The sequence below is a fragment of the Pholcus phalangioides genome, unplaced genomic scaffold (genome assembly GCF_987345545.1).
Source record: "Pholcus phalangioides strain wild (caught in Gottingen) unplaced genomic scaffold, Ppha-v1.0 ptg000037l_1, whole genome shotgun sequence".
Taxonomy (NCBI): domain Eukaryota; kingdom Metazoa; phylum Arthropoda; class Arachnida; order Araneae; family Pholcidae; genus Pholcus; species Pholcus phalangioides.
In genome coordinates, this window is record NW_028301624.1 from 3,824,202 (window position 1) to 3,968,380 (window position 144,179).

Sequence of the window (144,179 nt, forward strand, 5' to 3'; positions counted from 1 at the left end):
TCAAAGTGATTAATTTCATTTTCATTAAAACATACCTAACTAAATATAAAAGTTAGATTTCAGCTCAACTTGTCTCAACTTAATATGGAGGACCAGTTTCTATAGCTCCAGCGTGGTCCAACCCCTCGAAGTAAGAGGCTTATATCCCTTATGGGACAGAGCCTGGGCCTCGACTGGTATTACAGTTTCTATAGCTCGCCGTTGCATGCATGCTCAACCCATAGCCTGAGCAGCGAGTAAGGCCTTCGGCGTCATCTGGTGTGGCCCACGACCTCAAACTTACCTTTGTAAAAATGAACCAAACGTACATTTACAGATCATCGAAGTGGCGCGCTGTGCAGTTCCGCATCATTTGAGTGGCCCGCGGCACATTCGCTGGTTCCTAAAGTGGCCCACGACACACTTACATTTCTCTTAAGGGCCCCGCGACATGTTTTAAAACCATCTAAGTGTCCCGTATTCTCGTGAAGGCTGAGCACCCTTGTTATAAATTACGATTTTTGATTTCATTAACTATAACTTCGAATTGAATGCAGGAAGACAAAACTTACCGCAGACGATAACACCCCTTCACCAGGGTCAAATCTACCATACATATGGTCCGTCTTAGAACACGGACAAAAAGGTCCTGCAACAGTAAAACGAAACCAATTCCTTCACTGAATGAAAAAGGCATGACGATCTCAGAGCGAAAAACAAAAAAATTTCGAACTCGCATTTTACCGCCATCGAAAAATTCGATTTCTTTCTAAAGGAAGAGCAAAAAGGAAATGCACTCTTACGACGCTCGTCGTTGATGTGGTCAGTCTTCGGAACGGGCGGTTGTCCAACGGGGAAGTCCGATTTGGTTGCGTTTGAGACGTTTGAATCTTGCGAAATCTGCAAAAATAGAAGAATATCATACGGTGGACCATCAACATGCTTCTAACATTCAACTTGAATGGACTTCAAGCACATCATATATCCTACAACTAATATTACGTTGAAAACGTTCCGAGACATATTATTGTGGAAGAATGAATACAGATAGAAACTATTTATTTATTTAATGTTCCCCTTGGGAGTAACTGCAACGTGAAATTATGCATTTTTGCCATTTTTCATACAAAGATGTATTTGCAGATTGCAATTTACTTCCCAAACCCTCCAGTGCTTTCGTCGCTTCTCGCTGTTTTTTCCTGAAGTGCGGCAACCTGAGAATCGTTTTGCCCCCTTAAATTCTTTATCTAAGAAAAGGAGAAATAGACACATGAGGCAAAATCAGTGGAATAAGCTGATTGTAAAACTATCCTAATGTGATTTTTTGACAGGTAATCTACTACTTTACCAAACACCAACTCTGGCCATATCGCTATATTGCAATTTACTGCCATTAGTGAGATGAGCTGGAAGCGAAGGCGCTGTCGCCTCGAGTTCGTTAGGGAAGATATCTTATCTATATCCTCCCTTGGGTCCGAACCCGGGACCCTGACAACAACCTTCACGATGGTAGACGAGCATCTTACCACCATGCCACTCGGGCGCTGACAGGTAATCTGGCACCAGGAGGGACCCGTGAGTCCTCCATCAAGACAATGCGACGGCTTGTAGGTCCCACCTATTGTCAGATTACCTGTCAAAACATCACACTTCTACACTTCCACAACCAGCTTATTCCCCCTGATCTGTCCCACGTGACTTTTCCCTTTTTCCTCGGGTAAATAATTTACTAAAGGGATAAATATTCTCAGGATCCGAACAAGTGCAGCGATGATGGCATTGGAGGATGTGAGAAAAAATAAAAATGTCTTGCAATCCACAATTACACCTTTGTTATGAACAATGGCAAAAGTGCATAATTGCGCAGAGTAGTTATTTCGAAGAAACAGAAAAAATAAACAGGTTGCATCTGTATTCATTCAACTCCAGACTCCGCCACGAAGCTGGGCTGGAAGAGATCTCGGCAACGGGATAAGTCCAGTGGCAAAGTTCTGGCGTTCATTCCTTCATGTATTCATTCAGATGCAATGTCATGAATTACGTCTCGAACCTTTTTGAACGTTAAAAGTAAAATGCGGTAGAACCCCATTATAGAGCCCCGATGGCGCGCCAAGACCCGCTTATCGCCAGAAATTTTCAGTGAACAAATCTTGCATTTCTAGGCTGTACATGCGTTGAAACCGTGATCCAATATTACCCAAAACTCGTTATAGCGCCAGAATTCTGAAACAAACAGCGGTGTTGAATGTCGGGGTTCGACTGTATATGCGAAAGGGTTTCTTTGAAAACAGGACTGTGCCAAGTATGGAGGAAGCTTAAAAATCACCCCTCCCTACATCGAGCTCTAGATCCGCCATTTTGTCTTGGAGTCATAATCTGATTATTGAAGTTTTATTTGGATTAATGCAGCGTTAATTCAAGTAATGCTGCACAATCAATTTTATTATTCCATCATTAATTTGATTGCACGGGAAGACTATTGCCACGTACTAGTACTTTGCACATTTCTCAAGTTCTTGAGATTTTCGAAGATCCCGTCATTCTTGTCTGTTATTCGTGAGAAGTTTCCCACAGCTGGTTGATGCGGAGAAGGATTCAGGAAAAGAATATTCAACAGCTTCTGCGGGGAATTGAGCTTGCGCACTCTCGCATGCCGGGATCGCGCATTGACCACTTTGCTACAAAGGCAGCGCATCGCTTTCCGTTGAGCTTGTAAGCGAGGAACGAGACCGTACTTGGGCAGCCAGACCTAACTCAGTCAATGGCCCAAAAATACTGACATTGTCACCAGATGGTGACTTATCCGGAGATGATTGGACTTTCCGCTATTCATTCGAATATTTCAATAGCTGGTTTGCGAAGATCAATTTAGGATGAAAAATTAAACCGCATATGTGCAGGGAATCGGACTCATACCCACTTGAGGCTCGTTGTCTTTGTAGTGAAGTGGTCTGGTGCACTTACCCGGCATGTGAGAGGACGTAGGTTCGATTCGCAGCAGAGGAAGTTGAATTTTCTTTTCCTGAATTCATCGTTGAACCAACTGTGGAAAACATTTTTTTTATTTGCAAAAACAAGCACAAAATACATATAAAAGACAGAACAAAAGCACATGGAAAGAACAACACATGAACACAATAAATAGTCATATTGGACTCCAAGGGACATAACGTCCTTCCAGGCAGCCCTATGGATTAAATTATTATATTTTGCCGCCATTTTTTTTCTAAGTACCGTGCGTTATGTTAATAAATGTTATGTAATTGTATATGAATATTTCAAAAATTTATGCACACTAAAAATTTGAATTGTGAGATTCAAATTTTTATTGAATAACATTTTATTAATGAGGTGGTCTGGGAAATTTTTGTTAACACTGGATACATGAAATGCTAAAAAATAGTTGGTTAATTTAATAAAAGTATAAAAAGAAGAACCAAAACTTACATTCAGAATGCAAATAAAGCACACCATGACTTGATATAATGTTTGTATCTTGAAGCGTTCGGTTGTTGAAGCCATTTTTCCCTTAACTTGAAATCAACGTTAAAAGAGTGGAAATGGATGCTTCTAAAGGATTTCAGGGAAGAACAAACACGATCTGTGTCTGAAAAATAAATGAAAATTAAACGCAATAATGATTATATAATGATTAATGATTATACTTGTTTTATTCGTCAAATGAACAGGTGCGATTTCTTCATTTCGAATGGTTTTATGCGTCAGATTTCTTCATATATATTCAAAGACAATGCACCATTGTCAAACACTTTCGTAAAAGCGCTACAAAGACTGCATTGACTGAAGATAGCGGCACTCCGATTTTTGAAAAAGTTTTCAGGACTTCTATTACATCATTTCCTACTTTTTTCAAAATTGTACGTTTTATTATTGATCAAAGCATCTGTGAGGCCAAAATGACTCCACCACTCACTCCACTTGCGTATGCGTAAGGGTTTTTTTCTCGCGACCGCAGTTTTCTGATCGAGATGACGGAAAAGAAGAGCATCAGTTCTCTCGATAATGGTTCCGATAATGTGATTAACATCTGAAAGGTATTTCTGTTTATAGCGCAGCTGTAAAAAAAAGAAACACAACACACCAATTTGATAATGAGGCTTTTCGAATAGACATCACCAGCATCAGTCTGAGGGACAAACACTAGATGATCCCCGTAGAGATCAATGTTAAAATTGCCGATTTTAGCGTAGAAATGCGAAAATTTAGTGAGTTTTTCGAGATACGAAGCCCAGAAAGTTAAATGTAAAATAATGAATTTTTGAGTTGGATATCCATTCTATATAACATTAATTTCAGCTTTTTATTTATATCTTCTCAGGCGCGAAAATGAGAATTAATGACTCCATATTGTCTTATATTATAGTAAAAATTTGAAGCAAGGGGAGAGAAAATTGGTTTACACATCTTTCCGCTTTTTCGATTGCTGTGCAGGTTTTACCATTGCTATCACCTTCAGAATCGTCATTTTACATTTACAAATACAAATGCAACGCCACAACAGGCAAATGCCCAACGAGGTGGCTGAGAAAAAGATGCCCATAAAAAATATGGATGTCATATATTTCAAGAATACAGCAGCCCAATGAAAAATGCAATTACAAACAATATATTGGGTACTACGTTCGGTTAGGAAGCCTCCAATAGACAGAAAAGGCAATGGTCATAAAGAATGCGTACATATTGGGACGTACGAGGTACAGCAATTGTAATTAGAAAGAAAGAAAAATTCGCATAGGATAGAGGAAGCTTATGTTCTGACTTTGTCCGCACATAGTCAGGAAGAGGGAAGATAGAGAAAATGACACCGGAGGGGTTCTGAAATGTAAGGGTATGATGATGATGATGATGATGATCCTTCCGTAGAAGCACTTTTTTCTTAAAGAGAGGTAAAATTAAAAAGGGGACAAAACGGACCGATCAGCAGATAGCGAAAATCAAAAGATCGAGGTGAAAACAAACTCGTTAGTTCAAGTCGCGCACCGTCGTTTCTGTCGTTTGTCTCGAGATTGTGCGGTGTAGAAATAATAATACAACTGTATTTTCCTCGCTAATCTATATTTTGCTTTCCCGTACCTCTAGATCGCCTCACTATGTGCGCAGTCTTAGAGTGAGTTCAACCTTTCTGAGCCCGATAATAGCAATGATAAAATAAATCTTTAAAATTTCACAAAGACGGGAATATCTAGTCGGCGTCCACGAACCAGTATTAAAAACAGAAAATAATAAATCTAAAACATTAAAAAATAATGGTTTAGAATAGCGTATGTATAACAACAGCGAATGCGTGGCCATCATATCCGGCCATTATCGAGCACTGTGACGTCAGCATCATCACTTGGTGGGGCCGCCCGTACCTCGAGACGCTATATGTTCGGTGAATGTGGCAAGATTTGGAAGTGTAGTCAATTTTTAAAGCTTGTCAATTTCAAATCAATCAATTTCTCTCCTTAATGGTAAAATCAAACAATTGTGTGAAAACAGATTTCCATATTAGTTTTTTTACAAGGAATCACGTGTATAAGTACTGGGCTATCCCTAGTATTCACCCTGTATATCTGAACTCGATTGAATTAGCTGATTCGAATCTCGAATATTTCCCTGAATTCGGGGACGCTTTTTGTTTTACGAATTACATTAGAGACATTTCAAATTTGACGTTTGCTTTACTTCAATCAACTTTTACTGAAAATGTCGGATACTAAGTATATATTCATTCTTGCATATTAAATAAATTGAATGGAATTATCTGTAGACTGTGAGGTATTTTTTGTATTCTTTGATCATGCGTTTTAGATCAGAGCAAGCAGAGCCAAAAATAGGAAAATTCCACGATAAAACATGATGTTGTAATACAAAAGCGGCAGCGTATTTTTTCAGTCTTAACATGCGAAAAAAACCGTACAAAACACTCTTTCTATATTTCCCATGAAGCTAGCGATAATTCTGTTAGAGCGATAAGTATTTGCATAATTTCGATTATACTGTCGAATCTTGTTATAATGAACTCCAAGAGACCAGAGAAATCACTCCGTAATATGAACATTTCGTTATGAAGGTTCCAGATTTTCTTACATTGTTCCTATGTAAATTTATTTGGTGGCTACAAAATTTTTCGTTAAAACGAGATATCCAAGTACAGTGTCTATAAGTATAGTATAGAGTATAGTATCTAAGGCAGCTGTGTATATACCTAACAATATATTGAAAAATGTCCATTATATTGCAAAATTAATTTCTTTTTGTCGAAACTCACCAATACTAGCTCGGAGGCAGCTGAAATAAGCGGTGTAGTTTAGAAAAATTGTAAAATGTTAATTGCTAATGTACATGAGAAATTAGAAACAAAATTGATGATGAGAAAAGATATGGAGTTCGAAAGAATCATATGGAAACTTAAAGCAATAGGCCTATAAGAAAATTGAAAAATTTGCAAATTGAAATTAATCAAAACCAAAGTCTGGGGCTCTCATGGGGAATACCCTGGCATTGGCTTCAAACAGAACGTTCTGAGAGCCTCGACATCCTACATAAGTACTTGATTCTCCCCCCCCCCCTCCGATCTTAACTATAACGATCGTTCGATATAACGATCTTCCAGTATAACGTCGGTTTTCCGTCGAACGAAGGACATCGTTATAACGAACGTGGACTGTATTAAAATAGTGAAATATTCTTTCTCGGAAATGTGAAAAAATTAGAGAATTTTTTTAGTATTTGGTGGCTACAAAATTTTTCGTTAAAACGAGATTTTCACTATAACCGTATTCGTTAAAACGGGAATTGACAGCAGTTGTAAAATTCCTGAATAAAGCGCATGTGCTACAGTGAAAAAACTGTTATTTTATTCCCATTTGCGTATTTATATTCAGTGAAAAAATTCCCTGCTTGTGCCAGTTTCATCGTTGTGCGGAAAAGAAATAACCAGGCTCAGAATTGGCGATTTCTATGCCTAACATGCAATCACTGTGCGGTATTTGTGAGCCAATCAGCAAGATTCTACGCCAAAATAACAAGAAACGAAATAGAATGCTGTGTTTCAAAATGTTGCAAACTTGCTAGGTAGTCTGAACGACGTTTATGGCAACCCGTGCGGAGGCCTTCTATCTCTAGGAGGTGGTGATCTGACACGAGAGAACCATAGACCATAACGGCGATCCAAACACACGTCAAAGTAGATCCTCAAGATCAAGTCCAAGAAGACGACCAGTCCTTTCATATAGCGCGTTAGTGGCGCGGTGGTAAGATGATCGTCTACCACCGAGAAGGTTGCTGTCACGCTCCCGGGTTCAAACCCGAGGGTAGGAGATAGATAAGATCTTTTCCCTAACTTGAGGCGACCACGCCTTCATTTCCGTTAGTGGCATTAAAACATACCTCCATCCTAACATGTGTACATACGTCCGTCTTAACTAAACCCCGAAACTCTTCTCCAACTCCCAATCTCACCCCGTCTGTAATCACTGTCACGACATCTGTTTGTGTCGGTTCTTGTCATCGCCTAATCAAATCACGGTACGATGACCATATTTCGTTAGAAAAATGTGAAAAACTAGAATTATATGAATAAAAATACGGGATATCACTGAGAATGTTGGCAAAATTACAAACTGTGTTAAAATTTCTGAAAAAGGGGGCGAGAAATGACGGGACAGTGGAAATCGCGGTGAATTGAACTGTAATTAACCGAAAAAATGCTGAGCATGGGGCAAACACGCGAGATGAGAATTTAATAATTATTATAGTCGTAATTATCAAACTATTTTTTACGATTTATAAAAATCACCTTCATTTACGGTTTCAGTAAAATTTTCAAATTCGAATTAGCTTCGTTGTAATGAACGTGAAAATTGCATAAATGAAGTCGGGACAATAAAATTTACGTGAAAGCACGAGAATGTCCCGTAAAATACGGGACACGTGGTTACCCTGCTGATAACATGCTGTGAAATTTGGTGGTTCCCGTCGAATTGTTTCAAACATTTTACTTTTCCTGAAAAGATGAAAAACACGCTGATTTATATTTTCAATGGCATTTCCACACGTTTGTCATAAGTGGCTTTAAATACATTTATTGCAATTTTAAAATTAATTTTCCAATTAATACGACAATGCTGTTATATTAAGGATGACCATACGTCTCGTATTTCTCGGAACATCCCGTATTTTCACGTCATTTTGGCCATTCTGTGACTTTTTGGAAGATGTCCCTTTTTTTTTCTACGAAATCTCAATCAACTTTTATTGTTCATTTTGAAATCAAGTATTAAAACTATCTCTTCCCAACTCATAAACCATAATGCGATAATTACGACTATCAAATACGAATATTCATCTCACATATGGCCCGTGATACACATGCTACTAAATTCGCAATTCTAATCATTTTCACGAATTTCAATGACTAATTAGATAATCGATTATGATTTCAATTAGCATCAGGATGGCAAGTTTATAAATATCAGAAAATTCACAATTTTACTAATTTTCACGAATTTCAATGACTAATTAATTAACTAATTATGATTTTAATTAGCATCGGGATCGTTGCGATTGATAAATGACAATCTCTCAAATTTATGAAAATTATAAAAATCGCAATTTTACTAATTTTAACGAATTTGATTGACTAATTAGCTGACTAATTAGTATCGTAATTAGCATCAGGAACGATGGGATTAATTAATGACAATCGTTCGAATTTATGAAAGTTGGATGTAAATCGCATCACTAATTTTCACGAGTTTGAATGAGTAATTAGTTAATTATGATTTTAATTAGCATCAGGATCGTTGTGATTAAAGAATGTTAAGATTTAAAAAATTATAAAAAATCAGAAAACTCACAGCATTTACCGAAGTGCGTGGTGAAAGTCCGAAATGTATTTGTTTACAAGCGTTTTCCGGCGTTTTACCGTTACATATATCTATATAATTATATATAATATCATATATATATATATATATATATATAAATAATTAACATTTTACATTTACAAATACAAATGCAACGCCACAACAGGCAAATGCCCAACGAGGTGGCTGAGAAAAAGATGCCCATAAAAAATATGGATGTCATATATTTCAAGAATACAGCAGCCCAATGAAAAATGCAATTACAAACAATATATTGGGTACTACGTTCGGTTAGGAAGCCTCCAATAGACAGAAAAGGCAATGGTCATAAAGAATGCGTACATATTGGGACGTACGAGGTACAGCAATTGTAATTAGAAAGAAAGAAAAATTCGCATAGGATAGAGGAAGCTTATGTTCTGACTTTGTCCGCACATAGTCAGGAAGAGGGAAGATAGAGAAAATGACACCGGAGGGGTTCTGAAATGTAAGGGTATGATGATGATGATGATGATGATCCTTCCGTAGAAGCACTTTTTTCTTAAAGAGAGGTAAAATTAAAAAGGGGACAAAACGGACCGATCAGCAGATAGCGAAAATCAAAAGATCGAGGTGAAAACAAACTCGTTAGTTCAAGTCGCGCACCGTCGTTTCTGTCGTTTGTCTCGAGATTGTGCGGTGTAGAAATAATAATACAACTGTATTTTCCTCGCTAATCTATATTTTGCTTTCCCGTACCTCTAGATCGCCTCACTATGTGCGCAGTCTTAGAGTGAGTTCAACCTTTCTGAGCCCGATAATAGCAATGATAAAATAAATCTTTAAAATTTCACAAAGACGGGAATATCTAGTCGGCGTCCACGAACCAGTATTAAAAACAGAAAATAATAAATCTAAAACATTAAAAAATAATGGTTTAGAATAGCGTATGTATAACAACAGCGAATGCGTGGCCATCATATCCGGCCATTATCGAGCACTGTGACGTCAGCATCATCACTTGGTGGGGCCGCCCGTACCTCGAGACGCTATATGTTCGGTGAATGTGGCAAGATTTGGAAGTGTAGTCAATTTTTAAAGCTTGTCAATTTCAAATCAATCAATTTCTCTCCTTAATGGTAAAATCAAACAATTGTGTGAAAACACATTTCCATATTAGTTTTTTTACAAGGAATCACGTGTATAAGTACTGGGCTATCCCTAGTATTCACCCTGTATATCTGAACTCGATTGAATTAGCTGATTCGAATCTCGAATATTTCCCTGAATTCGGGGACGCTTTTTGTTTTACGAATTACATTAGAGACATTTCAAATTTGACGTTTGCTTTACTTCAATCAACTTTTACTGAAAATGTCGGATACTAAGTATATATTCATTCTTGCATATTAAATAAATTGAATGGAATTATCTGTAGACTGTGAGGTATTTTTTGTATTCTTTGATCATGCGTTTTAGATCAGAGCAAGCAGAGCCAAAAATAGGAAAATTCCACGATAAAACATGATGTTGTAATACAAAAGCGGCAGCGTATTTTTTCAGTCTTAACATGCGAAAAAAACCGTACAAAACACTCTTTCTATATTTCCCATGAAGCTAGCGATAATTCTGTTAGAGCGATAAGTATTTGCATAATTTCGATTATACTGTCGAATCTTGTTATAATGAACTCCAAGAGACCAGAGAAATCACTCCGTAATATGAACATTTCGTTATGAAGGTTCCAGATTTTCTTACATTGTTCCTATGTAAATTTATTTGGTGGCTACAAAATTTTTCGTTAAAACGAGATATCCAAGTACAGTGTCTATAAGTATAGTATAGAGTATAGTATCTAAGGCAGCTGTGTATATACCTAACAATATATTGAAAAATGTCCATTATATTGCAAAATTAATTTCTTTTTGTCGAAACTCACCAATACTAGCTCGGAGGCAGCTGAAATAAGCGGTGTAGTTTAGAAAAATTGTAAAATGTTAATTGCTAATGTACATGAGAAATTAGAAACAAAATTGATGATGAGAAAAGATATGGAGTTCGAAAGAATCATATGGAAACTTAAAGCAATAGGCCTATAAGAAAATTGAAAAATTTGCAAATTGAAATTAATCAAAACCAAAGTCTGGGGCTCTCATGGGGAATACCCTGGCATTGGCTTCAAACAGAACGTTCTGAGAGCCTCGACATCCTACATAAGTACTTGATTCTCCCCCCCCCCCCTCCGATCTTAACTATAACGATCGTTCGATATAACGATCTTCCAGTATAACGTCGGTTTTCCGTCGAACGAAGGACATCGTTATAACGAACGTGGACTGTATTAAAATAGTGAAATATTCTTTCTCGGAAATGTGAAAAAATTAGAGAATTTTTTTAGTATTTGGTGGCTACAAAATTTTTCGTTAAAACGAGATTTTCACTATAACCGTATTCGTTAAAACGGGAATTGACAGCAGTTGTAAAATTCCTGAATAAAGCGCATGTGCTACAGTGAAAAAACTGTTATTTTATTCCCATTTGCGTATTTATATTCAGTGAAAAAATTCCCTGCTTGTGCCAGTTTCATCGTTGTGCGGAAAAGAAATAACCAGGCTCAGAATTGGCGATTTCTATGCCTAACATGCAATCACTGTGCGGTATTTGTGAGCCAATCAGCAAGATTCTACGCCAAAATAACAAGAAACGAAATAGAATGCTGTGTTTCAAAATGTTGCAAACTTGCTAGGTAGTCTGAACGACGTTTATGGCAACCCGTGCGGAGGCCTTCTATCTCTAGGAGGTGCTGATCTGACACGAGAGAACCATAGACCATAACGGCGATCCAAACACACGTCAAAGTAGATCCTCAAGATCAAGTCCAAGAAGACGACCAGTCCTTTCATATAGCGCGTAAGTGGCGCGGTGGTAAGATGATCGTCTACCACCGAGAAGGTTGCTGTCACGCTCCCGGGTTCAAACCCGAGGGAGGAGATAGATAAGATCTTTTCCCTAACTTGAGGCGACCACGCCTTCATTTCCGTTAGTGCCATTAAAACATACCTCCATCCTAACATGTGTACATACGTCCGTCTTAACTAAACCCCGAAACTCTTCTCCAACTCCCAATCTCACCCCGTCTGTAATCACTGTCACGACATCTGTTTGTGTCGGTTCTTGTCATCGCCTAATCAAATCACGGCACGATGACCATATTTCGTTAGAAAAATATGAAAAACTAGAATTATATGAATAAAAATACGGGATATCACTGAGAATGTTGGCAAAATTACAAACTGTGTTAAAATTTCTGAAAAAGGGGGCGAGAAATGACGGGACAGTGGAAATCGCGGTGAATTGAACTGTAATTAACCGAAAAAATGCTGAGCATGGGGCAAACACGCGAGATGAGAATTTAATAATTATTATAGTCGTAATTATCAAACTATTTTTTACGGTTTATAAAAATCACCTTCATTTACGGTTTCAGTAAAATTTTCAAATTCGAATTAGCTTCGTTGTAATGAACGTGAAAATTGCATAAATGAAGTCGGGACAATAAAATTTACGTGAAAGCACAAGAATGTCCCGTAAAATACGGGACACGTGGTTACCCTGCTGATAACATGCTGTGAAATTTGGTGGTTCCCGTCGAATTGTTTCAAACATTTTACTTTTCCTGAAAAGATGAAAAACACGCTGATTTATATTTTCAATGGCATTTACACACGGTTGTCATAAGTGGCTTTAAATACATTTATTGCAATTTTAAAATTAATTTTCCAATTAATACGACAATGCTGTTATATTAAGGATGACCATACGTCTTGTATTTCTCGGAACATCCCGTATTTTCACGTCATTTTGGCCATCCTGTGACTTTTTGGAAGATGTCCTTTTTTTTTCTACGAAATCTCAATCAACTTTTATTGTTCATTTTGAAACCAAGTATTAAAACTATCTCTTCCCAACTCATAAACCATAATGCGATAATTACGACTATCAAATACGAATATTCATCTCACATATGGCCCGTGATACACATGCTACTAAATTCGCAATTCTAATCATTTTCACGGATATGAATGACTAATTAGATAATCGATTATGATTTCAATTAGCATCAGGATGGCAAGTTTATAAATATCAGAAAATTCACAATTTTACTAATTTTCACGAATTTCAATGACTAATTAATTAACTAATTATGATTTTAATTAGCATCGGGATCGTTGTGATTGATAAATTACAATCTCTCAAATTTATGAAAATTAGAGAAATCGCAATTTTACTAATTTTAACGAATTTGAATGACTAATTAGCTAACTAATTAGTATCGTAATTAGCATCAGGAACGATGGGATTAATTAATGACAATCTTTCGAATTTATGAAAGTTGGATGTAAATCGCATCACTAATTTTCACGAGTTTGAATGAGTAATTAGTAAATTAATTATGATTATAATTAGCATCAGGATCGTTGTGATTAAAGAATGTTAAGATTTAAAAAATTATAAAAAATCAGAAAACTCACAGCATTTACCGAAGTGCGTGGTGAAAGTCCGAAATGTATTTGTTTACAAGCGTTTTCCGGCGTTTTACCGTTACATATATCTATATAATTATATATAATATCATATATATATATATATATATATATATATAAATAAATAATTAATAAATATATATATATATGTAAAATTATCGAAACAAGCTACAGTAGAAACATGGTTATGTTGATATTGTCTTAATACAGCGCCATCTGTGATTCATTATATTAAAAAAAAGGGTGAATAAATTATTATATATATATATATATATATATATATATATAATATAAATATATATAAAAAAACTTTAACGTTGAGACACTGCAACTGCAACAAGTTGCAGTGTGACGGCTCCGGCCCTATTTGTGGTATTGACTTGACGTGACTTTATTATTCAGGATTTTCAGCATCTAAGGCTGTTTCCTGTAGTGGAGATCACCCTTTCTGGTGAAACGCGATAAGCGATAGGACGCCTAACGGTAAAAGTTATAAGTAATAAGAAATACGCATGCCATTTTCTATTATAATTTTGCCGGAAATACGGCACAAGATTTCCAATGCCAACTGTTACAAAATTGGTGATTACGTCATAACTTTGCAAAGTCACCGATCATTGCTGAAATTCCAAAAAAATTACGGAGTGGTGGGGAAATGAAGGGCTACATTAAATAAATGTAGTTTTGGGGGGGGGGGTTTGAGTAATACCAACATCTCTTTGAAATCGGATTCCAAATTTGATAATATTCCGGGATGGAATTTGAGTAATATTTCTTTTAATTGTATTCTAAGTGGTCTGGAACTTTGTCCAGGTCACTCATGTGATCTGTAAATATGTCATCACTCACTCGCTCTCATTTACTTACTTGTTCACTCATACGTTCAATCACTTGGTCATTCGCTTGATCACTTACTTGGTCACTCATACCGTCAACCACTCACTCATTTACTTGATCACTCATATGGTCAGTCTCTCGGTCACTCATACGGTCAATCGTTTCGCCACTCATGAATTTTTTTGATTGGTATTTTTAAACTGAAGTATCAAGAAAGGATGTGTACACTGTGTACCTGTCACTTACCGTACAATGAGACGGGGGAAGGAACTGGTTCTTGGCGAACGGATTTATGAGTTCGAGCCGAAATGACGGTAGTTGTCTTCGGACTCATATATGAGTTCAGGCCGAAATGACGGTAGTTGTCTTCGAACTCATATATGAGTCTTCACAGTTTAGAAGGTTAAATCACTCTGAAGTCTTTAAACAGTTGCATCTGATCAGGACTATCCTCCACATTGCAATGAGGCAAGCAACAGCTACATCTAGTTATTGTTCTGTCCATATAGTTTTTCCATTATGGACTCGGTTTTGTTTTCGTTAGTGGGATTAGTCAAGTATTACTATAAGCATTTCCTTCTTTTTATTAATATGACCCATTATCTTTACTTTGATTTTCATTCTTCATGTATGGTTTTCGAAGTTGGTGTTTTAGACAGTATGGTATATACCTAGGTTTTAATCAAACTGACAAACCCTTGCCAATCTTAAGGTAAAATCAAATTGGTAAAATCAAACAATTGTGTGAAAACACATTTCCATATTAGTTTTTTTACAAGGAATCACGTGTATAAGTACTGGGCTATCCCTAGTATTCACCCTGTATATCTGAACTCGATTGAATAATTATAATTTTGCCGGAAATACGGCACAAGATTTCCAATGCCAACTGTCACAAAATTGGTGATTACGTCATAACTTTGCAAAGTCACCGACCATTGCTGAAATTCCAAAAAATTACGGAGTGGTGGGGAAATGAAGGGCTACATTAAATAAATGTAGTTTGGGGGGGGGGGGTTGAGTAATACTAACATCTCTGTGAAATCGGATTCCAAATTTGATAATATTCCGGGATGGAATTTGAGTAATATTTCTTTTAATTGTATTCTAAGTGTTCTGGAACTTTGTCCAGGTCACTCATGCGATCTGTAAATATGTCATCACTCACTCACTCTCATTTAGTTACTTGTGTGAACATCTGAAAGGTATTTCTGTTTATAGCGCAGCTGTAAAAAAAAGAAACACAACACACCAATTAGGTAATGAGGCTTTTCGAATAGACATCACCAGCATCAGTCTGAGGGACAAACACTAGATGATCCCCGTAGAGATCAATGTTAAAATTGCCGATTTTAGCGCAGAAATGCGAACATTTAGTGAGTTTTTCCGCCACATCAATAATTTTAAAAATTTAATTTAATTTTTGATTTTCGAAATATTGCGTTCACTTAGAGATACGAAGCCCAGAAAATTAAATGTAAAATAATGAACTTTTGAGTTGGATATCCATTAAATATAACATTAATTTCAGCTTTTTATTTATATCTTCTCAAGCGCGAAAATGAGAATTAATGACTCCATATTGTCTTATATTATAGTAAAAATTTGAAGCAAGGGGAGAGAAAATTGGTTTACACATCTTTCCGCTTTTTCGATTTCTGTGCAGGTTTTACCATTGCTATCACCTTCAGAAACGTCATTTTACATTTACAAATACAAATGCAACGCCACAACAGGCAAATGCCCAACGAGGTGGCTGAGAAAAAGATGTCCCTAAAAAATATGGATGTCATATATTTCAAGAATACAGCAGCCCAATTAAAAATGCAATTACAAACAAGATATTGGGTACTACGTTCGGTTAGGAAGCCTCCAATAGACACAAAAGGCAATGATCACAAAGAATGCGTACATATTGGGACGTACGAGGTACAGCAATTGTAATTAGAAAGAAAGAAAAATTCGCATAGGATAGAGGAAGCTTATGTTCTGACTTTGTCCGCACATAGTCAGGAAGAGGGAAGATAGAGAAAATGACACCGGAGGGGTTCTGAAATTTAATTGCTAATGTACATGAGAAATTAGAAACAAAATTGATGATGAGAAAAGATATGGAGTTCGAAAGAATCATATGGAAACTTAAAGCAATAGGCCTATAAGAAAATTGAAAAATTTGCAAATTGAAATTAATCAAAACCAAAGTCTGGGGCTCTCATGGGGAATACCCTGGCATTGGCTTCAAACAGAACGTTCTGAGAGCCTCGACATCCTACATAAGTACTTGATTCTCCCCCCCCCCCCTCCGATCTTAACTATAACGATCGTTCGATATAACGATCTTCCAGTATAACGTCGGTTTTCCGTCGAACGAAGGACATCGTTATAACGAACGTGGACTGTATTAAAATAGTGAAATATTCTTTCTCGGAAATGTGAAAAAATTAGAGAATTTTTTTAGTATTTGGTGGCTACAAAATTTTTCGTTAAAACGAGATTTTCACTATAACCGTATTCGTTAAAACGGGAATTGACAGCAGTTGTAAAATTCCTGAATAAAGCGCATGTGCTACAGTGAAAAAACTGTTATTTTATTCCCATTTGCGTATTTATATTCAGTGAAAAAATTCCCTGCTTGTGCCAGTTTCATCGTTGTGCGGAAAAGAAATAACCAGGCTCAGAATTGGCGATTTCTATGCCTAACATGCAATCACTGTGCGGTATTTGTGAGCCAATCAGCAAGATTCTACGCCAAAATAACAAGAAACGAAATAGAATGCTGTGTTTCAAAATGTTGCAAACTTGCTAGGTAGTCTGAACGACGTTTATGGCAACCCGTGCGGAGGCCTTCTATCTCTAGGAGGTGCTGATCTGACACGAGAGAACCATAGACCATAACGGCGATCCAAACACACGTCAAAGTAGATCCTCAAGATCAAGTCCAAGAAGACGACCAGTCCTTTCATATAGCGCGTAAGTGGCGCGGTGGTAAGATGATCGTCTACCACCGAGAAGGTTGCTGTCACGCTCCCGGGTTCAAACCCGAGGGAGGAGATAGATAAGATCTTTTCCCTAACTTGAGGCGACCACGCCTTCATTTCCGTTAGTGCCATTAAAACATACCTCCATCCTAACATGTGTACATACGTCCGTCTTAACTAAACCCCGAAACTCTTCTCCAACTCCCAATCTCACCCCGTCTGTAATCACTGTCACGACATCTGTTTGTGTCGGTTCTTGTCATCGCCTAATCAAATCACGGCACGATGACCATATTTCGTTAGAAAAATATGAAAAACTAGAATTATATGAATAAAAATACGGGATATCACTGAGAATGTTGGCAAAATTACAAACTGTGTTAAAATTTCTGAAAAAGGGGGCGAGAAATGACGGGACAGTGGAAATCGCGGTGAATTGAACTGTAATTAACCGAAAAAATGCTGAGCATGGGGCAAACACGCGAGATGAGAATTTAATAATTATTATAGTCGTAATTATCAAACTATTTTTTACGGTTTATAAAAATCACCTTCATTTACGGTTTCAGTAAAATTTTCAAATTCGAATTAGCTTCGTTGTAATGAACGTGAAAATTGCATAAATGAAGTCGGGACAATAAAATTTACGTGAAAGCACAAGAATGTCCCGTAAAATACGGGACACGTGGTTACCCTGCTGATAACATGCTGTGAAATTTGGTGGTTCCCGTCGAATTGTTTCAAACATTTTACTTTTCCTGAAAAGATGAAAAACACGCTGATTTATATTTTCAATGGCATTTACACACGGTTGTCATAAGTGGCTTTAAATACATTTATTGCAATTTTAAAATTAATTTTCCAATTAATACGACAATGCTGTTATATTAAGGATGACCATACGTCTTGTATTTCTCGGAACATCCCGTATTTTCACGTCATTTTGGCCATCCTGTGACTTTTTGGAAGATGTCCTTTTTTTTTCTACGAAATCTCAATCAACTTTTATTGTTCATTTTGAAACCAAGTATTAAAACTATCTCTTCCCAACTCATAAACCATAATGCGATAATTACGACTATCAAATACGAATATTCATCTCACATATGGCCCGTGATACACATGCTACTAAATTCGCAATTCTAATCATTTTCACGGATATGAATGACTAATTAGATAATCGATTATGATTTCAATTAGCATCAGGATGGCAAGTTTATAAATATCAGAAAATTCACAATTTTACTAATTTTCACGAATTTCAATGACTAATTAATTAACTAATTATGATTTTAATTAGCATCGGGATCGTTGTGATTGATAAATTACAATCTCTCAAATTTATGAAAATTAGAGAAATCGCAATTTTACTAATTTTAACGAATTTGAATGACTAATTAGCTAACTAATTAGTATCGTAATTAGCATCAGGAACGATGGGATTAATTAATGACAATCTTTCGAATTTATGAAAGTTGGATGTAAATCGCATCACTAATTTTCACGAGTTTGAATGAGTAATTAGTAAATTAATTATGATTATAATTAGCATCAGGATCGTTGTGATTAAAGAATGTTAAGATTTAAAAAATTATAAAAAATCAGAAAACTCACAGCATTTACCGAAGTGCGTGGTGAAAGTCCGAAATGTATTTGTTTACAAGCGTTTTCCGGCGTTTTACCGTTACATATATCTATATAATTATATATAATATCATATATATATATATATATATATATATATAAATAAATAATTAATAAATATATATATATATGTAAAATTATCGAAACAAGCTACAGTAGAAACATGGTTATGTTGATATTGTCTTAATACAGCGCCATCTGTGATTCATTATATTAAAAAAAAGGGTGAATAAATTATTATATATATATATATATATATATATATATATAATATAAATATATATAAAAAAACTTTAACGTTGAGACACTGCAACTGCAACAAGTTGCAGTGTGACGGCTCCGGCCCTATTTGTGGTATTGACTTGACGTGACTTTATTATTCAGGATTTTCAGCATCTAAGGCTGTTTCCTGTAGTGGAGATCACCCTTTCTGGTGAAACGCGATAAGCGATAGGACGCCTAACGGTAAAAGTTATAAGTAATAAGAAATACGCATGCCATTTTCTATTATAATTTTGCCGGAAATACGGCACAAGATTTCCAATGCCAACTGTTACAAAATTGGTGATTACGTCATAACTTTGCAAAGTCACCGATCATTGCTGAAATTCCAAAAAAATTACGGAGTGGTGGGGAAATGAAGGGCTACATTAAATAAATGTAGTTTTGGGGGGGGGGGGGTTTGAGTAATACCAACATCTCTTTGAAATCGGATTCCAAATTTGATAATATTCCGGGATGGAATTTGAGTAATATTTCTTTTAATTGTATTCTAAGTGGTCTGGAACTTTGTCCAGGTCACTCATGTGATCTGTAAATATGTCATCACTCACTCGCTCTCATTTACTTACTTGTTCACTCATACGTTCAATCACTTGGTCATTCGCTTGATCACTTACTTGGTCACTCATACCGTCAACCACTCACTCATTTACTTGATCACTCATATGGTCAGTCTCTCGGTCACTCATACGGTCAATCGTTTCGCCACTCATGAATTTTTTTGATTGGTATTTTTAAACTGAAGTATCAAGAAAGGATGTGTACACTGTGTACCTGTCACTTACCGTACAATGAGACGGGGGAAGGAACTGGTTCTTGGCGAACGGATTTATGAGTTCGAGCCGAAATGACGGTAGTTGTCTTCGGACTCATATATGAGTTCAGGCCGAAATGACGGTAGTTGTCTTCGAACTCATATATGAGTCTTCACAGTTTAGAAGGTTAAATCACTCTGAAGTCTTTAAACAGTTGCATCTGATCAGGACTATCCTCCACATTGCAATGAGGCAAGCAACAGCTACATCTAGTTATTGTTCTGTCCATATAGTTTTTCCATTATGGACTCGGTTTTGTTTTCGTTAGTGGGATTAGTCAAGTATTACTATAAGCATTTCCTTCTTTTTATTAATATGACCCATTATCTTTACTTTGATTTTCATTCTTCATGTATGGTTTTCGAAGTTGGTGTTTTAGACAGTATGGTATATACCTAGGTTTTAATCAAACTGACAAACCCTTGCCAATCTTAAGGTAAAATCAAATTGGTAAAATCAAAAAATTGTGTGAAAACACATTTCCATATTAGTTTTTTTACAAGGAATCACGTGTATAAGTACTGGGCTATCCCTAGTATTCACCCTGTATATCTGAACTCGATTGAATAATTATAATTTTGCCGGAAATACGGCACAAGATTTCCAATGCCAACTGTCACAAAATTGGTGATTACGTCATAACTTTGCAAAGTCACCGACCATTGCTGAAATTCCAAAAAATTACGGAGTGGTGGGGAAATGAAGGGCTACATTAAATAAATGTAGTTTGGGGGGGGGGGGTTGAGTAATACTAACATCTCTGTGAAATCGGATTCCAAATTTGATAATATTCCGGGATGGAATTTGAGTAATATTTCTTTTAATTGTATTCTAAGTGTTCTGGAACTTTGTCCAGGTCACTCATGCGATCTGTAAATATGTCATCACTCACTCACTCTCATTTAGTTACTTGTGTGAACATCTGAAAGGTATTTCTGTTTATAGCGCAGCTGTAAAAAAAAGAAACACAACACACCAATTAGGTAATGAGGCTTTTCGAATAGACATCACCAGCATCAGTCTGAGGGACAAACACTAGATGATCCCCGTAGAGATCAATGTTAAAATTGCCGATTTTAGCGCAGAAATGCGAACATTTAGTGAGTTTTTCCGCCACATCAATAATTTTAAAAATTTAATTTAATTTTTGATTTTCGAAATATTGCGTTCACTTAGAGATACGAAGCCCAGAAAATTAAATGTAAAATAATGAACTTTTGAGTTGGATATCCATTAAATATAACATTAATTTCAGCTTTTTATTTATATCTTCTCAAGCGCGAAAATGAGAATTAATGACTCCATATTGTCTTATATTATAGTAAAAATTTGAAGCAAGGGGAGAGAAAATTGGTTTACACATCTTTCCGCTTTTTCGATTTCTGTGCAGGTTTTACCATTGCTATCACCTTCAGAAACGTCATTTTACATTTACAAATACAAATGCAACGCCACAACAGGCAAATGCCCAACGAGGTGGCTGAGAAAAAGATGTCCCTAAAAAATATGGATGTCATATATTTCAAGAATACAGCAGCCCAATTAAAAATGCAATTACAAACAAGATATTGGGTACTACGTTCGGTTAGGAAGCCTCCAATAGACACAAAAGGCAATGATCACAAAGAATGCGTACATATTGGGACGTACGAGGTACAGCAATTGTAATTAGAAAGAAAGAAAAATTCGCATAGGATAGAGGAAGCTTATGTTCTGACTTTGTCCGCACATAGTCAGGAAGAGGGAAGATAGAGAAAATGACACCGGAGGGGTTCTGAAATGTAAGGGTATGATGATGATGATGATGATGATCCTTCCGTAGAAGCACTTTTTTCTTAAAGAGAGGTAAAATTAAAAAGGGGACAAAACGGACCGATCAGCAGATAGCGAAAATCAAAAGATCGAGGTGAAAACAAACTCGTTAGTTCAAGTCGCGCACCGTCGTTTGTCTCGAGTTTGTGCGGTGTAGAATATAATAATACAACTGTGTTTTCCTCGCTAGCGATATGGCTAGAGTCGGTGTTCGGTGAAGTAGTCCTTTCATATGCAGAGGAGTCGAAAATAATTATTGAAAAATGTTAAGTTAATGCTTGTGTTCGGAATCGGCAATCCCTCTCCGTTATTACTTTCATTTCCAATAATATATATAGTACCATATATAGTATATAAAGATTGAATAAAAAAATTGGTTCAAATTTCGGCCACCAGGTGGAGAAGTGTCATTTTTTCATCGCAAGTATCTTTTTCCATGATCGAAATAACGTATATACCAAGTTTCAATGAAATACGTTCAACGGGTGCTACGTAGGTCGGAGAAGTGTCAGCATAATTAAAATGACAATATTCAGCTTAATTACATAGCACTATTCCAACCTATGTAGCAGCCGTTGCGATGGACGTATTTCATTGAAGCTTGATATATACGTTACTTGGACTACGGGAAAAATATAATACGATAAAAAAAGTATTTTTTCACCTGGTAGTCGAAAATTGAACTAATTTTTTTAATATATTGAATCTATGGTCTTTTCCTCATGGTCCATCAAAATATCTCCATGAAAATGGAGCGCTGCATACATCTGAGTAGTGACAGTTCATTTATAACCACCCTGTATATAATTTAGATTTCGCTTGGGACTTTCGTCGTTTTGTTCATTTTTGTAGTCCATGTTTTGTCGTAAGTATCAGTTGTTTAAAACGAACAACGTGTGCACCTGAAGAAATAATGGCGAGTAAAAATCACGTCTTGACTGTCATTTGCATCAATAGCAGCGAAAACGAATATTCTTCATCGCAGGGAATTTAATTTAAAGGGAAAAATATATATTTCTTCATTTATTTCAAAGAAAATACTGTCATTCTTAAACAAAAATCTGAAATAGCTATTCATCATTGTGTGGAAATGATGAACGAAACCTGTTCGTGAAGGCTCGATGAAAAAATAAAAAGAAAGAACAGGTGATATTCATAGAGTCATAAGAAGAGGAAATTGAAATTATTGACCAACATTACAAAAATTGATTCAGCAATTTGCACCATTTGGCAAATAACACGTCATTATTTTAATTAATACTTTTTACGCGGGTGAATTTCAATCTCAATTGTGCGAAAGTATTTAATATTTTGCTACGAATGTTTTTTAAACCAGCTGCTGGTTTTGAAACTTAGGTTTCATTTCTGGTTTTAAAAAAGCAAAACTGGTAAATATATTAGGATATTTACGTGACAGAAACTGTCAGTCGCATTTGACGTTCAAATCAGTTGAGGAATAAATGTAAGATTTTTCAAGCGAAAAAAGGGGGTTCACGTAGCTCAGAACTGAGGGCAAGTGCGACATTAGTTAGCTCTGGGTAAAAATTCCGGTGTCTGATGAAATCATGAGAAATGAAAAAAATAATAATAATTTCATCGTGCGATTTTGTTTCAGACAAAAATGCCAATTTCTATTCTGTACGTTCTCCGAGAAACATGACATCCCATGGGAATATCGTCAAGAATCGCTTCTCGGCCTTTTGGCAAAGATCAAAGTGTAGGAAGCTAGGCTGGAAGAGATCTAGCATCGGGATAACTCTGAATGCAGAGTTCTGGCGGTTAGTCAGCATGACTATATGAACCCCAAGACTTTCAGCCACGCTCCGAAATAGACATTCATCCCTTCCCTTTCGAGAACGCTCATCATTGGGAGTGATAAAAATGAATATTTTTATGAAGTCGATTCAGAAACGTATTATGGCAAACATAAATTAGCAAAATAGGCTATTTAATCGTTTAATTGGCAATCATTGAAATATGCAGAGGGGAACATTTTTGACGGGTTATATCAAGCAAATGAGAACTACCGTGAATGATATCACGTACCAAGAAAATAAATGCCAATATTTGAAAAACTAAGGGATGTTGCACTTCAAGGATAACATTATATTTATATGATTTACATACATTCAAACAGTATAAAAATGCCATTACGTTTGGCAACTTAATTTTCTATCATTGTCGAAGAGTGCACATCGATACGCCTACTGCACAGAATGCTGGGTCAAAAATCGTTCTTGCTTGGTTTGTTAAGAAATAGGAAAACGCGTGCACCTTTGTTACTAATTAAGGAAACTTTATGAACAGCTCACACAAGTAAAATTCGAAAGTTTAATTAAGATTTCCTCAGAAGCATCAATGACGAAGCTCAAAATATACACTTCTCTTTGAAAATCATGAGAAATTCATGTTGCTTTTGAGAACAAAACCGCAAAATAAAATTTTATTTAATATAGCAAAAATAAATGCAATTGGGAAGATATTGAACATAGTTTATTAGCAGATTCTATCGCTCATTAAATTCCGACACAATGATGTTTCCTCATATAATAATGCTACCTGCAAGTGGCATCCGACCGTCGTTAATCACCGTCACTTGACTTACTCAACATAAGAAAACACGGTCTGCATGACGCGCTCATGCTGTTTTTGTAGATCCAGTCCACATATTCTGTCACATGTGTATAGGCTGACGGTGTATGTGCTCCACAAATTTCAGAATTAACGTGTGAAGCGATACCTACGAGTAAGTAATGCCTGAGACCACCGTCGTGTAAGTGAATGCCACTTCCCAAATCACCCTGAAAATAAATGGATTCTGGAATCTAAATGGATAATAAAAGTTTTACCTTAATGGCATTCTAGAAATGATCAAAATGGAAATTCTGATGAAGTGAATGGCGAGACATATTAGGACATTTAACGTTTTCCTATGACGTAGTTTTATTGCTCGGAAATTTAGACAAGCGTGTTTCATACATTATTATGCAGTCCGCAGAATGTCTTGCGGCTGTTGTAGATGAACTGCTCCTTTATTTATAGTAGATTTCATTTCCATCCATTATACAAGGTGCGCAAGACGCACTCATGGTGTTAGCGTAAATCCAGTCCGCATTTGCGGCCACACTGCCATACGTTACTGGTAAATATGTTCCACACGATTCATCTATTCCGCGCGAAGTGACACCAACGAGAATTTGGTGATTGTTAGCAGGTAGGAAAAGGCCACTCCCTGAATCACCCTGAAAATAAATGGAAATTTTGTTCATTTTTTTTTAAAGGCAGTAATTTTTAAGCGAATTCAAATTTCCGAGCAATATTCTGGATCATTTACAAATTTTTATTAATTATTTACAACAATTAAATTGAATAGTTCGGTATCACAATGATTCCGAATAAGATTATTTACTTACTTAATTGGAGACTAAAAGTGCAAACGATGTAAGTACCAAAAATGTCAAACACCGTTTTTCATGTTAAAGTGCCACAATACTTTATAATGTGGTAAACGTTTGAAGTTGCCTGGTAGTCCCCTAAGTAAATTAACTCCTTTAAGATCACGTGGAAGAAATTAAATATCAATGGAAGAAAGTCAATTCTGTGTGTTTTCTTCCCTCTCCCCTAAGCATTGCAAAAATTATTGTTACCCTATGAACCAAATTTGTTTGGTCTCCTCCTTCCGTTATTGCTATACTCTTCTGAATGATTTTGTTTCCCCCAACATTCAATTAAAAATTCCACTACCATCGAATCCCGTTGTAACGAACACCATGAGACTAGAGGAAATCACTTCGTTATAATTAAATTTGGCTATAAAGGAATTCCATTATTCATACGCAATCTTATCTGGGGGCTTAGAAAAGTGTTTGTTACAACGAAATTTTCTCTATAACGGTATTTGTTAAAACGAGATTTGACTGTATCTACATGTGAGAGCGAAAAGGGGGAACACGTTGAGCGAAGGTGTAAAAGAGAAATCTGCTTTAATCTCTCTCTCAAGGGTGTAAAAAATCTCACCAATTCGGTGATGTCCCGATTCGTCCTTTCCCGTTTCATCCTTAGGTCAAAATAGTGCCGTTTCATCCGAGGTGAGAACTGATTTTATCCGCTGTTACCCCCACTTTGTTATCAAGATTACACCTTCATGGGGGGGGGGATAACCTGTCAAGTACCCGTTGTTTGTTGTAGCTATTGTACTTAATGTCCATTGGCTACCTAACCAAAGTAAAAAAAAAAAAAATTGTACCACAGAGTGATTATAAACATTGTATTACATTATTCCAAACAGTACACAGTGGCTTCATAAGCGAGATACATAGGTGAATCTTGCATAACTCGGAAATAAGGTATTTAATTTCGAAAGTATGAATAACGTAGACTTTATCAAAACCAAGACGGGACATTCCTGTATAATATACTATGTGTATTTTACTCCTGAATTTAAATATCCTGTAATAGGTTGAGAAACGCTGCTATTTCCAGGGTATATCCAAACGAGGTATTTCCAGGAGCTCTATCTATGAGAACTTGTGAAACCACGGGGTGTTTTATCTTGATTGACAGTAATCCCCTATCGACATGAGGGAGGGGAGGGGAAAGAAGAGATCGGATGGGTGGTGGCTAGTGTAAACGTATTCTGAACATTGTTCAGTGGTGGTCAGAAAAACGAATAGTTCCATTCTTAAAAAGGTCTTTTCGTGTTCTCCTATAGTGATTCTTCCTTTTTTGAGAGGCTTAGTTCATCCCACACTGGAGTATGCCGTTAAGTTATGGCGACCGTACCTACAGAGAGACGTGGGCTTGGTGGGGGGGGGGGGTACAGAAAAGAGCTATGCGCGGTCTTGTTGGAACACAAGATTTGAACTATGCAAACACCAAACATGGCCCCCGCTCAGACCTTTGTGGGATACAAGCTAGGCCATGCTGGAAAAAAGGAAAAGCCCCGCTATCCACCAAGACCACGGGCCAACCTCCATCCCACGCAACGGACTGCAAACACTAGCGCCAAACATGGCCCACGCTCTGAAGCAGATTACCTAGCGGCTGGGCCGTGCTGGAAAAACTCTCTTGATGTCCCAGCTTGTAAGCCACAGGACCCCAACCCCACCAGGGCCCCCATCACCTCCGACTCGTGGCAATCACAGCCCCCCCCCAAAGTCCCCGGAAACCCTCGCCGGCCGCCAAGGAGCCCGGGCGGATCGCCCGCAAGAGACCATAGAAAACATCCCGAGCCATCCACTTTCATCACCGTACTATGTTCCCAACCATCAGCCGATCTGCAACAGCAACTCCTCTCATCTTGCCTTCTGCTGGAAGGGCTTTTTCATAGGCCCGAATCTGAAAATGAAACATGAAAAGAAAAAGAGGATACATGTACAAATTCAGGTCCAATGCACTTTAAATGTGTAACTCTACACAACACTAGTCGAGGTCGAAGCATACTAACACTATTGCTAACAAGTAGATAAAAGTACTTAAAAAATTGGAAAATGAGAAACGTTAACAGGAAATTAAAATAACTTAAAATACATTAAAATGCGAAATATAAGTAAACGATTGTACGAAAAAATTAAGAAAAATAAAATGCTCAACACTAAATCACGAAGAAAATATATATGTATATAAAGAATATAACACACCCAAAAAAAGTATTAAGCTACAAGTACAATTTATACTTATTAGAATTAGCTGAATACCTCTATTCACTAACACTAAAACAAAAGAGCCAAATTAAAAAAAAACAAAAATTACAGAGAGTACCCGGGAAAGTATGCACTGTTTGCTAACACTATGTCCAAAAAACCCACGAATTTATATCAAAGAAGCGGGGAAACACAAACCTGGCGAAAGTACAATGAGGAATGAAATGAGAGCGAGAAAAAAAATTAAATCGATTGAAAATACACAATAAAAATTTAAGAAATTGAGAGCAATAATAAAAAAAACTACTTATCATATCTCGTGAATCCACGGGTGAATAACACAAAGAAAGACACAAAATGGCGCACCGACGGAAAATCCTTCGGTAATCCCTCGGCAATGGTTCCGGATAAAACTGCTGCTATTGGTCGGTTATTTTAATTTGTAAATTTTATTTTCTGAGTATATTTTAATCTTATCTGTTCAGTTTTTAATCATAAAAATTGCAAATTGGGAATTTTCTTTCCGAACTACATCTCGATCTCCGCTGGGCGATTATCTAGGCTTTCGTATGAACAGCGGAGAGTGACATCGTTTCTCTCTATAAAAATTGCGTTCAAAAATTTAATATATAATTTAAAATTTTTTTGCAAAGTCATGTATTCTTCCATTTTTTCGAATGTGTGTCTTAATAAAGGAAAAATTTCTGGAAAATAATTACAGAACTTTGAAAAATTATTTAGTGTACCATTTGACGAATAAATGAAGGCATGTGAAAAACCCATTCAGGGGTGGGAAGTGACAAAGTCCATTTCGGACCAGTTTTGGAGCAGCAAAATATAGGATTCGGAGCAGATATTTACAAATTGGAGCAGCGAAATTAACAAGAATATTTTCGTTTATCTCCACCCCTTTTCAAAATAAAACTGCACTGTCTTTTGTTATCAAAAGAAATCTTTTCAACAGCTTGTTTTTTGTTTTTGATGTTTCACGCTTTTGACGTCTTGTTTGAAAGAGCGGCTGTCATAAAATTTTTCGCACCTATCTATTTAAGATGATTTTTGCTTACTGAGAGCACTATTTGCTGTCTGGAACAGCAGCAGTTCAAACGGGCTAAAAATTTTCTGTAAGTTTTCAATTTTCTTTATACTCGGAAAGAAATTGTTGCAAAATGGGAGAGAATTTTGGAAAAACCAACACGATGTTTGGCGATTCCGCACTCATTATTTGGCGATATTGGCGATCTGCCACTCGTTATTTGGCGATGTTCGCAATCTGAAACTCGTTATTTGGTGATATTGGCGATTTAACGCCTCGTTATTCGGCAAAGTTTCTAAATTAGCATTCGTAATTCGGCGGACATGCGATTTTTACTCCCGGAATGAAAATTTTTCTCACGAAATATCAGGATTTGACGCAATGGCGATCGACTACAGTAATTTCTAATGCTTCCAGTGGCGACTTTTTTTTTTTTGTTGAAAACGGAAACTAACTCGCATTAGCACTTTAAAGCTGAAACACCATTGCAAACCATCTTCAGTTGCACGATCACAGATATTATCGGAGCTTATGGAAAGCCCGATGAGGGGCCGATAGTTTAAGTACAGTGGAATAAAATATGCTCTTCTCGGAAAGAATCGCTTCGCGGCAAGCAGGAAAAAAAATTTGGCGTCATTAACGAAATTCCCGGCATGCTGAAGCAAAATTCGCTATTTGGCGCAGAAAAATACGAAAATATACTATTGGAGCAGAATGGCGCAAGATATTAATTTTGGCGCAGAATTATTATTATTAATTTGGAACAGAGTTCCCACCCCTGCTCATTGCTTTTATGAAAATTTCTTTTGCTGATTTCTAAAATGCATTAATACTTTGTGGGGTCAAAATGATCCCACGATGTGAGATACGCACAGAATTTTCACAGCGTCAGTTAAGGGTTAAAGTAGACTGTCATTGATGTTGATCATCTCTATATGGTACAGTATATACGCAAAATTTGGCGAAGATTGGTCGAAAATTATAGATTTGGTTTGAAAATAAAAGCACACTGGGGTGACAGGAAAATCAATAACATGTTATTATCTTCTTTTTTCTAGCCACTTTATAAGGCGATTCCCATATTCCCCAATTCACAGAATTCGTTTATATTTATAAGAAGGATTTTGTTATTTTTCTGAATGATTTTTGACATTTGTGATTTTTAATGTCAGGAGATCTGAGTCTACTCACGTGGCAAGTACCGTATCCCGGGATTCCTCCAGCGCAAAACTCTGTCATTCTGTCAACCGGATAAAAGTTTATCCATTGTTCGCAATCATCGTATTCAAGCACTGGAAGTTGAACATAATGCAAGTTTTGCAAGTAGGGTTCAAGTGGTTTAAGAGAAGGTATCTCAAGATTAAGAGGTTTTCCTGAAAAAAAAAAAGAGAGAAAAAATAATTTCTCAAATAAATGTGAAAGTTACTAGAGAGAGATTGAAAAGGAAACCGAACAAAACTCGCAATAATAAAATAATGAAATATTAGACCAAATTTGTGGAATCAATCGATTTAGGGGATAAACCTTGTCGTGGTATTTACAAATACCTATATATACAGGGTGCATAGCACATAGGGGGTATGGCATTTTACTGGCGAACCGTTAGTCCTAGAAGTATACTTCCAATTAGAAAACGTTTCCAAATAACGTGTGTGTAGTACTCAGATATGACACTTATGGTTCAAAGGGTTGTATAGTTATTAAAATAATTTTTTTTTCTTACGCAGTCCCTGTGTGCCCCAATACCCAATAAGAAAGTAAGTTCCCTGTCTCTCCTGATGAAAACAAAAAAAAAGTCCATGTTCCTAAGTGTAATGTTCACTGAGATATCACGCGCGTTGGGGAAAACAATATTTTGATCTTGACCGAGTATATATATATATATATATAACAATCTGAAATCCCCTTATTTGTGATAATCGGGACAGAGATATCAACTCCAAAGGAAATGCCCTTTTCGATCGTGTTTATGAAAATGATCTTGTGCTTCTCAACGGTTTTACAAAATCCGATCGGAAGGGGAAGTTTACGTATTTTTGTACATCGGGATACAATGTGATTGATTTAGCTTTTGTGTCAGCTGCATAGTGAAACACACAAACCCTGGTCTTATTGTTCTTACTCAACCATATTCCAATCATATGCCAGTTAAGTTGACATTTTTTATTTCATCAGAAAATAAATTATAATAATAATTTCCGGCCGCTTTTCTAGGGAACATCTTGAAAGTTTGATGGGATGACTCACTTGGACAGATATTTGATTTAATTTTGGATCAAAAATTACAAGGAAATGCTTCTCGTTGCGACCCGAACCACATAATTTAACTGAACTAATCTCGGCATTGGCAAAAGACGGACGCATTAAAAAATGACTTCTTCCAGAAGCAAAAAATATTTTGGTAATCATGAGTGGTTCGATGAAGAATGCGACTGTTGAGGAAAAAAAGTTCGAGCTCTACTGCGTGCTTTACACCGAAACTTCAGTGCTGAAAAACATTAATACATATAAGGCTCTTGGCTCCAGGAGGAGACAGAGCTGTTTCCTGCTCATTAATACTAAGCCTAACTAGTGTGGTAAGGGTGCAGCATATAACCCCAAGGTATATCGGAGCATAGTGAGCACGTTATAAAAACCTTCCTTGCAAAACACCATTTCATAAGATGAATGGCATAACCGTTTTTCTAAACAGTTCATTTCTAGTCTCACTGCCCCTTCTCTGAAAATATCTGAAATCGGTGAGATATATGATTTGTTTTCGGACGAGGAAGTCCGATTGCAAGAATTAAACGATTCTATTAAAACATACTTAGAAAAATGTCTCCCGGGGTCGATTTACTTTTGAACGAATTTTTTCAAAATTTCTGCTTTATTTTCAGGGTACAATGTGTTAAACAATCAAAATGTATCCAGCTCCTGTTTGGAAATAACTACTGACCCAATTTTTAAAAATGGCGACGTTCGATATCCTTATCACTGTAGAGGAACTGCGCTTGTCTCAAACTTCCTGAAACTGTTAACTAAGATTTCGTGGAGAAAAACCTTTTATGACCTGGCTCATTGCCGATCAAGCTGAGGAATCGGAAATAGAACTGTGGTCAATGCGCAATACTCCATAGAGTGATACAGAGGGCAGTACAGAAACTGAAGGACTCGGTTGATCGCACTGAAGATGCGGAAACTGCTGAGGGCGGCATTTAAAGACATGATTTAAACTATAGTCACGATTTTTTGATGAGAGATCGACACGGATTGGTTTAATTCAGGTTTTCCAATCTATGTTGATCTCTTATCCAAAAATTGCCCTGAGACAATCAGGATTTCCGAGGAGGAGTTACTCAAGTACGTGTTGGCCTCGTGTAGATTTCTAAGAGAGAAAAATACTGATATACATCTCCACCCAGAGAGATTGAAGTCATTTAGGGCACATTAGCGACTTTCGTCAGTGCGGTGTCAAGAGGAAACAAAAATTTAAACGAAGTCAAGAAGAAAAGCAGGAAATTCTTAGAATTGAGAAAAACGCCGGAGGAGAAGGTAACACAGCTGAAGTGCTAATGTCATCCCGTTCCTCTTCGGTTGACTTCGACTTGACTAACATATATAATTAACCAGTTATTAATTAGCAAGATTTCTAGTTATCGATCGTATAGTGGTCGTAAATTGCGTTGTATTTGACATGAAAAAACAATTAATTAATAAACCCAGTAATTAGAAGCACGGAGGCGCTTTTAATGTATATAAATATTTAATTTAGAAACGGCAATCACAGTCATTAGCATTATGTAAGATGTATTCTATATCAATTTGAGAAAATACATTACAATACCCTCAACGGGTGATTCAAGTTGTTAACTTATGCGTCTGAGAGTCAAGTCTACATGTAACATCCTGTCTCCCTTACTTAACTGGACATTCAGGTCACAGAAAAAGTGAATAAGTGCACTCACTCTGGGCCTCGTCTGAGATCTCACTGCCATCCTAAGGCTGCTCGCCACATCATACATCACTACGGCACTTTCATATCCCGCGACTCTCTACTAGAGCCGCCTCAACTCCACACTCCACAATTACAAGCCTGCTTCTCAGACTTTATCATTCCAATCTCTGGGAAACTCCAAACACTCCATTGGACTCTAAGCCAAAAAAAAATTTTCAGCTTCTATTTCTCTACCAAAGGGCCTCCCGATTTTGCCTCTTCCTCGCCTTTTCCCTAGAACTCCGGATTCACTCCGTAATTTCACTCTTCTTCCGGAGATAACTTTTAATTTCATGCCTGCAGCCTGAACACTACCATTCGAAATCTAATTGACCATTCCTGATGGAAGATCTGTCCTATTCATGTGTTCTAATAAATTTCGTTCCTTCCCAAAAAATTTGAATGCTGCGTTCACCTGCACCTTCGTATTAATATAATACCACCCACATGCTACCTGCAGATCACAGGTGCTGTAATGGGACAGTGCGGATTTGTATTTAGATTTCTTCTATTATATCCATTTCTAAACGATTCCATCTTTACCATTGATTAATTCTAAAACTTCATTATTCCTCCTCTCCATAACTTTTCCACACCTACGCCACAAGAATCGAATCTCACCTTCCGTGACAGCTCCTATTCATGTATTTTAGCAAAACACTTTTCTCCAGTCACCAAGCCCTGGGCCTACCCTATGCATTGCCAGGTGACGATTACACACCCGTTTGAAAGTCGCACGGGCAGTTTGCCTGAGGCTAACCTATACAAGACGATTCGATCTTTTTCTAATATTCACGCTCTTCAATTCCCTCTCTTCCTTTCCATGTTGCGTTCAAATTGCATCTTCTTTTCAGTGGAGGTTCCGAATCTATTGACATCCACTATTCATGTATTTTTCCCATCTTACATTCTTATTTCATAGCTTCATACCTTGTCAGATGAATTGTGCTCAGAGTTGGTCTGTGAGTTTTCTCACAACCCGAAGAAACCCCGGCGAAAACCCGAAAAAACCCTTAAAAACCCCATTAAAAAAATTACACCTTAAAACTTCGCTTACTTGCAAACAGTATGCTTTCTAATGATGTTTTATTGCATTGTCATACTCCATCTGTGGCCCCACAAGGGTGGGGCTTGCAGGGCTCCAGCCCGGGACAAATCTTATTGTTTTGGATTTTCATTTACGCTATAAATTTATTACAGAGGTGCCCCACGAAAGAACTCTGCCAAGGAGTCCTGGCTCCATGATGTGGGGGAAGGTGATGACTCTATTTTAAGAAAAACACAAATAAATCTATGCATTTATTCTATATAAATTATATATTTCCTTAACATTATATTTTCTAACTCACACAATTACCAATCCTTTTCAATAACACCTTTTGATTTTAGTGATCTATACCAGTGTTGCTTAACCTTTTTCAGCTCATGGCCCCCCCATGGATCACATTTTTTTCTTGTGGCCCCCCTGTTCTATCCAGGGCCCCCCCCTCTACCCTCATTCAAGAGTGAGATACTTTCTATTTTTTTTCTTATGAATGGAATTTTAATAAATCAGATCAATCTCTGGAATCCTGGCTAGGCACGGATTCAAAAATGGCGGATTATCATCCCTCCCAGGAGTCAAATTATATGGTAAAAAATGGTCTGTGTAAAATACGGCACGATCTAACGAACCTGCACGATAAATCGACCCTCTCAGCACATCAAATGTTGCTTTGGCGGCTCTCCATACTTAGCTGGAAATAACAGCTTAGATATGAAAATCATAGTACCAAATCCCATATAGTGCAGTCCCCTCCCATTATAGACATGAAGACACGGATCATGCCCACATAGACCCAAGGGTTAAGATACCCCTGGTTCTATGGACGTATCTGATGAATTCTGAAAGCAGTAATATTTTTCAACCATGTTTCACTTTTACACCTTTTCTAATCACAGCTCTCTATAACTCCCTTCACCACCTATCGTCGATCACTTTTCTTCTGATTTTCTCCCGTGGCCCCCCCCTAGAATATCCCAGGACCGCAAGGGGGCCCTATGGCCCCAGGTTGAGAACCACTGATCTATACACTTCCAGTAATTTCTTTGCTTTTTCACATCCAAGTCTGTTTCTTAGTTTTGACCCTACTAGTCTAAAAGTAGAAAAAAATCGCTAAGTTGATGCAGATATAATTGAATGCTGGTCCTCCAAAAATTTGCAAAATTATGCATTTAAAATCTTATTTTTTTTCTGCCTTGCAACGCATGATTTTCCCACGACTTTTTTTTGCTTCAACTGATTCTATCACGTTTTGTGAAACATTTTTCCTGGATAAAAATCTGCGTCTTCTATTTGAAGCGCATCTGCAGTACAATAACAAATTCTGTATTCAGTTTTTCGATCCGTTGTTCAGCGAAAGGTTCCTTAGTTAATCTTTTTCCTCTCAAAGCAGGATCAGTCATATTTGCAAAGAAATGAAAGGGAGTGTAGGGTATCTGGCAACACCGGAAAAGAACATCATTACTGGGAAGGTGATGGCAACATCTGGAGAAAACATAGATCGTCAACAACGAGAATGACCACACGATTCCGGTCTCCAAGAACAAGAACATCGCCATTTGCACTTTATTATTATATAATTATGTAAAGTAGTTTAATAAAACAAATATCCCACATTTCTGGCGACGAGAAGAACGAACAAGATGGCGACCGAACAACATGAACTGCCACGAACGGACCAGAACGAAACAGAAACTCAACGCGATCTGACCAAGTTTCACTTCGGTGAATTTATTTTTGGAAAAAGATGACATACGCTATTATATTTGTCGTTTTGAACTGGAATTGAGCATTTCCCGAATCACGGGTGATGGCGATGTGCACGATCTTATTCTCCGGAATGCATCTTTTCAAATTAGTAAATGATAGTTTTGATCCTGTCTCGCCGGATGAAAAACCATATGCCGAGATCAAGGAATTTTGGCTCTCCTACTACAAGCCAGCTACGCACATTCACGCGAACGAAGTTTACGCAGCTCTATCGTCCCAGTGGGGAAACAGTCAAGGAGTACGTATCGGCTCTGAGAACATTGGTGGTGAACTTCAAGTTCGCAACTAATCTGGATGAGCGTTTACGGGATCAACTCATTCTAGGAATCAACGATCCACGAATTCAAGAATCGTTATTCCGCGAACACGCCGACGAATCTGCAACACTCAACGAAGTCGTGAAATCAGCTGCCAACTACGAATCCGCACTATGGAACAGAGGAGCTGTTAAAGTTACTGAGAGAGAGAGAGAGAGAAAGGAAAGCGAACAAAAGTTGTTTTCAACGATAAGTAAAAGAACTGAAGCGAAGTGGAGAAATCAATTTAAGAGCTAAACGTTGTCTCAGTGTATTTAAACATAAAAATAAATACAAATGCAAATACAAGACCACACCAGGCAAAACACCCAACGAGGTATTTAAAAACAAGATGCCCATAACAGACATGGATGCCATATTTCTAAACACAGCAATCCAATTAGTCGCAAGTTATAAAACCCATTTGCTCACCAATAAGGTGTTACGCGAGATGGCTCGCTCCGATGGATATATATATATATATATATATATATATATAATTGATTTTCTGTGTGTCTGTGTGTGTGTTCTCTATACAAATCTACAATTTAAGATCAATCGTCGCCAAATTTTGCATATATACCAAATGGGACCCGACTTGAACGATAGGCTACTTTAAAATTTCGTCAGACCAGGGCAAATGCCCCAAATGGGCGAAAAACTGTCCGGCAACAATGGTTTTTGGGCCTCAACAATCACTTTCCGAACGTTTACTTTGGTTACCGTGGTTCCGTAGCAATGCGTTTCAGACGTGTATATGCCTTTAAAACGGTTTGTCACTTCTTTAATCCTGTTAGTATATGTATAATAGTTTATGCCTTTATAATGGTTTGCCACATTTTCAATATACTCTCAGTAATGTGGCGCTTTTTGAATAGACGTCATAATCAGCATCGCTTTGAGAGTCAGGAAAAGGGTGATCCTCATAGAAATCAGTGCTAAAATTGTCGATTTTACTGTAGAAATGTGGAAATTAGTGGGATTTTCCGCCCCATCAATAATTTTAAAAATTGTATTGAATTCTCGATTTTTGAAATATTCAGTTCGCTTAGAGATATACGAAGCCCAGGAGATTAAATATGAAGTAATTAGCCAAACCTATACTTTTGAGTTGGATATTCGAGCAATATCATTGATTTCATTTATATCTTCTCAAGTATGAAAATTAATGTCTCCATATTGTCTCTATTGATATTTATTTGCATAAATTCATGTGGGTTAGGATATTTTAAAATTAGTTATGAGCCCGTGAAAAGTGCATCGAAAAAATTCCACAGCTTTAACTAAGGATTTTTGGAAGCTGGAACAGACACATGGATAACTTGAAGTTCAGGGGGGGGGGGGGGAGGATCGAAATACCTAGCGCCCCTTAAAAAAAAAAATTATATTCATTTCTACGTTTCTGTGTAAATCTAGATTTGTTTATTTCATGAATCGCGCAGGTCGCCATATTGGTTAACTTGGACACGGTTTGTATGTCCCTCAAGAAAAAGAGAGGGAGATATCACGTGATCCAAACAGCCTCATTGAAGAAATCCCGGGCAGCGCCGGGTATTATAGCTAGTATATATATATTATTTCACAATAAGATTCTCATTTCTTTTTCTTTTTGTATCCTGTGTATATAATATGGCAAGTGTAAGATAACAGATGAGATGGCTGGGGGGGGGGGGGCTCTCAATTGCTTTTAAAACATACCTCCATCCTAATATGTGTTTTTACATTCATCTTAACTAAACCCCGAAACTTTTCCAACTCCTAATCCCATCTCGTCTGTAATCACCACAAAATTTGTTAATCGCGACATTGACCCAATTGTCCGGGGAAAATATGTTGTAAAAAAGTTTGTATGTTTCTTTGTTTTTTTTTTGACACTAAATAAAGTGTTCCAGACTCTGCTACGAAGCTGGGCTGGAAGAGATCTCGGCAACGGGATAAGTCCAGTGGCAAAGTTCTGGCGTTCATTCATTCATTCAGCAATCCAATTAAAAGTGCAATTACAGAAACTAAAAACTATATTTGATTGATAAAACATAATATATTACCCATAAAACATACATAGTGTCCCACAATCGACTGACGGTTTTTAAAATCGGGGAGCAAGAAAACAGTGAAAGGTATTATAGTCATTCTTGCGGAATATAAATGTGCGAAGTCGAGAATTTCAGCTACGCCATTCATGTGGCAAGAGATTGTAAAGTTATTAAAATAAAAAAGATTAACACTTTTTATACGGACACCTTGCGCCCAAAAACCCAATTAATGCCAAAAACAAAAAAAATATGACCTCTTTCTAATTGGAATATTTGCAGATATATCTAAGGGAAACACCTTTCCAATTGTATTTTAGAGCACAGGGTCTCACTATCAAAAGTTAGTTTTTTATTTTGTTAACTATAAAACCCCTTGCAACATGAATGAACGTAGCTGAAATTCCAGACTTCACACATTTATATTCCTCAGGAATGACTTTAATATCTGTCACAGCTTTCTTGCTACCCCATTTTGAAAATCGTCAGTAAATTGTGGGACACATTGTATTCATGATTGTCTTATCTAAGTATGGATATCTTGTATGTTTACCCCAATATACTTATCTAATTTCTATCTTTAAACGTGTCAATTGTGTAAAAAAAAATGCGATGAACGTAGAGTGGGATAAAACAAGAAGCTATTCATACTTAGATAAGACTGCCATAAACATGTTTTATGGGCAGCGTGTTGTATTTTATCATGTGTATAGTTCTTATAAATAAATAAATAATCCCCATAGGTTTTACACAAATTTCTATGGACTTCGATGAACGACTGTTTTTCAGCAGCCGTGAGATTTCGTCAGTGCACATTTATATACCGTACATCATGCGTAATTCACAAATTCATATTCGTGAAATATTAATAGAAATCATGAAAAAAAAAAAAGCTATACCTATATATCTGCCACCATAACCAATAGCAGTGAGCCAAGTTCCGGGTAGCAACGCAAAGTTTTGGGATGGTATCATGGCTGCTATGGTGCGAAAATAGTCGTATCCTAATTCGACTGGTGGCCAGAACACGATAAGGGCGATGTCACTCTTATGTAGAAACGGCCCAGAATATGACGGATGATCAATGTATTCGGTGGTTGTCCTCAATGTCCTCCGTTTTTCGTCCAATACATTTGCTTTGTTGATGGTCAAAACGGCGTAGCCCCCGTATTTCAAACTGATGAATTCGAAAAAATATTTTTAGCTAAATATATATATAGCCTATATGCAAATGAAGATTAGAACAAAAATTCTGATTTAAAAAAAACTGATCTAAATTCAAAAGCCAAAAGCTGATAAGGCCAACAGAGAACAAATTGAAAATGGTAAAAATTTATTTTGTAAAAGTTCTAATATAGTATATTCTATTGAATGTACAGAATGTAACATACATATATTGGTCAAACTTGTAATTGTCTTAACATCAGGATCAATGGTCATAGATCCGACATTAAAAAATTTGGTAACCATAAATGAAAAAGATTTTGAACTCTTGCATTTTTAAAAACATATTTTAGAGAATTTGGGGGAGAATTTAGCATTTTAGATCTTGTTTATCTGTTTATACGGAACTTTATACCCATGTAGTTTGAATACCAAGTGACAGCTTCTCTAATATCGACAATGTTCGCATTTATTATAGATTGACCAATCTGGCAAACAACCTCGATAATTGTCAACGTGGTTGTAGAGGTGGTAAAAGACATGACAAACTATTGATGTTACAACTTGTCTTGAAAGGAATTAAATTCATTCTTCGCGAATACGATCATTTCCAATTATATAAAGGTCAGGGCGAACATAATTTCTTTGAAAAATAATGCCCTTCGCTAGTTTGTTAAAAACGAGCTTAAGAACTTTTCATTTAGAAATGATGATATTGTGAAACTTATTGTTTTAGATTTAATCAAATAGCAACTGAAAATTAAAAATATTTCCGAGCTCATATCACATGAAAATGAGATCACTAATGAATTTTCACGATAAAAGTTTTGATCAAATAGGAATAGGTCATATTTTCTATAAACATAAAAATCTTTTTCCACTCAATAAGGTTTGCGATGTCAAGATTGCTTACAAATACACAATAGACTTATTCAGAAATTAATTCGCAATTATAATTTTTTTTAGCAAAAATCTCAATAACATTGAAGGGAAATGACGAAAGTTTGCTTCATTTCGTTTTCGTTGACAATGATCATAGACGCATAATAACTGCTGATCTTTCTATTATTAAAAATGATGAGCTCAGAAAATTAATGTCACTTGGCACTTCAAAAAAAATTTCTGAGAAACAAATTTCAATTGATATTTCATATAATATCAATATAATGATTGCCAATATGCCTCGTAAATATTCATGGCCTGTTGAAGATTTCCAAGGATGGAAATTCAACATTTTTAACAACGTCAAAAACAATCTATATTTACATCGTTATCGGCCAGAATTTGAGAAAAACATTTTGGCAAATTTAAAAAGCTTTTTCAAGAGGTAATTTATTATTACAGTCGTTGACAAGGCAGCTAATAACTTTGCGATTATATGCAAGTTATATTATAAGAACTTGCTGCACAATGAATGTAACAATATTTCCATTTACACTAAAATAGCAAGACCATTTAAAAATATAGATAATAGGAATCTTGCTTTTCTTAAAAAACTTGAAATTTATAATTTTGTATCTCGTTTCCATATTTGTTTGTAGCCATTAAATTTCATAAAAATCCAATTAAATTTAGATTTGTCACTTGTGGTACCAACTGCTATAATAGTGACTGTGTGGAAAAAATTTTTCAATATCTTAAAAACTATTTCGGACAAAATATAGTTGGAAAAAGAGACTTTCATTATAAAAAACAATCAGAAAGTTCTAAATGTTCTAAAGAAATTCCAAAATTGATGGCATTGAAACTTTTGATTTTTAAAACTTGTTCGGCAATACTCCACATGAAAATATTTGTGAGAGTTTATATATAAATATAAGAACGTTATTCACTTGGAAATTTGTTTTTGGAATAATGTAGTTAAATGTTGCATCTTTGAGAACTACTTGTACAATGGCGTCGATATCTCCGAAGAGATCAAGGGTATATCCATGAACACATTTTTCTAGTGTCTATGAGAACATTTTTTAACATTTCTATGAAACTAATATTTTCGCTGATCACAAAATGATGAGATTTAGATTTTGTTGACGATCTCATTATATTTAATTTCGAAAATTTTCTGTAACTAAGCATTGATATTTACCCTGCGGACTCGACACTCAAGAGAAAGTTTCACAACACCCTCTGCTGACTTCCTTGAATTTAAAATTTGCCTGTCTAATCGCATTGCTGTTATCGGTATATTTGATAAAAGAAAATAATTCAAATTTAAAGTTAATTTTCTATGTAATTTCAACGATAACATTAGTATTGAAATTTTGAAAAATATATTTTTTATCCGTACGGATTTCGTTCCCTCCCAAAAAATTTGAATGCTGCGTTCACCTGCACCTTCGTATTAATATAATACCACCCACATGCTACCTGCAGATCACAGGTGCTGTAATGGGACAATGCGGATTTGTATTTAGATTTCTTCTATTATATCCATTTCTAAACGATTCCATCCTTACCATTGATTGATTCTAAAACTTCATTATTCCTCCTCTCCATAACTTTTCCACACCTACGCCACAAGAATCGAATCTCACCTTCCGTGACAGCTCCTATTCATGTATTTTAGCAAAACACTTTTCTCCTGTCACCAAGCCCTGGGCCTACCCTATGCATTGCCAGGTGACGATTACACACCCGTTTGATCCCGTTTATCCGTATTTTGTTTTAAGCATTATTAAAAACTGAGGAATTGCAAAATGAAACAAAATCATAATCAGAATAGTGCAATGTTCAACGGAAAATTCTCATATTTTTTCCAAATTGATGAAGTGGTCGTCAAACAATTGCTTTGTGATACATCGTTTGAAATAATTATGGTAAAAATATTCGTTCAATCACGGATTTAAAGTCACTAAAATGGAAAGTAATAAAAAAAAAAAGTGTTTTTCACTTCCATCAAATAAAAAAACTATTCATTTTTTAACAGCACTCGTTCCAAACACTCGCGTAGCATACGGGGTATTTATCATTCGAAACTTGTTTGATGTGTGCTTTTTGCCATTGCACAATCAACCTTCAAATTCAGTTTCTCAATGTTTAGATTATACAAATACAAATACAACGCCACAACAGGCAAAATGCCCAACGAGGTGGCTGATAAAAAGATGCCCATAAAAATATGGATGTCATATATTTCAAAAATACAGCAACCCAATTAAAAATGCAATTATAAACAATATATACACGTGATAAATATCATACAATGCCCATAAAGAATACTTATGGTTGTCTTATTCTAAGTATGGATAGAGCTTCTCGATTCACCCCAACATGTTTATCGTATTTCTTTTTAAACGTGTCAATTGTGTTACAATTTACTACCTCCGGGGGGTAAGCTATTCCATTTATTAACAACCCTATTAGAGAAAAATTCCCTGCGACACCATAACCTTGAATTGTCCCTCACCAATCGATACTGGTGTCCCCTTGTAAAAGCAGTCGATTGGCGGTGTACTAAAAGTTCATGGTCCATCCTATCCATCCCATTAAAAATTTTGGACACTTCGATCATATCTCCTCGACACCTGCGTTCATCCAATGTAAACATATTCAAAAAATGAAGTCTCTCTTCATAACTCAAGCCCTGTGTGCCAATAAGGACACGCGTAGCTCTTCTCTGCACCCCTTCAACCAAGTCTATGTCCCTCTGTAGGTATGGTCTCCAAAACCTTACAGCATACTCCAGTCCAGGACGAACTAAGCCTCGAAAAAGCGGAAGAATGACTTCAGGAGAATGCCAAGATACTTTTTCGAAAATGAGACCACACACACAAGTATTCTATTCGATTTTTTGACCACCGCTGAACAATGTTCAGAAAACCTAAGTCGCTCGTCAATGAGAATTCCCAAATCGGTGACCCTATTTGCATCCGGGATAGATTACTTTCTACAGCAAAAAATTTAGAAAAGAGATTGTCCCCAAACACATTTTAACTCATATCTCTCTCTCTCATTTTTATACTTACAGCGATGAAATTTTATTTTTAGTTTAAATGCTATGGGATAAATCAGATAAGATGGGGAAAAAATAAGGGTTTAAAGATTTTGAATTTTGAACAACAACAAATATGTAGATGACCCCTCATCAAGCTCATCAAGACGAATTGCACATAGCAGGGTAGAAAATCAAAAACTATAATTTTTGGTTAAAACCGCTTCATTCTAAAACTTTCAGAACCCAAGATATCGCCATCGTTCGGTTAAAAGTTGTGCGTATTGTACATACAGTGCGTTGTATTTACTACGCGATTGTTTTTATATACGCTGTCGTGTGTTAATCAGATTACATATATTGATCAATGGAACAGGGCAATTTTTTTTTCTCATTTATTTTAAATTTCATCGAAACAGTCACGTGTAAAAAAACTTCAACGAAGATTGCAAAAATAGATTGGCGAAGGTGACTTATGAAAACAGTTAAATAATAACATCAATTCGATCAGAAACTTTCAGTCAAATCAATCATGTCCTGAAATGACATATTCAAAATAATTAGTGGTTTAGGATATATATTTTCTATTGATTATTCATTGAATCACATTTTCATAGAAGATCCTTCACTCATCTCCTTCAATTGATTTTTATCGCGTAAATTTATTACCTTTTTCACAAGACAGATTTGGACTACTTTGAAATTCATTCCGGCCTACATGATTCGCGCAGAATTTGGTCATTTTTTTTCAGATGGTTTAGTCTGGGGCGGATTGAATTTTTTCATTGGATTGAATTTTGATTTTTGTGGCGCAAGGACTAATTAGGTCAAACTGTGCCAAAACAAATGACCAATTAAAGTACTTGTGCTTGTCATGTCTGGAATAGAGGCGTATTTATAGTGAGGGAGGAGGGGCAGTTGAACTGGTCCTCCTTTCAACATAGACAGACTTCATGATATCGCCGTCCTATGCACTACTAATTTTTCCGCCCCTTTGCTCTAATATGTGTGTTTGTGTGTGTATATTTCGTTTCTTAATTTTTTTTTTCGGAAAAAAAACCATGCTTACCTCTCCCGGTGTTCAATTTTCGAAATGAAAGCCATGTTTTTATTGTCTGTTGCCACATCACATGTATGGTTTTGAGTAATCCCTACTGTTGCATACGCACATTCATTACATAAATGAGGTGCCGTAAAACTTTTGAACTGCAATTGTTAGAACCATCGTGACAATTTGTAACTGTGATCGATTTCATTCATCATGCTTGTTGAATCATTGTTCGTTGTACTGCCGAATTACAAAAAAAAACTGTGATGCAACATGTAAATGTTCCAGAACATCTAAATCGGAACTGGAGAAAAATTATCATCTTAAAATTGCTGGAGATACTCGAATCATTTCATTTAAGGGGTGTCATGACCGCTGAAATCGATTTTTCAAAAACATGACTTTAAAAAGCATTTCATTCAATTGCGAAAATCAAATACAAAATATTCCTTGTCAATCGGGATAATTTGTTTTGTTTTTTTCAAAATAAATATTAGAAACTAATGACTTATAGTTTAAACGGGAAGAAAAAACACTTAGTTTGAACGTGAAGCGATTTTCACAGATTGCAGTTTTTGAGTTCATCCGTTTAAGTACGAAAAAAAAAACCTACTACACAAAAATTCTGAAATTTTGTAGAAATATTATAATTGTTTTATTAAGATGAACCTTTAAGCACAATGTGTAAATTATTTTAATTTTGCACAGGAGTTAGGACCAGACGCACAGATATACAGGAGTAGTGTTGCTGAGGGTATCGTCCCAAGGGATTGGAAACTTGCTAATGTTGTTCCGATATTTAAGAAAAGTAGTAGAGAAGTTATGTCCAATTATCGTCCAGTGAGTTTGACGAGTTCCCTTTCGAAAATTTTGGAAATTATCATCAAAAAGCAGTTTGTGAAGAGGATAGACGAGAATAATGCATTGTCGGAAAATTAGCATGGGTTCAGGAAGGAGAAGTCATGTTTAACTAACCTTCTTTGCTTTTATGATCACGTGACTAAGGCTTTGGGTAAGAGCAAAAATGCAGATGTTGTTTACCTTGATTTCCTGAAGGCATTTGATCGAGTCCAACATGGTAAACACTTGAAGCGTTTACACGAGATTTGGATTGAGGGCAACTTGCTGAATTGGATAGAATCGTGGTTAAGAGATAGGTCGCAACGAGTTATGGTGAACGGGGAGTTCTCTGGTTGGACAGACGTCACAAGTGGAGTTCTTCAAGGAAGTGTCCTTGTCCCCATACTTTTTTCACTTTTTATCGATAAACTCGATCAGGGTATCGATGGAATTATTAGCAAATTCTCAGATAACGTGAAGCTAGTGGGAGTAAGAGGGAATCAAAGCGATAGGGAGTCGCTCCAGACCAACCTAAACAGGATTGCATCATGGGCAAATGAATGGAGCATGACGTTTAGCGTTGATAAGTGCATGGTCGCTCATTTTGGTTCGAGCAACCCACGGTTCTCCTGGACTGAAGTATGCGGTAAGATTTCGGAGACCATACCTACAGAGGGATATAGACTTGGTTGAAGGGGTGCAGAGAACAGCACGCGTGTCCTTATTGGCACACGAACGGGATGGATAGGATGGACCATGAACCGCCAATCGACTGCTTTTACAAGGGGACACCAGTATCGATTGGTAAGAGACAATGCAAGATTATGATGTCGCAGGGAATTTTTCTCTACTAGGGTTGTCAATAAATGGAATAGCTTACCCCCGGAGGTAGTAAATTGTAATACAATTGACACGTTTAAAAAGAAATACGATAAACATGTTGGGGTAAATCGAGAAGCTCTAGCCATATTTAGTATAAGACAACCATAATATTTTTTATGAGCATTGTATAATATTTTATCATGTGTATATATTTTTTATAATGTATGTGATGGTGTTTTTAATTGTGTTGCTATATTTTTGAAATATATGACATCCATATTTGTTATGGGCATCTTTTTCTCAGCCACCTCGTTGCGCATTTTGTCTGTTGTGACGTTGTATTTGTATTAGGAGTGTATATTACTGATAGCTCTTGTTGATATGACAGTATACTTGATGATAATATTAATTATACTGATTTGCAGCAAATGTAGCGTAGAGAATTATGAATTCAATTTTGAAAGAATTGTGGCCAGATTTCTTTGCAGGCAGAAATTTCGCACTGAGATTATAGATATTAAAGAAACTAGACATATCAGGAAACCCCCCCCCCCCTCCGACTTTGCTCTGGGATTGTCTCTTCTGGGAAAAACGTTTCAGTGTTAGTCTAATGATTTCAGTCGGATTTACGTTACGCACTTGAGTGTAAAACACTGCTGTGAAAGTTCACACAGAAAATATTCGTAGGTCCAATTTTGCATTGATTCCTATGAAAAAAAAAAACTATTTCAGTTTCTGGACAATTCGGTTTACAAGCGGACTTACGGAACGAGTAAGTGAAAGTTTGCAAACCGAGGGTCGACTGTTCGTAGAATCATAGACGGTATAATATGAGACTACGGGTGCTCAAGCCCCCCCCCCCCCTGGTAATTTATGTGTATGCAATGTTATAACGCATACCCATCCTTCACGGCACATGCTCTTCAATCAAGTATGTAATGAGCCTCTGACAAACACGGCTACCATATCCTGATGTTTCACTGGTTTTTGCGCCTTTGTGTAGAAGTAATGTGATAATATTTTCGTAATATATTGTTAGTTTGCAATTTACTGTGTAATGCCCACCAAATGAGAGTTTTGTAAATGCCCCGGTTTCCAACAATTTCCATGATTTGTCCCGGTTTTGCAGGCATCTTATCTGGTCACCTTATGCATGTGAGAAGTCACTTTCTGTTTGCAAATACTAGCAAGTAACTATTTGAAATGAATCTGTGCGTCCCGCATATTTTGTTTCATCGTCTGCTCGTTTTAAAGACTTTTGTGAGAGGCATTATCCAGAACAATACTTACTTGGCAGTACAATGAGCAGCTGTCAACACGTGTCTGTCCGTCACCAATGTCCCACCGCAATAAGCCGCTTTTGTGAGGAACCCATACGGTGTTAGATAGGATGGTTTCATAATCTGAATGTGAACCTTGTGAAAAGAAATTTTCAATAGTAAAAAAGCCACGCTGTAATAACGTCAATGAAAACAGAAATAACAGCTTAGCTTGCATTGAATGTTGATGATGTGTTGCTAGGAAAAGTGGTTTTTGATCAATATTAACACCAGAAAGACCAAGCCGGTTGACTGATTTCGATTTTCTTGCTCCGTTTTCATAACGAAAAAAATGTTTAAAATGGTTTAATTTCATGACTTTCCTTAAAAATACTGAAACATTATGCAGTGTCCAAATGCCATGAGTTTTAAGAGAAAATCAGCTGCGTTATTGTGTGTTAAAATCCGAAATGACGAAATTGAGAAAATCACTCGAGTTCAACGATGAAACATGAAAGAATGATGAAAGCTGAACTTGCGGAAGTAATGAAAGAATGTCAGACAATGGAAAGATCGGAAGTTGCAAAGTGAAAATAATTTTTTGTAGGAAAAAATCAGGAACATTTACGATGAACAGGATAAAATTTAATTACGATCGAAGTCATATGATGTTATATGTTATATGATGTTCATCGAAGTCAGAGATGAGAGAAAATAACGACTGAAATTCGTAAAGCTTTATACGAGTCTGAACCGAATGATATAAAATGAACCTACACAGGGCAAATTCGATAAAATAATGAAGATGGTATCGTAATACCAATCCATCAGTTCAAGGCCACCTTAAAAAACCCATGATCTGTCTTCATATATCTTCGATGCTAGGCTTTTTTTAATTAATCCATTTATTTGTTAATTTTTTCGCGTCAAATTTTCATTGCTTTTATCATTTTTGAAACAGCCATTGTTGTGGTATTGTAATATTTTACGTAATTTTATACACACCTCTTTCACCAGTAGAATTTGTTGTCGTTTGTCTGTTTATCGGATTATTTTATTTTATTTTTTCATGTCTTTTTGTTTCCTCTCTTTGTGATGTAAGTGCCGATCCGCCATTGACAAATAATATGAATAAATAAATAAGGTTAGGCCAATTATTCTCCTGTTTAGAGAGTCCGGGGAGCGAGAAGAATCTGTGTAGAAGCTATCCAAAGCAAGAAAGGAGTAAATGCAAGTGAAATCGATGAACGTTATATTATGGTGATTCAAATTTACTCATTTTAATGAACATCTTACAAAGACTCTCTCTTTCAAAGACCTATTTTATCACGTTTAAATGTTCAAGAAGAACAACTATTTTGACTTAGTGGTTGTGAGAGACGGCAAGGTTACGCTGAGGAAAAGACAGGGTGGAAAACTTCATCATATTCGCAATGTAAATGACCTGGATAAAATTAATCAGCAGTAATAAATTCCCATTAAAAAATAATGTAAGTATTGACTCACTTTGTCTTTTCAAACAGTCCGGAAACTTTTTCAATATATTGCATGTAAATATATTAGAAGCACCCGTTTGAGAATTTCAAAAGTTTATAATTGCACATAGAAAAATCAGTATTTCCTTTTGATGTTGTATTATTTTCTGGAATTCGGATCAAAGATCATGAACATGATACATCCAATATTCGTGGTTATATCAGCTTTTGCGTTTGTTCAAAGGGAAATAGATCTTAAATAACAAATATTCATTTTCAAATACTGCCTTGAACATGAACACAGCTGAAGCAAATCTGCGTCACAGTGAATAAAAGTGGCACTTTTATAATCAGTATTACAAAAGTAATACTGAAAAAGCACACATACATTTCATTTTAGACCATGTCTGATGAAAATTGTTAGTTTTTGTTTGTATTACCGCCTTTCAAACTTTTTCCTATATTTCCTGAATCACCCTGTATATGTACAATTTTGATTTAAAGATCTCACGATTTTTCTAAATTGGAGTATGTTCAGACAATTATTATTAATTAAGGTGCCAAAACCATTATCTATGCTGGAGACATCTATCTATGTATATAAAATTGATTTTCTATCTGTGTGTGTCCGCGTATGTTCTCTATACAAATCTACAATTTTAGATCGATCGTCGCCAAATTTTTCATATACACCCAACGGGATCCGACTTGAACGATAGATTACTTTAAAAGTTCGTCAGAGCGGGGCAAATGGCCGAAATGTGTGAAAAACCGTCGGGCAACAAGGGTTTCTGGGACTCTACAATAACTTTCGGAATACTTATTTTAGTTACCGCCGTTCCCTAGCAATGCGTTTCTGACGTGTATAAATGCCTTTACAATGGTTTGTCACTTCTTCAATGATGCCAGTATATGTATAATATTTTTATGCGTTTATAATGGTTTGCCACATTTCCAATCCTGCAGTAATTAGACTTTTTGAATGGACGTCATAATCATCATCAGCATCGCTTTGAGGGTCAGGCAAATGATGATCCCCTCCCCCCATAGATATCGGTGTTAAAATTGCCGATTTTACTGTAGAAATGCGGAAATTTAGTAGCGTTTTCCGCCACATCGATAATTTTAAAAATTGTATTGAATTCTCTCGATTTTTGAAATATTGAGTTCACTTAGAGATACGAAGCCCGGAAGATTAAATATGAAGTAATTTAATGAACCTACTTTTGAGAGTTGGATATTCATGCAGTAACATTGACTTCAACTTCTTATTTACATCTTCTCAAGCATGAAAATAATTATCTCCGTATTATCTTAATTAATTATGAGCCCGTATATAGAAAGAAAATCTAAAAAATTCCACAGCTTTAATTAAGCATTTCTTGAAGCACAAACAGGCAGAGATAGATAACTTGAAGTTCAAGGGGGGAATCGGAATACATAGCGCGTCTTTTAAAAATGAAAAATAAAATACAGGGTGTTTCTAGATGAATTACCCGATTTGAAATGCGTATATTACGAAAAATATTCACCATAGACACTTAAGATTAATTTTATATCACATGGCTAATCAAAGTTTTTTTACAAAATAAATTAAATGTGCTTAATATGTCCACCTTGGGATGAACGGCACATGTCTATACGGTAGTCAAATTCGTTCCAAACTTCAGCGAGAATGTTTGCATCCACTGCTTCCATAGCTGCTGTTACGCGCATCTTCAGTTCGGCTGATGTAGCTGGAAGGGGGCACATAAACGAAGTCTAAACCCCCTTAATAACCCCTTATATAAACCCCCACGGGTATAATATAAATGGGTTTATAAACCCATCACCTCCAAGGTCCGTGCGATCTTGCAGGTCAGTGATGTTTAACTGAATTGTCAGGTCCCGTACGGCCGATCCATTGTTTAGGAATGCGATTGTTCAATGCAACATAGTAACACACAGACAGAAAATTAATATACAAATACAAATACAACGCCACAACAGGCAAAATGCCCAACGAGGTGGCTGAGAAAAAGATGCCCATAAAAATATGGATGTGATATGTTTCAAAAATCCAATTAAAAATGCAATTAACAAAAATTGTAAACAATATATACACATGATAAAATATTATATACAATGCCCATAAATAATACTTATGGTTGTCTTATTCTAAGTATGGATAGCTTCTCGATTTACCTCAACATGTTTATCGTATTTCTTTTAAAACGTGTCAATTGTGTTACAATTTACTACCTCCGGGGGTAAGCTATTCCATTTATTGACAACCCTATTAGAGAAAAATTCCCTGCGACACCATAACCTTGCATTGTCCCTCACCAATCGATACTGGTGTCCCCTTGTAAAAGCAGTCGATTGGCGGTGTACTAAAAGTTCATGGTCCATCCTATCCATCCCATTGAAAATTTTGAACACTTCGATCATATCTCCTCGACACTTGCGTTCATCCAATGTAAACATATTCAAGAAATGAAGTCTCTCTTCATAACTCAAGCCCCGTGTGCCAATAAGGACACGCGTAACTCTTCTCTGCACCCCTTCAACCAAGTCTATGTCCCTCTGTAGGTATGGTCTCCAAAACCTTACAGCATACTCCAGTCCAGGACGAACTAAGCCTCGAAAAAGCGGAACAATGACTTCAGGAGAACGCAAAGAGACCTTTTTGAAAATGAGACCAAGCATTCTATTCGCTTTTTTGACCACCGCTGAACAATGTTCAGAAAACCTAAGCCGCTCGTCAATGAGGATTCCCAAATCGGTGACCGTAGTTGCATCCGGGATAGTGACACCATTCAACTCGTAAGAGAACCGTGGGTTGTTCGAACCAAAGTGAGCGACCATGCACTTATCAACGCTAAACGTCATGCTCCATTCAATTGCCCATGCTGCAATCCTGTTTAAGTTGGTCTGGAGCAACTCCCTATCGTTTTGATTCCCGATCACCCCCATTAGCTTCATATCATCTCGGAATTTGCTAGTAATCCCATCCATACCCTGATCGAGCTTATCGATAAAAAGTGAAAAAAAGTATGGGACCAAGGACACTTCCCTGAGGAACTCCACTTGTGACGTCTGTCCAACCAGAGAATTCCCCGTTCACCATAACTCATTGCGACCTATCTCTAAACCACGATTCTATCCAATTCAGCAAGTTTCCCCCAATTCCAATCTCGTGTAAACGCTTCAGTAGTTTACCATGTTGGATCCGATCAAATGCCTTCTGGAAATCAAGGTAAACAAGATCTACATTTTTGCTCTTACCCAAATCCTTAGTCACGTGATCATAGAAGCAAAGGAGGTTAGTTACACATGACTTCCCCTTCCTGAACCCATGCTGATTATCCGATAATACATTATTCTCGTCTATTCACTTCACAAACTGCCTTTTGATGATAATTTCCAAAATTTTCGAGAGGGAACTCGTCAAACTCACCGGCCGATAATTGAACACAGCTTCTTTACTACCCTTTTTAAATATCGGAACAACATTAGCAAGTTTCCAATCCCTTGGGACGATACCCTCAGCAACACTACTCCCGTATATCTGTTCGACTGGTTCCAACAATTCATTATCACATTCTCTGAGGACCCCGGGATAGATATCATCTGGTCCTGGTGCTTTGCTTGCACATACATTTCTTAGAAGATTTAGGACCTCCACGTCTTCTACTTGAATATCGTTGAGGGTTTTATTACCCCATGCAACACCCGTATATCGAATATCATTATCTTCATTAAAAACCGACGCGAAAAAGTCATTGAAAGCACTACACATGCCTACATTGGTCTCTAACCTAGAGCCTCCTGTCGAGAGGGGGGCCAACTGTCCCTCTACATCCATTATTGACGTATCGAAAAAATGATTTTGAGTCAGAGCCAATGTTATCTGCCAACCTAGATTCAACTTCGTTTTGACTATCTCTTATCGCTTTCTTCAACAGTCTCCTTTTACTAGTAAACAATGATAGGTCACCTCGTCCACTTTTATACTCTCTAAATGCTCTTTTCTTTTCAAGATAAAGGTTACGCAGGCTATCCGTGAACCATAGAGGGTGCGATGTACAAACACGCTTTTTTCGAACAAAGGGTATGGCGTCGTGCAAAACAGAGGACAACTTCGAACTAAATTCTTCCCATTGACTTACCACCCCTACTGATTCCAACCGGTCTTTTAAAACTTCCGCTAACCTTCCTCTCAAAACATCAAAGTTAGTTCTTCGAAAACAAGGAACCAGTCTTTTATTGTCAACCTTACCCGAAGTGTGTTCTCTATACAAATCTACAATTTTCTGTTGATCGTCGCCAAATTTTGCTTAAATACCAAACGAGACCAGACTTGAACGATAAGCTACTTTGAAAGTTTGTCGGAGAAGGGAAAATGTCCGAAATGGGCGAAAAACTGTAGGGCACCAATGGTTTCTGGGCCTCAACAATCACTTTCGTAATATTTACTTTCGTTACCGTGGTTCCCTAACAATGCGTTTCAGATATGCATATGCGTTTATAATTGCATTTCTTTAATGCTGCCAGTATTATGTATGATAGTTCATTTCTTTATAATTGTTTGTCATTCCTTTCAATCCTCCCGTAATGTTTGAAGAAAACCCGGGCAGAGCCAAGTATTATAGCCAGTTTTACGTATATATGTTAGGATTTTATAGTTACAATATTTTTTTATAACTGAATTGCCAGAGGTATCTAGTGCGTGAGAACAATGAGCCGATATTGCCATCGGGTGGTCTGGGTTTTTTTCAGTTTGACGGTCCATATTACTCACAATCCCACAGCACAGTTAAAACCCTTGCAACAGAGAAAATATTCAATCAATACACTTCACTCGTAGTTCGAAAAATAGACAGAAAACGGCACTATAACAAACATTACGCATAAACAAACGTGATGATAGGTTCATAACACACACATTCACATTGCAACATATATTAATTCGTTAGAAGTTCCGCAGAGGGATATGGACGAGGTGAATGTGTAGTTTAATAGTAGTAGTACGTGTGTTGGAAAAGAAAATAACCATCGGTACAGCCGTGATTACGTTTTACTGAGTAATCAAATAAAAATGCAAACTTTTTGATCCTAGTGTGAATTGGGTCGGAATGGTTTCATCAGTTTTGCTCGTCGTGCGAATCTGTCGCTAAACGAAGTCCCAATTTACTAGTTTCAAATATGTATAGTAATGTAAACGACTCAATCTTATCTAAAAGCATCCAGAAATGTGAGCACTTGATGATGGTTTTCCTTCACCAATACTTGCTTGGAAAGTGCAGCAGAAGCTAAAGTATTGAAATCGCGTCCAGGGGCAGGACCTCTAAGCCGGCCGTAAGTAACAGACAGCGATGCTTTCCCCTAGTTTTATACAGTTCTTTCCCACCTATTCCCCGTTTTCTCAATTCAAGTATCTCAGCGAATATTGCACTTACAAACGTGGAGTCTTTTTGTTTGCCTCAGGAGGTACCGGGAAACAATTTTCTAATTTTGTTTTCGAGAAGAGGGTGTCCGTATGAAAAGTTAATTTTCACATTTTAATTCACTTCACAATCCTTTGCAACATGAATGACGTATCTGAGTTCTAGACTTCATTTGCATTTTTTTATTAATTGGAGGCATGCCTCTAGGATAAGCGGTTCGCAAGTAAAACATGGCAAGGAGAATTATGGAATCACCATGTCTGTTCTCAAAATGAGAAAAAAAAATCCTGAAACCGCTGAGTTTTGCAACGAAAAGTTGCAAAGCGCAGTGTTGATCAGATGACTCGAAAGCACTCCATACGAATGTAATTAATTTCCTACTGCACGTTTTCTACAACTTTTTCAACTTAGCCTCAATGAATGATTGGTCGATTTGTTTAGAAAAAGAAAAGAAACTGATAAGGTTATTTCCTTCCTTTTTTAGTTCGTTAAAACAGTTTGGAGGATCTTATTTGTTGAGAAATCAGAATTTTAATAACAACAATAAGCATTATTGTATCAGGAAAAAGACAGCTGTGTCAGATTCATCTACGCAATACAAAGCAAGCGAAACATTTTTCAATAGGTAAGAAATCTGTGCGAAAATGCATCTCTAATTTAACAAAGGTATTGAAAAAATATAGTGTGCAAAATAATACTGCAAGTGAGCTTGCCCGGTATGCAAGAGGTCCTGGGTTCGATTCCGGGTGGAGAGAAACAACACTTTTTCTCCTATTCACCTCGGCATAATATCGAGAAAACCCATTGATTTCATGTATCTTAGCCGATCAAAAATCATCATCCATCTCTACAGCCGCCACCTGGAGGCCATTAGCTGAAGTTAAAAAGAGGCTGCAGTCTCTACTCGGCAAGTCACGCTACTATGCGGGATTTAAGGGGGAAAAAGGATTGTCTCTCTATGGTACTGCGCTTGCCCGATATGCAAGAGGTCCTGAGTTCGATTCCGGGTGGAGAGAAACAACAATTTTAACCTGTATATTCCCGGCATAATATTCAGAATGAATATTGATTTCACACCTGCAATTTTGAATGTAGATATTAGTTATTAGCACTGGTTCACGGATAGCGTGAACCTTACATATAAAGGGAATATGACTTGGTTGAGAGGGTGCAAAGAAGAGCTACGCGTGCTCTGGTTGGTACACAAGCTATGCAAACACCAAACATGGCGATATTGTGGGCTATAAGCAGGTCACCTTGCGGCTGGGCCATGCTGGAAAAAGGAAAGCCCCGCCAGACACCAAGAACACTGGCCGAACGCCGGCCTGCATCGCACCACCGACCCACGCAAGAACAGCCCGGTGACCCAAGGTCCCCCTGGACCTACAGCAGAACGACAACGACACTATCCGTCACTCCCCGTCCATCGGATCAACGGAGAAGAACCACACACACACACACACACACACACACACAGACGTTGGCTGGCTCCTCATCCAGCGGTACGTATTAAACCATTATCATTATTGCACCCAATCCCTAATATTTGGCACTAGTGTGACCAGTCTAATCCTCTCCACATCGAGCATTTGCATCTTCCACCTAAAAGGATAACAAAAGAGAGCACAGCACGGCATAGAATAATAAATGTTGGGGAGGTTCAGGAGTGGGAATTGATAACAATCAGTATAACGGGCTTTGTCAAACGTCACAGTTCTGAATAGGGGGACTGCGATAACATCAATATACATATTCCAATTTCCATAATAGGTTTCCTGTAGTCCATGGAAATCAAAGTTCAATCCTGCATGCAACTAAGTTTAATATTGGAAATTCCATTGGTTCACAGACCAAAAGTAGACAAAACAAGCTGAGAATATATATGAATGATACAAGATATGGAATTATAATTGACAGGATAATATAACAAGATATCAATAAAATAGATATTTAGAATCAAGGGCGTACCCAGGATCTGAACTAGAGGGGGCAACTCACGATACCAAATTGATGCGTTTGTGCTGTGTGCCAATTATTGCACTTTAATTTCTCCTCTGGGTGGCTGCCCCGCCCCCCGCTGGGTACTCCCATGTGGAGAGTTAAAAATATACAAGAGAGAGAGAGAGAGTTTGAAATTTTCAACGAGATGGATAGGATGGACCGACCGTGAATGATTGATGCGTCGTCAATCGACCGTTTCGAAAGATACTGGGGGGGACACCAGTATTGATTAGTAAGAAACAATTCAAGATCGTGGTGTCGCAAGAAATTTTTCTCCAATAGCGTTCTGATTCAATGATTCGTTTAAAAATAAATACGATATACAAATATATATTGGGATGAATCGAGAGGCTATCCGTTCTTACATAAGACAACCATAAAGAGTTTTTATATGGGCATTGTATATTTCATCACGTATATGTAGGTATTTATTTCATGTAATTGCACTTTAATTTGGTTGCTGTATTTCATAAAACATTAATATCCCTATTTTGTTACGGGCAATCGTTTTTCAGCCGCCTCGTTGGACATTTTTCATGTTGTGGTCTTCTTTGTGTATTTGTATTTTATGTTTTACCTACACTCACAAATGTACATTTATACACAATAAAATTCACGGAAACTGGGAGTATGTAGTGAATCATTTCCCGGTCATTTTTAACAGCATTGGTCCTTCTACAGAGCTTCAATTTTGAATAAGTGCATGAAGCGAAAACTCACTGAGAATGGAAACATCCCTTCAACAGCGTCAGCACCACCGACGATGTTTTCTTGAAGCGAACAATCGCATGACGGACCTGCAACAGAAACATAATCACATCATGCATTGAATCAAAACGACGTGGCGATCTGAGAGCGAAACGAAAAATTTAATATTGAATTCAAATTTTATTCACATGCAAATATTCAATTTCCATATAATATAAAAAATGCTCATACGTCCATCCTCTGGGTAGAGGATCATCCTCGGAAGTGACCGATCTAGAAAGGATGAGCCTCGTGTTGTCCCGTTTATGTGTTGCGTATTCTATAAAAGCAGGAGATTATCACAAGGTTGAACATGAACTAATGGTAAACATTTAACTTGAATAGACCTAGTGAGAAACATATAGCATATGTCATTGTAAATACTTCATGACTGCACATATTGTATTCCCTATTTACCTCATGTAAAATATTAATCATCATTATTTATATACATTTATTAAAGTATCCATGTAGCACCAATCGTATCACTATTAACATGTTGCATCTCAAGCACCTCACTCATACTAAGGTAACTTTATAATCATTTATTTATATTGCATACGTTCGTCACATATTGCCAGTTGACATCAATTATCATCAATACACATGTTATCCATTGTTTTCTGTGAAGTTTGCTGGCAACTTCCGGGGAAAAGATGTACTTCCGGCCACATTTCTAAATTTTTCGTCATCTTAGAGATCGTGTGAGATGACTTAAATTGTTATCATCCCTATTCTCATATACCAACTATGGCTTCAATGCAATCAATATTAAATATAACTGGCAGAGCGATGATGGAATGAAGTATGAGCCATTATTCACTCATCTACGGCGCAACGATATACGAGCGGAGGTTCAAGTTAAAGCATATTATCCTGTGCGTAAGAAAATATGAAATGAGTTGCAAAAAATCGTAATTGGGCAATCGTATCCGAAATTTGAAATTTAAAGTACGTCTACACTCGCCAACAAGTTGAGCAACATGTTGCGCAACACGTGCTGCGGGACTTTTTATATAAGTGTGGACGTGTTTCTCAACTTTTCAAAGTTGCAGAACACGTCCACACTCATATACAAAATTTGTTTCTCTACTTGTTGCTCTTCCTGTTGCTGAGTGTGGACGTACCTTTAGGGTTTTTCTGAAGACAAGATTAGTGTGTGTTATCTTTAGTATTAATTAAGATTAAAATAACATCAGTCTTAAGCACCATTAATGTTATCTTCGAGTGTGGAACAACGCGGTCAGCTCTTCATTAAGTTTTCGATATTTTCCTTTGCTTTTCATGATGAACCTGATCGTTTGGAATATTTCAAATTTTACGTCTTCTCATAAAAATCCTCAGATATTACGCTGTGTGCATAACTATTATAAATTTTAAATAAAATCAGACGAGATAATTTTAGTTATGCATAGAAGGACTATCAAATTGATAAAAGACGTTACATTTTGTGTTTCCTGGCTAAGAATAAGGAACTATTCTTCCACTACATTGAAATATTGCGATATATACAGGGTGATTCAGAGAAGATGGGAAAAACTTCAAGAGGTGACAGTACACACCAATACAAACAATTGTCATCAAAGAATGTATGGTCTAACATGAAACGCAAACTCTGTAGCGCGTTTCGAAACTGCCGCTGTTTACTATGTTGCGCCCTGTAGCACGTTTGCATTTCATTTTAGACCATGCATTCTTTGATAAAAATTGATTGTTTTGTGTGTGCTATCACCTCGTACAGTTTTTCCCATCTTTTCTGAATCACCCTGTATATTCTCAAAGTGGGGGAAAAAATTCCAAAACCTTCGAGTTTTAAGAAGTCTTCAACGAATAAGTCAAATACACGAAAAATCTTAATGCATTTCGACACCAATGGGTGTTGTCTTCAGAAGAAAAAATAATTTTCAACCACTAATCTCACTGACCGAGGATCCGACTTGGGTTGAATACCAAATCTCAACTCTCGCTTGCTCAGCGGAAAAAGTACGACTGCTCACTTCAAACGCCTTGGTCAAAATAAAGCTGAGAGCCTGCGTGTGATACTTATGCAGCGTCCCGAATTGCGGAATGGAGCTACGCGATTGGTCTATTCGAATCTTCGTAGAATTCCCGCTCGAAATTAATTTTAGCCGTTGCGTTGTGATCGGTGGTGTAGATTTATTATCGTTTACTGATATAATTTTTGAAGGCTCGAATATAACATGTCCTTCCGTAGAAATCTGAATCAACTGTAGACTTGACTTCCTGAAATTTAAATCTATGGTCCTTTTGCCAACAGTGAGCGGCGATGGCCGATTTTTCACATCCCTGATTCTTAAGACAGCGAGTGTGTTCATTTAATCTTCCTTTTATGGGTCTCCTTGTCTGTCTTATACAACCAAGAGGGTAATGGAATGTAATAAATTTAATACATGGAATGCAATAAATGCCCCATTGTTTATTCTGTGATATAGCATCTTTAGAAGGGCATGAAACCTAATTTTTTAGTAGGCATGTCTATGGCTATTTGTAAGGTGGAGAAAAGGATTCTCCTTATCAGGAGAAAAGAGGTTGGAAAAAGGCCGAGGAGAAACAGGAGTCGCGAGAGAGAGAAACGAGAACGATTTGAGACATTCGAAAAAGAGGGGGAAGTGTAAAAGTTGGTACCGAAGAGACAGGACGGTTTCGTTGGAGGTGTTGGATAATAAATTAAATAAAGTGTTGTTTTCTTCTTTTGGGAGTCTAGAATCCAGTTATTTCATCCCGGAATCGTAGTGGAGGTACAGCCGAGGAGCTACGACCGAGAAGAAGTCGGGGCAAACTTTACTGGCGCAGTCGGCAGGATAGGGTCGTGGCTTCAACGACTCGAGATTGTGAGCCGAAGAAGAGTGTCCTAGCAACGGTGGAACCACCCCGGTTCGTATAGAAGGATAGCAGCAGCGTCGAGAACCCACGCTGTTTTTTTTCGTGAAGTCAACCGGTGCTGAGAGGGGCAATCCTGCCCAGGGAAAAAGGAGCAAGTGTTGTACGGCGGTATCGAGACGAAAAATAAAGATGGCGTATTTGGCAAAGGGGAACAAGGAGGATCTGGAGACCATGGCCGCTAACTTGGGGGTAGAAGTCCGACCGGAGTTCAACTTAATGCAACTAGTGAGTACCATACAGGAAAGTGAACTGTACAACGAAGCGACATGCAGAGGGATGCTGAAAACGATCATAGGCAATAGGAAAGAGAGAGAAGAGATGGAGGAGAAGCGTAGAGAGAAAGAGATGGAGATGGAGGAGAGGCGTAGAGAAAAGGAGATGGAACATGAACTCGAAAGACTGAGGATCGAGACAGGAGCCAGAAGAGAGGAGAATAATCAAGCTGGGCGCAGCAGAACCCCCAGCCGGGATTTCCAGAACACGATGCAAAAGTTCAGGATGGAAGAATACATATAAGTCTGTACCTGGTGCTGTTCGAGCGGCAAGTTCGTCGTGCGAGGTTTGGAAATGTGGATTTCTGTTTAATTAAGTATACGTCCAAAAAAGAGGGTTCGTTGTTAGTTTCAAATTCGGCTGTGAGGCAAAACTGAACGTGAAGGTAGATGTCATTCATAACGAGTAACAATTGTTCTAAGTCATCTTTAGAGCCGTCTCAAAGCACAAAAGTATCGTCCACGTATCTCCGATAAAATGAGAAGGGGGGCGAAGTTCAACAGCTTACTCTCAAACTCCGATAGCAACCGAGAGTTAATATTTGGTATTCAACCCAAGTGGGGGCCCTTAAGCATCTTGTAAAATCCTGATGCTCCCCTCTTTTTGAACATACACTGACGTGGAGGGGTAAAGACGATCGGATATTGAAAGGAAAAAAACACATGTATAACGTTAAACTACTTAAAAAAAACAAGAACTTTAAATGCTGTATCAATCAGTTTCTATGAATTTCAAACACTTTTTCTAGATTAAAAACTCAAAATTACTTGTATAGAGAGATGTCTGCTGCCCTCATGCATCAAATAAGCTTCTGTGCTCCCCACCTCCGAAAGTAGGCCCTGTCCCCTTTCTGTGACATACACAATTGAACTTCTCTGTAACGGACATCCATGCATTATGTTGTAGACAATTAATTTTGTGCGCTGACGAAGAATGCCCGTTAACGGATAGCAAAATAAACTGTGGCCGTCGACGTAAGTAAAAAAAGCAGGTGTCCGCTAAAGGGGAGTCTTTGTTCAAAGAGGTCTCATCTTAGTTTTATTATCTGTAAAGGAATCTCCTATCCACGTGGGAGAAGCCAAAAATCCATCAATCTGGTCTAAAGGGTTTTTTCAACCTTTGAGACAAGGGGTGGGTCAAATAAGGAGCCCTATATTATTGGAGAATTTCATTTATTCTGAAATCATCGAATATGAATTTTAATTAATCTGAAAGTAATTTCTTATTAAATACGAACTATCGTCGATTCTTAAATTTCTTTGATTCTGAGAAATTATTTTCCCATTAAATATGAATTTTCATACATCCTGATTGCTTCCGCTAAAAAATCAAATTGCTCCCCTGTGGGACGTTGGTCACACGTTGGGAATTAGGGTTCTAATGTTAAAATAACATTAATCTTAAACAATATTAGTGTTATATTTAGGGGGGGGGGGTTTCCTTCCTTTTAAGATGGTAAAAAACTTTATGTAGAAATATTATTGATCAATTGATTCGTTTGAAATGTTTACCACGTGTATTCGATTGTGTATGCTAGCGTATGCCAGTGTGCATGAAATCAGTGTAAGTGAATAAAAAGATGATTTTCAGTTCACAAAATGATGAAAAGGACTGAGATTTTTTTATTTAAAATTAAATTTTGTAACAGGCAAGCTTTTGACAAGGACGTTCAGAAGTACTTTTATTCACAAGATACGAGAGGATCAAGTTTGTATCGAGAGACGAAGGCATTTTCGAGGAGTTCGATTTTAACCTTCACAGCGATGTCAGTTTCGCATGTTAAAGTAGAATAAAGGATTTTTATATAGATGTTCGCCGCTCCGTATACACCTCATCGACCGTCACGATTTCACATGTTTAAAATTTTTTTAAAGTTTATTTTCTTTTATACAACGCAAATATTTGGAAATGTATCTCGGATCTTTTTCGTCATATTTTGGTTTGAGAAAGTGTTACTCCACTTCAACGTGGAATGCCACCAACCTTCTATGTCGAAATTTGGAGATGACTACTTCTCTGTTTTGACACAAAAATCATCATGTCTGGGTGTGGAATTCTCTTGTTCAACGGCACAATATAAACCGGACCATCACATATGGCACATCTTCGGCTCTTTGGAATTATTAGGTTCTGCGAAGCCTTTTTCGAGGTGTCATTGTGAGTTGGCATATGCTTCGAAAGAGTTTTGACACTGTGAGCAGAATTACCAAATACGTATTTAGGTACAAATACGGAAGCCACAATAAAGGCAAATTGCCCAGCGAGGTGGCCTAAAGAAACGAGGGAACAAATGTCTATAACAAACCTCAAGAGCAATACGTTTGTACGGAAAGGCAGTGTGACGAGAACATAGCTAAGGGGCCGTTCAAGTATTACGTCGTCATCAATGGGGGGAGGGGGGAGAAGGGGTTTCCGATTTGCTGACTTTTGATGAAAGGGGGAGGGGGGGGGGTTTGGATAATGCTTACGTCATCAACCACCCTTTATGAAAATATGAGTTGGATTCAGAGGGGCAGAGGTGATGACGAAATTTCGCTGACGAGGGGGGAGGGGGTCAAAAATGGCTACAAATTTGCTTACGTAATAGTTGAACGGCCCCTAATTACTGTCAGCTCTAGAAGTAATGAATGTGAATAGTCTGTTGATCAGGTCTGCTGTGGGAAATGATGGCTTAAATAGGGACAAGAAAATAAGTTTAATATACAGTAATTTCACCCAGTCGCTAGCAGCATGTAGCCCTCGGGCCAGCTGTTGGCCACCATTGTAATTTCCAATTTTAGAAAAATTGTATCGACCTATGTCATGATACCAGCCGTGGGGAAAAATTGGTTTCAAGTATTTTAAATTTCCACATTTCGAAGATTCATCAGAAATCTGAATAATGTTTTCAACACAGATAAAATAACGAATGTATACAATAAATTAATGGATAAAAATGACTTACATTCATGGCTTGGGATACGCAAAAAAGGTTCGTGAAGACTCCAAATAGAGCTACTATCATGCAACTTACAAGGCTTGAAATCATTTTTGGTGTTCTTGTGCAAACTGAATATCTCTGAAAAGTTTCAACAAAGGAAGAGCGAACACGGTCAGTGTCTGAAGAACTGATGATACAATACTATGCTTCTCGGCGTTTTATATCTGAATTTATTCATCTTTTCAACAGGTGTGAAGAAGCAATTTCTTCATTATGGTTAATTTCCTAGAAGAGATGCGCTTACTTATTTGAGACAATGAGCGATTCTTAGAGAAGAATCTGAATTACCTATTCATTGAATTGAATTGATGCGCAAAAACGTGCAGATCACGTAACAGAAGCAGGTGGCAGGGGATAATTTTATTGCATAAATAATACCCAAAGGGAGATAAAGGATTATCTCCTATTTATTGTAACATGGGATGAAACATAATTGCATTGCGAGTAGCAGGTGAAGAAAGCAATGGAATCCTGACAGGAATGTACAAAATGATAGAACACTTTCACAAATTGGTTGCATGATGCTAACAGCTGACGTGTCAAAAATACTAAAGAAAAATGTGAGCATATACATTTTCGTGTCATAAGTAGCAATGCAGACAAGAAAATTGAATTTTTTAGAAGATTGTGTTCTAGGGAAAGACCATGAGACTGGAGGTGCGTGAGCCCGACATTCAAGAACAATTGGGAACAACTGGAAGAGCATGATCATATCTATAGATGAACTGATGGATCTCCATTGCGCGCAACAGTAACTTATGCACGTAGAGCTTACTAAGATGCATTAGTCGTCCTAAACGGTAATCCTCCTCCTCTGTCTGGTCGATTAGAATACGCCTTATCAGCCTATGGCACAAGTACAAACTGCACCACCTCGCCGCTCACAAAGAAAAAAGAAACTGATCAACTGCAAAGAAGAAATCGAACGATTTAAACTGAGGATGAAATCGATTATGAATTTTATCTGACTTATTATTGGTTTCAATATGTGATTTGGGACTTTATATTCGAATTAAGATTTAATATGGATTATATAGGATTATACGCTTGATTTCCGATTATATACGTAGATTTGTGATCTCGCAATTGATTTTACACTTAGATTATGATTTTATAGTTGTTATGATTGTAATGTATGCCTTTTTATGAATAAATTGCCAGAGGTATCCAGTCCGTGTGGACAATGAGCCGATATTGCCATATGGCGATGTGGCCTGGGTATCTTTCAGTTTGACGGTCGTTTAGAATGATTTAATTTTTAAACACTCATTATTGCATAATTAATGTAACAAATTACAGCAAACCTAAAATTTGTAACAAGTAGCAAACGCATTAATCAAGGGGGCGCGGGGAGGTAAATTGTATATTACCTACGCCAGTGGTTCCCAACCTTTTTCAGTCCACGTACCCCCAGCCCCGAATCCTACGGAATCCCCCCCCCCCAATCTGCTTCACCCATTACAGTTTTCGGAAAACATAAAAAAAAGTACATGTTGAAGTAAGTTAGATGGTCTATTTTTTTTCATTATATACGTAGTTTTTATTTTTGAAGTAAGGAAACACATTAACACAAAGATTGGAAACAAATTAACACTAAGATATAATATTTGGGACTGTATTGAATAATAAAGTTTTGAAAAATTAGGCTCAAAAGAGGATCAATACAAACACAAATCCGGAGTAGTGTTCAATTTGCTTCTATATTTATTTTTTATATAAGTATACGAAGAAAACGCCCGTTCAATAAGCTCCGTGATAACAAACGGCAATAAAAACATTATTGCTTTTTTTTTAGAAACTTCAGTGTATTGGACCGCGGCGAGCACAAAAACGGACTAGGTTCACCATTCCATCATTGAAGAGAATCTTCAGAGTGGTATCTGATGCAAGCTCTAGCAATTTCTCCTTTTCTGGAATCGACAATGAAGACGGTTCAAAATACTCTTCTTTGAAAGGATTAGATGTCCACCGATCTCCCATTTCTGGCTCTGAAAAATATTTTTCAAACGATGATTTTAATCCTTCCAAGTGGCCGATTGTCAAATTTAGCTCAGCTTGAGATCGTGAATGTTTTAAACACCCTCGTTCCGAAGTTCGAACAGCAGCGTCAGGAGTTAACCCCGAGACAGCCACGTAACTTCGGTGTACAAAAGTAAAGCGTTGTGAAGGATTTCCATGTCTTTCCACAACCCGGGCCGTCTTAAGAGCATCATGGGCCCCCGGGCCAAGTGGTTTTTCTGAGGCCCTACCAGGTTCATTCTAGAAAATTTCAACCAGATCTCATTTTTGTGAGACCCCTCTTCTCATGGCCCACCCGGGCCGGCCCGGGTGGGCCATGCGTTAAGACGGGACTGCCCACAACAATTTAAACAATCTGTAGTTGATAGGATTCACCTTGACAAAGTTGAAAACCTTGATCGCTTTATCAAGAACGTTTCGCAAATTTGGAGGCAACGGTTTCGATGTAGGGATCTGTAAGTGAATATAGCAGTCAGTCCATTTCATTTTGGGAGCGACTTCTGCCGCGCGTGCACGACGGCCTGAGTAGCAATCTTCCGTGGATTTCCCTCCATCTTTGAAGAGCCCCACGCATTTTGACCATTGAATTACTTTTTCAACGAAATAATAATCACTTGCTTCAAATAAGTCTTTAACAGTCGCACGACCCCCTTCAATGGGTGACAAATAAAAATATTTACTTCGAATTCTCTCTCAAGTACTTAGCAATTACAAGTAGCACAGAATATTGCGCAACGTCGGTACTTTCGTCGACTTGGATGGAAAAAAAATTCACAACCTTTGACGTGACTAATGACTGCTCTCGACATCGTCTGACATGTCCGCCATTACCATTTTCTTTTCGCGTACCCCAGGAGTACCCCCGGTTGGGAACCGCTGATCTACGCTAAGGGTGAGGAACGAAAAAAATGTTAAGAACCACTGGACTCTCTCTCTCTCTAACCCATTTCGTACCCATGTTTCTTACAGTGCTACACCGGCACGTTGCTTCATGTAAAAATAATATCTCGTACTGTGTCGCTAATAATAATCCCCAACTATTCCGATGACCGTGTTTGCTGGAGTGTCTGCTACGGTGCCTATATTGGTACACGGTTTATTCGGGTTAGCTACAACCCGAGTTCGGTTGCATCATGTACAAGTAATATACCTGTATATTGCTGTAGCGTTAAGATTGTCTAACCCAGGGCGTGGCCAACAGCTGGCCCTTGGGGTGATTTTGTGCGGCCCGAGAAAAAGTAAAATAATTATGTATTCAATTGATATTCTCTCTCTCTCATCATTATTCACGCAGTCATTTTCAACGACAGACCATATTAACAGACTATTTACATTCATTATTTCTATTGACGGTAGTAATTAGCTATTTTCTCATCACACTGCCTTTTCGTACAAACGTATTGCTCTTAAAGTGTGTTTACAGACATTTTAATCCCATTTCCTTCCACCACATCGTTAGGCAAAGTTACCTCCGTATTTGTAGCCGAATGCATATTTGTTGTTCTGCATTTGTTGCATATCTGTTGTTGCATTTGTGCTCACGGTGGCAAACATTTTTCGAAGTGGGTACCAACTTGCAATGGCACTTCGAAATTACAACGACTAAGCAAATTCTAATAATTGCAAATAGCAAAAAATATCTTATTTTGTATGGTCGAGTGATTGGTGATCGGGTTAATGCTTTGTCATATTGTGCCATTGAACAAGAGAGTTCCATCCTTACACATCTACAGATACTCTGCCTGGTTAATGCTAAGTTAGTCCGGGTTTAAATTATCAAAGTCGAATCGCCTTCCTATACGACGTGATTTGGACGTGATCATGTCCTGGTCACCAAATGTGAAGTCTTTTCGCTGCGGGAGGTGACTTTTGACTTTGATAATTTAAAAGCAGCTGCAGGCGAGCAAATATTCGGACGTTCATACGATAGGGCAGAGTTTATCAACTTTTGTTTAACATATTGTCTTATCGTGTCTCCACTGTCCTACCCAGCCACCCCTACGCTCATCCAGATGCAAGACCGATACGATTTCTCGAATTGTATTTAGTCAAAACTAAATTCATAATGAACAAAAATCTAATAAATGGAGATCCTCTGGAATCCTGGGACAGGCAAGGGTCCAGAAGGGAAGGTGATCATCCTTCCAGGAACCGAACCATATAAGAAAAAGTATGTCAGTGAGTTTAGTCAGTTACCCTGAGCTTTTTTATTACGTTGATTCTTGGCATTATGAGTACCTGGGCACAGTGATTTTCTGGGACCCATCATAAAATCATAGTACAAGATCTCTTACCGTTTTCCTATGGACATGAGGCCCTCTATCTCAACCCTTGGGCCCATCCGTTGGTATAGGCTCCGGTTCTATGGACAGCTCTGTTAAATTCAAAAGTGCTCGCATTTTTTCCGCCATACGAGGGTGATTTGATAAGTAAGGCAAAAGAGATTGTTTAAAAAAAAAATTGACAAAATATTTTATTTTTGAACATTGCCTCTTTAATGCTCCAGATGGAGCCCAAATCAAACCTGCAGAACTCAGTGGATGAGAGATTGATGCAAAGCCTAATTCCCACAGTTCTGCCATTGCAACGGCGGATCTGTGGGTTGAAGTAGTGTCTCAGTGAAAAGATTGTCCACCAATCTTGGTCGTTTCGACTGCAGCTGCTCTTTCAGATTTCAAAGATCCCAAAAGCATGCCATGTTCTCTTATTATTGTCTGACACTTCTGAAAGTCGTCTATGAAGGCATTCCCTGAAAATCCTTAAAAATGTTGGCCATCACTTTTCCAGCAGACAAAACAGCCTTTGTTTTGTTTGGTGTCCTTTCATTAAACTCCATCCACTGCTTTGACTGTTACTCTGAGTGGTGTAAATCTGCCGAAAGTCTTGAGTGTCATGCGCCAGTATTGGCGAATTTTCTTTTGAAACGTCTGCATTAGCTTGTGATCAATTGTGAGCGGCACCCATTTTACACAAAGCAAACTGATCCGGGATCCTCCATGGCGATATTGTGAACTTTTTCAATGATTTCCAGGGTGGTGATCGCCAAAACCGGACTCCCAGAACGCTCTGCTTCTTCGGTGGACGAACGACCCGTTTAAAAGCATTGATCCAAAAATAGATGGTTTTTTAATTAACGATGGTGCAGAGTCCCCATGAACCTATTCCAATTCACCTTTGATAAGGGCAGTTTGCAACCCTTAAGATCATACTTCATAGGATCATTTCTATATTTGACACCCTTATCATAATACATTTCGAGGTTAACTATTACTAAACCACACATGCACCTCATTCACATTACTTTGCAGACCGTCTAATGAATTGGTGCATGTTGGAATGTGCGTGTACGTGTAGTGAACCTGACGGGAAATTCGTTTCTGCGTAATGCTTGTTACGTGTATAGTGTGTGCTGCCATTTAGCATCAACTTTTCCAACTATGAATGAGGTGTAAATGATTGAATACTTTTATCGGTGTAGGCTTGTTGCTCTGAGTGGCGACACTAACAGGGAAACCGGCTTGCATTTGAGCCTCGAAGTCGGGAACCACTGGTAAACCAACTTCAGCCGAGCACCACTGTGGGCGACGGTCAGGTTCCACAGTAACTGCTACTACCCGAAGTTGGAACGATGCCAAAAAAATAAACCACAAAGCTCTTTGAGCTCCGACTTGTTGCGAAAAGTTTTGAAAATTGGCACTCATTCGTTTTCAAAGACATAGGGCCGCTATCTCTCTCATAGAGATTTACTTTAACTTATCAAACAACCCTCGTGAGCTGCCATCTTGATGACGTCATCGAAATGATCATTTTTGTTACGTTAATTGTGAGACATATTACGAGAAACATCCAACGCTATCAGGAAAAATATTTTATTGCCAGTTTGATTTTGCGTCCGGCAGATGGTCTCCGACAGTCGATGGAGCGCTCCATCAGACATCTACATCGGGAATGTCGTTTACATCGACTATGCAAGGCGCACAAGTGGCGCTTACGGTGTTCTCGTGGATCCAATCCGCAACTTGCGACACGTTAACGTACGCTGATGGTGATTTTGTTCCACAAGTGTAATCGATTCGGTACGAAGTAATACCCATGAGAATGTGACTCGAGTTATGATGTGCAGGTAAAAATAAGCCGCCTCCTGAATCGCCCTGAAAATAAATGCAATATTTTCTTATTTCGTTTGTGCGGACAATAAATAACATGCGAATTCAAAGTCACTTTGAAACAATTGCACAGAGCAATTAACTATATCGCTAATTAATTATTCGCTCATGATTAATTGCACAGTAAATGCCGATGTATTCCGAAGAGAAGGCATATAGTATAGTCGTTGTACGAAAACTTTTGAGATTCGTCCTACTGGTCATTGCAAAGGAATTTTGGAAATAACGTTGGGTCGCTATAACGAAAGTCCGGCTTGATTTTTTTTTTCTAATACGGAAGACCCTTCTGGACCATTCTCTCCACTTCCTTACATCAGGATGCATTTTTATTAAATTTCTGCAATTTTCCACAGCAGGGGTGCACAACCTCTATCACGCGGGCCAGATCAGCACCTCCTGGAGATAGAAGGCCTCTGCAGTCTGCTTGTGACGTCAGTAAGTAGTCCATTTTCCCTCAGAATATTCAAGGAAAAGAATTCCCTGTTCGTGCCAGTATCATCGTTGTGAGAAAAAGAAATGATCGGGCTCAGAATTGGGGATTTCTATGCCCCACATCCAATCTCTATGAAGTATTTGTGAGCCAATCAGGAAGATTCTACGCCAAAATAAGAAGAAACGAAATAGGATGCTGTGTTTCAAAATGTGGCAAACTTGCTAGGTAGTCTGAATGACGTTTATGGCAAACACTGAGGGGGGCCTTCTATCTCTAGGAGGTGCTGGCCAGATGCGGCCAAAAAAGACGATCCATCCGGCCCGCGAGAGGTGTTCCGGTTGAAAGGTACCAATGCACATACGAAGCACGATCAAAATATATATGCTGATCGTATTTCCTTCATAAAAATACGAGAAATCAGAATCATTGAGAGTTCACCTTAAGTCAACAAAAAATTGTCAAATGCAAGCGAAGTTGCCAATTTCAGCTAAACATTGTTAAATGTAAGTAAAATTGCCAATTGCAGATAAAAAATTTTAAATGCAAGTAAATTTGTGTCAACTAGATCCATAAAAAATTCTCAAAAGCAGGTAAAGTTGGCGACTAAGGCCAAAAAGAATTGACAAAAGCAAGTAATTCACCAACATGTGTGTGTGTGTGTGTATATATATATGTATATATATATATATATATATATGTGTATATATATATATGTTTGACAAATACACTTGAAATGAATATATTTATATGACCACCACTGAATCACACGTGCACCTCGTCCATATTCCTTTGCGGAATTTCTAATGAATTGGTACATGTTGGAATGCGAGTGTAAAACGAACCTGACGCGAAGTTTCTCTGTCATGCTTCTTGTGTGTGTAATGCTTCTACCTGCCATCAATTTTTCTAACTAGGGGCCATTCAAGTATTACGTAAGCAGATTTTCAGCCATTTTTGATTCCCCCCCCCCCTTGTCAGCAAAAGTCAGCAAAACACTGACCCCCGCCCCAGCTAAATTTCGTCAGCAGCTTAGAATATTTCATATCTTCAAAAAGGGGTGGTTGATGACGTAAGCAACCTTCAAATCCCCCTCTTTTCATTAGAAGTCAGCAAATCCGAAACCCCCCTCCCCGATGCTGACGTAATACTTGAATGACCCCCTATGCGTGAACTGTAATGATTGAATAATTGTACTTTTGTGTAGGCCTGTTGCTCTCTGTATCGAGACTTTTTAACGGGGAGATCGGCTCGCATTCGCGCCTCGAAGTTGGGAATCAAAAGAAACAAACTTCAGCCGGTCACCACTATGACGATGGTGGGGTTCGAACTCGGATTCCCGCGATGCGAGTCCGTCGCTATGACCACTCGACCACCATAGCGGCTAAATTTATATGACTATAATAATTAGATTCATAAATATAACCTCTAATAATGTAACCTCTGGAAATGATCGTAATTCGTGATTTCAAAGCTTCAAATAAGCTATGTTGAAAATAATGGAACAGGACATTCTATAAAAAAGTCGGGACGGTCAAAAAATGGAAATTCGTCGCAAAATAGGGGTCGTATCACCATGTATATAATATACAGGGTGTCCCATCACGACTGCCCAAAATCTGTACAGCAAGATTCCTCGCTTGGAATACAAGAAAAATGTCCAGGGAATTGTACTTGTACGGCCCATAGTTTTTTCAAGAAAAATGCGAAAGAAAAGCATGACGTCATATCCGGTGCAGGGAAAAAAAAACTTTATTGGAAACATGAACCACCACCACCACACCCTATATCGGCATTTGCATATTTTTACATAGGAAGATGTCCAAAAATCCATCGCGCATATAGAGACATGCATGCACGCGCCGTGGAAAGTGTTTGTTGTTTTTTTTTTGCACCGGATATGACGTCATACGATCATTTTTCTTTCTTTACTTTCGCATTTTTCTCGAAAACTATGGGTCGTACATGTACAGTTCTTTGGGCATTTTTATGTATTCCAAGCGAGGAATCTTGCTGTGCAGAATTCGGGCAGTCTTGATGGGACACAATGTATGCAGGGTGGGAAAAAAGTCCGCAGACACTTTTGACTTGTGTACGTCAGCGCCACCTATCGGCTTTTTTTCTCCTGTCTTAAAATTATCCCGTGACCTCTTAGTAATGCTAACCCTGCAAACCGTTTTTTACTTCGGTTGTTTCTATAGTTACCTATATTAGTTGCCTGTAGTCTCTGTAATGTTAAACTTCTCTCGATACTTACGCCTTTATGAAAATATTTTTAGGAGGATTTTGAAAAACCCCTACCAGACCAGACCAGAATTGAACGTTTCCGTCGCTGCCCAGCCTTTGCAGGCTGTCTGGCGACTTACAGATCACCAGGGGTGGTATGAGAAGGAAAAAGACAAGTTTGTGCATGTGTGTAAGGTATGTAGTGTATGCGTGTGTGTGTAGAGAATGAATAAGCCAGGAGAGTATTGTTTACAAATCTTCGCGAAATGAATGCTCATCGAGATAAAACACAACACAATCGAAGAACAAGGGGGGAAATGTCTTAAGGGAAGTAGCTGATGATATGCTACCCAAAAACCCCAACATTATAAATATTTACATAATCGAGAGACACTAACCAGAGATGTTTGAGGTACTGTTGAACCCTCATCAGTCATATAACCATAATCAAGAACGTCAAAGAAAAAGTTATAATGAAGACATGACACATACCATCTCTGTATTGTAATAACATCAGTTTCAACACGACACGAACCCAATGCACCATTTTATGCAAGCGCAAATTATGAATAAATGAGAAAAATTATTAATTGCGAAAAAAAAACAAAAAAAACTTATAAATGCCTCTGAATTGCGATCACAGCATCCGCAATATCAAACAAAACTGATATTAGATTGATAAATTAATTTGAAAAAAAAAAAAATCAAAATCATGAAAATGTTCTGCAAATTACATCAATTCGTCACCCAATCCACGCTCAGCAAGTCCATTGGCCTAGAGTGTACTGTGGGTATTCTAGGGTCATAATAGACAATTTCTCTAAGATGCGGGTGTTCAGAAGATCGTAGCCTGTCAAAATGAGCATTGGCAAGCTCCTTGATATAGTCCAAGATTAGTGGTAAGTCAAGATCTTTACGGATGTTTTTTCCTCTCACATACCAGGGGGCTCTGGTAAACTGACGAAGGATGATGTTCTGCTGTGTCTGTAAACGTTTCATATTTGCAAGACTGGCATGAGCCCACACTGGGGCAGCATATGTCAGAATAGGACGAATAATAGTTTTAAAAAGAATTACTTTATTCCTCAATGTTAGCCTGGCCTGTGGGAATGTGATTCTGGATAGCATCCCAACTGCTTGTGAGGCCTTATTTCTTACGTACATCACCTGAGGAGAAAATGAGAGCGACTTATCTAGTATACAACCTAGATACTTGACTTGGAGTTTTCTTGTCAACACCGTATTGCCGATGTATATGGGAGTTCTTGGAAACTTGTACCGTCTTGTGAAGAGAATATATTGACATTTTTGATGATTCAACTTTATATCGTTGTCCCGGCACCAGTCCTCAACGTCTTCAGTTGATTCTTGTAAATTTTCAATACATTTTTTCCCTTTTTTGTGATTGGTCAACAGGATGGCATCGTCAGCAAATAGACCAAGCATTCCGCGCTGAGGAGCTGGGAAGTCATTGATGTATAACGCAAAGAGCAGTGGTCCCAAACAAGAACCCTGCGGGACAGACGCTCTTATTGGTCTAACAGTTGAGAGACAGTTGCCATTTTTGACTTGGAATCTTCGATTGGAAAGGTAACTGTTTAAAAAGATGATGAAATAGTCAGGCAAACCCAGGTCAATTAGTTTGGATAATAAGGTCGTGTGATTCGTTTTGTCGAAGGCCTTACATATATCCAGACAGAGAGCACAGACATGTTCCTTGTAGTTGAACGCAGTCATCACGAACTCGGTAACTCTGTGCAGCTGAGTAACGCAAGAATGCCCCCGCCTGAATCCGTGCTGCTCACTTCGAAGAATGCCGTTGAAGGACAGGAAAGCGTCAAGACGTGAAATATAGATACGTTCAAAGACTTTAGAAATGTTACTGAGTAAGCTGATAGGTCTGAAGTTTTGAGAGAAAAGTGGGTCAGTTCCAGATTTATGAAGAGGTTTGAAAAACCCCTAAAAAAACTGATTTTTCGCTTGAAATATCCTTCAGTATATTTTTTTCAACTCATGTCAGAATTCAGTTCGTCCGCGGACATCTAATAATAATAATATCGGTGTCAAACATCACCTAATCACCGAGTGTTCGGTATTATTGCTACTTTTTGTGCGATACACTCCTATAAACTATTGCAAACACGCTATTGCAATGAACTCCTTTACACAGGAGCAATACACTTCTAGCTGAATATCTTTTACCAGCTAATCAGTTAAAGTATTTTGCAGCGAATAAATACTCAAAAACGCATCTTTTGGTGATACCGAAAACGCCAATTTAGAAATGTTGCCAACAGCAGCATGAATTTGATGACACGTGATTATAATTTTGATTGTCGGTGCATAACGACAATTCCTCTACAAAGATGTTTTTTCTTGGTTCGGTATATCGTTATGTATATCGATGTTTCACTGTATCTTACGTAGAACTTGAAATACCAGATCATCCGATCAATTCCTTAACCTGTATTACCCGGGATCAGTTCTTTCATTATAGCAAGTACTGTATATGCTCTTTAATCACATTTCTTTTGCTCCCTCACTGTTGTTCTACTGAATCTCTGAAGAAAGTATCCTCAAAGCCGAAATTTCCACATCCTTTACCTATTCAGTAAAGACCATAAACAATATTTGTCTGGTTTACCCTGTCAACCATTGAGCTAATTTTGAAACTGTCTCACCAGCTAGCAGCAACCGTATACATTAGCCTTTGTCATCCCATTTACAAATGTTGTTAATGTATGATAGTGTCATACATGAACAGAAAGTCCGATTGATCCGAAAAGGTATTAATGTTGATGTATAAAGATTGTAAGGTTATACAGAAGGAACTACCAGCTCTGAATGCTGTATTAAGGAAAAAAACTTACAAATACATGCTTTTTTAAATTCTTATTTACAAGGAAGTGGCCGCGGACAGGTTGGCCGCTGATCGCGTATAGAGGCGGTCGCGGGCGGAAAATGGGTGGTTTTTGTATTATGTCTATGGAGCCTGTTGTCCGTTCCGAGGAAAATTGGCCGCAAAGAGGGGGGGGGGGGTGGCCGCCTAGGGAAGTTTCACTGAAAATATATATATATATCAGAGTAATTATACAATATAATTTATAGGTCACGAAAATAATCTCAGTTCTTGATTTCAAAAAGCCAACTAAGCCTTGTTGAAAACGGCGGAAAAATCGGGACATTTCATAAAAAAAAAAGTTACGACAGTCAGAATTACGGCCATATCCCGTAAAATACGTTTCAAATGGTCACTTTTTATGTATAAGTTTTTGGCCCCGCAAGTGACTGAGATACAGCATATATCTGACCTGCCTTTTCAAAAAAATTGTGCTCCCTTGACGAAGGTGATTAACCACTTGCCTGACTTCCCTGCGGCAGACTCTCTTCCCGAAAATGAGTTGCCCAAGCGTAAAACGGGCATCGTAACTTTTGCCGGGTGCTAACTTTTAACGAAAAGTAAAAATTTCACTAAATCTGCACAAACGCTATTGCCGCATGCGAAATTCGCCTGCAGATGACGACACTAGATGGAGTTGTATGAACTGCTATTATATAGCAGTATTGGGGACCCCAAATTCTTACCACTCGTGAAAGTACGCACTCGTCTCGCGGTTAGGTGTAGGAAACAAAAAGCAACCCACCCTGCATGCCCGATCTATGGTTATGTATGTATGTATACTGCGTACTAGTGACAGCAGATGGGATCACGTGATATTTCCTTTTTTTCTGAGGGACATACTAGGTAACCAACCAATAGGGTGACTTCCTTTGCGATTTATGAAAGAAACAAATCTAAATTAAAGAAACATAGAAATGAATTATTTTCTTCTTCTTTTTAATGGGAGCTAGAAAATTGGGAGCTAGAATTTTTTTTTAATTTCAAGTTATCAAGGATCTACTGATTTTCCTTCGAAAAATGCTTGATTAAAGCTGCGGTTCTTCGACGTAATTTATATGGGGGCAATAATTAATTTAAAAACATCCTAAACTATATGTATTGATGCAATTGGATAATATAAGACAATACGGAGACATTAATTCTCATTTTCCCGCTTGAGAAGATAGAAATAAAAATTTGAAATATTAATGTTACTGCATGAATATCCACCTCAAAAGTGGGTGTGACTCATTATTTTGTATTTAATTTTCTGGGATTCGTATTTCTAAGCGAGCTCAATATTTCGAAAACCAAATACGCCTCCCCCCCCTCACTAAATTTCCGCATTTCTACGCTAAAATCGGCAATTTTAACATTGATCTCTGTGGTGATCATCGAGTGTATGTCCCTCAGGAGTGATGCTGATGATGATTATGACGTCTATTCGAAAAGCCTCATTACATAGACACATAAATCTAGTAATAATGATAACCAGTAATCTAATTACATAACATAGCTCAGGTACATACTCTATCTAAAAACTAGATTATTTATATTCCATGCAAAAACAATTCAGATAAGAGCATTCGGAAAAAAAATATTAATTTCTGGAAACAACTAATAAGTGAATCAAAATATTTCGATTTTTAAATTAAATAAATATGATTTTCTGTAATTGTCTGGTGCTCCTAGTCATAGACAAATGAACACAATGGAAAGAGAAAAATACCTGGCATTATATCTGTGCAAGAAAAATGAAAAAGCCCATCAGTCAAAGTGGTTGATGACAGAAATAGTTTTACAGTGGAGGTTCGGTTAACGAGCAATTCACATAACGAACAAAAATTTTGATTCGATTAACGAGCGACGATTCGAATTACGAACAAAAAATTTTGCGCTTTGTTCACTTATAGTCACGTTATCACAACTGAGCTGATGGTTTTTCCGCTTTCGTCCACACGCGCACTGTGGAATTGTGGGTAATATTATCCTCTACAGTCTCCAGTCATCGTGCCTTACTCAAAAAAAAAGAAAACACCCGTGTACGGGTTTGGCTGATTGCGATACGAAACCAGATTGTAAGCACCGGTATGAGCACTTTTCTTGTTTTTATATAAATTCTGATTTGCCAGGAGTTGATTGAAGACAAACTGATGGACCTCTATTGCCTTCAACAGCAAGATACAGCCGAATCCCGTTAGAACGAACTCCAAGAGACCGGAGAAATCACTTCGTTATAACGAAATTTCGTTATAAAGGAATTTCAGGTTGTTTGCTTTGTTCCCATGTAAACTTATTTGAGGGATTAGAAAAGTGTTCGTTAAAACGAGATTTTTGCTATAATGGTATTCGTTAAAACGGGATTCGACTGTATTATGGAGGGGGTACCTTTTCTGAGGAAGAGAAAAGTGCCCCACTCTAAATAAGATGAGAGAGATGTGTAAAATGCGCGGAATTCTGCAGAACAGAACCGATCAAATAAAGCTGTAGCAGTGTGCGAGAAATGAATCTATCTAAGAAAAATGCAAATTCCCAATTTTTGAGAAATCCTTAAAAAGGAAGCAAAAGCAAGTTTCATTAGATACGTTCTTTTTCAAAGTTCGGACAAAGAGAATTAAGTTTGTGGAAAAAAAATGGGTCCCCCCTAAAAGTCGTCCGCAACACAATTCGTCCTTTCTCTCGTCGTTTAGAGTAAGTTAATTTGTGAACATTATCGTTTTGCATGTTTATTTATGGCGTTATTGAATCATATATATTTTATTATACTATTTATTATATTATTATTTTGCTGTCTTATTGAAAGAAGCCATTTTTACTAGTCACTTTTATGTGAATGAATAATTGTGGAACGAATTATCCGAGTTATTTCTTAAGGGGAAGTTTGATTCGAAGAACGAGTGATTCGTATAACGAGCACGTTGGCGGAACGAATTAAGCTCGAAGTTCCACTGCATATCCACCCATTTAATATAAAAAATTCTGCAATAACAGCCGAAACTAAAGGGGGCGGGAAAAGAAACGAGTCGGTTCAGTCGAAAACGGTGCCATCAAGTATCAAGTTCAATCTGAAATTACTTAAGACTGTAAAATGTCTCGGTTAGTTAGTGAATCGAAGAATCCGCAAGAAAGGGATTGAATGAATACTACTACTTATTGTTTTGTACTGCCATCTATCGTGCTATTTTTTGCTTATGCGGCGTTATTCGTGACATATAAGAGCTTTTGTCAATAATCATAATTATTCACATTCAACAAAATAAAATATATATATATTTTACGTACTACGTTGCAGTCTAATTTTAGATAATTTAAATGTGATTTAAAGTAATTTTAATTATATATTTTAGTACTTTGTTTTGCAGCGTGTTTTCCACGTAAAATTGCAGTTTCAAGGATTTGCACAATCGTGCAACAATCAATATACAAGTGGATGGCAAGTACGAATATTTGTAATTAAATTATTGGAGATACACAAATAAAACAGAAACAAATGCATAAAGTTTGAACACAAAGAATATACTGTACATGCGTAATATAGTCTCGAATCCAAATAAGTAGATTGATGGATAAATACAAAATTAGAAAAATAATGTTACCTGGGTGCATGGGCAGAAATTGGGGAAAAGGGGGCGTCACACACACACAAAACTGCTGTTGCAAGGAAAATACAATTTTTGATATGTCCTCGATAAATCGGAGGAAATGCAGACACATAGAAGGAGAGGGGTTGCTAAAAATTAGATAAAAGTTTGATCAGGAATGTGGGTATGGCGAAGGTGTTTAAAAATATGAGTATGCCTTTGAAAGGCACAGAATGTGCATTCCTTAATGCAGGTGATAAAGATCGATGTGGCTATTTAGTTGATTGCAAAACTGACAAGGTTCATCAGGATTAAATTTTCCAATTTGGAACAGCTGTCGTATGGTCCGCCACTTGGCGATTATTTGGCGCCACACATGTCTGATGGCCCGACGAAGAGTCGCCAAGGCCGTCAGACACTACGGACGCCGAAAAAAAAACCATTAGCGTGCAAAACATAATAGAAACCACCAAGCATAAAAATATAAAAAAATATCAGTTAAAAAAAAATTACACCTGGCCCATTTTTTTAATAATAAAAAGATCGGGGCATAAGGAATTCCGGGCATAAATATTCCATGCATTAAAACTAAAACCCGGACCCTTTTTTTTAAATAAACGGATCCGGGCATGTTGAATAAATAAATAAATATTCTATGCATTAAAACTAAAACCCGGACCCTTTTTTTTAAATAAACGGATCCGGGCATGTTGAATAAATAAATATTTATGCATTAAAATTAAAACCCGGACCCTTTTCTTTAAGTAAACGGGTCCGGGCATGAAAAATTCTGTAGGTTCATTTTAAATAATAAACCGATAAAACAGAAGGCATGGCAATGGATGAATAACTAATAAATACAACGAAATAATAAAATGGTATGATACAACCTGAGCAGTAGATAATAATCCAAATAACTAGAGCTACAGAAGGGAGGAATAATAATGAGAGAGACGCGCTGGAAATGGAACAACGGCTGCTTAGAATTTTTGAAAAAACGCGGTGAACAAAAGAAAAATCCTGTTTGTTGAAGCTAGCGCCATCTAGTATCACCCAACGAAACCGGAAAAGTGTTAAAAAATACGGCAACCCAGAGAAGCATTATGACGGTCTTGGCGACTTATCGCGAGAAAAAAGTCGCCAAAGTCGTGGCGGACCATACTGCATCTGTTCCAAAAACCTTGATGTAACAGTATGGTATAAGGCTCCAGAGCACAAGGAGGAATCAGCCTGAGCAGACCGGAAATTGCAAGAACTGAAGTGGACATTCGGAAAATATAAATATAAGAAATCGGGAGAATGTGTGGTGTGGTTGGGGGGACGACGACGATCGATTTATTGTGATACCGAAAACGCCAATTAAGAAAAGTTGCCAACAGCAGCATGAATTTGAAGACACGTGATGATAATTTTGATTGTCAATATATAACGACAATTCCTCTACAAAGATGTTTTTTCTTGGTTCGGTATCGTTATGTACACTCACGTCCATAAATTAAGGATAATGCCAGCTCCGCCAAATAAACGTTCAGAAACAAAACAAACGTTACTTATTCATAAAGCCCATTTATTAAACAAAAGATAAAGAACAAAAACGATGGTGTATGTATGATACCATTCATAAAAACTACGATTTTTGCTCCCTGGAGCAATTGTAAAAAATATCTCCTTTACAAAAACTTACTATTACATGGTTGGTATGATGGTTAATATATTGTATGTCTCCTATGCGATGAAATACAGTCCGTACAACGCCTAGGCATGCTGAGTATCAAATTATCGATCTGATCTTGGGGAAGATCACTCAGCAAGCAATGCTCTCCGAAGTTCCGGTACACATGTAGGAGGTGGTTGACGGGCTGCAACTCGTCGGCCAAGCATGTCCCACACATGCTCTATCGGATTCAAGTCAGGTGAGAATGCTGGCCATTCCATACGGGTTATATCCTCAGATTCAAGGCATTCGTTTACGATGTTTGCTCGGTGAGGACGGGCGTTGTCATCCATAAACACAAATTCTGCGCCCATGGCACCCCTAAACAAACGTACATGTTGTTCCAGAATGATGTCCCGATATATTTGGGCTTTCATGGTTCCGGTTTGAACATGCAGATCTGTTCTGGAACCCAGTATAATTCCACCCCAAACGAGCAATGCTGCACCACCGTAACGGTGTCGTTCAATGATATTGTCTTGGTGGTAACGGGTACCTGGCGTTCTCCATATGAAAGTCCGACGTGAATCAGACTGCAAGCTAAACCTGGACTCGTCGGAAAACATCACACAAGCCCACTGTGACGATGTCCACATTGCATGTTCTCTACTCCAGGCTAATCGCTGCCGACAGTGAGTTGCCGTGAGCGGAACACAGCTGACAGGCCTGCGAGCATATAGACCAATATCTCCCAAACGTCTGTACACGGTTTGCCTTGAAACTGTGGTACCCGTGGCTGCAGATAGCTGACGACACAGGTCGGATGCTGTGCTCCGTCTGCTTCTTTTGGCAGTTACTGCCAAATACCTCCTTACAGAACTCTCGTGAACAATTTCACTTCTTTGCCACCATTCCTTATATACCCCCCTCTTACACTCTCGTCATTGTGACGTACTATCGGCATCATCTGGTGGCTTCCTGAAATTTGCATATCATTCTTGCAGATGTGTGTGATAATTCTACAGGTGAAATTTTTACTTTAGATTTCGATTTCCGTGTGATTCTGAATTATCCTTAATTTATGGACATGAGTGTATATCGATGTTTCACTGTATCTTACGCAGAACTTGAAATACCAAATCATCCGATCAATTCCTTAATCTGTATTACCCGGGATCTGTGTTCTTTCTTTATAGCAAGTACTGTGAGACAAGACATGTACAATCAAGCTCTCATCCATTTAGAAGACCTTTGTTTGTCAATGGCTGGAACAGCCTCAGACAGTGCTCTTTCCTTCTTTCACCGCAAAGGACTAACACCAGCAATCTCACTCATGAAATTATGTGGGGGAGAAATTACGATGTTAATGAATTGCAGTCATATATTGCAGCGAAAGAACCACTTTTAACTTTCGACCAAAGACAAGCCTACAATCAAATTCGGCAAACGATTAACGATGGAAATGGTGGCATCTATTTTCTCGATGCTCCCGGTGGCACTGGCAAAACGTTCCTTATCAATTTACTTTTGCCAAAGGTGAGACAACAAAAGAAAATTGCAGTAGCGATGGCTTCTTCTGGCATAGCCGCAACACTACTAAATGGAGGTCAGGAGGTCAGACGGCACATACCGCCTTCAAATTACCACTGGACTTGAACCATAACAAGTTTGCAACATTTCCAAGAGAACAGGCTCAGCAAAAGTGTTGCAAGAGTGCAGCCTCATAGTTTGGGATGAGTGTACAATGTCCCACAAACGGGCCCTGCTAGCTGTAAACATGTCACTTAAAGATCTGCGAGGGAATCAGCGGCTCATGGGAGAAGTGGTTGTTTTGTTGGCTGGAGATTTTCGTCAGACTCTGCCTGTAGTTCCGCGTTCAACGCCAGCTGATGAACTCAATGCTTGCCTCAAATCATCAACACTCTGGCACGAAGTTAAAAAATTATCATTATCCACCAACATGCGAGTTCAACTGCAAAATGACTCAGCACTGCGATCATTTTCACATCAGTTGATCAAACTTGGCAATGGAAGAATTCTCGTAGACCGACGCACCGGACTGATTACGTTCCCAAATGGATTTTGCCAGTTGTTACTCAGTTCAAGAACTTGCAGACAAAGTTTTCCCAAACATTCAACAAAATCACCGAAACCATGAGTGGCTTTGTGAGAGAGCGATTCTGGCACCGAAAAATGTCAGTGTGAAAAAAATCAACGAAAAAATAATAAAAATTATTCCAGGAGACTCCAAATCTTATAAATTGGTTGACACTGTCACAGACAGCAGACAGTTCTGTATCCTGCAGAATTTCTGAACTCTTTGGATATTTCGGGTGCGCTACCGCACAACTTGACCCTCAAAGTCGGAGCACCTATAATGCTTTTAAGAAATTTGGAGACACCGAGACTCTGCAATGGCAACATACTCTGCGTGAAGAAATTGCACAATTGCATCATCGAAGCAACGATTTTAACTGGATGTGCCAAAGGAGAGAAGACGTCTTCATTCCACTCATCGCAATTATCACTGAAGAAATGCCATTCACTTTCAAGCGATTACAGTTCCCGATTCGTTTAGTTTTTGCCATGACAATCAACAAAGTGCAAGGCCAGTCGTTAGCAGTGGCAGGTATCAACCTACTTGAGCCCTGTATTTCTCACGGACAGCTTTTCGTTGCCTGTTCGCGTGTTGGTAATCCCAAAAATTTGTACATCTACACACCAGATGGGAAAACAAAAAATATTGTGTTTCCACAAGCGATTGCTTCAAGTCTTTAATTAAAATATTTAAAAATAAAAGTAATTTTTTCTTACTTGATGCAGAAATTTTTTGATTAAAAGAAATAATTAATAAGCTATATTATAAATATTTTACGGGGCGGGCAACGTCGCCGGGTATCAGCTAGTGTATATATATATATATAACTCAAACCTTTCAATTCTGAGGGCAATCGACCGAGCCCCTATTATAATAGTAGAAAAAGTAGCAAATGATAATTTGCGCTAAAACCATGGAAAATTAAAAAACTCATTGACGTGACTGGTCCTCCGAATATTTTTTAGCTGCAGGCATTCATACCAATACAATAAATGCGTCAAGTTCTATTGAAATACCGTTATGGATTGAATAACGTATGCCGACTAGCTTCTTAAATGGTGCAGCACTAAACGGTGTTTTCATACAGCGTGTTTTGTAAGTGCTGATGGGACCATTATCTCGTCAACCGTCCGTCACATGGGTATGATTTCAATTTAAAAAATTCTCAAAAGGCGTTCATAAATCGACCTGTACGCAAAACTTTTGCGTAATTCGTCATTTGAAGGCAAGGCAATCGCCTCGGTTACATCGTTGTCGCAGTCGTTCTAGTATTTGAAATATGTCTGTTTACGGTCATCTTCAAGTTCTCACTTCAATTTTTAGTTCATCTCCAAGTTCTCATTTCAATCGTTCATCTTGCCCTGAAGATTATGGGTCATCTGGTCACTATGATGTTTTTATGATGCAAAAAAAAAAAAAAAAAAAAAAAATAGGAGGTCTTGGTGGGGGTGGTGGGTGATTTTAGGGAGGATGGAAATATTTTTGAATATCATTTCACGTACTTCTTTTGCGGCATCTTTGTTGGCTAATTATCATTTCGTTGCCTCCGCAGAGTTGGTATTCATACAGACACTGATAGTCATAAATGCTAGGAATAACAGAACTCAACAAAACTAACAATTTCTACCATTACGTGTGCAGTCGGAAAGCAAGCATCTGAAGGCACTTTCTTTTTAGTAGGTGAAATGTCGCCTGTCGCAAAACCCGTCATTCTTCTGCTATCGTTCATCGATGTGACACCTGTATTGCAGTGGGTGGTCTCTCATTTAAACATTTGTCGTAAAGTTTTCGATAATAAAGATTATATATCCTTCATTATACATCTTTACGGTGTTCCCCATTTTGACGACTCGGGTGCCCTCTCACTGCTCACTACTTGCTTTACGACCCCACATTGTTCGGTTAAACTTGTTTGTTTCGGTGAATACTATTAATTCTTACAGTTCTGACCATCAGTTTAGTTACACAATGTATGAATAGATTATTTTCATTTTTTCCTGTGAATTTTTTTTGGCACATACGATTTTAACCGTCATCACCGTACTCACATTGCATGCAGATCTGCAACACGGAACTGACATGACATGAAAATTCAAGAATTTACCATCTTCACTTCAAAATATGGAAGACAGATAGTCTCATAAGCAAGAACACGAAACAAACACAATTCTGCCAACTCAGAACACACATTCCGGTTTGCACCAATTCGTTAGAAATTCCGTAGATGATCTATATTAGGTGCATGTGCGGTTAAGAAAAAGAAGTACACTCACAGTGCAAGTATCCTCGAATCGGTTTCCTCCGGCGCAAAACTGATTCCTCGAGTGGATTCCTTGTTCAATGTTCTCGCAATCATCGAATGAAACCAGCGGAAGGTCAACGTATTGCAAATTATCATGCATTGCCAAACCTGGGATAAAAATGGTGAATTAATAAATGCCAAGTGTCGAAAATAAGAATAAAAAAAAGAAAAGGAAACCGAAGGAATAGCTAAGGGCGGTATTCATCGACATGGTTTAAACCAGTGGTTCTCAACCTTTGGAAGCCCGCGGCCCGGTTTAATTTATTTTTGTAAGTGGAAGGCCCGGTCAGACACGTTATTAACAGAGCATGAATGGGGGAAAAGGAAACGGCAGGTCAGTCGCGGCCCGGTGGTTGAGAAACACTGGTTTAAACTATAGTCACAATTTTCTGATAAGAGATCGACAAGGATTGGTTAAATTCAGGTTTTTAACCAATCTATGTTAATCACTTATTCAAAAATTGTGACTATAGTTTAAACCACATGACGGTGAATGCGGCCCTTAAGGAATAAGAAAAACAGTCAAAGAACATTTCAACAAATCAATCCTCGGCGAAAGAATGTTTGATGAAACTTTAGGCAAAAATTTATATTTCGATGAGAAAGTCTGTATCTCATTATCCTTTAAATCTTGCCAAACCACATTTGTATACAGGGTGTTCCCCTAAATTCGTACATAGTTTGAAAATTCATAAAAATTGGAGGAATATTTGAATACGGTGAGCGTAAAAGTTATTTTCCCGAAGGGGAATTTTTTTTGATACAGAAAATAAATTTAGCTGAAATTTTTGTCGATAAAGGGTCGCTGCACGGAAACAAACTAGGAGTAATTGGACCTGAATCTTTTCCAACCTCTTCTGTGTCCAAAAAGTTCGTAAACCTTCAACCGGTGATTCGTGGTTAAGGTAAAACAAGTCCACCAATAGTTCTTCATCCGTCAATGTCGACATCACAATAGGGGCCGTTCAAGTATAACGTCATCATCGATGGGGATGGGGGGGTTCCGATTTTCTGACTTTTGATGACGGGGGGGAGGGGGTTTGGATAATGCTTACGTCATCAACCACCCCTTATGAAAATACGAGTTAGGATTCAGGGGGCAGAGCTGATGACGAAATTTTGCTGATAAGGGGGGGAGGGGGTCAGCGTTTTGCTTACATTTGCTGACAGGGGGGGGGGTCAAAAAAGGCTAAAAAATTGCTTACGTAATACTTGAACGGCCCCATAGCAGTAACAGAAGAATTGAGAAATGAACTGTTAATCGTACTCCCTGCACTTTTATAGAACTCTGATTTGCATACTTATAAGTGATTTGCTTTCTTGTAGTCAGCGCCCTCTATCGAAAAAAAGTCGTGCTATTTTTTTCTGTGTGTGTAGAAAGAAAAGAAAAAAATCCCCCTTCAGGGAAATAAATTTTTCGCGTACCACATTCAAATACTCCGATGCGAATTTATGAGACACCCTGTACTTTACGGATGCATTTCAGACGAATAAATAGAAATCATTGAAGAAAAAACACTCGTACCATCAGCGTGATCTTTACCCCAGCCAATCGCAGTGAGCAAGGTTCCGTCCTTAACCGAAAAGGATTTGGAAGGTATCATGGCCGCTGTGACTTGAATTTGATAGAATATATCGAATCCCAAGTCGATTGGGTGCTCGAGCTCGATCACGGCGATGTCGCTTTCGTACGTGACGTGATCATAGTGTGGATGAAGAAGGTAATTGGTGGATCGACTTGGTACCCGGTGGACTCTGTCCCATAAATTCACTGCGGAGATGTGCAAATCGATGTAACCTCCTTTATCGAAACTAGAAAATAAATTGTTCAGTTAAGTATCTTATATACTGATGTGTTGGTACAGTATGTAATATATTCAGTAGAGGAATATCATACACAGGGCCGCAACCAGATGTTTGGTCACCAGACACGACCCAGGCTCTGTCCCTCCCGGGATATAAGCCTTTTACCCGTGCGGGTTGGGTCGCGCTGGTGTTTGGTCACCCGGGGCAAGTGCGCATTTTAGCGCCCCTTGTAATGCTGAAGGAGAGGTTTGAGAATAAAATTTGCGCCCCCTTCTGGTCCAGCGCACGGGGCACGAGACCCGCCTGCTTCCCCCCCACCCTCCCCTAGTTGCCGCCCTGATCAGACAGAGTGTCCCAATGGATACGCGCAGAGTTTGATGAACGCCATCGAGAGATGAGCACCGTCTTATATTTAACACAGCTCTACAGTCGAAATTCAAGTCTCTCTACTTGCACTTGTCATTCCTTCTCGATGGGAAATCATTTATAGAATCTCTTATGTATTGAAAATTTTTATTACGCATAATTTTTTATATAAATTTTGAGAATTTTGGAAAATCTTCTACGTAATACTACTACTATATTAAATCTTTCCGATAAGAATCCCTTCAAAAGAGGTCAGTAGGGGGATTTTAGGGCTACTGATGCACAATAGGGCTGCGCACGAGAGCAATGGATGCTGCGCACTTACCAGACCAGACCAGCATCAAAATTTTTCTCCCATTCCCAGCGCCAAGGGGCTGAATGAATGAACGCCAGGGTCTCTGCCACCGCACTTATCCCGTTGCCGAGATCTCTTCCAGCCCAGCTTCGTGGCAGAGTCTGGAACAAAGTGAGTGTGTACACCTAACAGTCTGAGTGTGTAGGTAGTGTTGTGTATGATATTTCAGTGCTGCCATCTATACTTCAAATTGTGAGTGAAGTGTAATGATTGAATATTTGTAACGTTGTAGGCCTGTTGCTCTCTGTGGCGAGACTTTTTAACGGGGAGATCGGCTCGCATTCGCACCTTGAAGTTGGGAACCACAGAAAACCAACTTCAGCCGACCACCACTGTGGGGTTCGAACCCGGATCCTCGCATCGCGAGTCCGTCACTATAACCACTCGACCACCACAGCGGCAGCGCCAAGGGGCTGATAGCGGGAATAAAAACGGGCCAAGGAAGTCCTATGAAGAAGGGAAGATTATGTTAGTCAGTGCCGCCACACACCAACAGATCCAGGGGGAGCTGTAAATGAAGACAGCTGCAAATACAATCAGTAAAGGGTCAACATGTAAATTTTGCGAGTTCCAAAGAAAGTCCACACTAGTGATGTATGAAATACTGTGGCAACGCCACAATGTGCATAGCGTTCATAAGTAACCAGTCGTCACTCAGGGTGAATTTTTTTTTTTTTTAATTTTTCAATATTTTGATATAAATACGAGTATTATGAGATTAAATAGGTGCCAAGAATAAGTGAAAAAATTATATAAAGTCCAGGTGTGAATATATAGGTGCCAAGAATGATAGCATGGATTATATAGATGCCTAAGATACAAAAGAATAGGGAATTAAATGAGAATATTTACACACAAAATATACACAACCAATGATTAACGTAAATTTTCCCATCGAAGATGGAAAATCTGTCGTGGTCTTCTGTAAATTTTCCTCCGAACATTTGTTCGCTGTGAATGGGATTCACTGTATGTAGTTGACAATATTTTTTATATGCTGAAAGTCCGAATTATCCATTAATTCGAATTGATTTTTATTAAGTTGTTTGATATAAACAAAGATTTTTGGAAGTGAAAGATCTCTGAGTGTGATTTCTTATAAACCAAGGGGCCCGTACGAATCTCCTTAGAATTTTGTTTTGCATTCGTTGAAGAATTCTGATGTTTGTTCTTGTCGCAGGGGCCCAAGCTGGGGAAGCATCAAGGAGAGTGGGTCTGGGAATTGACTAGAAGAGAAGAATTTTATTTTTGAGAGAGAGTTTTGCTTGAGGGAAAGCAGTTCTATTTAAAGCTCCCATAATTTTGTTAACTTTATTGCAAGCATATTTAACATGTGGTGTGAAGGTCATTGTTTTGTGGATGATCGTCAATATACAAACGGCGAAGCGGGGGAATTTTTCTACGTTTGGCAAACCAAACAAATTTACACTTTTCTTGATTAAGAACAATGTCAGTTTCCTCACACCAATCTGTGATCTCATCAACAGTTTCCTGAAGATTGTTTACAGCTCGACTGGCCGTTCTCGCATTACGCAAGACCACCGCGTCATCAGCAAACAATGCCAATAAACCAACGTTGGGTGCAGGGAATGTATTAATATATAAAAGAAAAAGAGCTGAGGACCAAGAACACTTCCTTGTGGGACAGATGCTCTAATGTCTTTTGTTGTAGACAGTTCATCACCAATTTTCACCTGATAAGTTCTTCCAATAAGATAATTATAGAAGAATATAATGAAATGTGCAGGTAGGCCAGTATCTACCATTTTTGCTAAGAGTGTAGGATGACCACATTTATCAAAAGCTTTGCTTATATCGAAAAATGCAGCAGCAACAAAATAATAATGATTAAAGGATTCCGTGATAAAATCAGTGACACGGATAAGTTGGGATAAGCTGCGCACTTACAATAGCCCTGCTCACATGGGAAATAGATAAAGCGGGTTTAAAACCAGCTGCAAGAATTTTCACCAATGACTGCTCTCGATTTCTTTCCTTACGAAACAACACTCCCAATGCTACCGCAATATTTGCACATGTGAACGGGCTAATAAAGTGATTCCCAACGTGGGCGTTAACGCCCCTGGGGGTCGGTAGAAGCTACGGGTATATCATAGGAATTAGATTGCGTTGGGGGGCGCTAGGAGAAAAAAATTTCTGAAGAAGGGGGCGATGGGACAAAAAAGATTGGGAAACTATGTGCTGTCAACTTGCTGTCACACGATAAGAGGTTTCGCCGCTAGATGATGCTGAATGTGGCTGCGGATCTGCTGCTCATAAAGCTCGCTAGATGACGCTATGATGACGTCAGGGATCTTTCCCAAAATTACCGTTTGTATCTTAAATTATCGTTTTTAGCAAATACGGTGGGAGGGACTTTTCCTAAATTAAACTTTTTTGTGTCATCCTAGAAAGTTTTCACACCGTCTCAACAATGACGTCACCCTCTGTATACAGGCGTCTCCCCGTGTTTGTGATTCCCCTAAAAAGTTTTCTCAACACCATCTATTTTCCCCCCAAGCACCTTAGAAAATTAAGCTCGCACTAATCAGATGACGTTTTTTCAAGTTTCCAACGCTATGAGGGATCGTCATTGAACTTTTTTATGTCACATTTTCTAAGGTTGTTATTCTAAGAGGGGTCGTTCTTAAATTATCGTTTTCGAAAAAGAGGGCTTAAATTATTTTAAAATAAAAAGTTATCGTTTTTTCAGCCGCATTTCCTAAATTTAACTTTTTCTAAGGTTCCACCCACCCTAGAAAATTAAAGTTCACACCTTTGATGACGTTTTCAGATTAGATATTTTTCTACCACTGTAAAAAGAAAACAAAGGAGCAAATACAGAGTCATTTCATGGGAATCAAGTTTTCATTTACTTACAGTCAGGCCCGTTGCCAGAAATTTCGTTCGGGGGGGCAAAGTGATAGAACAATAGATTTGTCCATCTTTTCCCTTTTTTCAATCATTATGTCACATTTCGGGGAGGGGGGGCAGACCCCCAAGTCCCCCCCACCTCCCTCGCTACGCGGCTTTGTTTACAGTACAGTCAAACCTCGTTAGTACGCCAACCGGTTAACGCGTCACTCCGCTTACCGAATCACCTTTTTGGAAGTCCCGATTGTCCTCAGGCAGGAATTGGCACGGCTATGGCTTACTCCGTTTAACGAGTCACTCCGTTTACTAAGTCATATTTTTGCTCTCCCAAGAGTGACTCATTAAGGAGGTTTGACTGTATATTATAATGAAATCATGAAAAAAGATTTAAAAAATATTTTCACGAAAAGAAAAAAAAATATATTCACTTAAAATACAAAAAAAAATATTTACAGGAATAAAAAAATATATACAGTCGAATCCCGTTATAACGAACTCCAAGAGACCGGAGAAATCACTTCGTTATAACGAAATTTCGTTATAAAGGAATCCCAGGTTATCCCATTATTCCTATGTAAACTTATTTGGGGGGGGGGGTTAGAAAAATGTTCCTTAAAACGAGATTTTCGCTATAACGGTATTCGACTGTATACACAAAAAAATATATATATATATTTAGAGCACCACCGTCTCTATCCAGTGGCGATTGCGTAATGGCCATACGCGGATGTTTTTATGGCGTCGCCCAGAATATACAGCTCGTCGTCAGATACAAGCTGTTTCCCAGCCATACTGGGATACAGCTTGTCTTAACAAAAACTAGGGCATGAATCCATATTCCGAGTATCTCTCAGAACGTCTCTCATCTTGAAAATATTTAGCCAGAGGGGTGTTGGCGCAGAGAAAACAGTTGGCTGCGCTCTGGGTTCGTTGCACGTCCTTTTTCAAACTTATTCGGCCTGACCATGTGTGCAGAGATATCTTCAGCATTTGCAGCTAAAAACGCCTGTGTGGGGGGGGGGGGGTATTTACATACTCACTTGTCGAAGCAATGGGCAGCTGTCACCACGTGCCTGTCAGTGACCAATGTCCCTCCGCAGACGTGAATTTTTAAGTCATGATCCGGTGTTCCGTCGTCTGGTGGTATGAACCGTATGAACACCTAATGAGAAAATAAATTTGCGCAGTTAAATTCAAAGCGATAAATTTTTGTCAGCAAAACTCTGACCCCCCCACCCCCGTCAGCAAAATTTCGTCATCAGCTTTGCCCCCCCCCCTGAATCCTAACGGGTAATGGTGGGATCAGAAGTGAGCCGCCCCCACCCCCCCGACGATCAAAAATTTATTTTTTTAATACAAATTTTTTTTTTTTAATTGAAATTTCGGAAGAAAATACCTTTATATGTTGATATAATCAATTTCTGTTAATTTCAATGCCATTTGCAGGCTGTGAACTCAAAATTTATCTTTCATAAATTCATTGCGACCCACCATCTGCGCCATATAATAATAAATCGCATAAACGCCCTTGGCCCACGGACCAAATATGGCCCTGGGGGTTATCTGATGAGGCCCCTGCCCTCCTTAAACCTAATTTTGTAAAAATGAAGTAACCGGCACATTTACAGATAGCTTAAGTGTCCCATGGTACAACTCCGGAGAATTTAAGCGGCCCGTGTGGCGCATTTTCAGATCGCTTAAATGACCCGGTACACAGTTCCATAACGATTAAGCGATCCGTGACACATTTAGAGATCCCTTAAGTGACATGTGACGTAGTTTTAGAGTGCTTAAGTGGCCCCCAGGGCGGTTCTACATCACTCAAGTCACCCGCGGCACATTCCCAGATAATTTAAGTGATCCACGGCATATAATTACGGCTAACTTGAGTGATGCGTGGCACAGTTCCAGAGCACTTAAGCGGCCCGGACACATTTCCAGATCGCTTGGATCCACCAAAAATTTAGAGATCACTAAAGGGACTCTGCAGGACACTTATCAATATAGGGGGGGGGGGGGAAATGTTACTTCAAATGCCCACAAACTATCGAAAGGCTTTTCTCGTTTTTGGCTCACCGAGTAAGATGCCATTAAAGATTTTTCATATTTTCATAAAGGGTGGTTGATAACGTAAGCATTATCCAAATCCCCGTAATCGATCGTAATCCCCCGTAAGCAAATCGAAATCCCCCCACCCCGTCATCGATGCTGACGTAATACTTGAATGGCCCCTATACACTCTGAAAACTACTGCTTATATCTCTCAGTATGTTCTTATCACAAATTATTGCTATGACATCGTTCTATTCAGTAAACAAAATTTTTTTTTTATAATGCTATGAAAACTTTTTGAGATATGACTGTTTACGTAAACACAAAAATACACAATTTTCCATAAAAAAATACTTCTCAATTCAAAAAATCGTGTAAATCAAAAAGCCTCGTACGTATCGCTGAGTTTGCCGCGGGTCACTGAAATGCGACTTAAGCGATCGGGATATGTGCCGCAGACCACTTAAGTGACGTGCAACTTCACCGACGGTCACTTAAGTTATCTGGAACTGTTCAGCGGGTAATTTTAGTTATGTGGACGTGCAAAGCGGGCCACGTAAGTGCTCTGGAACTATGCTGCAGGTCACTTATGAGATCTTTGCGCAGTCCGCTTGAGTAATGTGGAACTGTGCTGCGTGTCCCTTCGCTTATTTCATTTTTGCGTAATTAGGTTTGAGATCTTGAAACACATCAGATGACTCCGAGTACCGCATTTGACCCGCGGGGTCATGCATTGACCATATTTGGTTTAGAGCACTCATAGATATCGATGATGAGTTTTACATTTTACCGTTTGTGTCACTGCTTTTATCTTCATCTTGTCACGCTTTAATCATGCAGTGAATCGCCCTGCAACAAACAATCTCCAATTTGGTAGAACTTGTGATTATTGTCAAAAGGGACTTCTTCTTTCCTCCTTCTTCAAATCGAGGAAGACTCAGGTCTATCTTGTCATGGACAATCTACTATCGAGTGAGTTGTGCCGGAAGTGTTGGTGTTTGTATACTTAACAGTCTGAGTGCGCATCTAGTGTCATGCTTGATGTTTCAGTGCGGCCATCTATATTTCAGAAGTTAAGTGAGTGAAGTGAAATGATTGGATTGAATATTTGCAGCATTTTTAAATCAGTTGCTCTCTGTGGCGAGACTTTTTAACAGGGAGATCGGCTCACCATCACTCCTCAAAGTTGGAAACCGCAGAAAACCCACCTCCAGCCGACCACCACCGTGGCACCAGAGGGGGTAAGAACCCGGGATCTCGTTATGCGATCCCATCACTACGACCACCACAGCGGCAAAATGTGGAACGAAACGAATGGAATGCACCAAGCGGAAACTTACGGCGAACGGGAACATCCCTTGAGCAGCGTCAGTTCCCCCAACGAGCCGTACTTGAGTTTCGGGAGTCGGCGATACAGTTGAACACAAGCAAGGCGGTCCTGCAAAAACAACGAAATAAATCGATAAAATGAATGAAAAAAGACACGGTTATCTGAGACAGAAACGAAAACTTTGATGTTGAAGTCAATTGGGTACATTGTGTTTTCAAAGTAATAGAAGAAGAAGAAAAAAACACTCATACGATCATCTCCAGGGTATTGAATCCTCGGAAGGATCGGTTCTCCAACGGATGAGCCCAGTGCAGTTACCTTTGCATCTCTTATACTCTAGAAGAAAAGGAGATCACACTGAGACATTAATTACATTCAGCTTGAAAAAAAACATATCGCCCCCACCCCCCAGCTTATGCTAGAAGCACGAATGCGCAAATTTTTACACTTTAATTTTTGTTTTTAATCATCCGGTTGGATCCCTTATTTCGCTATCTAAGTTTTGCCCGTAACGCGAATGTGTATCCCTATTGAAACATGTGTTACAAAAAATTTTAGGAAACTAACTCCTATAAAGTAACATAGGAGTAGAGCAAGCAATCAAATGTCATATTTCCCATGCCATGTTCTTTTTTTTCCCCGCCCAAGGACGTTGCATATTCATGCTTCTGACATGGGGGGGGGGGGAGACGATATTCTATACAGTGGGGGGCTCATTGGGTTATAGTCCAGGGCTTTAAGTTCGGGAGGGTAGTAAAATTTTTTACTCGTGAGGAAACGTTGCGGCGTTCAAACATGATCTGAATAACACCGAATTGTTCAGAATGTCCAGGTATGGTTTCACCTTCGAAACACTAGTTCCACATTATTTTAATTTGCATATACTCATATCTAAGTTTTTTATTGATTTTCTCTTTTCAATTAAGTACACGAAGAAACTCTTAAAGGAGGAAGAAAACTTACATCCGTGGCTCGAGATACGCTCATAAAGCACGCCAGGACTTGAAATAGAGCTCCCAGCTTGAACAGAACTGATGTCGGTACCATGATATCGTTCATTGTTTCATTACAAAAATGAAAGCTTCTGAAGAATCAATGATCAGCAGCACAATATATAACAACTTCTTTTTTTCTTTTGTAGCAAACTTTCAACACGTGTCAAAACGATTCCTGTTGTGAAACCTTTTTGTGAAAGATGAATATTTCTCCATTCATTCGGAGACAAATAGCAATTGTCAGACAGGAACCTTAATTACCTATTCATGTATTGAATTTGGTTTAAGTGATATACACACACATGCGCCGATCAATGATGGTAAGGTAGTGGAGAGTGTTTACGCAAAATTTTACCGACATTCACCACCACTACTACTACTACTACTAAACCAGACATGCACCTCGTCCATATTCCTCTGCGGAAACCTCTAACGAATTGGTACATGTTGGTATGTGGGTGTATGTATAAAAAAAAAGACCTTCCGTGAAGTTTGTTTCTGTGTAGTGATGCCATCTGCAATCAATTTTTAAACTATGAGTTTTTTTCTCAACTCATTTGTCAGTAAAGCTCATCATTGCAGGATCAAAATACACTTTGCGAGACCGAACTGAAAATTAGTCTCATATGGGGTATGGTCCCCTTTCACAGTCAGACAGATCGCACAGCGTGACTGCACATTGGACACGAGGCAGTTGAGGAGTCCTTGTGGCAATCGGTCCCACTCCTGCAGCAACGCAGTTTTCAGTTCCGGGATGGTTCTCGGAGTGGGATGGAGAGATGCAATTGCCCTCCCAAGAGCGTCTCAGACGTGTTCTGTAGGGTCTAGGTCAGGAGATCTAGCTGGCCAATCCCTGCGCCGAATATCCTCACTTTCCATATAATCGTTGACCAGGTGAGCCCGATATGGACGAGCGTTGTCGTCCATGAACAGCGACCGAAGGCAAACTGCACCCCTGAAATGTCGAACATAGGGCTCCAAGATCTCCTCTCCATACCCCCTAGCAGTCACGGACCCAATGCCAAACACATGGAGGGGGGGTGCAGCCGTCCAGCATGATGCTATGAGACTATAGGTAGTATTGGTGACCTATTATTGACACCTCCACCACCATAGTGGCCCATTTCCCTGATGTGGGAGGGATGATATCAGGTTCTCTCCAGATGAGGGTACGTCGAGAATCAGTGTCCAGGTTGAATCTCGACTTACCTGTGAGGAGCACGGTTCTCCACTGAAGTCTGGTCCAAGGCTGATGTCGCCTGCACCATGCTAAACGCGTTGTCTATGTGACGTAAACAGCGGGTCTTCTGGCATAAATCCTTCTTTCACGAAGCCTTCGGGCAACAGTAAACCGTGAAACTCAAGTTCCAGTGGCAGCACGTGAGAGCTGTGATGCTGTAGCAGTCCTGTGGCGCAGTGTTGAAAGTGCCAAATAACGATCCTCATTGGTCGTCGTGGCTCTTCGAAAAAGAGCCACTAATTGCAGATGGCACTGGGCGTAACATCGAGCTCTGTAGCCACCTGCACTTGTGATTGACCTGCCTCCTATCTACCGGCGATTCTCCATCTTATTCTGTCATCCCTATACGTTTGTGGCTACTCATTTTACCTGCTCGCTCTTATAAAAATTCACCAAACTCTTGCGAGAAACAGAAGAATGTCGCCGAGAAGTACAAGCACGCGAATCGTGAAAAACGCCAAGTGCCCTTATCATCCCTTCCGTGGTCACAGCTCTGCCTACACGAACGTGTACGCTTACGTATTCGACACTGAATATTTGCATGCATCTTCGGTGGCATTATTAGTACCTTTGGTTCAGTACTTTTTGTGAAAATAGACATACACAATATGCAAATTCTCTTAATTTTGCACACGAGTGTATATAATGAGTGATACTTATAATCAGCGACCTACAGAGCAAATGACAGAGGGAGCGACCCAGTGAATGAGTAATAGAATGAGCTACTTATTGCTGAGTGACCTGGTGAGTGAGTGAACGAGAGTAAGCTAGATCTAATGACAGGCCGGTTTCGCATTGCTGGCAGCGAATTTTCTGGACACGAGTGGAGAAAGCGGAAAAAAGAATTAACTTTTTTTAGGTTTCTGTCCCGTTTCCTCTAAAGGGAGATGCTTGCCATATTTCTACTCCATGCATTTTACCACATTGATAAATACAGAGATTTCAAAATACAGGGTGCACGACAAGTCGTGGACATATTTCAAAAATTAATGACAAATCAGCCAATTGACATAAAAAGATGCGGTTTTCACTAAAATACTTGTCATGACTTGGTTTTTTTTATATTGAAAAAAAAAAGTTCAAATTTCAATCACAGGCCGCGATGCAAAAAGAAAAACTCTACATATAAACCATTAAATCAGCCTTATATCATGCCAATTAGTGTGCATGACATAATTCATCATGATCACCCTTTCATCCGTTTAGATGTAGTCCGAGTTAAAAAGGGTGCTCATATTGATATGTGACGGTTTTTATGTTATTAACAAACTGTCTGTCATAAATATCAATTATGCGCTATTTGGTTGCATTTTATGTGTTATGTAGTACCCAGCGGCCATGTGTGTATGGCCGCTGTGGTGGTCGAGTGGTTATAGTGACGGACTCGCGATGCGAGGATCCGGGTTCGAACCCCACAGTGGTGGTCGGCTGAAGTTGGTTTTCTGTGGTTCCCAACTTCAAGGCGCAAATGCGAGCCGATCTCCCCGTTAAAAAGTGTCGCCACAGAGAGCAACAGTCCTACAACGATAAATAATTCAATCATAACACTTCACTCATAGTTTTAAAAACTGGTGGCAGATGGCAGCACTACACATAACAAGCATTACAGAGAAACAAAAAAACTTCACGTCAGGTTTCACTACACGTACACGCACATTCCCACATGTACCGATTCGTTGGGGGTTCCGGGGGGGGAGGGGGGTGCATGTGTTGTGTAGCAGTAGTGGTAGGGCCTCCAAAAAATGGTTCGGGGATCCATGATGTTCTTAAGTCAGCCACCTCGTTGGGCAATTTGCCTGTTGTGGCGTTGTATTTGTATTTGTATGTCGAGTTTCCCGTTTTACAGCGGCACCTATGAGAGAAATCTGAACTTTGTAATTCTTGATTTATCAGGAAAAAAAGGAAATTCTAGGTCATGATAAGTATTCTAGTATAAACAGCACTTTTTATGTAAATTTGTCGATTTGTGAGTTATTTCTAAAATTTGTCCAGGACTTTTCATCCATCCTGTATGTATATACTAAACACCGTTTATCTCTGATAGTTTGGACTTACTTTTTGGAGGGATGTTATCTTCGTTATGTTCATCCTCGTGTGTGACAAAGAAAGGGTCCCAAGGTGACATCTTCAAAAACTTACCACTGATTCTACTCATTTAAATATGCACAAAAAATAATCTGTTAAAATGATTGTGTCACTAAAAAAATCGTAAATATTATCATTTTTCACGCCACCAGAGAGGCTAAGAATGAATTGAAAATCCTGCAACCCTAGAATTTTAGACTGACATCATTCAAACAACAAACGATCAGGTACAGCCAGCACACCATCTATAGCAAAAAGCCTCCGCGCGAAGCTCGTGGCGTCACTGAAGAAGATCATATCACCTTTAGCCACTGGATATAGCAGCTCATGCATGCGCCATCTTCTTTACCCTTTTTTATAGTAAATCCAGACTAGGTGAGATGACCTTCTTTAGTGACGTCACGAGATTCGCGTAGAGGCCTTCCGCTGTAGATGGTGTTGGAACAGCGCAGGCAAAAAAAAAAAAACTAGTTTCTTGAATAGAAGGAAGAAAAAGAAAGTGAAAAATATAGTTTTATTTACAGATATCGCGGAGAAGCGTGGGAGGCGATGAGTAGCCTACTGTTATCGTTTTAATGATTTTTTGTGGCTTTAATCTATATATATAAAATTGATTTTCTGTGTGTCTGTGTGTGTGTGTGTGTGTATGTTCTCTATACAAATCTACAATTTTAGATCGATCGTCGCCAAATTTTGCATATATACCAAATGGGACCCGACTTGAACGATAGGCTACTTTAAAATTTCGTCAGACCAGGGCAAATGCCCCAAATGGGCAAAAAACTGTCCGGCAACAATGGTTTTTGGGCCTCAACAATCACTTTCCGAACGTTTACTTTGGTTACCGTGGTTCCCTAGCAATGCGTTTCAGACGTGTATATGTCTTTACAATGGTTTGTCACTTCTCTAATCCTGTTAGCATATGTATATGTATAATAGTTTATGCCTTTATAATGGTTGGCCACATTTTCAGTTCTCTCAGTAATGAGGCTTTTTGATTATACGTCGTAATCATTATCAGCATCGCTTCGAGGGTCAGGAGAAGGGTAATCCTCATAGAAATCGGTGTTAAAATTTCCGATTTTACTGTAGAAATGCGGAAATTTGGCGGGGTTTTCCGCCACATCAATAATTTTAAAAAATGTATTGAATTCTAGATTTTATATGAAGTGATTAGCCGGACCTACTTTGAGTTGGACATTCATGCAATAACATTGATTTCAACCATTTATTTAGATCTTCTCAAACATGAAGATTAATATCTCCGTATTGTGTCTTTTAATATTCAACTGCATAAATTCATATGGTTTAGGATGTTTTAAAATTACGGGCAAGTAAAAAGTATATCGAAAAAATTCCACAGTTTTAATTGAGCATTTTTGAAAGCTGAAACTGGCAGATGGATAACTTGAAGTTCAGGTGGGGGGGGGGGGGGTCGAAATACTCAGCGCGCGCCCCTTAAAAAAGGGGAAAAAATATATTCATTTCTACGTCTACTAATATATTCAGTTCAAATCTGGATTTATTTATTTCATGAGTCGCGCAGGAAGTCACCATATTGGTTAACTATTAGACACGGTTTGCATGTCCGTCAAAGAAAGAGGGATATATCACGTGATCCAAAAAGCCTCACTGAAGAAAACCCGGGCAACGCCGGGTATTATAGCTAGTAATCTATATATATAAAATTGATTTTCTGTCTGTCTGTGTGTGTGTATGTTCTCTATACAAATCTACAATTTTGGATCGATCGTCGCCAAATTTTGCATATATACCAAATGGGACCCGACTTGAACGATAGGCTACTTTAAAACTTCGTCAGACCAGGGCAAATGCCCCAAAAACTGTCCGGCAACAATGGTTTTTGGGCCTCAACAATCACTTTCCGAACGTTTACTTTGGTTACCGTGGTTCCCTAGCAATGCGTTTCAGACGTGTATATGCCTTTACAATGGTTTGTATAATAGTTTATGCCTTTATAATGGTTTGCCACATTTTCAATATACTCTCAGTAATGAGGCTTTTTGAATATACGTCATAATCATCATCAGCATCACTTTGAGAGTCAGGAAAAGGGTGATCCTCATAGAAATCAGTGCTAAAATTGTCGATTTTACTGTAGAAATGCGGAAATTAGTGGGGTTTTCTGTCACATCAATAATTTTAAAAATTGTATTGAATTCTCGATTTTTGAAATATTCAGTTCGCTTAGAGATACGAAGCCCAGGAGATTAAATACGAAGTAATTAGCCAAACCTATACTTTTGAGTTGGATATTCGAGCAATATCATTGATTTCATTTATATCTTCTCAAGTATGAAAATTAATGTCTCCATATTGTCTCTTTTGATATTTATTTGCATAAATTAATGTGGGTTAGGATATTTTAAAATTAGTTATGAGCCCGTGAAAAGTGCATCGAAAAAATTCCACAGCTTCACCTAAGGATTTTTTGAAGCTGGAACAGACAGATGGATAACTTGAAGTTCAGGGGGGGGGGGGGATCGAAATACCTAGAGCCCCTTAAAAAAAGAAAAATATATATTCATTTCTACGTTTCTGTGTAAATCTAGATTTGTTTATTTCATGAATCGCGCAGGTCGCCATATTGGTTAACTTGGACACGGTTTGTATGTCCCTCAAGAAAAAGAGAGAGAGATATCACGTGATCCAAAAAAGCCTCATTGAAGAAAACCCGGGCAGCGCCGGGTATTATAGCTAGTTGCATAATATTTCACCGCTTTTCTTTTATTTTTATATATTTCTGGTTGTGATGAATGTACTTTAACTTTTTCATAATTTTTTTTGACGACACCATGAGAGTTATGATCCTTGTGAGTTATTTCCAATATTCAATCACATGTTTCTAATCAATTCATTAAACATGATCAGAATTGGGGAAAACTGTTTTTTATCGGCTCATAACACATCGAATCAATAGATTTTTCTGGGTTAATTGAAGGCCGAGGTGAACTCGTGTAAAAAAGGTTGGTTGTCTCACTCCGTTGGGTTGACTGTTTCCCGGCGGAGACAACCAATTTTTTCTTCCCAAGCTCACCTCGGCATAATACCCAGACAGTGCCGTCTTAAGGCATGGGCCCACCCAGGTACGGCGCGGGGGCCTCACAAAAAAGAGATCTGGTTGAAGTTCTCAAGAATTTGCTTGGTAGGGCCTCAGAAAAATCACTTGGCCCTGGGGCCCATGGACGCTCTTAAGACGGCCCTTCACCCAGAGTGTCTCTTCATTTGTCAGAAACCTTTCTGCCTGTCTCTGTCTACTCAAGTTGTTGCCTGGGAAAGCTACATGCTCTGGTGCTCTACTTTATTTGTATATTTGCTTATAGTTTTTGTAATTGCATTTTTAATTTGGTTGCTGTATTTTAGTAATATATGACCACATCCATATTTGTTATGGGCATTTTGCCTGTTGTGACCTTGTATTTGTATATGAGATACAAAACCATTTCTGCACCTTAATTATGTACAATCAGGTTCTGACATTTGATTGATGAGTTTTTGACCCGAGATTAGATGCGTGTATCGCATCCAAGAACATTTAACCCTTTATATATCCAATATTTTGAAAAGTAGAACAAGAATAAAATGATAAATTAATTAACATTCTAATCAACACTCATATTTTTCCGTTAGACTTAAGTTAGTTCCCGAAAATTGCAATCCATCTTTGTTTCTTCAGATTGTCATAAATTTAGTTTCTTCCCAAAACCATTACCAACTGGAACAACCTCCCACCAAATATTGTAGATTGTACTTCGACTTCCGAATTTTCTTGTAACATCAATCGTCATTTTTGACATATTTAACCACTGCATCCTCTTCTATGGGCCTCGGCCAAGAAAGATTGAATAAATAAATAATAAAGTAAAAGTAAATGATGTAATAATAAATAGTTATTACATATGTAAATTATTCGGTAGGTCATTTTAGTTCTAATTATAGGCAAAAAAGTGTCTTCGAAACAATTAGTTCCAAAGAAAACCGACAGGATATAAATGGTTGAGAGATTGTACCTTTGTCTTGTGGAACGGGCTGCGCTGCTATCTTAGGCATAAGCGTAAACAGACTAAAGATGGGGGGGGGGACGAATCACCGAGGGTGTGTATAATGAAGGGGGTGAATGTACACCCGTCCGTCCATGTCAATTAAAGGGAAGCGATGACCCCCCCCCCCCGCATAGTCCTCCTGCCATAAGAATCCTGTCTAGTACAGACATCAGTGCAATGTCTGAAAGGTTTTTTAGGAAATACTTCCTGCGCAGTCTTTGGACTTCCAGATCATTCCCGTCCACAGCCCCATGCATGAAATACATTTGCGTCTTTTCCCGATTCGTGAAACAACTCTTATTTTTCCGAATACACTATAGGACGATAAGTGGCAAAACAAGTACGTCATAGGTTCAATGGCAACGCCGTCTAGCGATTCACCGCCTGCGTTACGACGATGGAATTGAATGGCGAAAGTTGCTCGTTTGGATAGTTTGTGTTCCAACAGTTCTAAGAGTTTGAATCACCCTGTACATAAATGTAATACTAATGCGATCAGAAAAACTACGTCTTTCCGTTATTGATTCGCATTGAACAGGTGCAGAAAACAATTTCTTCATTGTGTGCAAGTTTACTTGGGAGATATATTTCTTAATTTTTTGATAATATGTACAACTCATCATTCTTCGGTAGAATTCTCGAATAATCTATTTATTATTACGCAGAACTGATGATGCAATCAGTTCACGGGAAGAACTTGGGGAGAAGAACAAAACAGCTGAGGATTGTGGAAATTTGAAGAGGTATCCGAGGATGATGTCACAAATACAATACAAATACAAATACAACGCCACAACAGGCAAACTGCCCAACGAGTTGGCTGACTTAAGACATCATGGATCCCCGAGCCCCTACCTACTACTGCTACACCACACATGCACCCCCCCCCCCCCGCGGAACCCCCCAACGAATCGGTACATGCGGGAATGTGCGTGTACGTGTAGTGCAACCTGACGTAAAGTTAGTTTCTGTGTAATGCTTGTTATGTGTAGTGCTATCATATGCCCCCAGTTTTACTAACTATGAGTGAAGTGTTATGGTTGAATGATTTACTGTTGTAGGACTGTTGCTCTCTGTGGCGAGACTTTTTAACGGGGAGATCGGCTCGCATTTGCGCCTTGAAGTTGGGAACCACAGAAAACCAACTTCAGCCGACCACCACTGTGGGGTTCGAACCCGGATCCTCGCATCACGAGTCCGGCATTATAACCACTCGACCACCACAGCGGCCACTCTCCGCTATCCATACGAAGGTTTTACCAGCTCTAGCTGATGCGAAGATATATTTTGGAAAGCGAGGAAATTCAACTGAATTTGTGCGGGGAATCGAACCCACGTTCTTTCATTTTCCGGGTGAACGCACTCTAGACCAGTGTTTCTTAACTTTTTTCAGCTCGTGGCTCCCCTATGGATCAGATTTTTTTCTCATGGCCCCCCTGTCCTATCCAGGCCCCCCCTCTACCCTCATCCAAGAGTGAGATACTTTCTATTTTTTTATTATGAATGCAATTTTAATAAATCAGGACAATCTCTAGAATCCTGGCTAGGCGCGGATTCAAATGATGGATTATCATCTTCCAGGAGTTTAATTATACGGTGAAAAAGGGTCTGTGTAAAATATGAGACGATCCAATGAGCATGCTCGATAAGTCGACTCTCCCAACACACATCAACCGTTGCTCTGGCGGCCCTCCATACTTAGCTGGAAGTAACAGCTTACATATGAAAATCATAGTACCAGATCCCATATAGTGCAGTCCCCCTCCCTCCATTATAGACATGAAGACCCGGGTCATGTCCACATAGACGCAAGGGTTAAGATGCCCCTAGTTCTATGGACGGATCTGATGAATTCTGAAAGTAGTAATATTTTTCAACCATGTTTCACTTTTAAAGCTCTTCTCTTCACAGCTCTCTATGACGCCCTTCACCGCCTGTCGTAGATCACCTTTCTTCTGATTTTCTCCCGTGGCCCCCCTAGAATATCCCAGGACCGCAAGGGGGCCATATGGCCCCAGGTTGAGAAACACTGCTCTAGACCACTAGAGAAATTGAAAGGACGTGGGTTCGATTCCCCGCAAAGGCAGTTGAATTTTCTATTTTTTCAAAATATATCTTCGCATCAGTGAGCAGTTCAAACCTTATGGATAGCAGGGAGCGACATCATCCTTGGATAAGTCACCATCTGGTGGCAGTGTCAGCAATTTTGAACTCTGGCCTGAGTTAGGTCCGACCGGACCATGTACGGTCGAGTTCAGTGCACACGAGCTCCAAGGAAAGAAAAAAATATTAGTTGTTTTTGTAGTCTAATGCGTTCACCCGAAAAAGTGAAAGGACGTGCGTTCGATTCCCACAAAGGTTCTATTGCACAAAAAGTTCTACAATATCGCCCAACACGAGATACAATGCGTAATAAACTATACTCGGGGCACAAGAGTTTCCCAATACCACCTAATACTGGATACAAAACGATAGGTGATAAAGTGCATTACATAATAAATCGCTATATGTGACGCACAATTCCACATTACCGTCTAATACGAAATACTCCACAATGCGTGATGCGACGCGTTGAGAATTACCAACATTTACCACACCCAAGGATACGTTATAAAGTGCTATACGCGATGCAGTTTTACAATACGCAATGGTGGTCTTAGGGCTGTGCAACCGTAGCAATTACACAGGGCACCGAAATGAGTTAGAAAACTTGGAATACATAACATATATAAATAGAAAATAATCCTTAAGGTAACTTAGAAAAAAAAAATTCTGTGCAAAATGCACATGAAAAATAAGTGAGAAAAAAATTCAAGGTTTGAGTTGATGAGCTGTGCATACTGTACAGCCTACCGATTTCTGTGAAGATAAGAATACACATTTTTTCCGAACACACAGTAGTTTTTTCTTCGTTAACCCTCCGGGGATATTGGGCAATTTGTTCTCTCCTGTTGTCCAGTAGCGATGGGAAAAATAAAGAGAATTTGGAAAGGGATCTTCCTCCATCACCCCCTTTTTCTACTAAGGGATCATTCAAGTATTACGTAAGCAGATTTTCAGCCATTTTTGATTGACCCCCTTGTCAGCAAAAGTCAGCAAAACACTGACTCCCCCCCCCCCCCCCCCCCCGTCAGCAAACTTTCGTCAGCACCTTTCGTTGTTTCAGAAATCTGCGTTTCAAATACCCAGAATTAAACAGGGCCGGCACTAGGGGGAAACAAAAATTTACTCTGCAGCCCGGAGCAGGGTTTGTCGCCCCACTCTCCCAGTAATATTTAAAGGTTTTCCTAGGAGCAGGTTTTCTGTGCCGCGCGCAACGTGATTCGCCCAGCGTGGCGCACTGCCCACTCACCAATAAGAAAAAAAGCAATACGACTGTTTTCCTACAGAGCGCAATGCAGCTCACGGCAGCGCTTCACGTCGGGCGTGATTGGCGGGCGCTGCTTCTGGAGGAGTCAAATGCGTCGTGCGTTTCACCTTTTTTTTTATTTTTTTGTTGTGTTTTGTTTCCCTTCCCTACAAACCCGAGCATGCAGGTGACAGAGTAGCTGATGTCAGGACCATGGCCCCCACATCCTGGAGCGAGGCCCTAGGCTGGGATCTTTTGCGGGCCCCCCGGTCAGACTTTTCACGGGCCCCTTCTGTAGTTAATTTATAGCGTGAAAAAGCAAAAAATTATGAGAACTGTCCCGGGCCCCAGGGCTAGAGCCCTGTCAGCCCCCCCCCCTTTGTGGGGTCCATGGTCAGGGCCATATATTAACCATATAGCCACCCTAAGCTCATGCGCCACGCTAGAAAAACAAACGCGTAACGTGATTACTTAACAAGTTTCTTCCGACGCGAAATGATCCAGTTCGGTTCACGCGGCCCTTTGGGCCTATTCCTAGGAAAACCCGGCTTTTCGGAAAAAAAATGTGAACTCGGTGCTCTTCGTAGTCAAGTGCCCGGAGCGCGCCCCAGACTTGTACTCCCTCTCAATTGCGGCTCTAATTGCGTAAGGTGCAGCCACACCGGGCAGCAAAAAGAAATTCCCCTTTTTCAAAAAAGGTGACTTTTTGTTGAAAATCCAATGATTTTTTTTTTTCAATGACTCCTATTGTTGGAAACCCAGATTCCAACAATCATACCGTAAACCCCTCCCAATTCTGTTTACGAACTAAGTAAGATGGGGGAGGGGGAATATATTGCTTTATTGCATTTTCGGGCTTAAGTCTTTTGCAACCCGGTGAGAAGACAGCTTTGAGGGTTCTAAAACATGGTTTCAACCCCCGTGCATTAATGGGGGGTTTGGGGTCACACCCCCCCCCCGACATTATGAATTTTTGTAGTAAGAGACGTAACCCCCAGGAGGAGAAAACATGTGAAACATTGCCCTCCCCCGAGAAAATCCCACGTAGGCCTACTCTACTTCCCCCAGTGTCCATGAAGAACCTTGTGTGATAAGGGCGTTTTACCCAGACCAGCAACTAGATACTCTTTCAGTCGGGCAAGCGTGCATTGTACCTCTCTCATGTAATTTTGTATAATTTTAAAATAATTTAGCGTCCCCCCTGGTCTTGCGCGGGGCACGAGATCCACCTGCACCCTTTTCAACACTTGTGGGAGAGGGATGGGGGTGGGGGGGTCCGTCAAAACCTTGGGCAAAGTGCTCGATGTCTGATTTGAAATGGCCTTGGCAAAAATTTGGTCACGCAAAATAGTGTTATCCTGTTTTTATGGCCCCTAAAATTTAGCTGCCCGGTGCTGCCGCTCCTGCCCAAGTCCGACTCGGCTTTATTTCACTAGGATAGGTGTTTCTCCAAACTATGCTCCGCTGCATTGTTTTGAACAGAGCCACTGGGGAGCGGACAATACGTCTCGCAAAATAGTTTTTTTCAATTGGATGACAGTTGCATTTTTTGCATTTTTTTCCCAGTGTAATGCGTTTTGCTTGGGAATTCGAATAATTGTCTTGAAATTGATCAAATTACACTATAGCTGTAGGCTTATGTTGTGATTCGAGGCAAAACATGTCCATATTTTTCCCGCGTAAAAGCAGGGGCGCCGGAAGTCAAAAGTGATTGGTGTTGCTTGAAGCCGGACCGTAACTAGGATTTTAGCCGCCCGGGGCAAACATTATTTTGCCGCCCCGCCCCCATAACTTTGAAACTCGATAATTTCGTAACAATTTTCATTGTTAACACCTAAAACTGTCGACCACCTAAATTTCGTCACCCGGGGCAATTCCCCACTGGGGGCACGGAAAAGGGGTTTCCGGCACCATGGCTGGAAACGCCCTATTTCTGCAAAAAAAAAGGGCAATGTTTTTCCGTTTATTTCTCCCCCCCCCATTATTTATTTACGAAGAGAGTTGCTTTCCCTCGTTCTCCTACAATCTGGCCCTTTCCTGCACAGCCCAATCTTTATTCTGGATCTAGACCAGAGGCGTCCTTCACATAGGACACCCCTAAACGAAAACACTTAAGCCCCAGTCCCACGATTATTCTTGGTACGCGACGCAGGGTAAGTTAATTAAAGTAAAATATAATAAAAAGCCTGTTGGACACATAAGGGGCCGTTCAAGTATTACGTCATCATCGATGGGGGGGGGGGGGTGTTCGGGCCGCTAAAGTGCTCTGGAACTGTGCCACGCATCACTTAAATAATCTGAGAATGTGCCGCGGGTAATTTGAGTGATGTAGAATCGAACTGGGGGGGGGGGGGCACTTGAGTGCTATAAAACTACGTCACATGTCATTCAAGGTATCTCTAAATGTGTCACGGATCGCGTTAAGTGTTCTGGAACTGTGTCTCGGGTCATTTAAGTGATCTGAAAATATGCCGCGGGCCGCCTAAATGTACTGGAATAGTACCAAGGGACACTTAAGCGATCTGTAAATGTGCCGTTTAGTTCATTTCTACGAAATTAGGTTTGAAGAGGGCAGGCCGCATTAAGTAACCCCCAGGGCCATATTTGGTCCGCGGGCCAAGGAACTTTATGTGATTTATCATTATATGGCTTAGAGGGTGTGTCGCGATGAATTTATTAAAGATAAATTTTTAGTTCGTAGCCTTCAAATAACATTGATTATAATAACATTATAAAGGTATTTTCTTCCGAAATTTTTTTTTTAAATATTTTTTGCAATAAAAAAAATAAATTTTCGATCGTGGGAGGGGGGGGGGGGAGGATCCCCCCTATCCCCCCCCCCCGTGTACATTTCTGATCCCACCAATATTATGCGTTAGGTTTCAGGGGGGCAGAGCTGATGACGGAATTTTGCTGACAAGGGGGGGAAGGGGGTCAAAAATGGCTAAAAATTTGCTTACGTAATACCTAAACGACCCCTAAACCGCAAAAACCACAGCTGGCGTGAAGGAAATCCCGTACTTGTTCGGAATTTCCTTCACGCCGGCTGTTTTGCTCTATAGAAGGTGTTGGATGAGAACGGTGTCTCCCCCCCCCCCCCTAACATCTTTCGCCGGAAGATCAAGTGACTCGGTGAAAACAAAAACAATCTCCCATTATTTATGTTATGGCATCCGCAGGAATTTAAAACAATAAATCGAAGAAAAATAATTTCACAGCCTCGATGAGATAATTTCAGCATTAATGAAATAAACAAGTCCAGAATTAATTCAAGAAATTCAAGAATTAATAGAGGGAAATTTCAGAATTAATGAAGGAAAATTAGGGAATTGATGAAAGAAATGACTCCAGTATTAATGAAATAAATAATTTAATCTTTTCTCACCTTTAGAAGAGTTCTGTATCCTTTTTTTAATCTTTAAAACCCAATATTTAGAGACCGAACTGTACATTTCTATGGGCAAATTGCCAGGCGGGAACTTTGTTTTCACCGAGTCCCGCGATTTCCTTGCGTTTGATGTCGCTGCTGTCGCGGCGGCTGGATGCTCTCCTCAGTAATATAACCTCCATGCAAGCCTCGGAATCTCTGTCGTCTGCTTCTCTGTTCCTTGTTTCGGGCGTCTCCTTGTGTCCCGAGAGAATAACTGAACCGGCAGTTCGAACGTCCAGTTCTGTTTGTGAGCTTAGCTTGTGGGGACCCGAGCAAACCGACTTCTTGTCTGTCGTCTGCTCATTAAGAGGTTCTTTGCTTTGGACGTCTCCTTATCCTCAAATAAAATAACCGAACGTTTAGTTTAAACTTCCGGTTCAGTTCATGAGCTTTGTTTATAAGGAACTCAGCCGAATAAAGAATATAGTTTTGTTTACTTTAAACTTCATTGTCACCACGTGAGTCACTTTTAAATTTGACATTAGATGGCAGCACATTACTATAAAGTGGAATGTGGAAAAATTCACTTTTTACGATTTTACCTGTCGCCTGCTAGTGTGGAGGTCCTTTGTTTTCGATGTCTCCTTGGGTCTTGAAAAAATAACTGAAATGGAAGTTTGATCTTTCACATGAAGGAAAGAATAACATGAGGTGGCGTGACCAGCGCGTCCATTGAGAAAGCAAGGGGGAATCATGGTTGCCTGATGAAGCCAGTGATCGCTCTATTAAAGGGACCAAGTAAGCCCAAACAAACCGTGGCTTCCCATGCTTTCCTATGAGAAACATCCCCGTTTTTAAAAAAGCATTTAAAAATTTTCTTTTCACTTCGGGAACTCGATTTTTCCTCCTCAAATTCTGTTGATATATTTATGCAATTGAACGAGAGCTTTGGCAATTTTAATTGTTATTTGTATTTGAATATTAATTTCAACAACATGGAGCCGTTTGCAAAAATAACCAAAATTTACCCATATCTTGTGCCACAAAATTTCTTCTCGGCATTTTAATTTTAAAAATATTATGCCAAATCATGTAACACCTCAGTGCTAAGAGAGACAATGTTTAAAGACACTTGAACAAGCGGTGTTTGAAAAAAATCTGACTTTTATTGCAGAAAAAACATTATATATGCAAAACATTAACATATATAATGCCTTTCAGCTGTTTGTATTAAAATATTGTAGAAATATTTCCATTCCAGGTAGAAAAAAAATTCAAACACAGACAATTTCAGATTTCAAATTCAATTCGAAACTGTGCTTTTTTGTCAAATTTTCGTACACATACCACTTTAAAAGCAAAGTAATAGGTACAAAATGTGAAGAGGGAAAAAAAACAGCCCAAGTGATTATTTTCCGAAATACATACTATAGGTCAAAGAGATGAGTTATCGCTGCTCGTAGAAAAAGTTTTTTATTTTTAATATTTTTTTTCCTCAATACTACATCTACATAGCGGAAGGTTCAGATGGGCGGCATATATTTCAGTAATACGTATTCAAGAATATGGGAGTGGAACGGAAGAAGGGTGGCGAAATTTGCACATCCTACAGGCAGCAAAACCACAAATACACAGTGGCGGAGGACGTTCGAGCACTTCCAGTACTTTGAGGCACGGGGGCGGCAAAATTCCTTTTTGCCCCGGGCGGCTGAATCATGTTTGCCCCGGTTGGCAAAAATCATAGCTCGAATTGATTCAGAAATCGAAATTCCTCATGTAAAGCTTAAGACGAGCACCCACGGGCCTGAAACACTTTCGAAATGTTCCGGATCTATGATAATGATGAACGAAACAAAAAGGCAAAATAAACAGTTAAAAGAAAAATTATGAAAATTGCATTTCATTGGAGCTTCATATTATGTTAATTGATCGTATTCCCATAGACAACATGCAATTTTTAAAATATATTGAAGGCACTGAACTAAAAACGTATGACGAGTTGAGAGTGAAAAATGATCTTTCCCTTTCAAAAATAAATTAAAAATATAAAAACCCCTTATACAAGGATAAACTTTTATCTTTCCCCTTTATCGGATCATGTAGATTACCTGAAGACGCATTAAACAGTAATGGTGCTTAAATTTATTTAGATATTAATATTTTAAGAGAATTCGATCCGGTAAAACACATGTTAAGTATGGAGAAAAGAGCGGTTTGTTTGGGGTTACTCGTCAGCCCATAGGGTTGCCACAACGGCTTCAATTTCCGTGCCTTGATGTCACCTCCTTGTATTCTTTCCTCCATGGATCTTTCAGGTCAGTTAATAAGCTTTGTTTATAAGGAGCAAAGCTGAAATGAAGAATTTAGTTTTTTACACCTGAGCTTCGTCATTACCTCTCATATGGCGTTTCTGATTTAGCAGCACCAACAATATTTTTAAAAATGAATGTTCTCAACCGGTGCTCCGTGCGCACTTCCCAAGATCTACTCCGCGACTGCAGGAAAATAGAATAAATCAGTAAATTTCATAGATAAATAAAAAAAAGAGGCCTACAGGGTTCCGCCATAAAAATTATGCACTGAAAAGGGAGTACAGAAAGGTTGAGAACCGCTGTTCTACAGTATTAAAATAATTTTAATTCCCTTAAAATTGTTAGTGCCTATGTGAATTCACTACAAATGCTACAAGGCAAAAAAAAAAAACAAAAAAAAAACTGCTATTGGTGGACGGCGTACCGTTTCGAGTCACGCGTTATATACGGGACTCATTACTTCCTAGATACAATATCCATAGGACGTACTGGCCTAGCGGGAAGACTGGATGCATTTATCGCACCCCACGTCCTGCGACAGGGTCGCTAGGCTGGGATCTTTGTTGGGGACTTAGAGGCCAGATATTTCGCTGGTCCCTCGATAAAGAATTTATAGTATGGTGCGGTGCCCTTCGATAAATACTATACTATCGTTCATGCAGTTTTGTATTTAGTGAATTTATTTTCTATTTGATCAATTTCACTCCATTTTATTAACAGGGAGTAAGTTTTTTATTAATTTATTCATATTATATTTTTGATAGTTGAATAGTTACAGAAGAATTCAAAAATGAAAAATTCAAAAGAATTCAAAAATGAAAAAAAAAAAACTATAGCCAATGTCTAGGGCTCTCATCACAATGATGAGGTCCCCTAATCATCGTCAAGGGGAACACCCTGACATTGGCTTAACACAGAACGTTTCTGAGAGCATATCCTGGCATTCATAGTCTAAATAAATGCTCGATCCCCGACGTTCTGCTAAAGTACATTTAAATTCAAAAATCAAAGTAGAAGTTAAACCAATTTTTTTTTCGTCAAGTTTATGAAATAGCCAAAGTAGCAGTCAATATAAAAAAAATATAAAGTAGATGCAGAAGGTGCAAGTACATACCATGCGCTAGTCCTAGTTTAACCGGGTTGTGTTCAAAGTTAACAGTTGATTATTGTTGTGATTAGTTTTTTTTCTTCAGATTTAATGTGCTAGGATAGACTTGCTGGCTGATTTCGTGAAAGTGGTTGTAGTTGAAGATTATTAAATCATCGATGTATATCTCTGTATCTATCCTAGCACATTAAATCTGAAAAAAAAACCCCACTAATCACAACAATAATCAAGCTGATTTCCTTGACTTAAAAATAAACATTGCTAACAATATGGCCTTTACTGATATCCACAATTGGAGTATTTAATAGAGTATCATTTTATTTGATACTAGCTATAATACCCGGCGCTGCCCGAGTTTTCTTCAATGAGGCTGTTTGGATCACGTGATATCTCCTTCTTTCTTTGAGGGACATGCAAACCGTGTCTAAGTTAACCAATATGGCGACTTCCTGCGCGACATCATGAAATAAACAAATCTAGATTTAAAGAAACTTAGAAATAAATATATATTTTTTCTTTTTTTAAAGGGTGCTAGGTATTTCGATTCCCCTCTTTGAACTTCAAGTTATCCATCTCTGCCTGTTTCTGCTTCAAAAAATGCTTAATTGAAGCTGTGGAATTTCTTCGATTTACTTTACGGGCCCATAATTAATTTTAAAACAACCTCAACTATAAGAATTTATGCAGTTGAATATCAAAAGACAATACGGAGACATTAATTTTCATGCTTGAGAAGATATAAATAAAAAGTTGAAATCAATGTGTTATTGCATGGATATCCAACGCAAAAGTATAGGTCCGGGGCTAATTACTTCGTATTTAATCTCCTGGGCTTCGTATATCTCTAAGCGAACTCAATGTTTCAAAAAACGAGAATTCTATACGATTTTTAAAATTATTGATGTGACAGAAAACCCACCAAATTTCCGCATTTCCACAGTAAAATCGGCAATTTTAACACTGATTTCTATGACGATCACCCTTTTCCCTGACCCTCAAAGCAATGCTGATGATGATTATGACGTCTATTCAAAAAGCCTCATTACTGGGAGCATTGAAAATTTGGCAAACCATTATAAAGGCATAAATTATTATTCATATGGTAACAGGATTAGAGAAGTAGCAAACCATTGTAAAGGCATGTACACGTCTTAAACGCATTGCTAGGGAACCACGGTAACCAAAGTGAACGTTCGGAAAGTGATTGTTGAGGCCCAAAAACCATTGTTGCCAGACAGTTTTTTGCCCATTTGGGGCATTTGCCCTGGTCTGACGAAATTTTAAAGTAGCCTATCGTTCAAGTCATTATATGCAAAATTTGGTGACGATCGATCTAAAATTGTAGATTTGTATAGAGAACAGACACGCAGAAAACCAATTTTATATATATAGATAATGATACTCCTGTCTCAGTTCAAGTCAAAAAGTAGTCACGCCCTCCTCCTCCTCCTTATTTCTTGGTGAACTTACCTTTGAGTGTGGAATCGGTGCAATCGATCAATAATTTCACCTCGTTCGCAAGCAATGAGATCTATTTCCTCCGCATTGTCTGCGAAATCAACTGGTGAGACAAAGAAAGTCAAAATACAACGCAGTCGAAATTCTCAGTGGAAAAAGAGGGAACAGCTTATCCGAAGGGGTGTGCCCCTCACTTGCCGGGTGAGCATACTAGACCGACCATTACTAGAAAGCCAACGAATCCTCTTTCTTTAGAAATCGTATACATGGACAGCTAGACCTAACCTCACATTGCTGACACTGCAACTAGATGGCGACTTATCCGATACGTCTGTCACGCATGGGAGTAATTATTCGATTTAATTTATTTTAAGACCCAAATGAACCGTAATATATATATTTTTTACTTATGTCCATAATACCTCGCGGCACCCCTTAGCCGATATCGCGGCACACTAGGGTGCCGGGACACACCGGTTGGGGGAAACACTGATCTCTAGTTCGTAGTTTCCCCACCTTTTTCGTCCCATCTCGCCCCTCTTCTTCAGAAATTTTTTTCTCTCCCATCGCTCCCAACGCAATCTGACCCATAGGATCCCACGTTTGTACCCGTAGCTTCTACCGCCCCCCAGGAACTTTCCATCGCCCACGTTGATAATCACTGGTCTAGTTGTACGCGCAGGCAACATTAGCGAGAACTTTTACCAGCACTGGCTTCTTTCCCCCCCCCCTCCCCATTTTTTGCAGTATTAAAGAATAATGTGCCGCCATCTACATCTTCATTGATATATAATCACCATCGAAGATTCTTTAATGCGAAAAATATTCAAGCACACGGTGATTTTTGGAACGTGTATCAATTATATACAAAAAAAAAAAAAAGTTTCATTTACATAATATTATCCAATCGAACAATTAGATAAGTATCAATACAGCGATCACTAGAAGTTTGATAATATTATCATTTGGGTATTGTTTCCAAATACAAAGGCACCCCCCAACAAGCAAATTGCCCATTGAGGTTACTGAATGAAACGCCACTGGACTTATCCCGTTGGCGAGATCTCTTCCAGTCCAGCTTTCGTGGCAGAGTCTGGAACGAAGTCAGTGCACCTGACAGTCTGAACGTGTTGCGGCCCTGGTTTTAGGCGCTTCAATTATTCCAACTCCTCACAGTTTCTCAATGAAGAAAGAATTTAGCATATTGGGCAAAAATAAATAGCTTTTTGAAACAATTAGAGGGGGGAAAATGCCTAATATAGCATTTTTGAAATAAGTTGTGTGGGGGAAGAAAAATGCGGGGGATCCCGTTTTAAAACGGATACCGTTATAGCGAAAATCTTGTTTTAACGAACACTTTTCCAATCCCCAGATAAGTTTACATAGGAACAATGCAAAAACTTCGCTTATAAACATTTCTTTGTAACGACATTTCGTTATAACGAAGTGATTTCTCCGGTCTCTTGGAGTTCGTTATTTCAACTGTATATCGCTTTTCCTATGTTTTTTCGTCTGGAAATGTTCCATGGAAATTTCGTCTTCGCGTTTCGTGCCGGTACATTTCACCCCTAGACATTTCTCCTGCCTTGACCGTATGAGTGACCAAGTAAGTGATTGACTGTGTGAGTGACCAAGTAAGTGATTTACTGTGTGAGTGACCAAGTAAGTGATTGACTGTGTGAGTGACCAAGTAAGTGATTTACTGTGTGAGTGACCAAGTAAGTGATTTACTGTGTGAGTGACCAAGTAAGTGATTTACTGTTGACCAAATAAGTGATTTACTGTGTGAGTGACCAAGTAAGTGATTTACTGTGTGAGTGACCAAGTAAGTGATTTACTGTTGACCAAGTAAGTCATTTACTGTTGACCAAGTAAGTGATTTACTGTTGACCAAGTAAGTGATTTACTGTTGACCAAGTAAGTGATTGACTGTGTGAGTGACCAAGTAAGTGATTTACTGTTGACCAAGTAAGTGATTTACTGTTGACCAAGTAAGTGATTTACAGTTGACCAAGTAAGTGATTGACTGTGTGAGTGACCAAGTAAGTGATTTACTGTTGACCAAGTAAGTGATTGACTGTGTGAGTGACCAAGTAAGTGATTGACTGTGTAAGTGACCAAGTAAGTGATTGACTGTGTGAGTGACCAAGTAAGTGATGTACTGTGTGAGTGACCAAGTAAGTGATTGACTGTGTGAGTGACCAAGTAAGTGATGTACTGTGTGAGTGACCAAGTAAGTGATTTACTGTGTGAGTGACCAAGTAAGTGATTTACTGTTGACCAAGTAAGTGATTTACTGTTGACCAAGTAAGTGATTTACTGTGTGAGTTACCAAGTAAGTGATTTACTGTGTGAGTGACCAAGTAAGTGATTGACTGTGTGAGTGACCAAGTAAGTGATTTACTGTTGACCAAGTAAGTGATTGACTGTGTGAGTGACCAAGTAAGTGATTGACTGTGTAAGTGACCAAGTAAGTGATTGACTGTGTGAGTGACCAAGTAAGTGATGTACTGTGTGAGTGACCAAGTAAGTGATTGATTGTGTGAGTTACCAAGTAAGTGATTGACTGTGTGAGTGACCAAGTAAGTGATTGACTGTGTGAGTGACCAAGTAAGTGATTGACTGTGTGAGTTACCAAGTAAGTGATTGACTGTGTGAGTTACCAAGTAAGTGATTTACTGTGTGAGTGACCAAGTAAGTGATTGACTGTGTGAGTGACCAAGTAAGTGATTTACTGTGTGAGTGACCAAGTAAGTGATTTACTGTGTGAGTGACCAAGTAAGTGATTTACTGTTGACCAAATAAGTGATTTACTGTGTGAGTGACCAAGTAAGTGATTTACTGTGTGAGTGACCAAGTAAGTGATTTACTGTTGACCAAGTAAGTGATTTACTGTTGACCAAGTAAGTGATTTACTGTTGACCAAGTAAGTGATTGACTGTGTGAGTGACCAAGTAAGTGATTTACTGTTGACCAAGTAAGTGATTTACTGTTGACCAAGTAAGTGATTTACAGTTGACCAAGTAAGTGATTGACTGTGTGAGTGACCAAGTAAGTGATTTACTGTTGACCAAGTAAGTGATTGACTGTGTGAGTGACCAAGTAAGTGATTGACTGTGTAAGTGACCAAGTAAGTGATTGACTGTGTGAGTGACCAAGTAAGTGATGTACTGTGTGAGTGACCAAGTAAGTGATTGACTGTGTGAGTGACCAAGTAAGTGATGTACTGTGTGAGTGACCAAGTAAGTGATTTACTGTGTGAGTGACCAAGTAAGTGATTTACTGTTGACCAAGTAAGTGATTTACTGTTGACCAAGTAAGTGATTTACTGTGTGAGTTACCAAGTAAGTGATTTACTGTGTGAGTGACCAAGTAAGTGATTGACTGTGTGAGTGACCAAGTAAGTGATTTACTGTTGACCAAGTAAGTGATTGACTGTGTGAGTGACCAAGTAAGTGATTGACTGTGTAAGTGACCAAGTAAGTGATTGACTGTGTGAGTGACCAAGTAAGTGATGTACTGTGTGAGTGACCAAGTAAGTGATTGATTGTGTGAGTTACCAAGTAAGTGATTGACTGTGTGAGTGACCAAGTAAGTGATTGACTGTGTGAGTGACCAAGTAAGTGATTGACTGTGTGAGTTACCAAGTAAGTGATTGACTGTGTGAGTTACCAAGTAAGTGATTTACTGTGTGAGTGACCAAGTAAGTGATTGACTGTGTGAGTGACCAAGTAAGTGATTTACTGTGTGAGTGACCAAGTAAGTGATTTACTGTGTGAGTGACCAAGTAAGTGATTTACTGTTGACCAAATAAGTGATTTACTGTGTGAGTGACCAAGTAAGTGATTTACTGTGTGAGTGACCAAGTAAGTGATTTACTGTTGACCAAGTAAGTGATTTACTGTTGACCAAGTAAGTGATTTACTGTTGACCAAGTAAGTGATTGACTGTGTGAGTGACCAAGTAAGTGATTTACTGTTGACCAAGTAAGTGATTTACTGTTGACCAAGTAAGTGATTTACTGTTGACCAAGTAAGTGATTGACTGTGTGAGTGACCAAGTAAGTGATTTACTGTTGACCAAGTAAGTGATTGACTGTGTGAGTGACCAAGTAAGTGATTGACTGTGTAAGTGACCAAGTAAGTGATTGACTGTGTGAGTGACCAAGTAAGTGATGTACTGTGTGAGTGACCAAGTAAGTGATTGACTGTGTGAGTGACCAAGTAAGTGATGTACTGTGTGAGTGACCAAGTAAGTGATTTACTGTGTGAGTGACCAAGTAAGTGATTTACTGTTGACCAAGTAAGTGATTGACTGTGTGAGTGACCAAGTAAGTGATTTACTGTGTGAGTTACCAAGTAAGTGATTTACTGTGTGAGTGACCAAGTAAGTGATTGACTGTGTGAGTGACCAAGTAAGTGATTTACTGTTGACCAAGTAAGTGATTGACTGTGTGAGTGACCAAGTAAGTGATTGACTGTGTAAGTGACCAAGTAAGTGATTGACTGTGTGAGTGACCAAGTAAGTGATGTACTGTGTGAGTGACCAAGTAAGTGATTGATTGTGTGAGTTACCAAGTAAGTGATTGACTGTGTGAGTGACCAAGTAAGTGATCGACTGTGTGAGTGACCAAGTAAGTGATTGACTGTGTGAGTTACCAAGTAAGTGATTGACTGTGTGAGTTACCAAGTAAGTGATTTACTGTGTGAGTGACCAAGTAAGTGATTGACTGTGTGAGTGACCAAGTAAGTGATTTACTGTGTGAGTTACCAAGTAAGTGATTGACTGTGTGAGTGACCAAGTAAGTGACCGACTGTGTGAGTGACCAAGTAAGCGATTGACTGTGTGAGTTACCAAGTGATTGGGTGAGTCCTCGTATGAATGATCAAGTTAGCGACCGTATAAGCGACCACACTTACTTGGTCTCTCACAGATACTGTCACTCTGTTTATGGTAAGAAAATCTGCTTCGACAGAAGAAATTTTTTTCCTCATTTAACTTCTCAATGCAGTGCAGTTAACATGAGTGTTTTAAAATTTGTTCCAGTGCTGAGTTATTTTCCTGTGATTATCTGAGTGAGTTTCTCTAAACATGCAGAAAACCTCAATTTGACAAGTGCAAGCTGCTATTTTTCATATGACATTTGCATTGGATATACTACAAAAAAAAGGGGGGTAAAGATGGCGCACGCGCGTTGGCCTGCTATAGCTAATTGCTATAGGTGAGATGACCTTCTTCAGTGACGTCACGAGCTTCGCTCGGAGGCCTCCTGCTGTAGATGGTGATGGCCGAAGTCTCATTTAGAAGATGGGAGCGTTGACGGAAACGTCGTCGGCCATTGAAGCGAGAAGTGTGATAAGTAGAGCTCGGATTATATGCACTTGAAAAGTGGCAAAATATGCACTAAAAACACTGAAATATGCACTAAAAACACTGAAATATGCACTAAAAACACTGAAATATGCACTAAAAACACTGAAATATGCACTGAATATTTCAGTGATGAAATTCGAACAAGTTGAAAATAATCTTCAAAACATTAATACAATGCGATTAATAGGGAAAATGCCAAAAATATGCACTTATTCTAAAATTCTGGTAATTTTACGCATTTACATATATGCACTAACTATAATAAAAGTGTTAAAATATGCAACTGCATATGCACTTATGCATTTGCATATAAACGGGGTCTAGTGATAAGCGTGGCCCCCACATCCTAGAGCAGGGCCCCTAGGCTGGGATCTTTTGCGGCCCCCTCCCCCGACCACACTTTCACGGGGACCCCTTTATGATGAATTTATAGCGTGAAAAAACCAAAAATAATGGTGAAAATCTTCCTGGGCCCCAGGGCTGGAGCCTTGTCAGCCGACCCCTTGTGGGGGCCATGGTGATAAGGTATTTGCGTCAAAAAGAAAACGTCCCCAGCTTGAGTTCATCGTGCACGGAGTCAGTGTAATGTCACGAAAACAGGTCTCGCTTTGGTGCGCAGATTCCAATAAAGGCAGAACAGAGATGTGCGAGACGAGCAAAGATCAGTGCGACCAGAGGCACGTCCACCGCAGATGACAATGTAGGCGCCGCCGTGTCGAAGCTTTGATTCAAGCCGATCGTCGCATTCACCTGAGCGAGATTGCACAGAGTACTCAACATCTACATTGGTAGTGTACTCAGTATCGTAAATGAACAATTGGGCTACCGGAAGTCGTGTTCTCGCTGGGTACTGCCGCAACTCACAGACGAGCATAAAGCCACGCGAATGGGGGTTGTGTCTCCGGCACTTGATGCAGTTTCAGGCGGAGGGCGTATCGTTACAGGGGACGAAGCATGGGCTTCTCACGTGACACCTGAGACGAAGCAAGCGCCAATCTCCCCATCCCTCGTATAGAAACATCCCTCGTCTCCTCCCCCTTTCCTAAAAAAAGTTCAAAACGCCGAAGTTCAGCAAGCCGTCTCGTCGTTTATCCACGACCTTGACGCTGATCTTTTTCTCTGCTGGTTTTAATACGTTGGTGTACTGATGGAACAAATGCTTCGACAATCATGATGACTAGGTGAAGTACAGTCGATCCCACTTATAACGTTCCCACTTATAATGTTTTTCCGCTTAGAACTTTGTGTGTGGTCTCTGAGTAATTCTTATTAAGATTTCAAATTTTGATCGCTTTCCCGCTTGCAACATTTTTATGAAAGTTTTGTGGGAAACGTTATAAGCGGTATCCACTGTAATATGCGCCAATTCTTAACTGCGTTGTGTATCACTTTTGACTTCGTGAATACATGCTTTCTCTCAGAAGGCTTGTTACTTAAATTTTTTTTAACTACCCTCGTAAGCATCAAGGTATCAAGGTCTGCCTGCTCTCTGCAAAGAGACTTTTCCAAACGAAAGACCGGTGGGGGGGGGGGGGGGGGAGGTGTTCGCACGCATTCGCGCCTCCCATCAACGTATCACCACTATGCCGTCAAACGGGGTTCTAACTTGTATCCTAACGTAGAGAGTCCAGCACGATGTCCGCTGATTATATGTCTATTACGATTTGAAATGAAGGATAAAAGTAGTAAACGCTGTAAGTGCCAAAAGGGAAAAGATAGGAAATAAAATAAAAAAACCCAGTTTGTGCATCTCGTAGGGACGTAGGCATTTGTGACCTCTTTACACGCTCTTTTGAACCACTTACGGCCGTATTCACCAACACAGTTTAAACTGCAATCGCAAGTGAAAGGATTGAAGATCGAAACGAATTGGTTAAATTGAGGATTTTAACCAATCCGTGTCTATCGCTAATCGTTTAACCCGCGATTGCAGTTTAAACTGTGTTGGTGAATACGGCCGTTAGAACAGTGTTTCCTCAATCGCGGGCAGTGACCTGGTACCAGGAAGCGGTATGAGTTTACCCTTGCTATTGAGTGAGTCATTATTGAATTCTTTTCCCTTATTATTTACTATTAGTCGTGTATATACGACCACTCTTCCTATTCAGGATCGAATTCAACCGGGCCGCGGCCATCCAAAGGTGGACCAGGCACTTTTTACGTTGACAACATTACAAAGCGTTTGACACTTCGGGGTGAAAAACTTCGAATTTTTTCGACACTTACATGTTGACTATTTTGACTTTTGAAGTAAGACCTAACGCCATTTGGCTTTTTTTTTAAATTCGGTTGGTGATCTTGCAAGGCCGAAGCGAGGGGGGGGGGCGGGTCTTGGGAGTCTGGTCCTCCCCCCGCCCACAGAAATGTGAGAAAATGACTTAAAAAGGGAAAAAGGCAGCCAAATCTATTGTTCTATCACTTTGCGTCCCCCCCTCCCCGAAACGAAATTTCTGGCAACGGGCCTGTGATCTTGCTACCTTTAGCACCATCTTTAGCGAAAATTGGTAAATTTCCCCTCAATTTCATGCATTTAAGATCCCAGATTTAAGGAATTTCTTTCGAGCCAGCCAATTCTTCGTTCGTTTGGCGCAACTGGCGAGTCTCTTCCATTTTTTCCTTCGATATAGTCAGTCCATCATCCATCGGAAAACACGGCTCATATGGTCACGCGGAATCAAGTTTGAGCAGGCTTGGTCAGAGCCGTTTTGATCATCATTTGATTCTTTCCGGTTACTGCCGTCCGGACCATTCTCCGCGCTGTGCGAGGACGGCAAGATCTACCTGCACGACTACAACGTGTGCCTGTCCCTCTGGGGCACCGGCAACGCGCCGTACCCGCTGTACGACCTCAAGATCCGCGGCAGGAACAACAAGATAATCGACGCCCTGGTGGTCTCCCAGCGGCACCCTGCCTCCTGCGCTCCCCCGCGTCCCCCGGACCGGCCAGAGACGTACCGCGGGGCGTTCCTGAGCCTCGACGACAGCAACTGGATGCGCTCCTACGACCACGAGACCGGGGAAGTCCTCCAAGAGGTATACCTGGGCGAGCCGGACAAGCTGAGCAAGTTCAGGCACTGCGACTGGGAGACGTACCCAACTCAGATCACCGTCATGAAGATTTTCAGCTCTGTGCAGACCAGGCGGAACCCCACGAAGTCCCGTGGCAAACTCATCGACCACTCCGACGACGCTGCCATCATCGCAGTCTTCACTTCCTTCCCTCTCGAGTTCCGGGCCATGATGGTGATCAAGAACTCAGTCTTCGGGCCGAAGCTGACTAAAGTCAACGTCACCGAAGGGACCCTCATCATTGGTAGGGGGATCAGCAAGGACTGCGAGATCTGTATCTATAACTTCAAGGAGTTGTTGGACAGCAATATAGTATATGACACCAAGTTGAACGAGATGTGCCCACAGTTTGGTGACAGAGTCGTAGGTTCATACCCCGCGGGTCTGCCCATGAACTGTGTTGTCACGAAAGTCCCTCCGATGCTGTTCAATGTGCGCTGCTCCGACTACAATGTGAAGTTCGGATTAGTACCTCTACATTACATCATTAACCTGCCGAAGTCTTCCGCGTTTGAACTACGTAGACTCTCGGATGATGAAGTGCCTGCAAACAGTCATTTCCCACTGTTGTGTTCGACTTTCGAGAAAGAATCAATACATTTCCATTACGACGAATCCAACAGGATAATTTACGAGAAGCCATACGATATCGACATATTCAGGTACATACCGCAAACATCGTCCATGGAAAAGATGTTCACGTTCAGTTTCGAAAGTGAGAGCGAACAGCCCTGGACCGCAGAGAAAAAAAAGCTCAACACGAGATCTCTGAGTTTAAGGTGGCACAATAACCGGCAGATACCCATGCTCGATGGCACTACCTACTTCACAGTTACGAGGAGCGTCATGTGCATGGACTATGAGAATGAACTAGATATGATAGCCGTGTTGGGGTTCTGTTCGGCCGATGCACGTTGCGAGGGGATAATTAATATCTACGATAATGACTCGGGTGAAATCATCAAGAGTATGTATGCAAACTTGATCATAGACGATCTCGTCGATTACAGCCTTTTGTTTCATTTGGACACCATCGTGTTGATGGAAGGCGTCATGTTCCCTCGTTGCAAGTGCATAGTGTATAAACTCTGTGAGAAGAATCTTCATGTTAAAAGCGTTGTGTGGGAAGAATGCAGATAACGGTGCTAGATACCTTAAACATATCAAAACGCGGCTCAAGTTCTCTAATTTTCTCACCCGATTTGTATTCACATTATTTTTCATTCTGTGTACCATTTAATGAGAATGTATAGTGTTGATATGTCCCTTGCTCGACCGGTATGGTTGTCCGAGAGATTTTTATGTTAATTTGTTAGTTTCGCAAAATACACAATGCTTTTGTATGATATTCGTTATAATTCTTCCAACGAAGCAGCACGTACCCACTGCCATGTGTACTGTCGCCTAAATTGTTGCATCTGATTGTTCTAGTACCCACCGCAGGGTGCCATGGTGACTATAAAATTGGTATTGATGCTTAAAATCTTTGCGGGACGTGAAAAATTCCAGGTTGCCATAGTGACTATACATTGGCACCTAAATATATTTTCCATATGACAGGGCAGGGCAAATCCCTGATGCCTTTGACGAATAGAAAATTGATATTGGCCCTCTAATATTTTTGCGCGCTTTTACAAATTCCAGGTTGGCATGGTGACTATAATATTGCCAAGTAAATATCTATACTGCATAACGCTGGGCTAATCCCAGGTTGCCATGATGATTAGGAAATTGATGCTGGAGCCTAAAATTTTTGCGGGACTTGACAAATCCCAGGTGGTCACGGTGACTAGAAAATTGACATTGCACCTAAATACCTTTCATGTATGCAAAGGGCTGGACTAATCAAAGGTGCCAGGTCGCCATGATGACTAGAAAATTAATATTGGTGCCTGAATTGTTTTCAGGACTTGACAAATCCCAGGTTGTCATGGCAACTATATATTAGCACCTTAAATATATTTTCCATATGACAGAGCAGGGCAAATCAAAGGCGCCAGGTTGCCATGATGACTAGGTAATTAGTATTGAGCCTAAAATTTTTGTGGGATTTGACAATTCCCAGGTTGTTACAGTGCACCAGAGTGGCACCGTGGTAAGATGCTCGTCTGTCACTAATGAAGGTTACCATCAAGGTCCATGGGTTCCAATCCGGGCATAGAACGTTAGAAGCAAGTTCTTTACCTGCTGAACCTGGGGCAACCACCGATGGATGGAGCCTTCATTTTCCACCCAACTCCGCTGGTTGAAAATTGCTGTATGGTGATATATATGACCGGAGTTGTGTGCGGTAAAGTAGTAGTTGTAGGTGGTTACAGTGACTATAATATTGACATTGGTACCTAAATATCATTCATGTATGCAAAGGCTGGACAAATCAAAGGCACCAGGTCACCATGATAACTGGAAAATAAGTATTGGGAAAATCCCAGGTTGTCATAGTGACGATAAAATTGACATTGGCACCTAAACATCTTTTGTGCATGACAGAGCTGGGCAAATCAAAGGCGCCAGGTCGGCTAGAAAATTTATATTGGACACCCACAAATATTTTTGTGAGATTTTACAAATCCCAGGTTGTGGGACATAGTGACTATAATATTGGAACCTAAATATATCTTTACTACATGCCAGGTATGGACAAATCCCAGTCACCATGATGACTAGAAAATCGGTATTGGCACCTAAAATTTTATGGTAGAGGTTGCTAAATTGAAATCTGAGGGCTAGACACAACATTGTCTTTTAACATGAGAAAATTAAAATAAAGCCTTACTTAAACCCGTTTTTTTAGCAAAATGCCATGCTCGACTCCTAAGAAATTGGCCTGGTGCCTGGGTATATATATTTTTTGATTTGTCAAGCTCTTATGTATGCTAACTGAATGGAAAAGGGAAAGGATTTATGGTTTTGTCACCTATGGGGCTACAATATGTTTTGTCGCTCTTCTGCCACCGTAGTATAATTTTCTTGCCCAGTCATTTTCCTCATGTTTGCCATTCTGGGCTACAGCCCACACAACCCGATATACCTCTAATGGCTGATACACCTCTAAGTCACATGGTGATTCGTTTCTGGTCATTCACATGCTTTCACACTGTTTTGGTCACTCAAATGCTTGCAAACTCTCTGTGTCACTCTTTTTGTTACTCATGATTGAAATTTCTCTAGGTCCCACACTCACCTATTCCCCTTTGCTGTCTAGATAACTCTTTTGGTCATTCACTGATCTGGTTCTTTGCTCTCTAGATCTCTTTTACTGAATCACATGCTTACACACTCTTTCAGTCATTCACATGCTTGCTCACTCTCTTGGTTGCTCACTGACCTTGTGTGTTGCTCTATATCTCACTATTTTGGTCACTCATATGTTTGGAAACTCTGTAGGTCATCTTTTCTTTTTGCTATTCACATGCTTGAAATTTTTCTAGTTAACCCGTTTGGTAACTCATGTAAGCCAACTGCTCTCTAGATCACCCTTTCGGTCATTCACATGATGTTGCAAACTTTCTTGGTCATTCTTTTGGCCACTCCCATGCTCGCAAATTCTCTGGACCACTCATTTGGTCACTCACTCACTTATTCCCATCGCTCTCTAGATGAGTCTTTTGGTCATTCACTGACCTGGTCCCTTGCTCTGTAGACCACTTCATATTCTTTGACTACATGAACTTGATCATTCACGTGGTTGCACACTCTGTAGGCCACTCTTTTTTATCACTCATCAACCTAGTCCTTTGTGCTCTATGCAACTTTTTTTGGCGATTTACATGTTTGGGAATTCTAGGTCGCTCTTTTTGTTACTCACATAGTTGGAATTTCTCTAGGTAGCTCACCGGGTGAGCACAAGTATATCATCCTCTTGTGTACAAGCTAGTCCAACCACTCTCTAGGTCACTCACATCTTGTAAATTCTCTGGGTCACTCACTTACTCACTCATTTCCTGCCCTTTCTAGGCAAAGACGGTTTTATCGCTTATGAGTAACAGAAAATATTTTCTCAGATTTTTAATAATTTCTTTTGATCACTCATTCTTCAAATTTGTCATTCCTCTGAATTTGCCACCATAGGCCTGCCAAGCACCTCGTAAACATGCCTCTGCTGAATGGAGCAGCAAAAAATCATCAGGAATTATGCCAGCATGCATGCTAGCTTAGGAAAGGAATTCCCAAGTCCTAGGCAAGTCAAAGGAAAATTTTCGAACCCATTTCGTTTAAATTTTTGATTTGCCAAATCACATTATCTGTACATAGAAATGAGAGCAAGTCACGTATGGGTGATTGATCCTATGAGTGACTATATCAATGGTTGAGTGACTGCATGAGTAACTCAGTGTGAGTGACTATTGTTGAGTGAATTATCGTATGAATGATAAAGTGAGTGACCATATGACTGGCCAAGTAAATGATTGTATGAGTGACCATATGGTCATGCACTTGTTCACTCATCTGATCACTATCTTGATATTGTTGCTCACCCATTCACTTGCTTACTCATGTCGTCACTCATTTTGCCGCTCACGTGGTCAGGGCAGACAAAATTTCTGGGAGCATATGGGTGATTGATCTTATGAGCGACTAGAGATGAATGAATTACCATATGAATGATAAAGTGAGTATGACTTTACATTAAACACCAACTCTGACCATATCGTTGTATTACAATTTACTGCCATTAATGAGATGGGTTGAAAGTGAAGGTGCTGTCTATTGATGGTCGCCTAAAGCTTGTTAGGGGAAAATATCTTATCTACATCCTCCCTCAGGTTTGAACCTGGGACAGTGACAGCAATCTTCACACAGTGGTGATGAGCATCTTACCACTATGCCACTTGGGTGTTCTTGGCCGTATGACTGGTCAAGTAAATAACTATGATTGACCATATAGCCACGCAATTGTTCACTCATCTGGTCACTATCTTGATCACTGATACTGTCACTCACCCATTCACTCTCTTGTTCACTCACTTTGCCACTCACATGGTAAGCACAGGTGAAATTTCCCCAAACTGGTAACCAGACACCCTCATTTTTGATGTCCTCTTGAGTGTCATCATACGTTTTTTTTTAAATCTGTCCTCAATTTTGTTTTGAAATTGCACTGCAATACAATCATGTTCAATTGATGAGCTCATGCCCATCATTTGTGTTCGTTTTGTTTTTCTTTTACCCAATAAATTACAAGCTTTGATCAATCACTGTTGAAATTCACATAAAACCCGATTTGGTCATAACATTTTTTGCAAATTTTTTGTCCTGCTGGGCTGCTCTACACAGGACAAATGCCACATTCCTGTTTGCTCCATTACAAGGCCATAACTGGAGGGGGCAGGGAAGAAACTGCCCCAGGCGGCAGTTTTAGGTGGGAATGAAGAACAACATTACAAAATTATTGAACTTTAAAGTTGTGAGGGCGGCAAAAATCTCCGTGTTGGCCCTGCTCCATTTAATTGGTATGAAGAAGACTGTCCAGAAACAGCTGTAGTACATGGGTTGTTAACCCTTTGGGTCCCATGGACCCACTATGCTAATAATTCATGAAAAATCAGAAAAACCATAAGTATGAAAAATTTCTGAATTATGAAAATTCAGAATTCATTTCCAAGCAATTTCTGATGAATTATTAGCATTCAGAATCAATAAATGAAATAATCTATAAATGTTGAGAATTCAGAATTGATTGAAGCGATTTCTGAATTACGAACATTCAAAATTAATGAAAGAAATATGAGAATCGGATTGGTGAAAGAAATATATTTCTGATGCACAGAAATTCGATACTAATAAAATAAATAATTTCTAAAATTCAAATAATTAGTTTCTGAATTAATGAAAATTGTATGGAGAGAAAATCGCGCCGTATATTCATAAGGTCAGTTGTGGCTTATGTAGTCACCTTTGACGCTGGGGGCATTACGCCCCCACCGACAAAGGTGGAGTCGACGGATCTAATGTATATATACAAATACAACGCCACAACAGGCAAATTGCCCAACGATATGGCTGACTTAAACATCATGGATCCTCGAGCCATTTTTTGGAGGCCCTATTTACTACTGCTACAACACACATGCACCCCCCGTCCCGCGGAACCCCCAATGAATCGGTACATGCGGGAATGTGCGTGTACGTGTAGTGCAACCTGACAAAGTTTGTTTCTGTGTAATGCTTGTTATGTGTAGTGCTGCCATCTGCCACCAGTTTTTCTAACTATGAGTGAAGTGTTATGATTGAATGATTTATCGTTGTAGGACTGTTGCTCTCTGTGGCGAGACTTTTTAACGGGGAGATCGGCTCGCATTTGCGCCTTGAAGTTGGGAACCACAGAAAACCAACTTCAGCCGACCACCACTGTGGGGTTCGAACCCGGATCCTCGCATCGCGAGTCCGTCACTATAACCACTCGACCACCACAGCGGCTGATATGATCATCATGCCCCCTCCCCCCAGACTTCCAAGTCAATCTCCGCCAATGTATGCAGTATGAATATGTTCCCCCCCATCCGAGTGAGAACTCTGTCAGCCTTCCACTTGCGGATATTTTGACAAAATGGTGCCATCCCTACATCAGTGAACTCCAGCCAGTTAATTAACATTTTTATTCATTTTTCGACCGCACATGCTTCTTTTAGAGGACGTATTTGATGTCCCGGCTTGAACATGAGAGTTTAGTGTTCGGAGATAAGTCTCCTCTTTTCGCCGCTGGAAGACGGACCTCACAAGTACAGGGCCATACGTCCCCATACATCACAATTGGCTCATCCGAAGCCGGCCGGAGAGCACGACACACTGGCTTTAACTGAGCTACTTCAGCTGAGATGACACCAGCTTCACTAAGAACACAAATTTTTATATATCACATAACAAAGAAACATAAATTTCAAGTGACTGCTATTAGTTTCGATCAAAATATACTAATAATTAAATAATATTTTGTAGTGAATAAATATAACTGCAGTACATATTGGAAAAATCTTCTATTTCGAATTGAATTACTGCTAGTCAAGTTCATCAAATGTAGTGTGGTTTGATATGCATAGATGGCAGCAGATGCACCAATTTCTATTACAGTCAGGGGCCGTTCAAGTATTACATCAGCAATTTTTTAGCCATTTTTTTTTACCCCCTAGCCCCGTCAGCAAAATTTCGTCATCTCTGTCTCCTACCACATATTGGTGGGATCAGAGACTGTATATGGGAATGGGGGGGGGGAACCATAGGAGGGCTCCTGCCCCCCCCCCCAATGATAAAAAAAAATCATTTTTTTAAATGCAAAAATATATATTTTTTAAATCAAAATTGCGAAAGAAAATACCTTTATTACGAAAAAAATCACAAGAAAAATTAGTCACTAAAAATATACAATGTAGCGTATTTTAACTTTTTTTTGCGTTGACACCTGTGCGTTTTTATCTCCAACAATTTTTTTTTGCAACTAATTATCTTTAGCATTTTTAAACTATTAATTAGGATAATTGGTGCAATTAATTGAGAAACTTGATTTTTAACAAATAGTCAACACATTATTCAAAGGGGTGAGGGAAGGTGAACTGAACGGTGTGTGCGGAGTGGAGAAAAGTTTAAGAACCACTAATTTATACTATACCATATTTACTCCAGAAAAGTAGGGGAAATAAAATAGAATTCTATATATACGGGCATCAACAATTATCGAAATAAAATTTGTGAGATATTGTTGAAATTGCGAATCTTGAGAAATTTATGTGTTTCTGTAAAAATCGCAGTGAATATAAATGTGTTTCTAGGAGGGAAAATATACGCCAAACAAAACAAACAAACACGTGTGGGGAAAATTATTATTTTTTGTTTTTTTGGTCGGAAATTCAGAATCCCGAAAACTCAGAATTGATTGAAGCAATTTCTGAATTACGAACATTCAAAATGAATGAAAGAAACATGTGCGAATCAGAAAAAGGATTGATGAAAGAAATTTCTGATGGATATAGAAATTCAAAACGAATAAAAGAAATAATTTCTGAATTATATTAGCATTCAGAATTATTGAAATAATTAGTTTCTGAATTAATGGAAATTGGGTAGAAAATCGCGCCGTATATTCACGAGGTCAACTGCGGCTTATACAGAGTGAATGGGTCATTCCCCAGCCATCCGAGTGAGAACTCTGTCAGCCTTCCACTTGCGGATATTTTCAATTTTGGCAAAAGGGCGTCATCCCTGCATCAGTGAACTCCGGCCAGTTAATTAACATTTTTATTTATTTTTCGACCGCTTCTGTAAGGGGAAGTGTTTGATGTCCCGGCTTAAACATGAGAGTTTTCTTGCTCGGAGATAAGTCTCCTCTTTTGCGCCGTTGGAAGACGGACCTCACAAGTATATAGGTCCCTGTGCACCTATACATCACAATTGGCTCATCCGAAGCCGGACGGAGAGCACGACACACTGGCTTTACACGAGCTACTTCCACTGGGACGACACCAACTTCACTAGGAACACAAATCTTTATATAGCACATAACAAAAAAACATAAATTCCAAGTGACTGTTATTAGTTTCGATCAAAATATGCTAATAATTAAATAATAGTTTGTGGTGCATAAGGATAACTGCAGTACATAGTTGAAAAATGTTCTATTACTAATCGAATTACTGCTAGTCAAGTTCATAAAATATAGTGTGCGTTGATATGCATAGATGGCAGCACATGAACCAATTTCTATTACAGCCAGGGGCCGTTCAAGTATTACGTCAGAAATTTTCAGCCATTTTTTTACACATTCTCCCTCTTGTCAACAAAATCTGAACGCCCCCCCCTGTTCATCTCTGCCCCCCTACCTCCTACCACATATTGGTGGAATCAAAGACTGTACATGGAAAGGGGGGGGGCATAGGAGGGCTCCTGCCCCCTTCCCTCCAATGATCAAATAATCATTTTTTTAAATGCAAAAGTATTTTTTCTTTGAAATAAAAATTGCGAAAGAAAATACCTTTATATGTTGTTATAATCAATTTCTGTTAACTTCAATGCTATTTGAAGGCTTAAAATTTCACTTTAAGAAATTCATTGTGACCCACCCTCTAAACCACAAATACTAAATTTATGGCTCACGGGCCAAATGTGGCCCTCGGGGTTAGCTGATGTGGTCCGCAACCTCAAACCTAATTTTGTGAAAATGAACTAAACGGCACATTTACAGATAACTTAAGTGACCCATGGTACAATTGCAGAGTATTTAGGTTGCCCGTGGCACATTTTCAGATCACCTAAGTAGGCCCGTAACACATTTTTCAAAGTAGGCCTAGGGCACATTCACAGATTGCTTAAGTGACCCGTGACACAGGTCCAGAACACTTTGAGCGATCCGTGGCACATTTAAGCCCCGTTCACATGTGCAAGATTGGGGGTTGCTTTGGTGATAATTACCCGCATGACAACTTTTTTCCCCTCGTAGGGAAGAAAAAGGTGGGAGAGAAGCTCATCGCAAAAAGAGCCCATCTTTCTTGGGGTGGATTGGTGGTCGACACCAACCTTCTCCCTCAGAATCCTTTGCGCCGCGAAAACTACTTTAATCTCCTTCGTCAGCCATCTTGAATCAATCTCTTCCGTTCAACCCACGTAAACAGTGACGACTTCAGGAAAGAAGAGGGGGATTACCGGTATAAACTAAACGTCATGTGAATGGTTTGTAGTGAAAATCCCCGTTACCGGGAACTTCCCGGGAAGTTCTATTGCACATGTGAACGGGGCTTTAGATATCCTTTCAGTGGCAGTTGTCACAATTTTAGAGCGACCCCAGTGCCGCTCTACATCACTCACATTACCCCCGCACATTCCCGGATTACTTGTGATCCGTGGCATAATTACGGATCACTTGAATGATGCGTGGCACAGTTCGAGAGTACTTTAGCGGCCCAAAAACACATTTCTAGATCACTTGAAAGATCCACCAAACATTTAGAGATCACTAAAGTGGCTCACTAGGAGACTTTATCAATAGGGAGATTGTTAGTTCAGGTGCGCATAAACCACAGTTCATGATGCCATTAAGAATATTTCATATTTTTATAAAGGGTGGTTGATGACGTAAGCATCATCCAACTCCCCCCCCCCCTGTCATCAAATGTCAGCAAATCGGAACCCTCTTCCCCCCCCCCTCCCATCGATGCTGACGTAATACTTGAATTGTGTTGTGCAAAAACTATTGATACGAATAGTGGCGCCATCTGGGGAAATTGTAGTTAGGTGACGTTACTAATGATGCGTGCGCAGATGTCCTCCTTTATATGTCTTCTCGCGGATCTAGTAACCATATCTCCATATACATTGTACGCCCATATTCAGTTGGCGTCTGACCTGGACGCGCGAAGGGAAGGTCCATTTCCCAAGGAGTAAAGAAGAGGTTTAAAAAAGCTCTCGAAAATACCGCAAAAGACGCCAACGGAAAATACCAACCTCCTCCTTTACCCAGCGACCTTTTTTTTTACCGAAAGAAGATAAATGGAATAGCCCATCGCGCGTGACGTTCGCGTGGGTGTACAATGCCATGGTTCTTAACCAGGGGTACCCTGGTACGGGAAAGAATGTTTAGGGGGTGAGAGATGGAGAAAAAAAAAATTGTAACATGCTGATTTTTTGATTATTCGGAGAAATCGAAATGATGCGAAATTTAAATTGAAAAGCACGAATCATACGTACATTTTGACTCCTCATTTCTTTAGCTTTCGCTTTCAGAAATGCGGTACGTGGAATTTCAATGTATTCCCAACTTGAGGGAAGTTAGAAGTCACACTCATTTTTGCAATTTTCACATGCTTTTGCTAATTTTTTTTTTTTTTTTCTGTTTATCCATTTCCTTTTCGATCTTAATTCTATGAATTATGTTAATTTTGTTCAAGATGGTTTTATTGAAATGCCAGAAAGCGCACGTATTCAAATATTCTCTCAAAATCCTGATTTAGAACAATTTTTGTGTGTGTGTGTGCTCAGAAGCATTTCCAAAACAAGGGAAGACCTCTTCACAGGGCTGTCTTAAGAGAATCGTGGGTCCCCGGGCCAAGTGATTTTCTGATTCCCTATCCAGCAAATTTTAGAAAAATTCAACTACTCAGTTTTCTGAGGCCCCTATACTCACGAGGACCCCCTCGGGCTGAGCCCGGGTGGTCTATCCGTTAATACAGCACTGCCGCTTCGTAAACACTTCTACAATTCGTTACTACTTACCTCGCAGAATGGGGTTTGCATCACGTTTGTTGATGGAAACAAAAAAAAATATGAATCGCTGGATTGTAAGTGTGATAATATTCGAGTAGGTCCCCCCCCCACCCCCACAAAAATAAGATACCGAAATATTTTTAACAAATAGTCAACACATTATTCAAGGGAGTGAGGGAAGGTTAACTGAACTATACACTGTGTGTGCGGAGTGGAAAAAAGTTTAAGAACCACTAATTTACACTATACCATATTTACTCCAGAAAAGTAGGGGAAATAAAATAGAATCCTAAATATATATACGGTCATCAACAACGATCGAAATAAAAGTTGCGAGATATTGTTGAAATTGCGAATCTTGGGAAATTTAAGTGCTTCTGTAATAAGTCGCAGTGAATACAAATGTATTTCTAGGAGGGAAAATACGCCAAACAAAACAAACAAACACGTGTGGGGGGAAAATTATTAATACAAATACAACGCCACAACAGGCAAACTGCCCAATGAGGTGGCTGACTTAAGAAAATCATGGATCCCCGAGCCATTTTTTGGAGGCCCTACCTACTACTGCTACACCACATATGCACGCGCAGCAGAACCCCCAACTAATCGGTACATGCGGGAATCCGCGTGTACGTGTAGTGAAACCTGACGTGAAGTTTTCTGTTTCTCTGTAATGCTTGTTATGTGTAGTGCTGCCATCTGCCACCAGTTTTTCTAACTATGAGTGAAGTGTTATGATTGAATGATTTATCGTTGTAGGACTGTTGCTCTCTGTGGCGAGACTTTTAACGGGGAGATCGGCTCGCATTTGCGCCTTGAAGTTGGGAACCACAGAAAACAAACTTTAGCCGACCACCACTGTGGGGTTCGAACCCGGATCCTCGCATCGCGAGTCCGTCACTATAACCACTCGACCACCACAGCGGCTTAAAACGCATTTGTTTTTTTTTTTGGTCATTAAAGTCATCATTTTCTTTATAAGTTGAGAAGAAATCCTAATCTGATTTACGTGACGAATTACAATTTGCAATTTATGCAGGCGTAGTTAGAAAAAACGGGACATTTCCATGAAAAAAAAAAATTGGCTGGAGACTAAATGGGCATTACGAGATTCCCCTGCCCAAGATGATCAAAAATTAAAAATATCCCCCAATACAGTCAATCCTCGGTTTACGAACTTGGTGTGTTTGTGAACTGCGTTTCGTAAACCGAATTGTTCGGAAATCGAATCAATTACTCCCATGGGAATCAATGTAAAAGAAATAAATCCGTCCCTTGGGATCTCGAAAATTTCTGTTGGGAATTTTCACAACAGCTCCTGTACATGAGGTAAAACGTATGAAATTCTTAAACAAAAATTAAAGAAAATTACCCTAAATATGAAATAGATAAAACTGAAACGACAGCAAGGCTATATCCAGTTACATTAATCAATATCAACTATAATCTCAGTGTCAAAGCCCTCGAAATCTCTACCCAGACAAATTTGTTGTTCTTTGAGACACATGTTGTCAAGTTTTATCAATAAGAACTGTGTAATGTAGGAAATTGAAGTAATGTTTTCATAATTCGTTGAGAATCAGTTCTATTTCAAAAATTATTGCAGAACAATTTTTGAAAAAGTTCTTCTGTTTAGACCAGGCAACTTCAACCCGTTGCCCGCGAGCACCACGGTGCTCCTTGAAGTACACTGAGTGCTCGATGCTGGTGCTCGATAGAACTTAAAAAAAACGTTCCAATTGAACACCTTCGAGGAATTGCATTCAAAGGATTGAAATCATCGTTATTTCATACATACGATGTTAAACTTGCCATAAGGGTGCTCTTCTTTTGATGACGGTGTAGGCAGTGCTCGCGACTGTGAAATGGTTGAAGACCTCTGGTTTAGACTTTCATGAAGATTGCAGTGACTTGCTGTGTGATCTATGGGGCTTGATAAGAGAAGTCGTATAAAATTTAATGTGAAATCTAAGTCTTCTATAACCCATCTTTCAAATATAAAAAAATCAATATATAGCCAAAAGCTTCTGAAATATGCTTCCCTTGAAATTAAATCCGTTTTGCGCGTGTTTGTAAACCGAATCGTTCGCAAACCGAGCCGTTCGTAAACCAAGAGTTGACTGTACTTTTGCAAAAACGATGAAAACCGCTTTATAAAACCTATTTTAATCCATTTCTGTTAATTTAAAAAATTGTGTTTAAACATCAGTTATATATATATATATATACTCGAGACCTCTCTGGAAAAGGTTCTCTGTGAAATAAGGCAATTCTATTGACTGTTGCGAAACAGTCACTTCGCACATAAGCTTCTAGCAGTCTTCGGAAATATTCGAAATGCTGAAGGTTCAAGTGGTTCATTTTACTTAAACACAGTAAATTTATGATAATTGAATTAAATTATGATAATTGAAAGAAAATACAGGGTAAAGAAAGGGGGAAGAAACCACAACAACATCTATATTTGAATAAAAAATCAAACGCTTGCAATGAAATCGGTAGAGGCAAGAGTAGAACGAGGAGTTTTATTAAATCTGAGATAATCTAAATCTTCTTAAATCTAACTACAATCATATATCCATCAGATGTCACAACCTACATCTACAAAGTACAGTCATACCTCGGCTTAAGTCAGTAATTCGCTCCTCAGGAAGAGCCCGGATGTAAATTCGCATATTTTCTTGATTACAGTGGAACCTCTCGTAACGGACAGTTTCCTGATCCCCGGTCCCATTTAACTTTAATGTATTTCGCTCACTGTTAGCGGGTACACTCGATAGCGGACAGTAAAATCAGGGGCAAACCAATTTTTTTCCCCCGAATTTATTAATTTTCCGTCGTAAATCGCGAATTCATTCAACTAAGATTATGTCCCAAACTCGCGTGTAAGTAACTGTGATAAATAACGTCAATTAATTATTTAATTAATAACATAACTATGGTTCAGGATGGTGAATTCGAATGGTAATGTTTGTTTTGATTGTTGATACGTGTGAAGAAAGCGAATATTACAAGACTGTTTACGCTGTTATGAATGTGTTTTTATCTTCTTCATATTACTTCAATTTTTATTGCAAAATGTGTGAAGCGAACTTATCATGTACTTTATCTTGGAATTATGCATGACAGCCGGTGAAAGTGGAAAATTTAGTCAAATTCAATCATGACTCCCTCTATGGAGACGTTTGGCGATCCCTTGAAGAGCTCTTAAGGAATCTCTATCGGAAACACATTTTCTAGATCAGAGCTTAAGAACCTTATTCGGCCGCGACACAAAATTAACAAGAAGATGAGCTTTGTGACCCATGGAAATGTTTGTTCATCGAGAATTTAGTGAAACCAGTGACTCCATAAGTGCATTCATAAACAGGAATATAAATAGATTCGTAAGACTCATCTATAGGAAGCCTCTGCAAATTCAGATTGGGTCGTGCGACACATAGCTCAAGAGCCCTTAGCTGTTAGTGGATTTGAACGGCTCACCTTGGTAGGCCCTGCGACCTAAGTACCTCTGGAAGCCGCTGTCCGGTTGAAGTCTTTTTTGTGAGTGGAAGGTCCGGTCATACACACACGACTAATAGAACGTAAATAAGGAAAAATGAAGCCATAGGCGGAGATAGACTTGAAAGTCTGGAAGGGTGCACGATAATTGTTGGGGGGCATGATGTGATGTTAATTCATATATACGCAAATACATTATATCAGTCGGCTTTACATTCGACGATGGGCCCCCCCCCCCCGTATCTTCGCTCATGAATAAAGTAGAGTGCATCACTCACGGCCCGGTATGACTGATGGCAGGCATAACGCTGTGCCGAGCCGCGGCCCGGCGGTTTAGGAACTGTTCTATATTATTCGTCAGTCCCCTTAGGGGCATCGTATCAACAACGAGTAATAAATTAGGTTTCCTGAATGAAACAGTTGCTCCTAAAATATTGAAAGTACTTACTAATTCTCTCTTTTTTTCCCTCATGTAAATTCTGAATTTTCATTAATTTAAGAATTATTTCTTCTACCGAGTCAGTGATTTTCTTTTTTTTATCTTCCTCATAATCTACATTTTTAATAAAAACATTTTGAACATTCTGCCTGCCCATTCTGTATTAATGTTATGTCTTCATGGATGCCGATTCTGCCCTTAAATAACTGTATATATATAAAACAGGGTGTTCAACGGCATCCTTAAAAAACTTTGGACCCTGGGTGGAACAGACATTAGGGAGTTGTAGTGATTTACTACTGCTAAACCGTACATGTACCTCGTACGTATCCCTCTACAGAATTTCTAATGCATCGGTAGATGCCGGAATGTGTGTTCTGAGTGTATGTGGGGCCCCCAAGGCTGCCGGCACACTACGGTTCGGCTGGCGCGGTTGATCTTATCAGCAGCCGTGGAATTTCGCGTGAAACACACACTGCTGTTAGCAACCGGGTTTTTTTTTTTATTTTTTAATGTCACGTGGATTGGCTAAATTATTTTCGCCAAGCTGAAGTTGGCTCCAGTTAGCATGCAAATTCGTGCTCATAAGCTGCATTGCGGTAAAACCCCCTCTTAACGGATACTTCCTCTTTTACGGACAAATAATAATTTACAGTTGTGTAATATATAAAAGTATGAATTTCAAACCTCTTTTTAACGGTCACCCATTTTACATGTATTTAATTTTTTTGTCCTGTCCGTGTTCACAAGAAGGAGGGGTTTTACTGCATATACTAATAAAAATATTCATGTAATGAAATTTAATTTTCTGTAACAATATTTGCCATTTGAAATTAATTCAAAGTTGAAGAAAGACAACCTACAAGTTGACCCATTTTTGATGCTTTTACGATTCGTGACCAAATCGCACAAATTTTTTTATATATCATGACTGGAATCATCATAATTTATTTAAATAACATATATTATAAAAAAAACTATTTAAATAACATATTTTTGTCATATAAAGCTGGTCTTTTTCAACCGCGCTTATGATTTTTTCGGAATAACTATCGCTAGCCATTAACGAATCAGAATCTGCTGAAGACATGGTAGCACAAAAAAATTTCGTTGACACAGCTGACTAATGGAACTGGTAAATAAGAAATGAGATGGATAAAATATGATTAGTAATGCACTGCAACACTGTGCAAGCGCCCTCACGCGTTCCAATAATAATCGTAGCTGCGGCTTCAGATTGGCTTACTGATACCAAAACCTTTCTGAAGTGGACACCTCTACGGTTCCATTACAATTAAATTAAGCCGTTCGGTATTGCCGACATTCTGTGTTGTAGGATTATGACGGTGCCTTTCAAAGTTGTCCCATGTAGGAGATGTCCGAGTTGACAGGTTCCACGAAATTTGTTTTATGTTTCGCGGAGTCACTTTTTTTAAAAGTCCATTCGTTTTCCCAAGGGCGTGCATGGAAGGCTAGTCAATTGGGCTTAAATGGAAGTACAGTATCTAAATTTTATTACTTTTCCCAACAGGTCTATTGCCCTTAAAATAGATAATGGTTTTTCTTATAATTCTCAGAAATCCGAATGAAGGCAAACAAACTGAAAAACGATTACCGACTGGTATACCCGTTTGGAAGACCTTGGCAGGAGTTCTTGAAACTTTTGCCACTCGCGGCTTCTTCAGCCTGCTCGTAAGAATAGCAAGAGCCATTCCAAAGCACTGCAGGGGTTCACGGCAATGCAAAGTCGTCGTGACGTCCTTCCGAGCGATAATGCCGAACATTCCCAGAAAAAGCGACCCACACCTCGAGAACTTCTGTTTTGGGTTTGGGGTGTACATCAGAAAGAAGGGGGGGGGGAGGGACTACTTTGCGAACTCAGCAAAGCTGTTCGTGGGACCAAGGTCATCTTAAAGCCACCCGTATTCGCGTGACCCTGGGCTTCTTGTTCATATAGGGCCTACATGACCAGATGTAGTATAATGGTTTAGAGCAGGCATCTTCAACCTGTTGCTCGCGAGCACCACGGTGCTACCTGAAGCAACTGGAGTTCTCGAAGCTCCTGTCCAATAATTGCTTGCTAGAATTCGATCGACGTTTCAATCAAATTTCCTCGTTCAAATTGCATTCGAGGATTAAAATCATCCTAATTTTTCATGCATACGTATGATCAAACTTGTAAGGGTGCTCTCCTTTCGATGATGGGTACAGCCACTGCCCACAACTAGAAAAAGGTTGAGGACCTCCGGTTTAGAGTGTAAATAATTACATAATGGGTGATTACAGTTTAAGTTCTCGTACTTCGAGTAGTTTTTCCTCAAAAACTGCTTAACCGAGTACATCCAAATTTTCAGGATATCTCAATGAGACCGTGGGGAGATTTATGAAGTAAAACAAATACAGTCTAACCCCGTTTTAACGACTACCGTTACAGTGAAAATCTCGTTCTAACGAAAACTTTTCTAACCTCCCACAACAGTTTACATAGGCACAACGGCAACAATCTGGAATTCCTTTACAAGGAAATTTCGTTGTAACGAAGTGATTTCTCCGGTCTCTTGGAAGTTTGCTATAGTGGGATTAAGCTGCAGTTCAATTTTCGACCAACAAGTGAAACAGTGCCCCACCCGGGGTAGAAGGTCCTGGGGAAAGATGGGGGGGGGGCAGCACGAGAAGGAAATACGGTACAAAGGGCCATTAGCTCACAAAAAAATTGGCAACCACTGGAACATATGATATTTTCGTTTAATGTAATTTTTTTTTAAATTTATTCAATCACACATGATACAGTATAACGCTATATAATAATACTAAGAACATCCATCAACGGAGGATTAGTAAATTCGTTGTGATGAACACGAAGAACCGTGGTAACGAAAAACGTCATAAAAACTTCTTCGTTTATCATTTCTCCCGATCAGTTATCAGATGATTTTTTCCAGATGATGCGATGACACGAAGGGAACGTAATGTCCGTATACGAAATTATTTACATGCTTCACACTAAATCCGTTTCCAGACACAGATTTATGGCTTCGCCACGTGCTGGCTATTCGAATTGCTCTGCCCCCATTCACGTTATAATTTAAAGTTCTTGACCACGAATTACTCAAATTTGCCGCCCCTCTGAACTTGCTACCCCGGCCCGCTTAACACCCTGTACATACGGCATCAGGGCCGCAACTAGAGAGGAGCAGGTGGGACTGGTGCCAGGGTCGTCTTAAGAGTATTATGGGCCCCCCCCCGGGCCAAGTGGTTTTTAGGAGGCCCTACATGGTAAATCCTTGAAAATTTCAATCGTATCTCATTTTTGGGAGGCCCCTCTTCTCTTGAGGCACCCGGGCCGTGCTCGGGTGGGCCCATGCGTTAAGACGGCACTGACTGATGCCCCCGAACTCCGAGCCAGACAGGAGCGCAAATGCTAACCCTTCATCTCTCCTTCAATATTAAAAGGGGGCGCCAAAATGCGTGCTTGCCCCGGCTGACCACGCATGTCGTTGTGGCCCTGTTCATCAGTATGTATGTTGCAAGGTTTAAGGTACATACAGGGCCGCAGCTGGTTACTTTTTTAACTGGAGCTAGCAAGCTTTTGGCGTCCACGTATAAGGAAAGGTTAGAAGGAGTGGTGTTAATGGGGCAATTCGGCGCCCCCTCTAGTTCAGCACTCGATACAGTGGACCCGCTCTCCCTAGTTGCGACTTTGTGTGTGTATGTAAATTAAAAACTGCTTGAAAAGAACGGTAGGTGTGAAAATTGTTTTAGTGCACTCTTCGATATTACTCGCATGCAACGTTTTGTCTAAATCAGCGGTTCTCCATCTTTTTTGACCCACGGAGCCCTTCCCAGTATATAATTTCTATGGCGGAGCCCCGTAGGCCTATTTTTTATTTATTCATCAAAGTTACTGATTTATTTTTATTCAAAAATATTAATAATTATTTTTTTCAAATTTACTGGTTCTTTTTTTATTTTCCTCGAGGGCCGCGGAGCCCTTGGGAGTTCACACGGAGCACAGCATCGGGATCCAATGCATTTCATTCAAGAGTTCTAAAATATACATCTCGGTTTTAGCGTAATCACGTTAGTTTATGAATGTCATTATAACCGAGTTTCAATGTATGCTCATGTAGGAAAGCAAAAAAATTTCACTAGTTAGAAAAATTTAATTTTTTCTTCATTGGTTTTTTTTTAATTGTTATCAGTGCTAAAGCGCCAAACAAAGAATTAGTTTCCGTCGCACGGAACTTTACCATACAGTTCTTCGAATTTGTCTTTTCCCCTCATTTTTATGGCAGCCTTCTTTTGAAGAAGAGCAATTCCTTTGTCCAGTGCATCCGAAATCCCATCACCCTCCTTGTCAAACCACTTAATAGACAATGGAAGAGAGCAACCGCAGGTTCAGCCGAACCGTCATCAGGGAGCTCAAGCCTTTGCAATACATGATGGCAGCTTTCCGGTTACCCCAACCGTCCCAAAAAATGTGGATTTTCTCGGTTGAAAAAACCGCGCTCAGCGGTTGCAGTTGTATTTGTGCGTTGACAGAATAAAACTATAGATGATGCCTTCCCCCCCAACCTCAACCGCGTGCAACTGCGCCGTAGTCAGGTCCCAGCCATAGACGGTTGTGTTTTTTTAGACTGTGCTGTGTGAAATAGTCTTTTTAAAGTTCGTTTCTAGTTAACTTTGCAGTAAAGAGGAAGCTACAAGGGAACCGTATCACACGTTGCTATGACAACGAAAGCCTTTCAATGTATGATACGCGGTCGCGGTAAGATATGGCTGATTCTCACCAGTCTCACTGAGAAAAAAAAACTACGTATAATGGTAACCAATATTTTTTTTCTGATTTCAAAATTCTAAACGAATAAAGATCGGTTCGGAACGATATTTTTTTTCAGTATTTTATTTTCAATCATTCAAAAATTTTAAATTTTCTGCGCAAATGATCGTCGTAAGTCTTCGATATATGGGAACTATATATATTTTGCGGCGAATACACACTCTACCTTACTCAGCACAGCACAGTTAACCTGAAACGGACTATAGATTCCGTAATTTTGTGAGTTAATTGAAGATCCCTCTGATATTTAGTGATTAGGAATCGTCCACCACCACACGGAAGAACAACATGACATCGTTATAAATGGCACCCAAACTCGCTGCTCGAACGCAAGGTCAAGGCGGTACGAAGCGGATATTAGATTTTATCACTAAGGTTCCTGATACTGCCTAGAATCGAAATGGCATACTTGGCCAAAAGTAAAAAACGTGATTTGATCCTACTCGCTCTAGAATTAGGCGAGGAAATTTCAAATAATACGCGTGTAGTCGATCTGAAACATATGATAGCGAAGTCCCCCGGTTGTGAAGAGGAATCCATGAAAACCCTGCTGGGTTCTATTATCGGAAAAAGAGAGGGAGAGTAAGAACGATCTAGAATTGCTGAAGGAAGTGGGAAAGAGAGTAAAGTCGCGCTAGAATCGCCGAAGAGAAAGAAAGCGCTAGAATCGCCGAAGAGAAAGAAAGCGCTAGAATCACTGAAGACAAAGAACGAGCTGAAGTAGCTGAGGAAGAGAGAAAGAGCGAGCTCGAAGAACCGACCCTAGAACGTTCTTTTGAACTTGAAAAGATGCGGTTGCAGGTGAAGTTTTAACGGGCAGAAAAGCCATCCGTCGCTCTCATTGATCAGCCCAAGTTCAACGTGAAGAGGTTATTCCTAAAGTTGTTCGGAAGGCAGCTAAATTCCTGAAAGTGGAGACGATGAACTGGGTTACGTATCTGCTGGGAGTTTCGCCAAATGAAATCGCTAAACTCATTGCGCGAGAACCCGAGGATTAAGGCCCATGATTACGACCACATCCGGGAGGGAGGTGCTCTTACGCCGTTTCAAGCTGAGTACGGAAAGGTTCAGGCAGCTCTTTTCTACTCACAGAAAAGCACCTGGAAGTGCCTGGAAGAACTATCACTTAGAGACCCAAATGTACTTTGAATTCTGACTGTCCGAAATGGACATTCGGACAGAAAGATCTGATGATTTAGAATCAGAGGAAGAAGAGGATCCCACCGGAAGTCAAAGAACATTTTCTGGATCGTTGGAGTGAGTGTACTCCCCTGAAGATATCGTGAAGAAGCTTATGATGATCTTTGAAACAAAGAGTTGAGGGCGTTGCATTTTACGGTGGAACCTCCCATACCAGACACTCCCCGTTAGCGGACATCTCCCGTTAATGGACATATTCGTTTTTAAATTCCGTAAACGGGACTCGGACAATATTTTCGGTCCGGTGGGTGTCCGTCATCGAGAGGTTCTACTGTATATTTATACATTTATCATTGTGTGTGGGATGGATGTTCAGCCCTTTCTCATTGGGAGTAGGACTCAAATAGACCAGGCCTTTAAGTTCCACATCCAATCACTAATCACCGCTTCTAGGATACGTTCTCGAACACTCCCAGAAATCACTTCATGGCATTCGACCTACTTGAGTGTAAGACGCTTCCTATAAGCTCCCATTTGACCTTCAAAATTTTCAACTATTTGGAAACTTTTGGAGCCGGTCTATCGTCTCGGTGCATTTTTGATCATTTTGTAGGCGTTTATGAGTCTTATGGGATGATATTTTGTGTCAGAAAGAAGATTTTCAAAGTTCTTAACACCATAAACCACAATTTTTCACATTATCACAATTGCTTTTTTTGTTTGCCGTCCATTGGTATCGCACTAAAACGAATTCAACAACCTCTTGCACGAAGTGATCTCGCGTCTGAGTCCAGAGCTACCCTATTTTTAGCCACATTGAACCTCGATTTTAATGTATCATTTTAGCAGTGGAGCGGTGATCAGTTTAAGATCAATGAATCCCAATTAAATGTTTTGTTTAATGATCTTCAGAATGCGATATCATTCATTCCTATATTATTTAGTTTCCAAGTAATTCAGTGTTTCGTAATTTCACTTTTTTTCGTGACTCGCAAATTTAGCGTGGTTTCACGCTGTTTCAAAAATCTGACTTATTTTATGTCAAAAAACGAAACAAAAATGTTGATTTACAACGAACTACTTAAATTCTGCAACTTTTTCGCAATTATCAGAAATTTCATCACCGAACAAACAGCGCTGGTAATAAAATATTTATACTTCATGATTGTGTGCGCGCGTTAGGATGCTTCCTACCTTGTAATTATTGTGACTATGAGTATTTTCTAAAAAAAAAACTCGGATACATTTAGCTCTTTTTTGAAACACTGTATTTCAGCAGTATTTCAAAAAAAAAATATCTGAAATTATGTGTGTTCTTTTTTAAGAAAATAGTTGTACTAATCAAAAATTATTTGTAGGCAGGAAAACTCACGCACAGGCACTTATGTCTCTATGACAGCATCGTGAACAAACATAATATACGAAATTACTACGGACTTGGAAACCAGTGGAATGTGTGCAAGCATGTTTAGAATTTCTTTGGAACGCACAGCTCACAGATTTATCTCTTATAACGTAACCACATAACGCGATTTTCTCTTAATCTTCTGAAATATCTTAACCAATCAAGGTGATCTAGAATGGCTTTTTATCTGTCGTATTTCATTATAACACTTCTGATCGTTCAAGGCTCGTCAACCGGTAAGTCAATGGCTTTTGTTTGTAAAGGGAGGTTTTGAAAATCTGATATGTTTGAAAAAAAAAAAACACACACACACACACACACAAAACAGCAGCTATTCTCAAGATGGAGACAAACGGACGGTTTAAAGCATTGGAAACAGTATATATATATATTATAGAAATTAATTTAAACAAACTGTTTACGATAGAAACAAACACTTTAAAGCATTTAAAAGTGAAAGTTCTAAAGATTATTTTTAACTTCTATTTATATATTTTACCTTGATCTTTACTTCCATTCTTGGTAACGCCCATGTTACAAATAACACGGCAAGAGATGCTATATAGCAGCGTTTCCTAGTCTTTCTCAACTCAAGGTAGAAGTCAACCCGACAAGTACAATATCTGAAACAATCTGAGGGGCCACTCGTGTCCCGTATTACAGGACAGTCCTTTAATTTTAGTTTAACCC

The 144,179-nt window shown here is 39.1% G+C and overlaps 4 protein-coding genes across 5 annotated transcripts in view; 1 reads left to right on the plus strand and 3 right to left on the minus strand.

The window, feature by feature from the left end:
- LOC149065942 (brachyurin-like) overlaps positions 1-3,602 on the minus strand; it is a 10,292-nt gene extending 6,690 nt beyond the window's left edge. Inside the window, exons 1-3 of the mRNA XM_089253350.1 lie at positions 3,427-3,602; positions 783-879; positions 552-628 (exon numbers count right to left, since the gene is read on the minus strand). Coding sequence (XP_089109476.1) covers positions 552-628; positions 783-879; positions 3,427-3,501 — 249 coding nt within the window. The 5' untranslated portion in view covers positions 3,502-3,602. The remainder of the gene's footprint in view (positions 1-551; positions 629-782; positions 880-3,426) is intronic.
- Positions 3,603-24,661: 21,059 nt separating this feature from the next.
- On the minus strand, positions 24,662-62,564 carry LOC149065943 (chymotrypsin-C-like). Of its 2 annotated transcripts, XM_089253385.1 has the most exons (7): positions 62,373-62,564; positions 56,444-56,531; positions 56,225-56,301; positions 46,631-46,755; positions 38,435-38,712; positions 29,613-29,794; positions 24,662-24,985 (listed from the first exon to the last, which is right to left on the minus strand). In XM_089253385.1, the coding sequence occupies exons 1-7, from the start codon at positions 62,454-62,456 to the stop codon at positions 24,776-24,778; spliced, it is 1,044 nt and encodes a 347-aa protein (XP_089109511.1). In that variant the 5' UTR covers positions 62,457-62,564; the 3' UTR covers positions 24,662-24,775. The 2 variants fall into 2 exon arrangements, with proteins under 2 accessions (XP_089109511.1, XP_089109512.1); XM_089253386.1 differs by lacking the exon at positions 29,613-29,794 and having other exon boundaries at positions 24,902-24,985.
- Positions 62,565-68,280: 5,716 nt separating this feature from the next.
- LOC149065944 (brachyurin-like) lies at positions 68,281-93,629 on the minus strand. Its single transcript, XM_089253360.1, has 7 exons — positions 93,512-93,629; positions 92,800-92,884; positions 92,559-92,656; positions 90,207-90,328; positions 85,291-85,577; positions 83,737-83,873; positions 68,281-68,578 (listed from the first exon to the last, which is right to left on the minus strand). The coding sequence occupies exons 1-7, from the start codon at positions 93,605-93,607 to the stop codon at positions 68,357-68,359; spliced, it is 1,047 nt and encodes a 348-aa protein (XP_089109486.1). The 5' UTR covers positions 93,608-93,629; the 3' UTR covers positions 68,281-68,356.
- Positions 93,630-120,660: 27,031 nt separating this feature from the next.
- Positions 120,661-126,166, plus strand: LOC149065945 (DDB1- and CUL4-associated factor 17-like). The gene has a single exon (XM_089253364.1). It carries the CDS (start codon positions 120,894-120,896, stop codon positions 122,109-122,111), a length of 1,218 nt encoding a protein of 405 aa, XP_089109490.1. The 5' UTR covers positions 120,661-120,893; the 3' UTR covers positions 122,112-126,166.
- The last annotated feature ends 18,013 nt before the right edge of the window (positions 126,167-144,179 follow it).

Bases quoted from the DNA above. Each gene is read 5' to 3' on its own strand.
- LOC149065945 (XM_089253364.1), top strand. From the start codon at position 120,894: ATGCGCTCCTACGACCACGAGACCGGGGAAGTCCTCCAAGAGGTATAC.
- LOC149065943 (XM_089253385.1), bottom strand. From the start codon at position 62,456: ATGATTTCAAGCCTTGTAAGTTGCATGATAGTAGCTCTATTTGGAGTC. The intron at 46,756-56,224 runs GTGAGTTTTCGC...TCTTTTCACAAG, and splicing joins AAGGGATGTTTCCATTCTCA to GTTCACATTCAGATTATGAA. The intron at 29,795-38,434 runs GTATAGCTTTTT...TTTTTTTTTCAG, and splicing joins TTATGGTGGCAGATATATAG to GAAAACCTCTTAATCTTGAG.
- LOC149065944 (XM_089253360.1), bottom strand. From the start codon at position 93,607: ATGAACGATATCATGGTACCGACATCAGTTCTGTTCAAGCTGGGAGCT. The intron at 92,657-92,799 runs GTATGAGTGTTT...TTGTTTTTGCAG, and splicing joins TCAATACCCTGGAGATGATC to GACCGCCTTGCTTGTGTTCA. The intron at 68,579-83,736 runs GTGAGTGTACTT...ATTTATTTTCAG, and splicing joins GATTCGAGGATACTTGCACT to GGCGATTCAGGAGGCGGCTT.